This window comes from Phodopus roborovskii, unplaced genomic scaffold (genome assembly GCF_943737965.1).
Source record: "Phodopus roborovskii unplaced genomic scaffold, PHOROB, whole genome shotgun sequence".
Classification (NCBI taxonomy): domain Eukaryota; kingdom Metazoa; phylum Chordata; class Mammalia; order Rodentia; family Cricetidae; genus Phodopus; species Phodopus roborovskii.
The window spans coordinates 10,897,505-11,041,683 of record NW_026126516.1 but is presented as its reverse complement, the minus strand read 5'-3'; the positions used below and the strand labels follow the sequence as shown (position 1 = coordinate 11,041,683).

The 144,179-nt window shown below is 46.8% G+C and overlaps 1 protein-coding gene across 1 annotated transcript; it reads right to left on the bottom strand.

The window, feature by feature from the left end:
• Positions 1-35,424: 35,424 nt before the first annotated feature.
• On the bottom strand, positions 35,425-111,390 carry Rcor1 (REST corepressor 1). Its single transcript, XM_051196635.1, has 12 exons — positions 111,025-111,390; positions 110,892-110,951; positions 69,825-69,908; positions 56,259-56,311; positions 52,385-52,546; positions 50,875-50,993; positions 49,170-49,248; positions 46,817-47,011; positions 42,058-42,135; positions 41,794-41,851; positions 40,714-40,943; positions 35,425-39,377 (listed from the first exon to the last, which is right to left on the bottom strand). The coding sequence occupies exons 1-12, from the start codon at positions 111,305-111,307 to the stop codon at positions 39,336-39,338; spliced, it is 1,443 nt and encodes a 480-aa protein (XP_051052592.1). The 5' UTR covers positions 111,308-111,390; the 3' UTR covers positions 35,425-39,335.
• Between the last annotated feature and the right edge of the window lie 32,789 nt (positions 111,391-144,179).

Sequence of the window (144,179 nt, the reverse complement as noted above, 5' to 3'; positions counted from 1 at the left end):
TACAGGGTCCCTCTGTTCACAGGCCATCAGTTGGGTGGGTGGGTGTGACTAGCACCTTTAAAAAGATAGAAAAGAAGTAGAACAGGGTACCCTCCAGGAGGACGGCCGGCCTTCGGAGCCCTGTGCTGTAGTCCTTCGTGGGTGTGCATGAATACGTTTGCGCACCGGAGGTGAGATGTAGCCCTCACTGTGGGTCCTGATGGAAGCCTGCGGGCCACAGGGCTGCAGATGAAACCCAACCATCATAGGTTCAAGATCTATGAAGCCATGTACTTTAAAAGTTCCCATCTTCTCCCATGAGCCCTGCAAAGTGGAAGGTCATCGACCCTGAGTTGACATGCAGGTAGGAACTAGGGAGGTTTGTCACATCCAAAATTAAATGACAGAGCCAATGGTATGTATGGCTTAGGGGCTAATGGTTCTTATCACTAAGCCTAAAAACCTGAGTTAAATTCTGAAGATCCACATAGTTACCCTGAATTCAATCTATTCTACGTACGTGGTACATACACACACATACACAAAAATAAGGACGAAAGCACACATGTGTAAATGTAACAGTAACAAATGATTCGGCTTGGAAGAGGGCTCTAACAAAAGTGCTTTCAAACAAGCATGAGGGCTTGAGTTTGGATGCCCAGCACCCACACAGTGCCTGCCTGAAATCCCAGAGCTGGGGAACAGAAAATGAGGCTCCCGGGGCTCCCACTGCCAGTCTAGTCCAAGGAGCAAGCTCTGGGTCCAGAGGGAGAGATTACCTAAAGAAATAAGTGGAAATCAACTGAGGAACACACCCAGGGCTGATCCCTACCCCTTGACACATATGCACATACATGGAAATGCATATACACCACACACACACACAAAAACAAATTAGTAAATAAAGCCTGTGTGCTGCAGGGCCCATTTCATTATTATCATATCTCCAGAGAGCCGAGTCTAGAAAGCCTGGAGCAAGGAGGCCTTTGTCACCACCCACGATGGAGGCCCTGGGTGTGTGAAAAGCCATTAGGTGGAAGAAGGGATCACCCACCCATAACAGCGTTCTCTTGATCAGGTTTCACAGTGAAATGCCACCTTCGGGGGCCTGCCTGGGCTGGGCTCTGAGCTAAGGACATCAGCCACTTGGGTGCATGGGACCAGCATCTGTGACCCTGGCGTTCCCTTGAGAACAGTCCATTTTCTGTTGCAGAGAGTACACCACAGGTTACAGAAGTTTTAAAGTGAGGAGGAGGTTTGTTCTGGCTCCCACTCTGGAGACGTGAGGGTGAAGGGTCACATATAGTGCGGACCTTATTCAGAGTCCAAAAGTGTCAAAAGGTATTGTGTGGCTAAAGCCTTAAACCAATCCTGTCCCTTTCCAAAGGCCCTCACACTAGCGACCATGGCTGATTCATTTCCACCCTCTTAAATTTTTAAAACTTGTGCAGACCCGGGGTCTCCCTAACTCTTCCTGGCAGCCCTTTGCAGCCTTTCCTTCCAGTCCATGTCCAGTACTTTGTGACACCTCCAACCCACAAAACCTCTCTCTACCCATGCTGTGCTGGGACTCGGAGCAAGGATCAACCCTCACCAGAGAAGTTTCTCCAAGAGGATGGTAATTGACAAGAGTGCCACAAATGGGCAGTGTGCAGGTCCAGGCCCTGGGTCACTCAGCCTGATGGACATTTTTTTCACACCCCTCTCCTCGAGGCTCAGGGATCTAATGGGAGCAGAGGTGAAAGTTGTTAAGAGCCAGAAATATGGGTGACCCCCAGGAGGCAGTGCCTCCCAGATGCAACCGGGCTGACAGGGTTAAGGGACATTGTCCACCAGGTGCCACCCTCAACCAAGAAGCTGTGGCGCTCCTAACCACTGAGCCATCTCTCTAGCTCATGAAAAAAATTCATCTGGCTGTGGTGCTGTATGCCCTTAATTCCAGCACTCAAGAGGCAGAGGCAGGTGAATATCTGTGAATCCAAGGCCAGCCAGGGTTACACAAGAAACACTGTCTCAAACAACAATAAATCTTTAATAGGACAGCCAGGCAGCCAGGCCTATGTGTAAAGACCCTGTCTCAAGAAATTTAAGTAAAATTGTATTTATTTTACGTGAGTGGGTCTTTAGCTTGCGTTTGTATCTGTCTACAGCATGTATGCCTGGTGCACAGGAAAACCAAAACGGGCATCGGATGCCTGTGCCTGGCTTTACAGAACACTGAGCTACTGCATAAGTGCTGGGACTCAAACCTAGGTCTCCTGCATGGCAGCCAGTGCTCTTAACTGCTGAGTCTGCTCTCCAGCCCCAGGTCCTGTCCCCTTATCAGCTCCCAGGAGGACACAGGCTGTGCCCAAATGTCTCTGGAAGAAAGGGCCTGCAGAGTTTGTCCTGCATGCTCATCACCACCCACCTTGACCTCTTCATTTAGTAGGTGATTTAGGGGGCTGGTGAAGATGTGAGTGGAGGTCTTTGGCCTCAGCCAGGTGTAGTAGATAAAAAAGGAACTGAAAGCCAGGCCTGGTGGGTGTAATCCCACTATCTGAGAGGCTGAGGTAGGAAGGCCTTGGGCTTTTAGCAAGTACCAGCCCAGCAAAGGCAGGGAGATGGGTTAGTGGCAAATTGCAAGCCAAATGAGTTCCATCTGACCTGGTGGTGTCCATCATCACCCTAAGGTTCCTACAGTCAGGAGGCAAAGCTGCCTGGGCTAGCCGGGGGTGTGCTGGGCAAGGGCAGGGACAAGACAGACCCTGCTTCAACAAGGTGGAAGGCGAGAATAGACTCCTATAAGTTACCCTCCGCTTCTACACACATGCCACAGCACTCATGTGCCTGTACACACACACACACACACACACACACACACACACACACACACCACATACATACACACCACATACACATACACACACACCACATACACACACACCACATACACACAACCACACCACATACACACCACATACACACAACCACACCACATACACACACGCACCACATACACACACACACACCACATAACACACACACCACATACACACACACCACATACACACCACATACACACAACCACACCACATACACACACGCACCACATACACACACACACACCACATAACACACACACCACATACACACACACCACATACACACCACATACACATACACACACACCACATACACATACACACACACCACATACACACCACATACACATACACACACACCACATACACACCACATACACATACACACACACCACATACACACACACCACATACACACAACCACACCACATACACACCACATACACACAACCACACCACATACACACCACATACACACAACCACACCACATACACACACGCACCACATACACACACACCACATAACACACACACCACATACACACACCACATACACATACACACACACCACACACACACACACACACACCACACATACACACATACACACACACCACATACACACACACCACATACACACACACCACATACACACAACCACATACACACCACATACACATACACACACACCACATACACACACACCACATACACACACCACATACACATACACCCCACACACACACACCACATACACATACACCCCACACACACACCCCACACACCACATACACACACTACATACACACACACCACATACACACACACACCACATACACACAACCACATACACATACACCCCACACACACACCACATACACACCACATATACATACACACACACCACATATACATACACACACACCACATACACACAACCACATACACATACACCCCACACACACACCACATACACATACACACACACCACACACACCACATACACACACTACATACACACACACCACATACACACACACACACACCACACACACCACACACACAAATAAGAAGAGAATGGAGGGGGCTAGAGAGATGGCTCAGTGGTTAAAAGCACTGACTGCTCTTCCACAGGACCTGGGTTCAATTCCCAGCACCCACATGGCAGCTCACAACTGTCTAACTCTAAGATCTGACGCCCTCACACAGTGAATGGAGAGAGGGACAGAGACATGGAGGGGAGAGAGAGGAAAAAAGAAAGACAACCGAGGCCAGGCTTGTTTGGTCCTGTGTTGCCACCATGCAAATGACACACTCAGCAGCCAGGTTGTCCCGTAGCTGAGCCCCTGAAACAGTAAGCTGCAACTGATTAACTTACTCACAACTAGGATCTCCAGACACTGGAGCTCTTGATGGCCCAGGGCCAGCAGAAGTCATGCATGTGGGAGCCAGGCTATTCATGTGGCAGTGGTTTTAGAAACCCCATTCTGTGACCATGTCCAGAGGTGTGTGGCTTCCAGTGTGGGAGCCTAGCAGAATCTAAGCAGGCCCCTAAGTGCAGGCTCTCCTCTCCTCTGTTGGCCTCTCCTCTGTCCTGGTTGCCAGGCAAATCCCGGTTCCCAGTGTCCTGCTCAGCCATTTGAAGGCATTTTGGAGCTCAAAGGCAAGACTCCCCAAGGGCCACCTCAAGTCACTGGCAGAGTTGAGGCCCTCCAAGTACTCCCTGGGGCCCTTGGGTGGCTGCCCTAGTGGGTCAATCCCAGGAAATGGCTTTTTATCTCTTGCTGTTTCTTTTTGAATATGTGGCAAACTCAAAACTTTCCTCACGGATGGTTAAAGAACCGAAATTGGGGACTCTAACTCAGCTTGGGTTTTTTTTTTTTTTTTTTTTTTTTTTTTTTGCTGTTGGGACAGGCACTTTGTTCTATGTCTCTAAATATATAAACTGTACCAGCAGGCCTCAGGTCCAAGATCACCCTGAAAGGCTGTCATGGGTCTCTGGGCCTTTTCCTTGGTATTCTCTCTCAAGTCCCCAAGGTAGGTAAGCCAAGGGACATGAATATTTCTGTGAGTTCCCAAAGACAAAATAAAAGGGGGGGGGATAAAATTCTAGACTATTTGGTCTAGAATGTGATTTTCCTTTTCCCTCCTTAGTCAGTGTTGCTTTAAGATCTGTTGAAAATGGGGCTGGAGAGATGGCTCAGCAGTTAACAGCACTGGCTGCTCTTCCAGAGGGCGGGGGTTGATTCCCAGATCCCACATGGCAGCTTGCAACCATCTTGTAACTTCAGTCCCAGAGAATCCAGGCCCTCTTTTGGCCTACACAGACATGGCACACATGTGGCACACAGTTATACATGTAGCCAAAGAACACATATACACAAGAAGTAATATAATGAAAAATTAACACCACCTATGATTCTTTGAGACATTTGTTCATGGTATCCACATGCTGGCTGGCATATGGGAGCCAGGCAGAAGCTTGGAAAGCTGCTGGTGTGCTGGGGTCCTCTCTCTAATGACATGGGAATTCTCCATGGGGCCATGAGTCCTCAGTGACATCCTCGGAGAATCCAGGTACTCCAGTGGGCAGTGTACCCCTGGGAGAAGTCTGCACTGCATCCTGCAATATAGAGCCATCTCAGAGTCACTGAGCAGCCAGCTGGACCCATGGTTGCCCAAATGAGCCAGACCAAACGGCCAACTCACGGAACCAGGAGCCTGGCAACAGCCGCTATATAAGGCATTTTCTGGATGTCGCTTAGTAAAGGTCACTAACTGGTGTCCTGCTCAGAAACCTGAGGCTCTTCTACTCTGCCTACCTGAAGGGGCAGGCATAGCCCTGAAAGGTTCCCAGAGTAGCCCCAACCCTTGCTTTTGACGAGTTTGGTCAAAGAACAGGGTCACCCAGGGTCACCAAGTGACACAACCCTAAGCTAGAGCTGGAGAGTGTTTGTCAAACTACTCATTGCGGAACATTTTTGGGTCCCCTGGATAAATAGTTCAATATTTAAGATTTTTCTCATGATTAAATTTTCACTGGGTGCACGCACGCACACGCACGAGTGCACACACATACACACCACACACACATCACAGAGAGATAACAGACACACACACACACACACACACACACACACACACACACTCACACACACATCAGAGAGACTATATTTCAATGTAACATTTGAAGAGATTTAGTGATTTTCCCCCAAATTTTGAAATGTCAAGGGTATATATCTCTCTCTGAGGATACAACCATGGCAAATTTCAAATTTAAGGGAAGGAAAAAAAAAAAAAACTGATTGATGTAAGAGACCAAGAAGGGAGCGGAAATCTACCATTCAAAAATTATGAAACCACTAAGTTTTCAGTTATTTTAAAAGCCATCTCAGTGGAAAATGCTTTCCTTGAGTAATCCAAGGGAACTGTTTTAGATTTGCAACTGAAGTGAGCCCTGTAAGAGTGCTTGCTTGCTGGATGAAATGATCAAACCCAGATCAAAGACGCTGGCAAGCAATCGGCTCTCATTACAGCACACACTGCATAGAGCTTTACAGCTCAGCGGCAAGCCCATCCTCCCCAGCCCTTCTCCAGCCTCACAGCCCAGCAAGTATGCGACGGTACCATTTTCAATTTTATGGTTTGTAGTAAATATTTATTGGCTGCTTAATAAAGATAATTAATTTCTGGCCAATCCATACGTGGCTCTTATTAGAATTAGCTAAGACTTACTTTCAAGTCCAAAAGGGTGCAACAGAATAAAATGGTATAGGCATGAAAATGTGAGGGAAATAGAGTGGGAGAGGGCTTCCTGTCCTGCATGGCAAGGAGTCAGAGCAAACACCCACATCCTGGCCCGTCTATGTCATTGGTAGGAGGCCACCTCATCTCTTCCTTGGACCAATGTCAAAGAACTGTTCTCTCCATTGGGCTTACAGGTATCTGCTCAGGGCTGGTCACGTCCACTTTAGGACCCTTGAATGACAAGGTCCCCCCAGTGGAGACCAATGTTAAGTAGCCTTTGGCCAACCCCTGTGGTGAGGGGACAGCCCAGCCCATACCACAGTCCCTCTGGACTCTCTGATGCCACCCATTAACCTATGACATACAGATGCCCTCCCTGTCAGAATGACTTGGCCATCAATTCCCATTCCTGGGTATTTTTTCTAGAAGGAGTATGTGCACATAAAATTGTGTACATTGGCTACCAGACTGACACTCCTTGGCAATACCAAGAGGTGTTGGTGGCGTCAGTGATGGAAGGTAGTTAGTGTTTCTACCTCACCGCCACATGTCCATTGGCTGATGACCAGAAAGGCACAAGGTGGGCTGCCTGGACATCAGGACATGAGGTGGAACTTGGGAAGGGACATTAATGTGACTGGAAACAAGGGTGGCTGTGAAGAAAGACCAGGGCAGCAGCATAAGCTTTAGACAGGGTTTCCAGGCTCCTCTGTCATCTACAGGACCCTCAGGGGCATACGTCAGTTTCCCTGGAGTCCGTTACCCAGCTCTGGAGCAGTGACAACTGCAGCGGGTGAGGATTAAGAGGGCTCCCATGAGCCATACCTGGACACATCTCCCAAGGAGTTGGGCAAGGCTAAATGATGAGCGCTTCAAGGGGAAGCGGCCATATGCACAATTGGACTGAGGGCAGGGAGAGGCCAGCTTCTGAAAGCCTGCATGAGGACAGCTTCTCCAGACACCAGATGGTGACAGGTGGTCTCGGGGACACTCAGCGGACTGTCAGCATGAGATGCTTTAGTAGCTTTCTCCTGTTATTGGGATAATGGGACCTCAAGCTGACTCAGACTCTGGCAGGGCCCAACGGTATCTAAGGGTCTTGTTGTGGCAGATTAGAAATAAGCTTTCATCTTGACAGAACAAGATACTGGGGACTGAGTTACTCTGTTTTGTTTTTCAAGACATGGTTTCTCTATGTAGCCCTAGCTGTTCTGGAACTTGCTCTGTAGACCAGGCTGGCCTTCCACTCCAGGATTCACCTGCCTCTGCCTCCCGGGTTCTGGGATTAAAGACCTGTGCCATTATCACCAGGCTTAGCGACAGATCTGAAGTCCCTCACTCAGGATCTGCCCTTCCTTGCTTACAAAGATGCAGATTTGTCCTGGTAAACCAACGGTTCTGCTAGACAGTTATTGGCTTAGTGTGGGTCATGTGACTCAAATCCTAACCAATAAGAAATGAGGGGAGGTTAGTGAGGACTAAGAGGACATAAAAGGGCAGACAGACACAATGATGGCCTTTCTGCTGCTGCTGAGAATCGGCAGCTGACAGTGGGAGCCATGTTTTCCAAATGAGCCAGAGCAGAAGGGAGAGAGGACACTGTGAAGTGGTAGGTAGGTATGGTGGTAGACACTTTTAACTCCAGTAGTTGGGCCACTGAGGCAGGAGGGTGGTAAATTCAAGGCCAGCCTGAGCCACATAGTGAGGCGCTGATTTATCAAACCAAGCACAGGATGTGGCTCAATGATAGCGCATTTGTTTAGTATGTGCAAAGCCTGGCAACAAATAGGAAGCCCTTCGGCATCCTCTTACAATGGAGGCTGTAGTCTTGGATGCACCCTAGCACAGCTGAGTCTCCCAATGACTAGGCAAGGTGAGGGATGGCCTGTCTGGAAAAGACTGAGGAGTTGCTGGTAGAGATGTCTCAGCCAACACTGGAGACGCTCACTTTGTAATGAGAAACCGTTCGTTTTGGTTCACAGATTCAGAATTTGAGTCCATTATTGACTGGTCTTGTTGCTTGGGGCCTGTGGAGGCCCATCGCAGCAGGACGGGCTCACTCTGGCTTATAATTTACAGGACAAGCCCATCTTAGAGGGGACGAGGCACAGCAGCTCTAGCTGTAGTGGCAGGAGTGAGTGACAGCTGACCACATTATGTCGTCTTCTCTTCCTTCATTCTAGGGCCCCCAGCCCATGCAATGTCACCCACCATCCATGCCAGGGTAGGCTTTCCCTCCTCAGTTAAGACCTTTCTGGACCCCTGCCCATTCACAAACATGCCCAGAGTTTGGTGTCCTAGGTGATTTTGAGTCCTGTCAAAGTGACAATGAAAATTAACCATCCCTGCCTGGGAAGCAAAGAGAGAGACACGGCACACCCCGGTGCCTGGTGCCTTCCTAGGCCATGCTTCTTGGTTCCACTGCCTTCCAGCAGGGCCACCCTGGGGACTAAACCTCCATCATTCAGGCCTTTGGAGACACTGAAGTTAGCAACTGCAGCCAAGAGTAATTGGCACAAAAGCGTTTGCAACTCGGCCTCCTGGTTAGTTTCCTTTGGAGATGTGTGTGCACTCCCAGCATGAGCCTGCTGAGCCAGACTGCACCCAAGTAAGACATGTGCTGTGGCCTAGGATTGGCTGTCAGGAAAGAAAAGTGAGGGTTTTGTGAGGAGACTGACCTTTCCCTGTGGGGCCCCAGGGGCCCCCACACCAAACAGGAGACACTAAAGCCGGGTTCCACAGCCCCCAGCCTCCCAGAAGGCCCTGGTGTAATGTCAGGGGGGTCTGAAAGTGGGACCTCAGAAATGGGGGATGTGGGGTAAGAATGGGGACATGGAAAAACAGGAATCCACTGCCAAGGTCCGCAAGGCTCTTGACCCCGTGAGCAGTGTGCCCAAGCAGCACTTAACGGGAGGCAGGGAAGGAACCTAGTCTCCCCAATTCTTGGTACTACGGCAGAGATGAAATAACTCGGAACTGACCTCCCACCAGAGCCAGAGTTCGCTGTCCTAGAGGGGAGAGGGTTAGCTCCAGAGAAGTGAGTCAGGCGTGGGGGTGGGGTTGCAGCTTTCAGGTCTCACCAGGTGGGCTCTTGAGCTCCAATGTCTGCACTCCCCTCTGCCTCAGTTTCCCCACTGCAGCCATCACTCCTGGCATCGCTTCTCGTCTCTCACATTTGCTTTCCTGGCTCTAAGTTCACAGTCCTCCAGGGCAGCCACTCTGCTTTTCCAGTAGAGACATTTAAAGATGTAAAAGCTGAGACTGTGAGGAGAGCCCAGATTATTAAGACCTCATTTCTCTTTGAAAAAACTCGCCGTATTCTCCTCCATATTTAAAGCTAAGTTCCACCTATCTAAATAAATGGGAAAGGCTGTAAGGCTCTGTGTCCTCGGCTGACTCCTCAGGGCCTCTGCTTGTAGCTGCACTCTCTGTCACCAGACTGATTTACACTTCCTGGGCTTTCTAAACTCATTTTCTTTGTCTCTCAGGCCAATGCTGTCCCTGACCTTCCCCATATATCACCCATCTGCTGATGCACAGACAGGTTAACCAGATGCAGATGCCCATTGGTCAATCCCAAAATATGTGTTTATATATATTCTAGACATGCAGCCACAGCTACACTTAGGATGCAGACTTCGGTCTCACTGGACCACAGTGAGCTCATCACCTTGGGAGCCCTGGAGTAACAGTCTGTGGGCACTGCTGGGCATCTCTCAATGCCAGCATGTCAAGGCCCTCTGAGTGGTCCCTTGGTGGGGGTGTCCTGAGGGGTGAGACGGTTGTGAGGGCCAGCAGGGAGAGGGGAAATGCTGACTGAGCTGAGTCATCGCACCTGGTCTCTGCACGGTCTCTGCAGGGACACGAAGGGTGTCCCACACACCCTGGTGGTTTGGGTGTGAGCTTCCCTTACAGAGCCGGTCATATACCATACTCTGAGTGTAGTTATTGGCGTCCTACTGAGTGTCAAGAGGACACTTGGTGGTGCCGTGTAGGGATCTTTGCAAATCTCTTGACAAATACGCACTGACATGATGGTAACCATGGGGACAAATGAGAAACTGCAGGAGATTCTTCCGAGGAATGATGGGATAAAAAGCTGAAAAGTGCCTTTCTATGGCTGCTCTGTGCAGTTAGACAGGTGGCAGACATCCGAAGAGTTGCTGTTCTCAAGGTAGAACCCTTAGACCAGTGGTTCTCAACCCTGTGGGTCATGACCCACAGATCAGATAGCCCGTACTTCAGATGTTCACATCACGATTCATGACAGTAGCAAGGTTACAGTTACGAAGTAGTGACAAAGATAATGTTATGGTTGGGGTCACCACGACATGAGGAGCTGTATTAAAGGGTCGCAGCATCAGGAAGGCTGAGAAGCACTGCTCTAGACACACGGCAGCAAGAGGCGGTATTCAAGCTCACTGGTACATTATAAGCCTTTCTTGTCTCCTTCCTAATTGACACCCAGAAGCCTCAAGGGCCAGAAGGATCAGATTTGCATCTGTCCACCAAGCAGTTACAAGTGACCTGGAAGTAGATCTGAGGACCCTCCAGGGAGCAGGTGGGTTGCTTCCGGGGCCAGAGTCTGGGTTAGAAGATCCGGATCTGGGACACAGTGCCTTGAGATGGAGCAGAGAAACAGACTGGTGAAGTAGGGTAGGTTGGGTGGAGAGTTGGTCCCAGGAGGGGACAGAGTTCCCAAGAGCAGGCCCAGTGCAGGTATCCACTGAGGTGATGAGACTTGAAGAGGCCGGGCTGCCCGGTCCTCGTTGATCTGCTTGGCTTGGTTTGGTTTTGAGACAGTGTCATGTAGCCTAGGCTAGCTTCACATTTACTATGTAGCTAAGGATGACCTTGAACCTCTAACCCTCTTGCCTCTACCTCCCTAGAACACTACCACAGCCAGTTCTATATGGTATAGTGGATTAATCCCAGAGCTTCACACATGCTAGGCAAGCACTGTACCGACAGTTATGTCTACAGCCCAATTGGCTAACCATGACCTACGGAGGATATGATGCTGCCAAGGACCAGAATGAGAGGGTGTGTGTGTGTGTGTGTGTGTGTGTGTGTGTGTGTGTGTGTGTGTGAGAGAGAGAGAGAGAGAGAGAGAGAGAGAGAGAGAGAGAGAGAGAATGTGCGCACATGCGCACGCATGTGTGTACAGCATCCTCTGGCAAAATCCTGGCTTTCTAGTATCTCCACCTAACCCTCCTCCCCAGCCTTCCATCCTTCCCTATCACTCATGAAGGCAGTTCTAGGAAACCCTACAATTGAGCCAGTGCATCCAGCATGAAACACTACTTTGGATGGACTTCCCTGTGACCTTTCCCCCAGAGACCCCAGTGAGTCCCAGAGAGTACCACCTGAGCCTGACCCCTGCCCTTTCATCCCGGCCCTGAGAGATCTGGGACTGGTCCTCCGACCTGTACGCCGCTCCTGAGAGCAGCTGTACTCAGCCACTTCCTCATCCCGATGAGAAGCCTGGGCCCCATCAGACTTGTGCAGGCTGTGCAACCAGGCCCGGATTTCACAGGCTTTATTGACCTTTAACCTCTCGGGGGAGGTTTCATGCCTACAGAGTTTCCCACTGTGGGTCACATTCAGTCACTATTACCTTCTGTCCAGGGCGCCATGCGGGTGATCTGAATTCTCAGGGTCCCTGTCCTGTGCCCCAATTTCTACACGGATGTGGTGGACATGACCAAAGGACTAGGCCAGGAGTAGCTTAGTCTCTCAGGCCGTTTCCTCCATCTTCTTGCCTACCTGCCCTTTTCTCTCCCTCTGCCCCCTCCCTCCCTCCCTCCCTCTTCCCAGCAGTATATACTGCACCCACGGAACCATCTCTCCAGCCCTCTCATTTCTTCTTTCCGTTCTGGCACAGGGTCTCACTAAGTGGCTCAGGCTGGCCTTGATCCCCCACCTAGTATCCCAAGTAGCCAGGATTACAGGCCTGTACCATCAGGATAGAGGGCCTAGAGTTTTCTGCTAACCGGCAGGACCCTTTAAGAGTGCCAGGGTGTGCTGACCCCAGGACACCTCAGCCGCTGCGCCAGCAGTCGTGGATAGGCACCCCCTCTTCCCGTGGGCTGAGACGGGGTCCCCTTGGGCCCCATGAGGGTCTGGTCTTGCTACAGTGGAGATGGGTCCTGGGAGTAGGGTCAAAGCCTGGGCCCTGGAGGCCTTAACAGGCCAGGCTCTGCCTCTCTTCCTAGTCTACCAGTTAAAAGACAAGTTATAGGGAGAAGCAGACAAAGAAGACTCATTCATGTGGCCACATGGGGAAGAGGGCGGGGCCTCCAGGGCCATCCTTGGGGACTGTCATGAAGTTTGGCTTAAACAGAGGACAGGAGGTGTGCCCGGCCTTAAGCCCTAGTTAAAGCGTGGTCTGACCCTTCACCACTGTCTTCATTCCTGACCCAGACCATCCAGCAAGCCGTCCAAGTGTGAGGGAGACAAACTTCCCCAGGGTGAGACCCTCCCAAACTTCCCCAGGGTGAGACCCTCCCAAACTTCCCCAGGGTGAGACCCTCCCAAACTTCCCCAGGGTGAGAGAGACCCTCACAAACTTCCCCAGGGTGAGAGAGACCCTCACAAACTTCCCCAGGGTGAGAGAGACCCTCACAAACTTCCCCAGGGTGAGAGAGACCCTCACAAACTTCCCCAGGGTGAGAACCCTCATGGAAATTCCAGTCCCTTGAGGTCTGTTGTCCCAATGGCCTGTTTGCCCAAGGCAGGGACGGTGGTGTCTTCACCCCCACCAGGACAAACCCACAGAGGTCACCAAGCCTCAGTGGCCCTCCCAAGGCCTTCCCTATTCCCCACAACAACTGCTTGCACCGGGCGTGGTTTCTTAGGGTGCTTGTCAGATCTCTGACCTCTGACATCTCTGAGCTGTCCCCTTCCTCACCCGAAAAAGGGGGGTGTCTCAGAATGGGCTGTAAGATCAGCCCTCTAAGGGGCTCCTTAGAGCTATCACAGCTTGGACACATCCAAGCCTGGTGGAGGGGAGAAGGAGATCTGCCCAGTCTCCATGCCCTAGGCCCCCAGAACCCCCCAGACCTCCAGGCCCCCCACGCCCCCAGACCCCCCAGGTCCCCACACCTCCCAGCCCCCCCACGTCCCCAGCCCCCCCAGACCTCCCAGATCCCCAGACCTCCCAGCCCCCCCAGGCCCCCCAGGCCTCCATGCGTGCCTCAGACACTATTTGCTAATCTGTGGTGTGGTGTGACTGTTGCTGGTGTGGTGTGACTGTCGCTGGTGTGGTGTGACTGTTGCTGGTGTGGTGTGCCTAGCTGCCGCCCTTGGGTTTGCACAGATCTCTCCAACCACACTCCCCGCTGCTTCCTCCCCAATTCAGGCAAAACCAGAGTGCTCTGCCTTGCAGGAACTCAGCTGCTGTCTGTCGCTGCACAAGCTGGATAATGGATGACAGGCCCTGCCCCCACCTGCTCTGGGAAAACAAACAGCATGATTAGCCAGAAAGACTGGGCCAGGCGGCCAGGCGGGGAGGGAAGCCACACAGAGATGTCAGCTCCTGGAACATTCAGGAAACCGAAGCTTCAGTGATTGGGCCCACCTGCTAGGGGACAAGCTCTAATAGGCAGAGGAAGGCAATGCTGTTCTCCCCTCTCCGGGGTCCAGTCTGGAGACTGGGGCTCTCTTCATCCTTTGGGAGACACAGTGACATTAGGGACCCTGTGCAGTAGCTGTATTGACCCAGGCTAGATTTGCTGGCGCAGGCTCCTGGCTGCCACTATATGGAGTGCCTAGGGAGAAACTGCTCCCCTGTGGGGTTCCTGCACAGGGCCCTGACACTGGGCTCCTCGCCACTGTGGCAGCACTTTACAGACTTTAGGACAAGATCCTCATGTGACCCCAGCGCCAGCTCTGGGGCACAGGCCTTGGGTTGGAGATGGCCGCGCACAGCTGGCTCCTGCTGCAGAAGTGGGGGGCACGATGCTAGGCGTTCCCCTACCCTCCGATGGGCCTTGTGGAAAGTGTGACTGCCACAGCGATGGCCCTGGGGACAGAGACCGTCATCAGGGCCTCACAGGCTGTGGCACACCGGGGAGACATGTTTACAGCATCCCTGGGGTTCTGCCCGCCCATGCCACAGGTGGTGGGCCTGGAATAAGCAAACGGACCCTACAGAGGGCAGACATGTACTTCTCTTACTGAGCTTCCCAGTGGGAAGTGGAGGGTGAGCCAGGCAGAGGAGGGACTGGGCCACAGTACAACTAAGTGACAGTCCTGGTGAAGGACTAGCACACAGAATCCAAGGCCCCCTGCTAGCTTGCAGGCCTCCAGAGCTGGAAGCTGAGTCCTCACTCACACCGTGGGTCTGACCTCACTGGCGGGAAGAGAGGAAGAGAGCGAGCGGTACACGGAGCTGGTGGCCAGTGCGGACCCAAGGCTGGGGCCAGCAGAGGACTAGGCTCCCCAGAGCCGATGTTCAGAACCAAGGGGGAAAGGTAACAGGCCACACCCCTGAGGAGGGTAAAGCCGCAGGTCTGCGAACCAAGGCACAAAGCCGGGGACCTGGTGGCAAGCCCCAGGAAAACAGCGACAGCTGATGAGGGCTGGCTGCTGCCTGTTAGACTTTCCAGTCTCAAACTTCTTAAGTGACGTGCCCTGCCGGCTAAAACGGTTCCGTCACCAAAACACAGCCACCAGGGCGCCAGGCGTCCGGGTAGAGGCCCAGGCCACACTCTCAGACATCGAGCTCATGTTTTCAAAATATCACCCCTTGTGACTATTTCCAGCCTGGCCAGAGGAGCGGGGCTTTTCATCAGTGACAGCGGCCAACTTCAGGGCCTGGAGCTGGACCCCACGGCACCAGGCACCTGGAGGCCCACAACAGGTGTCTGCCGCCTTGGCTGTACCTGCACGTCACTGGGAAGTACAGGTCAGCCTCCCGCACAAGCTGGCTGACTACAGGCCCAAAGGCTACTGTGGGGTTTGCGCCTGTGGCCCCAGCCGCCCGTCCCCGTCAGGCTCTTCTCCTTCCCCTGGGCCAGCATCAGGGAATGCTGGCAGATGAGATGATTTTGCACCAACAGTGCTGTGCACAGGTGTCAGCCCAGGCTCTTCACCTGGCTCTAACTGGAGGAGACTCATCACGGCAGGCCAGGCGCACCCAGAAGCCAAGGTCGGCAGCACGGGGGTACCAGCCCAGCTCTCAAGCCCTCAGAGTCTATGGGCTCCCGGAGCTCGCTCCAGAACCGAGGCTTTATTTATTAGCTGTTCTGTCAGTGCCAGGAGCAGGCGGTTAAAATCTCCAGCAATTACCAATCCGTTCTTGCCTCCCTTTTGTTCCAGAGCCCTTCCTTCCTGTCCTCCCAGCTCCTTCCAGCGGCATGCATATTCATAGCTGCCGTCCTTCTGCCGAGCTGACCTTTCTATTGTGGAGAGCTCTCCCTCTCGGGCTCTCACAATGTGCTCGCCTAGAAGCCTACTTCCTGCACCACTTACCAGCCTGCCAGCTGCCAGGCTCCATGTTTGTGTGAAAGCCCTCCCACATGCTTTTCCTTCCAGCCTTAGCTGTGCTGTTTCTGAACTGGGAACTGGGACACTGGGACTGCGGCGCGGTTGGCAGGGTGTTGCCTAACGCGCATGAAGTCCTGGGTTGTGCTACCAGCACTGTGTAAACTAGGCATGCTGGCAGGTGCCTGCCTCCGAGGGGAAGGCAGGAAAATTGCAAGTTCAAGGCCATCTTTGGCTGCATACTAAGTTGAGGCCAGCCTGGACTACATGAGACTCTGTCTCAAAGATAAACAAAAATGAAACATATAAAGTGTATCTATGAAGGATAACATGCCAGAGCCTTATTTCACTATATGGTTTCCTTTCAGCACTGGGAATCGAACTCAGGGCCTCATGCATAATGGGCAAGCAAGCACTCTACCACTAAGCCACATCCGAGTTCTCTAGAGGAACGGCACTGGTAGAATGGATATATGTAGACATATATGTAAAGGGGATTTACTAGAGTGGCTTACAAACTGTGGTCCAGCTAGTCCAATGGCTGCCTACCAATGGAAGGCCCAAGAATCCCGTGGCTGTTCAATGCACAAGGCTGGCTGTCTCAGCTGGTCTTCAGTATATGCCAGAGTCCCAAAGAAGTAGGTTCCAATGCCAGGGAATAAGTGGACTTGCCAGTAAGAAATGAGGACAAGGAGGATGTATAGGCTGCCAGCAGATAGTGTGGCTGAGATTCAGGGTAGGTCTTCCCACCTCAGAAGATCCATATTCAAACAGGCTCTTGCCTACTTCAAATGATTTCACTAAGAAAAAAAAAAAAAAATCTCTGGCTGGGCATTGGTAGCATTTAATCCCAGCACTTGAGAGGCAGAGGCAGGAGGATCTCTGTGGGTTCAAGGCCAGCCTGGTCTACAAAGCAAGTTCCAGGACAGGCTCCAAAGCCACACAGAAACCCTGTCTCAAAAAAAAAAAAAAAAAAAAAAAAAAAAAAGGAAAGAAAAATCCCTCACATATCTACCCAGCCTCTTGGGTTTTAATTAATTCCAGATGCAGTCAAGTTGACAACCAAGACTATCCATCACATCCAGCAACATACTAGGTTAAAAAAGAAAAAAAATCTGGGACTGGAAAGGAGTTCAGCAGTTAAGAGCCCTTGCAGAGGACCCAGGTTCAGATCCCAGCACCCACACAGCAGTTAACAACCACTTATAACTCCAGGTCCAGGGATCTGACACTCTCTTGTGGCCGCCAAAGCATGTGGTGCACATACACGAATCCAACAAAACACTTACACAGATGAAGTTAAAATAAATCCATCTTGAAGAGCTAGTGTGATAATCTTCCCCTACTTGTGTATGCGAGCAGTCACGTGTGTATGGGGTACGTGATGCTGGGAAATGGACAGAGGACCTTGCAGATGCTAGACAAGTTCGGTGCCACTGAGTCACATGTCAGGGTCATACTCAGTAACAACATCCCAAACTCGCCATCCTCCTGCCTCAGCCTCCCGAGACTAGGAATCTCAAGCATGGGAAATCTTGAGCCTTCTGCTGGAGGGCCTCTGCATTCACACGGACTCACCTGGTGACTCTGCTGTCCTGTGTCACTCATCGCCTCTTCTCTGCAGCTGCTCCTTCCTCTTTGGTGCTGATGCGACATTTCTCAGTATTCTGTAATTTTCCTGTTATGTGTGGTTACGGATATTTTTAATGATGGCTCCAGAGATTAGACTTGAGCTTATCCCAGCATACTCAGAATTAGAATCAAATTACTTCTAGTAAAATATAGCAGCAGCGAGTTTTCACCGGCTCTGCCCCTGGTGCGGTTCCCATCTGTCAGGGCTATATTAGAAAACCCACTCGGCATGACTGTCCTTTGTGTGTGCTTTTGAGACAGGGTCTCACTCTGAGGCCCAGGCTTGCCTGCAACTCACTATGTAGTCCAGGTTGCCCTTGAACTTGTGATATTCCTCCTGCCTCAGCTTCTCCAATGCTAGAATTGCACCACACCTGGCTAGTGCTCTCTTTTAAAGAAATTAAGGGCACTAGAGACAGCTCAGAGGCTAAGAGCATATACTGCTCTTGCAGAAGACTCAAGTTTGGTTCCAAGCATCCACGTCCAGCAGCTCATAATCACCTGTGACTCCAGCTTTGGTGAAACCCTGTGTCTCTGGCTTCCCAGGGCACCCTGTACTCCCAACCGCTCCCCCGCCCCAGACTGTCTTAGTTACTCTTTACTGCTGTCGTAAGATACCATGAACAAGTAAAGTTATGAATGAAGGTGTCTAATTTGGGGCTCATGGTTCCAGAGGGTTAGAGTTCATGACCAGGATGGAAGGGAACATGGCAGCAGCCAGGCAGCCATGGTGCTGGAGCAGTAGCTGAGAGCTCACATCTCAAGACAACCATGAAGCAGAGAGAGGCTCAAAGCCCACCCCCAGTGACACACCTCCTCCCACAAAGCCACACCCACTAACCCTTCCCACACAGCTCTGCCATCTGGAGACCAAGTGTTGAAACATAGGAGCCCGAGGGAGTCATTTTTATTCAATAAAATAATAAAAATGAGTCTTTAAAAAAAAGAAAAGAAAACCAGGTGGGTAGTGGTGCACCTTTAATCCCAGCACTAGGGAGACAGAGGCAGGTGGGTTTCTGTAAGTTGGAGGCCAGCCTGGTCTGCAGAGTGAGTTCTAGGACAGGCTCCAAAGCTCAACACTGTCTCAAAAAAGCCAAAACTAAATAAATAATACACAAAAAGAAAACCAGAAACAGGGGTTGGCAATATAGCTCAGTTGGCAGAGTATTTGCCTAGCGTGCAAGGGGCCCTGGGTTTGAGTCTCAACACTACAATAAGCCAGGTGAAAGATCTCAGTAGGTGGTGGTGTTTGTTGCCAGGCCTGATGTCCTGAGTTTAGCTCCCCGATGGAAGGAAAGAACTGACTCGTACAAGTTGTCCTCTATCCTAGTGTGGTGCCTGTCGCTCTGATAAAGACTATGATCAAAGGCAAAGGTCCCAGGTCACACTCGTCACTGAGGGAACTCGGGGCAGGAACCTGGAGGCAGGAGCTGATGCAGAGGCCACAGAGGGAGCTGCTTACTGGCTTGCTCAGCCTGCTTTCTTACAGAACCCAGGAACCACAAGCCTAGGGATGGCTCTGCCCACAGTGGGCGGAGCCCTCCTACACCAATCATTAACCAAGACAATGTGGGGCTGTACAGATGACTTAGCAGTTGCAAGAACTTGGTAATTTTACAGAGGACCTGGGTTCAGTTCCCAGCACTCACATGGTGGTTCATAGCCATCCATAACTCTAGTTCCAGAGGATCGGATACCTCTTCTGACCTCACGCGTGTGGTGTACATACATGTATGCAGGCAAAATACTCACACATAAAATAAGATAAAGTTAATAAATCTAACTTTTAAAAAGTTCAAACAAAAAAGAAAATGTTCCCATAGACTTACCTGCAGGCCACTTTGATGGGAGAAATCCTTCAACTTCCATTCTTCCTTCCAATCAGAGTCCAGCTTGGGCCAAGGAGACAGAAACTAACCTCCTACCTCCACAACACAAAACAAACAAACAAACACATGTTAAAAGCAGCAATGAATTTGAGAAAACAAAACTGAGCCCAGTGCCAGCGTGAGCCAGTACTTCCCCAGCTTGGAGGAGAGCTATAGAGAAAGTTCAAGGACATGAGGTCCTGTCTCAGACCCCATGTGCTGGTGCATGACTTTAATCCCAACACTTGGGAGGAATAGTGTGAGTTTGAGGCCAGCCTGGTCTACATAGCTGCAATGTTCCAGGCTAGGCGGGGATACATAGTGAGGCCCTGCCTCAAATCCTCTCAACAACAAAATCCTCTCAAAAGAGAAGGAAAGAAACAAACACTAGCATCAAATATGTAACGAGCCTGCTGTCTTCAGTACCTTTGCTAGACAAACTAAGGTCTCCTCAGCCCGCTGGAGCAATGCTGGGTACTGTCAATAGAGGGCAGTGGAGAGACACTGCAATCTTCAGGGAGGTCCTTGGTGAAGCAATGCCAGACTCAGTCAGCAAGGTCTGTGAAGTTTCTTCTCCAGGGCCAGATGGCTCCAGATGGCTCCAGGTGGCCTCAGGTGGCTCCAGCTAGCTTTAGGTGGTCCCAGCTGGCTCCAGGTGGCTTCAGGTGGCTCCAGGTGGCTTCAGGTGGCTTCAGGTGGCTCCATGTGGTCCCAGCTGGCTCCAGCTGGCTCCAGGCCAGACTCTTGAAACTTGCTCCTGGCCGCCTACTCTTTCTGGCACTGTACTGATGGCTCCTACTTTTCTTCAGGACCTTTTTTTTTTTTTTTTTTTTTTTTTTAACCATTTTATGAGCTATCTTCTTTACCAGCTTGTAACTCTTTGTTAAGAACTCTCAGTTATAACAAAGAATGAGAACAAAGTCTCTCTCTCACATACATAGACACACACACACAGAGACAGAGAGTACCAGGATGAAATCCATTACTTCATATACTATCATAAAAAATTCATTAAAAAAAAAAAAGAGCCTTCCTGTTAAAATCTTCCTGTTCAAATCACAAGCCTAGTTGCCTATAGATCTGAGATACCTGGGATCATTCCTAATCCTTCCCTCCCTCCTCCCTTTCTCCATTTCTCTCTCCCTTCATTTCTCACATTTTTAATGTGTGTCGGTGTTTAGCCTGCGTACCACCAGGCATGCCTCACAGCACTGGACCCCCTGGAGCTGCAGTCACAGATTATTTCCAGCTGCCATGTGGGTGCTGGGAATTAAACCCAGGTCCCCGCAAAAGCAGGGAGTTCTCAACTGCTGAGCCATCTCTCCAGCCCCTGTCCTTGTTTGTTAGAGACAGTCTCGCTCTGTAGCCCAGGCTAACTTCCAACTCAGGGCCCTCCTGTATCAGCGCCCAGAATCCCAGGATGTGTGGCAGGCTGGGCCATGGTGGCCAGCACACCTCAGTGTCTTACAACGAGGGGCTGCTGGTGGCAATTGTCCTTGTTTCTGTTTCAGGAATGTCCTTCATTTTGAGGGCTCCATTTGGAGGCACAGTTCTGGTTGGGTAGACTCTGTGCCATACTGGCAATCTCCCCCCTCGGGCTTTCTGTTGGAAATCCAGCTGCCCCCCCCAAACATCTGCCCCCAGCGCAGCTGGTCCACCCAGCACAACTGTCTAGCAGCTGTGCCCTGGGGTCCTGCTTTGGGTTCAGTGATATTCTTAGATCTAATCTAATGTTCCTCAGTAAATCTTTGACAGTTTTATTATTTAAAATATTTTTTACCATCCATTTCTCCATCTCTCTCTCTCTTTTTTTTTTTTTTTTTTTTTTTTTTTTTTTTTTTTTTGAGACAGGGTCTCTCTGTACTTTGGAGCCTGTCCTGGAATGCTCTGTAGACCAGGCTGGCCTCGAACTCACAGAAATTCGCCTGCCAGCCACTGCCTCCCAAGTGCTGGCATTAAAGGTGTGTGCCACCACACCCAGCTTCTCCATCTCTTATCAGACATGTTACATATGCTGGTTCATCCCACTGTAGCTTGTTAGGGTTTCCCTCCTCGATAGGGCTGAGCAGGACTGCACTGTCTGGCTAGTCCACATCCCTACCCCATTCAGCTGTAGATGGGCTCCTGGGCTGTTCCCACACATCAAGTGCTGTAGCACAAGAGTAAAAATGTCTTCTCCAGCCCTTGTTTGCAATGCAATTGCTTTCAATTTTTTGGACATGTGCCCAGAAAAGGGATTGCTGGACCATACGGTAATTCCATTTTCAATTTTTTTTTTTGGAGGCACTCAATACCCTTTCAGTAAGACCCTCTCTGCTTAAATTGACCAGAATTCTGCAAGTGACAGAATGCCTGTGCCCAGCTCCCTAGAGCACCAGGCGGAGGTCTGCAGTGCAGCCCAACCAGAAAGCAGAGCCAGGCTAAAAGCTTGCAGCTAATTCTTAGTCCCAGGAAGCAGGAGAGAGAGGCCACCGAGAAAGCAAAGACAGAGGAAGGCAATGGCATTGCTGGCAGTGCCCCTGGGATATGCCGGCCGGCTCCACCTCTTCTCAGTGAGGTTGTAGCAGATACTGCCCCTCTGGATGGTTCAGAGTAGGGACATGGCCAATTTAGCCAACTCTACCGGCTGCTGAGTTCAGCTGCAGCTCCCGCTACACACGCCTCAGTAACATTGGGAGAGGGAAAGGGGTGGTCCCAGGCCTGGAGGGGAGGCCCAGAGGCCAGGCAGCCCGGCCTGCAGCAGGAGCCTGGGAGCCTGGCGCTGTGGCAGCGGGCACCAGCGAAGCTGCAAGGCTGAGGGCAGCGGGAGGTGATTGGATGCTTGAGGCATGCGCCGGCCAGTGCTCCAGCAAGGAGGCGCCACACTTGGGGCCATCCCAGGGTGACAGGCCCTGGAGTCTGGGACTCAGTATTCTCCCACAGAGCTCCATAGGTGTCTGTACCCACGGCTCCCACAGAACTAGATCCCACAGGATGGTGGGGGGCGGATAGGGAAACACCAGGGAGGGCAGTGCCATCCTGATCCTTCCAGAGGTCACACACCAAGGTCTCAGAGTCCCAACTCCTGGCCTGAGGAGAGGGAGGAGTTGGAATTACACAGCAGCCTCAGGTCCCTGGAACTGGAACAGCAGTAGGTGCACTCTGGCTCAAAGCCTCTGTGCTGGCAGGGTTAGCCAACAGCCTCTCTGGAGGACACAGAGGAGCAACCTCCCGCCCCCTCCCTCACCACGGAGAAGCAGCAACACGTGGCCCTCATCCCAGCAAACAGCCCCAGACAGCGCTCATGCGCCAACTGCTGGCCCCAGGCTGGCCCTGACTCTCTAGCCTGCCCCTACCGCTGTCTGCTTGGACCTGGCGTTGGAATGCCACCTTCCTCCTCTTTGACTGGGCTGGATGTAGAAGGTCCATCTTTCTGTGCTCCACCCAGAACTTGAGCCTCGCCTGCTGTGATGCCCAGCGCCTGCTGTGATGCCCAGCAGGCTGACAGGGGTGTGTGCCGGTGGGTCAGTTGTCAGTGCCCTGCGGCATGGCAACCAGAGGACCCCTGCTCTCTCACTGTGCCAGATGTGCTCACCCTGGCAACACCAGCCCGGGCCTCACCCACGAGCGCTTCCTCACAAATAGCATGAAGGGGGTTGAGTAGCCTTTGAGGGACTCCACAGGGAGAAGACTGTCCTTTGCTGCGGTTGTGACAGGGAGGGGACTCATCCCTCTCCCTGTTTCTTGCCATCGGAGTCTGGTTGAATTTTCAGGTTTATCCACCTAATGTGGACTCTGGAAAGGGCAGAGATTTTCTCTGAGCCTGTTGCTATGGAGCCCAGTATTGCTGGGGGATCAAAGGTGTTGAAGCAGGAGCCTATCTACCCTGAATGTGTGATTCATGATCCATCTACTCATTCAGAACTTCCTGGGTGCCTGCTGTGAGCCAGGAACCCTGGTGTTATGGATGTAGTAGCAGCTAAAGCAAAGGTCCTTGCATCAAAACCACATTCTGTGGTGGTTTGAGTAAGACTACCCTCATGAGTTCATATATCTCAATGTCTAGTCATCAGAGAGTGGTGTTACTTGCCTAAGGCACAACAATAGAGGGGGGAAGAGAGAGGGAGAGGGGGGAGGGGGGAGAGAGCGCACTGGGAATGGGCTGGGCTTTTGACACTGCCTACCACCGGCGAAATGCCTCGTCCAACAAGGCCACACCTCGCACTAACCTCAATCGCTTCCATGGACTGAGGACAACTATTCAAATGCATGAACTTATGGCAGCCACTCTCATTCAAACCACCACAGTGGCGAGGGTGACAGCCCTGGAGATCCCAAGTGCTTAGGGACCAGGTGTAGAACGCTCTCAAGGGGCAACAGAGCACTGGGGGGTGGGGTGGGGGTGGGGTGCTCAAGGAACAGTAAAACCACCTGCTAGGCCAGGTGGACCCTAAAGCTGGCATCTGAAGTCATCTAGTGGGACCAGAACCTCTGAACTGTCAAGACTTGGGCCCTGCTGCCTGCCCACTGTTAGAACCTCTAATTGCCCCCTCCCACCCACCGTGTGTGTGTGTGTGTGTGTGTGTGTGCGCGCGCGCGCGCACGCATGTTTGTGTGTGTTTGTGTGTGTGTGTTGTGTGTGTGTGTGTTGTGTGTGTGTGTGCGTGTTTGTGTGTGTGTGTTGTGTGTGGCGAGCGCATGGCATGGACTTTTCTTTCAGCCAAAACAACCTCAGTGATCCAGGAAGAGGGTACTGCAAGCTGTAAATATTTTAATGATGATAATTCAAATATACACAAAAGAAAATGGCATAATAAGCCAGCTTCAAATAGGCAGCAATTTTCCACAGAAATGGAAACAGATTCATAACTGCTAAGGATGAGAAGGGAGGTGGCAGCCAGTCCCTGGTGGGTGTAAGCTTTTATTCTGGGGGTGAAGAATGGGAGAGAGGGTGGCTATGCCCACAATGGCACGCTAAATGCCACCAAACCATGTCCATTAAATGAGAGCTTCTTCTGTGGTGCCAGGCTACTCACCACTTTTAAAAAAGTATTTTTAAAATATAATTTTTTAAGTGTATGGGTGTTTTGCTTACACGAATGTCAGTGTATTATGCGTGTACCTGGTGCCGTCATAGGTCAGGAAAGGGCATCAGATTACCTGTGACTGTTTGTGAGCACCGTCTGTGTGCTGGGAATCGAACTTGGCTCCTCTGAAAAGCAGCCAGTGGTCTAACCCCTGGGCACCAGTCTTTTCCCACAGATGCTAGAGGTTTGTTTGCATTGTTAACTGATCAGCAATTTTTTCTTTTTCCAAGTACCAGGGTTGGAACCAGGGCCTCCAGCCTGTGAGGCGAGGGTTCTACCACTGAGCTGACAGCCCAGCTTGAGAAGGAATTAATTTTACCATCTTGTCAGTTTTACAGAAATATGACCAACCTTTTCTGAAAACTATTAATTTCCCAGGGCATATTCAGATGGCATTATTATAGACCCCAAAGCGTCTCCACGGGTGGCCTATCCCATCAGCAGGGGATCAAGCATGCTCATTGCTTTGGTTATGGAAGAACCTCCTCTATGCCTTAAGTTTTAAATTTACTTTGGGGGAGGAGGGCCCCATATCTCACAACGCAAGTGTGAGAAGGTCAAAGGACAACTCAAGTCATCTCTCTCCTTCTATCATGTGGTCCCAGGCTCGGCAGCAAGTGCCTTTGCCTGCTGAGACAGCGCACGTGGAAGTTATTTCTACCCTGCAGAATTGACATATTCTAAACTGGAAGCCCATGGAAACCAGAAGAGGTGTCTGATCCTCTTGGAACTGGAGTTGTAAACAATTGTGAGCCGCCATGTGCGCCCTGGGCAATGAACTGCGGTCCTCGGCAGGAGCAGCCAGTGCTCTTAATGGCAGGGCCATCTCCCCAGCCTTTTCTTCCTCTCCCTACCCTTTACTGCCTTCCTTCTCCCACCCCCCTCCTCCGCACCGAGATAAGAATCTTACTCTTTAGACCAAGCTGGACTTGAGAGAACAATGGTTGGCCCTCCTGCTTTAGTCTCCCAGGTGTGCCTGGATTAAATAGCAGCAGTGTGTTGTTACTGCATGGACAGGCACACACACTTGTGCTGGGACAGGGCAAGCAGTGACATCTGGATAAGACACCCTGCCCTTTCAAAGTAGATGTGCATGCATTAGCTGTAAATGCGTATTGCAAATTTTGGGAAACATTAATGTGAGTCACACACGCGCTCAAAACAAAACAAAAAACAAACAAAACAAAAATGAAGACAAAATTATCAAAACTGAATATAAAACCAAAGTCAACATTACCCACAAGGTGCCTATATTAAATATGAAGGAAACAACTGATGGCAGAGATAAACGCCTGGGTAACACAATCAAAAGTCAGAGGGAAGTCAAGCAGAGTTCAGGATTGTGACAAGTACAGGCCAGAGGCGCAATTCAAGGACATCTCTGAAGTTAGCCTGGAGTGTATGACGCCTATCTCAGAAACAATGGGGCTGGTGAGATGGCTCAGCAGGTAAAGGCGATTGCTGCCACGTGTGACAACCTGAGTTCAATCCCTAGGACCCACATGGCCGAGGGAAGGGACTTCTGCAAGTTGTTCTCTGATCTATTGTGAGCCACAGAACTAAAATTCTAACTAGGGTGAAAGGCAACAAAATTGAAGGGCATAGCTACAGCAACACTGGCCAGATACCCATGGCAAATAAAGTTACAGGGGACGCAGGGGTCACTAACTTCTCACCCACCCACCCACCCATAAAACACGTGCACTAAGAGAAGGATGTCAGACACAGCCAGCAGGAACTGATCTACCACTGCTGCTGCTGTGCAGCTCACTGCCCCAGCCCCCGGCTCAGTCCAGTCTTTAACCCACTCTGGAAGAACAGGGAGTGATGGGTCTTGCACACAGCTGCGGTTTTTCTCAAAGCCAGTTATTGGAGACTATCCTCCCCCTAATGTGTGTTCTTGGTCCACTTGGTGAGGATTAATTGACCACTGCATGGATTTAGTGCTGGGATCTCGATTCTTTAAGTCTGTGCGTGCTGTGGCTTGAATCTTCTGGGTTTATCTGTCAGGTCTATCTGGTCCATAGTGCCATTTCCTTGTGTATTTCCTGTCCTGGTGATCGGACATAAAACCATTGCAGCTATTATTAGGCGTCATCTTTGTCTACTGCAAAAATAGCAGTTTATGACTCAAACGTCCATATTACTTAAAATGGTACTGAAGTCTCTTGCTATGTGACTTATTTATTTATTATATATACAACATTCTGCTTCCATGTATATCTGCACACCAGAAGAGGGCACCAGATCTCATAACGCTCATAACGGATGGCTGTGAGCCACCATGTGGTTGCTGGGAATTGAACTCAGGACCTCTGGAAGAAGAGTCGGTGCTTTTAACCTCTGAGCCATCTTTCTGGCCCCGTTATGTCCCCTTCCATTTAAATATTTGCTTAATATATTTGGGGGCCCAATGTGAGTGCCTGTATTTATAATGATTGTATTCTCTCAAAGAATTGACTGTCACTTCTTAGTTATTTTATCCTGACTGCTCAAGTGCCTGACAAGATGTAGCTTGAGGGCTAGTTAAGAGCACTTGCTCCCAGGACCAACATGGGACCTCACAGCCATCTGACACTGCACTTCCAGGGATCGGATGCCCCTTTCTGATACCCAAAGGTACAGGACATGCAGAGTACAGAGACATATAAACAAAGGCAAGCAAAACACAAGCATAAAACCAAAATACACATGAAGCAAGTTGAGAGGGGGAGGGCTTGTTTTGGGCTGGCTATTTCAGGGTACAGTATACCTTACTGACACGTGGGGAAGGTAGGCTGTCCAACTAAGGGAGGCTGGGAGGCATTGTATCCAATCAGGAGGTATAGGGATGATTGCTGGTGCACAGCTCACTCGCTCACTGTGTGTGTGTGTGTGTGTGTGTGTGGCTATCACACATGTCCTATCATCATGTTCGTGAGGGTGCATTTACCTGTGAAGGTATATGATGACACTGGATGTCTTGCGAAATGGCTTTTCCACCTTCCATCTGGAGACAGAGTCTTACTGAAACTGAGTGAGGCATTTTAGCTAGATCGGCCAATGAGTCCCCTGGGATCCATGTGTCTGCCTCCTGGTGCTGGGATAACAGCTTGCCCAGCAGGGCTCTGCCCAGCACACTGTGTTCTCCATTTGATTGGTTTGGGACCTGATCATATGGATGGTGTCACATACATTCATGGGGGTTTTCCCTCTTCAGTAATAAATCTTTCTGAAAAGGTCTTCCTACACATACTACATGAGTTTCCATGGTAACTCTAGAGCCCATCAAGTTGACAAAGGCAAACCCTTGCAGCTAGCATGCAGTGAGCTTTGTCTACTGCAAAAATAACAGTTTATGACTCAAAAGTCCATTTTCCCTGGAATCTGACATGATGGCTCATGCCCACGACACCTGTACACAGGCAGCAGATGCAGGATCGTAAGGCTGAGGCCAGCCAGGGCACACTCAAGGCCAGACACTAGTGAGACCCTCTCAAAAAACCCACAAAATGTCTACAGCTATTTATGCCTCACATCTGTAATTCCAGGGCTCAGGAAACCAAGCTAGAAGGATCACAGTGAGTTCTCCGCTAGCGTGGGCTACAGGTAAGACTTTGTCTCAAAATAAAACATGTTTATTTTATCTGATATGAGTATTGTCATCTCTGCTCTGTTTTGGAGACCACTGACAGAGAAAACCTTTTTGGGTGTCTTTAAATGTTTTTGTTTGTTTTAAGTACTGGAGACCGAATCTAGAGTCTTCTGCATGCTAGGCAAATGCTGTAAATCCTCAGACATCTTTTTACCTTTGAACCAGTCTGGCCTCACATTGATTCTGGAGCCTACACAGGCCTGGAACTCACAACCTCCTGCTTGTTGAGTACTGTAGATGTGTATCCTCACGCCCAGATTTGCTGGCTATTAGAAAAAACAAAACCAAAAACCTGAAGTTACCCTACACACCACGACAGAAGGCTTAACCTACGTGTTTTAATCACTAAAAAAAAACGCAGAATTTACTGTACCAAGTGGCAGTCACTTTACAGAGCTTGTCGGGAGAGTGGGAAGGGGACACAGACCTGCACAGAGATCTCACAGAGAGATTACCCTCCTGCCCTGGGCTGGCAGCTGTTCTACTTGTGGTCCATTCGTGGACTCCCTTTGCTCCAGGTAAACTTTGTCTTTGCTAGTTTTTTTTTCTTTGTTTGCTATGGGGGTGTTTGTAAATATTTTATATTTATTTTCAGCTGATCAAGTCCATGTTGGTTATATATAAAATCTAGCTTTATCTCACACATGTGTTATTGACTCATACTCTATATATTTTTGTGTTATCAACTTAATACTTGACTGCTGAGGTAGGATCTCCTATGTTGCAGGATGGCTTCGAACTTGCTATGTAACCACGAATGACTCTACCTCCAGAGTGCAGTTGTGTGCTACCATGCCAGGTTTACAGGGCACTGGGTATCACACCCAGGACCTCCTGAATGGTGGCAGGCATCTCATCAACAGCCCCAGCCCAGTCAGCACCCTATAGCATGCTGAAGCTAAGCCATGCCCTCAGTAATTTGTGGGTGAATGAGATGCTCAGGAAGAAAAAAGCCACGTACTGCCTAGCCTGGTGCCCTGAGTTTGGTCCCCAGAAGTCACGCAGGGGAGAGCTTTGGAGGCAGAGGTAGATCAATGCCAGCTGCAGCTACATATTGAGTCCCAGGCCAACCTGCACTATATAAGCCCCTCACCTGTGCCAGGAGGCGCTGTGCACACCGTTAATTACAGCACTGGGGAGGCAGAGGCAGGTGGATCTCTGTGAGTTTGAGGATAGCCTGGTCTACAGAATGAGCTCCAGGATATCAGGGCTGTACAGAGAAACCCTGTCTCAAAAATAACATAAAATAAAATAAGTAAAGACCCTCATCTGAACAAAGAAAACATTTATCAACCTTGTGTAGTCTTTTATTCTTAGACAGAGCTTCACTATGTAGCCCAGGCTGAGACTCAAGATCTTGCCTTACCTTCTCAAGTGCTAAAACCCAAAGGTGTCGTGGGCTTTTCTGGTCATCTGTTTTGCTTAGCACAGTGACCGTCAGCACTCCCTCCCACTTCAGAGGTGAAATGGGTAAGCAAGTGTCCTCAACTGCTGAATCCTCTGTGTGTCCCCCAACCCCTAGACAGGGCCTCTCTCTACATAGCCCTGGTTGTCCCAAGACTCACTCTATAGACCATGCTGGTCTTGAACTCACAAATCTGCTTGCCTCTGCTTCTTGAGTGCTAGAATTAAAGGCTAGTATCCCCCGTTTAAAGTTATTTTTATTTATGTGTCTGTATGTGGGTTTATGCACATGAGTACAGGTTCCTACAGAGGCCAGAGGATTGCCCAATGCTCTTAATGTGGGTGCTTTGTTGTTATCTGGCCTCCATAGGAAAAGAAAGAAAAATAGTGTGTGTTTGTTTAGGTAGTGTCTTGTTTTGAGGCCCAGGTTAACCTCAAAGTCACAGTAATTAGTAATCCTCCTGCCTTATGAGCACTGGGATTACAGGTGTGTTACTATCTTCAGTTGAAGGGATAATTAAAATGCTCTCAAAGTTGCTGTGGCCCAAGGGTGGAGAGGGAGAGACTCCAAGAGGCCTGTTCCAGGAACACAGAGATGGCAGGCACAGCTCAGGGGAAGCATGGTAGCTACTTCCTTGCTACGAGCAGAAACTGACAGAAGCTAACAATTTATAACAGCCTTCCAGAGATGAGAGCTCCAAAATGCCATCACAGGCTCTGCCGGTGTGACAGTGGCCTCCCGCGGCATTCCTGCGGTTCAGGTTCCTGTGTCCCGAAGGGAAGGTTTCCATGTCAAGGTGTGAAGGGCTTTAGGGCCAGCTAGCTCAACTGTGCTTTCTCCATCCAGCCTCTAATGGTTGTGTCAGTCACTGATCCGGATCATCCGTGCCTTAGAGACAAAATGAGGATTTCCCAAATCTCCAGCGTATTACGCTAGAGCTCTACAAGAACAACCTTCCTACTCAATGATTTTGCTTTGAAACATTTGGATAAAAGCTGGATCTATATTTGATGTTTCTTCATCTCCAAAAGTGTTTACCTGGTGTTTACAGAAACACCGCTGGGCTGCTGAGGTAGTTCAGTGGGTAAAGATACTTGCCATGACAGGTGCCAACCAGCACGCTCTCATCGGACACTACGTGAGCATCAAAGGACCACCTTTTACTTGTGCATCCATGTTTCAGGCATGTGTGCCTTCCTCCCCAAAATAAACTTAGAAAATTAAGACAATATTGTTACAACCTTTTTGGATCCTTACAAGTTTTCCATGGCTTTTTAAATGGCAGCTGTCCCACCAGAGCAGTGGGAGACTTTAAGCTGGCTTCCGGTGTAGGTAAGCCCCCTCCCCCCACACCTGCACCCAGCCAATTCCCCAGAGCACTCACGTGTTCAGTGGGACAAAGCACCTAGAGACCATGGCCTGGGCTTGGGGACAAGCTGCTTGCCAGCCTGGGGTCTGCTGCTCCTGCTTCTCATGCTACAGGCTGCTGCACGGACACCATGGCCCCTACACTCAGTCTCTTGAACTTTGTCAGCAGCTGCTAACAAAGCTGGACAGGTCTGGGATGAGCAGGGAAGATGCCTGTGGCACCCTTCTGGCCCACCCCAGGCCTGTGCAGTCACTCCAGGCACCACCGATTTCGTCACAGAAATGGAATTTCTCTTCCTTGTCTCCCCAGCTGGAACTCCATGCTTATGTTGCTTCTACTGAAGGGGCTACCATGCAAGCTGCAGAAGTACCTCAGGGAAGCCGTCCCCCCGCCCCTCCCTCAAGTGACTCTTAACATCTTAAGTGACTCACCTGAGCTCAGGAGTACCTACCCGCAGGTCGGGCAGCCCACCTTCCCTGCTGCCCAGGGACCTGGCCCGGGGGACCTGTTAGAGCATACTGACTACCCACACCTCTGTGAAATTAGCCCAGTGTCCATTCTCATTCTGACTGGAAACCTGCTGAACCCTATTCTCTCTTGATTCCAGTCTAAGGCTGGAGACCCAGCAGGTGTGTCTGCTGTTTAGTCAGGAAGGTCAGGCAGATGGGCAGTCAGGGATCGGGTGTGACCCAGCAGGGAAACACTGTTGCCCAAGGGGAAGCACTTCAACTTGCAATCTCCTTAGTGAAAAGCATTTGACCACCAGGGTTCAACCAATGCAGAAGCAACCTGGGAAGGCTGGCCAGAGTCTATTTCCAGCCTTCCCAGGTTGCTTCCGCACCTGGCCTTGGATGTCAAAGGACTGGTCCCAAGGAGTGGCCAGTGCTTCTTAGCAGTGGTTGTCTCATGGGGGACTTTATGCCCTGGGGAGCCAGAGAGGTGATCTAGCCTCAGAGGCAGCAGTTTATACTTTCCACGCACCGGGCTAAACCTACTTCTGAGAAGAGACCTGGGACCCCATCCCTGAGGACTTTGCACGTTGACAGCACCCCAGGCTCCAAAACCCAAGCGCTTAGTCCTTTACTGCAGCCTGAATTTTGCCCCACCCTCTCCAACTGTCAGTCATCTGTTACTACATGACAAGATATACCAAGAGACAACAGCTGCTACCAGAAGCCACTGTCCCTAGGGCCAGTGCTCCCACATGGGAGGGTTTGCCCACACATACCTTGTGCTGGTCTTTCCAAGGTCACTTAGTGGGACCTTCTCATGGTTCCATGACCTCTGGTGGTTGATGGCCTTGCCAGTCATTCTAGCAGTTGTCTTAAACTTCTTTACAGGATGGTAGATTTAGTAGCAGCAGGAGGATGGCCCAGTTCCTTTGCCATGTCTGTGAAGGTCCCATTGACTAAGACAACTGTGACCCAGTTCAGAGTTTGTGTATAGGAAACTGGACCGCAGTACAGTGGCACAGAGTTGATGGAGGCTAGTCCAGGCCCTCAGGCCAGTGGAGGTCTTGTCCTCAGAGAGTAAGGTGGCCCCTGTGGGCCCTGAGTTGCACCTGGGATGTCTTGCTTCTCCATGATGCCTTAACCTCTCAAGCGTTCTTGCCATCGCCGATCATCGTGATGGGGTGAGGCCCTCGACTCAATCTGTGTTGTGCTATATACACTCCCAGCCTTCAAAATTCTATGTGAAATAAGCGGCATATTTCTTACTAAGCAGTCTGCAGCAGACATCTTATAGCAAACAGTAAAATATACTAACACTCAGGGGGAAACACAAGGCCCACACAATGGGAAGGGATTCCATGGGGAGCCACGACCATGATGATCTTACTTCAGAGGCTGACAGGGAATGTCACCAGAGGACCCTGCAGCCAGAGTCCCATACTGGTCCTGCTGAGGCTGTCTGGTGGCACACAGGGTGGGTACACACTCCGGCCTCAGAGCAGGCAACCTGGAGCCACAGAGGAGCCAGAGCTTACACCGAGGATCGAGAGGATGACCTCTACCCCTTCAGAGAACCTCAAGGACCTGCCTGAAAATGCACACATGAGAAATGCAGCAGGGAGTTCACTTAAAGTAGCCCCGAGCTACTCCATGGAGTTTTACCAATCTAACAAACAGCAAGTCTTCATTGCATGCATGCGTGCACACATACATACAGGTACACCCCCCACACACACACACACACCTACCCGAGGGCCTCTTATTCAGAGTGGAGTGGGAATAGGGTAGTGAACCTCAAAGTGAGGGTTTCATCTAAAGGTGAGTAAATGGTGGACACCCCAGCTCCCCTACAGGGACCCTGCAAAAAGGCTAGTTTACAACACCAACAGCTCTACGTTGAGCTTCTGCTCCACGGCTGGGGCTGGTCCTGGGCAAGCTGGCTATTCTTTAAAGAAGTCACTGTTCCTGTGTATAGATGAAGAGAAGGGCTTGCAATGAGTAAAGGAGTGGGCAGGTCACAAGACTCACGACACGGGCTCACTCAGGTAGCGCATCGGAGTCCGACAGGACAGAGCTTGATTGTGGAGTAGGGATCGTCTTGTCCCAAGGCTGCCGTTTGTTAGCTGAAAACACAGTCTTGCCTGCTGCACAGATTGAGGGCTGCAGAGAACTGGCCACAGGGAACTGGGCAGTTAAGGTGCTGTGAGGAACTTCTATCTGTGGTGATTCAGAAACTGATTAAAATCATGTGTGTATATGTATGTACACACCACGCAACGCCGTGTAACTGAGCCATATCCCACTTAGCCTTTAGTTTTCCAGTTTGTTTGTTTGGTTTTGTTTCTCTGTGTGGCTTTGGAGCCTGTCCTGGAACTGGCTCTTGTAGACTAGGCTGGCCTTAACTCACAGAGATCCGCCTGCCTCATGTAGAAGAACGGTTCCTGATTGGGGCTGAAAGAGATGGTCAGTGGTTAAGGACACTGACTCTTCTCACAGAGGACCTGGGTTCAATTCCCAGCATCTACACGACTGCTCACAACTGTCTAGAACTGTAGTACCATGCAATCTGAAGCCCATACACATAAAATAAAGGAAAGGTTCCTGATTGTGAAGGGATGGATCAGGAAAAGGAGCAGCGCTGGGGATCAGGCACTGGTGTGTTTGGCCAAGGCATCAGCTCCAGCAAGCAGATGCCTGAGGTGGCCATGTTGGCAGCGACAGGGTTGCAGGTGGCCAATGTCAGGGTTTCTACTTTGGTGATCAGACACAAAGTACAATTCACTGAGGTAAACAGTTCAAAGAGAGGCGATGGTGAATGCTGCACGAGCCCACGACATACAGGCACTAACCCTCACAGGTGGTAAGCGTGGAAGAGTCTGGAAGAGAAAGGCCAGGGGCTGCGCAAGGTGTACAGCTGTATCCCTTCCTATGGGGCAGGGAAAAAGGACACACAGCCCAGGGGCAGAGACTAAGCACACTGAGATCCCTTATCAGTGAGACTCGACAGCCTAAGTTGTGAAGTCAATGGAGAGCATGATCGGTATGGCCTTGACTCCAGTAAGGCCAGCAATCTGACCGCGTGCAATGATGTACACGGCCCTCTCTTCAAAGGCCGCACCTCCTAAGAAGCTGGGTACTAGATTCAGTGCACAGAGCATGGAGTCTGTGGGCCAGCAGCTAGGGGCAGCCTCCAGACCTTTCTTTGGCCTTCCTGTTTGTTCCCTTTGGCCCTGGCTTGGACATGAAGTGAACAGCTTTGCCCTGCTCCGCTCTCTCCGTGGTATGCTACCTGCCCTTACCACACATCAAAGTGAGAGGACCAACAGACGACACTGCCCAAAAGTCTGAGGGCAAACGGCTACAACCTTCACAAGTGTGGCCAGTGACCCTGCCTACATAAGTTTATCGACCTTAGGCATTTATGAATGCAGAGAAAGCTCACTGATGCATTATTCCAGCCAGGAGAGGGAAGTTCAGAGGCTGCCAGTACTCCTCAACTGCTCAGGTATTGAAACCAGAAACAAAAAAGGCAATAGTCTGCCCCGTCACTGCCTTAGACCAGGGACTATGCAGGGCCGGTCTCTAGGACCCAGTCAAAGCCTGGCTAAGCTGACAGAAGAAACACTTCTTTTACCCAACCTCTATTCTTAAGACCATAACACCAAAATTTTTATGAAATATACACTGTACTTCTGATGCCTGGTAACCACACACATGAAGATTATCAGAATAATAAGAGCAGTAAGAAGCAATAATAATAAGATTATCAGAGTAATAAGAGCACTAGCCTCCCCCCACCCACAGCTGTCTGCCTCACAGGGTCTTATACTGGGGCAATAACACCATCAGAAATCCAAGGCCGGCTTGGAAGGGGAGAAAAACATCCCACTCTGTAGCAAGATAGACATGGGGCTGCAGAAAATTGTTTTGTTTCATATTTTATTACATCAATGGCTTGAAAATTTTTATTTAACTTCAGCAAATATTGGAAATAGAAAAATGAATTCTGCAGAATTTCACAAATAAATTTCCCAATCTCCACTAACAAATGTTATAATCCAATGGCTAAGCAGTTATAATGCTATGGACATTCACCACAATAACTGTGCTGAACTAGAAAACAAGCAAAGAGAGACATGGAAATATTACTTACAACAGCATTATTACAACATAGTTTCTTTAAAATTTAACATGGATTTTATCACTCCAAAAGATATACAGCATTTCCGTTATATTTGCAAACTTAACCTTATACATCTTTTAAAATCTTGAAAAAATTTTAAGCAATCTAAAAAGCACTTAGCAAAGTTTTTAAGTCTACATAATGGAATGCTATCCACTCCAGTATAAATTTTCGTTTTAGAGAAGGTGGCTGTAAACACTCACTATTTTACAACATGCATAGACTCTGCTGACCTTCCTTCTGAATTGGAACCTTCCTGCAATTGTGCTTTACTACAGTGAGAAGCAGTTGCAAAGACCCAGGGAGAGGCGGGAGGAGCATTGCACAGGACCGTTAGGCTCAGATGATCCACCTGCCTTAGTCAATCTGGGGCCAAGTTGACTTGATACTGAAAACTTGTACCCTGGGTCACTGGGTGTACAAAAGGGTAGACATGAGAGAAAGACAGGCTGTGTTCTGTCTCTCCTTTGCTTACATGGAAGCAGGGATCCAGTTAGTGTAATGCACTGCTGGGCTTATTTTTGGTGTGCAATTATACCAATAGTACATCTGATATTTAGAAAGATAAAAGCAGGGTATAGTTGCAATTTAAAGTGACAACGAACTCACTTAGAGCGGTGTGTGGTACTGAGAAAACTGTATAAACAGAAAACAACTGCTTAATTAGTCCACAGCAAACGTTCTCGCCTTCGTTTTTGTGAGTAAGGTTGTGACCATCATTGTGTGGGCCTTGTAAAAACTGCCAGAAGCCACCATTAGGAGCTGCCTTGACAGACAAAGAGACGGTGACAGTGCTGTGGGGCATGAACCTCTGCTCCTGCTGACACAGCGCCTAACTGAGGCTGGGCCCCAGCGAAAGAGCTGTTACACAATCGATCACCGCTGCCGACCAGTCAACACAATATTCAAGTAACAGGGTGTTTATGTGGGTAAGCAAAAAGAATTACCTAAACACTTTACATGTCTACATAAAATTAAATAAAACAAACTTTTAATGCATACGCAATACAGTTTATATCTTTAGGGATCTCTAAACTAAAAGTTAGACTATTATTTGTGTCCATGATACTATATTTTGCACAATAACTTATATTTAGAAGATTTTCCCACAAAAATATATAATTATGACATTCACATTGATAATTTTTAAGAACGCAAAGCTTAAGTGACATTCCATCTGAAGCAGGCGTCATGTCCAAACCTAACCTGCTGATGCACCTAATTTTTGACATGTTGAACAGTCACAGTTCAAGACCAGAGCCCTCAGCTTTGAAAGCTAAGTGATTTCTTGGATTTACATCACTGCAGACTGTGTCACGAAACGTTTAAAACATGAAGACTATTCCAACATCAGCCAGACAAAGACCCCCTTTGTCTAATGAAAATGGCATGCCTCTTTCCCTTGGAGAAAAAGCCAAAACCAGCTATTCTGATCATAGTCACTCTGACACCCGACTTGTCCCGGCTGCTTGGAACCAGGAAGACAGTACAGAGGAGCCTGGTGCCTGGCGCTGCGCTCTGCCCATCGCACCGACAAGGAAGAACAAATCTAAAGTAGCCCCAGCACAAAGACAGACGTAGAACCACTGGCAGAGCGTGAAAGCCATTGTAGCAACCATCCACACTGCTTCTGCTCACCGAGAGAGGACATGCAAAAAGCTAGGCGAGCAGAGCTTTATCAGGCGCCTTAGTGTCCCTGTGAGTGAGGCACAAAGTGCGGGCTGACCTCTGACCCCATCATGTTCTCCTTCCCCTTTGTGTTACACAGCAGGTTTATGATAAAAACACAAAAGAAAGTGGATTCCTCGCTAGTGTTAGTCTGTCACCTGTCCCTATAGAGCAGCAGTGGGCTGTGCCTTGCACTGTTCCACACACTCTTATCAATGGGCACCTGGTGTGGGACAGATGAACAAAGTCCCTCTACACTCTCCTTTGGAATGACCTTTCTCCAGACCTCTCAAAAACAATGTACACCCCACTCCCAATCTAGATTTCTATAGCTGAACCTCTTTCTAAAGAGAACATCAGCTAACTTTAAAAAATTATTTAAAAAAAAAAAAAAAAAAAAAAAAAAAAAGGGAAGGTGCTTAGGAGTCAAAAACATCGAATTTTAATTGCATATTTTAAATTCTTAAGAACTCTGTTCCTATCTTAAAGCATCTACTTTTTTTCTCTCCTCTTTTTGGTATTGAAAGCAGAAAAAATATTCAAACACTGCGAACAACAACAAAAGATATTTCCACATGGTTAGTGCAGTCTCAACTGGCCATGGATGCTAGAACGCAGTCTGACCGGCTGCCCCTCAACCCCTGCAGGCCCACAGTCTGGTAAGAGAGCAAAAGTGATTCTGGAAGTCTCAGAACATTTATTAGCAATCTTCGCTTGTTCCCAGTCTAAACAGATGGTATCACATACCACTCTGTAGACTGGTTTGCATGCTGGTCTCACTAAGCAAAACATCCATCACTTTTCTGTCCTATCTGCTGCTAAAAGAGAGGGGATGGTGTGTGTGTGATCACACCAGCATATAAATGACACATAGGACACATGGAGCGACACCCAATGGGCAGGCACACCAAGAGTGAGCGCTAAGGGGGCGCAGATCTAAGAAACCACCCCTAGCTTCCCTCATGTCCTCTCCTGAGCCGACCTGACGTTTCAAGTCAAATCTGCTGAAGCTCTCCCCATCTGCTACACCTCAATGATGTCATCTTTGGCAAGCAATAAACGTTAAATAAGACACTTGAACAGAAAAGTGATTGATAACATGGTTGCCAGGAGGAGAAGGCACCAATTCCAAATTACAAGCACCAGGTACAGTGATATGAACCAGATTTCTCAGAGTTGGGTGATGATAGTGGTAGCTGGGGAATCAAGAGGAGGTGGGTGTACCCCCACCCTGGGATTCCAATGCTGAAGGCTGAAGGCAGAAAGAAAGCATTGAGGTCCACGCTCCCAGTAAGCTACAATGTCAGGGACAGCTGCTTCAAATGAGCTTTTATCTCTTGGAAAGGGAGAAAGGGGAAAGTTAGGAGAAGAGAAAGGGGAGAGGAGCCACCTGATTTCTCCACCATAATTCCACTTTCTGTTTAGGGAAACAGGAGTTATACCAGGGAGCTTGGTATGAAAAAGGTTATGATGTGGTCTGCCAATGGGCTGTGATTTCCAAAGAAGCATGATATTACTTAGGTGGCTTCCCCAGAGAAGGGGAGAAATCTTCTAGAAGGCCTATGAGGCCTTCTGGAATTACACTATGCACAAAGTAGAAACTGCAGGCCATGCAGGAACAGAGCTGGGCCTTTCATCAAGACTACCTGTTCTGAAGCTGTTGACTGGGAGAGCTGCCACTGTTGGGGCTCGGGGGAGCCAACTGGAGGGTAGGTCCCAGACTCGAGGGAGGTGTGCAGGCCATGGGTCCCCCAGCCCTTAGGCAGAATGAGATGCAACAGAGCTCTCTGGGAAGTCGTGCCAACATGGAGGAACGAGCAAAGAATTAAGGCAGATGTAGCACAGGACTGAAGTGTATGCCTTTTTTGGTAATAGCTGCTTGTCCACAGAGATGTGATGCAGATGGCTAGGTGATGTCTTGTAATACCTGATATCTGGATAACATGTCGCCCATACCAAGTGTTCAAAGCTACCAGCAGTTTTCATGAGGCAGATGCGTATCTTACGTCGAGGACAGAAGCAGCCTGAAGGAGGAGGAAGGGAGGAAGAGTGAGGCCAGCCAGCAGCAGCCCCGGTGGGATCCATGAGCGAGAGCAGGCGGCACTGCAGGGGAAGCATCGCGCTCCCGGGGTGGGGATGCTGACCACCTTCTACTGCCCTTCTCTTTCTGAGCATCCTTTTCTGCAGAGCTACACAGTAACCATAGTTCCTGGTTAGGTAAGATAGCTAGGAGACCTGCATGCATGTCATCACAGTACCTGGAAACAGGCCTGCTCAAATATGCCAACTAATAACAACATACACTCCTTGCTCTGACTTTTCAGTGCCTCCTACAAGAGCACAGGGCATTAGAGAAGCTAATGTGTTTCTAAAGGAGCAGTTAACACTTAGGCAAAACTTACTGCTAAGGGTGAAATTACCTCATTTTGCTTACATGTTCTAAGTTCCAGGGCCTTCAGACTGGCCCTATACCAGGATAACTTGAGAATGCTGCTCATATTGGAAATGTGTAGGTTCTGACAAACCCTACAGACTTTCTTGTAGCAAGTGCTTAAGATTTTAATTCTCAAAGCTGCCATGATGCAATGCTTTCCTTACGGAGGGGAAGCACCTTGAGGCCCTTCATAGACATGACCTCACTTTCTTTTGAGGCGTTCATAAGTGTGTTCTCTAGGCTAGAGCCCAGAGCAAAGGTGCAACAAACAATAAAAGCCAATCGACTCCAAATCAATGGTTTAAGGGAGTCAGAGAAAGTGGATTTCCTTAGAAAGGTAAATCAATCCTTAAGTTACTGGACTAGTGGACACATCTAGGTTCGTAATGACTGCCTAGCCTTCCCTCATGCACATCTTCTGTAGGAAGATGGGGCAGAAGTGTACAGGGTAATGCCCTACTCCTGGGGTGGGCAGAGGCAGCTGGTAAGCAATCCCAACACAGGAAGTGGAAGATCTGTATCTAGGCTGAGTCACCTTCCTTCCTAACCGACAGCTCTGATGAAATCAGGGTCACTCCCTCCAAAATCACAATGCCAGTCGTTGCCCCAGAAGTTCCAGCAAACACAGGACCACAGCCAGGCCCAGACAGCATCAAAAGCTGGAAGGCTGCTACTGAGCATCCCTTAAGAGCTCCTAAAGGCATACAGACTCATCCAGAAGGCCAGCAGTCTCTAGCAATGGCTAACACTTGAGACCTGCCCAATTCATAGGACACAACTCAACAGTCCCTGAGTGTGGAGGGAAGCCAGGAAGGCATTATGTTGTCTGCAGGCCAGTGACAAGCTACTGGAGTCAGCTGCTTAGTGACATTTCAGCAGCCTTGAGCATGGCCTGCAGGGAGAACACCTCTTCCTTCCAGACTTACCTCATCTTCTTCCTCGGGGATCTTGACGGAGCTATCAGGGGACTTGACAGGTTTCTGGTTACTGGGCCCATTGGTCTCATCTTTACCATGTTCTGCTTCCCATTCTTGTAAAACTTCATCTATGTTGAAGCGACGCCGATAATTTACAAAAAAGTTTTTCACCTGAACGACTGACTTGTTCCCAATCACATCTGAGATCGCCTGAAAATCTCGCCCATATTTCCTGATGGCTAAGCACAGAAGAGAATATTTTTAAAAAATAATTTCAGCATAAGAGAAAACATTTGTATTCATTTTTATGTGTGTGAAAGTTTTCCCCATACGTATGTGTATGTGTGTACCCTACTTGTGCCTACAGGGATTAGAAGGTGCTAGAGCTTCTGGAACTAGAGTTACAAGTGCTTATGAGCTGCCATGTGGGTCCTGGGAATTGAACATGCACGCACGCACGCAGGCACCCCCGCAGAGGTTTTAATCAGACACTATCTTAGCATGTTACAGCAGTAGAAAAGCATGGCAGTCATCATTAGCAATAGCTTACAGGTGACAGCATATATAATTTAGTAAAATCCTGCCCACTAGAAACCTTTCTTAAAGCATGCCATTATCATACAAGTTGCTGAGGTTCCTGTCAAGAGTCTCATGACTGGACATTCTGCTTTGGCTTTTCAGAACCCTAAGTTTGAGAAACATTTCCTGTCTTAAAATGCTAATACTTAGCCAGATGGTGGTGGCACAGAATTTGGGATTAAGAGGCAGACGGATCTCTATGAATTGGGGGACAGCCTGGTCTTTAGAGTGAGTTCCAGAACAGCCATATAGCATAGAAAAAAACAAAAATGAATGAATGAATGAATGAATGAATGAATGAATGAATGACATGGGTTGAGGATGTTTCACAGTGGTACAGCATCTGCCTAGTGGGGTTCAATCCTCAATAACAACACATGCATGCAAATACACACACAAGGAGAAAGCTATGATACGCTAATCTTCCACACAAGTGAAGTGACAGCATGGAACATAACATGTCCCTTACATTTATCACAGTTCCTGGCTGCTAAGGAGAGCCCCCCATACCTTGTACGGCGAGAAGCTGTTCTTCTGTAGTCCATCGTGCGTTGCATTTCTGAATGACCTAGATACCCAAATGGATTGTCAACTTATTAAATGCATTTTATGGTAGTTTAATGAACTTTTATTCATGTCTGGATTTTGATATAAACTAGGTTCCAAAAATTCTGCCTCTATTTTTCTAAAACAAGGCATATTGGAGACATGTACCAGATACCAGAATTTCAAGCACATAAACTCAGCCTAATTCTGAGATAAATATAATCCTACCTCTGGAAGTCGGTAAGGCTCTATTCCACCATCAAGCTTTTCTTTAAGAGCACTGTTTGTCTGCTTAATGTTCTGAATCTAAGAGAGAAAAAGAATTTTATTTTAAAAAGAGAGCTAGAAAAAACATTTTTGATGGGGAAAATGGCAAAATTCCCATAAGCCTAACTGACCACTTGTAGCATCTTTGTCTTCTCCCAAATTACCCTTTTTCCTGTATTTTTGCTTGACTCGGTATACCTAGCTTTTCTGTGTGTGTGTGTGTGTGTGTGTGTGTGTGTGTGTGTGTGTACGTGAGAGAGAGAGAGAGAGAGAGACAAAAATTAAGCCACATTATAACTCTGACTTTTAGAAGCTTTTTAAAAACCAAAGAAGCTGTTAAAAAAAAAAAAAAAAGCCAAGGAAAGAACTGGGTGGGTGATTTTGATTAATAAAACATCAAAGGTATTCAGGAGCAGTAGATGTCACTAAAAAAGAAATCTTGCCAGCAAAGTAATATTTAAGAAGAGTTTGGAGTAGGAAAAGCAAGGCAGACCCTTCTTCCTTGTCCTGGAGATTAGCACAAGAGCATCCTCTAACACTAATGCATAGCGACACACACGCACGCAGTCCCTACTTCACTTTTAAGACAACAGTCTTGCTGAGTTGCAGCATAGCCCAGACTGGCCTTAAACATGTTATCTTCTATCTCAGCTTCCTGAATAGTGCTAATTACTGGCCTATGTCATCAGGTCCTGCTTACTTACTATCCTGTTTTATTTTTTCCTTTCTTTGAAAAACTACTATGGTGAGTGTGTGTGAGAGCATGCTCGCATGTAGGGTCAGGACACAGCTCAGTGTAGCAGCTTCTCTCCTCCTGTTGTGTGGGTTCTGAGGAACTCAGATAGTGGCAAACACCTTAACCTGAGCCACCTTGTCAGTCTCCACCTGGCGTCCTAAACAGCATACATACATACATACATACATACATACATACATACACACACACACACACACACACACACACATATATATATATATATATTTTTTTTTTCTTTTCATCTGCCTTGTTTACTCAAAACTGAGTTTCACTGTGTAGCCTTGGCTGCCCTTGAACTCACTCTGTAGACCAGGCTAGCCTCAAACTCACAGAGATCCACCTACCTCTGCCTCCTGAATGCTAGAAAATAAATAAAGGCATACACCACCACCTCTGGCTCCTATATAATCTTGTAAAACTCCATTTCTGTCAAGTGCTTATGGGGTGGGTTATTTTTAGAGACAGGGTCTTACTCTGTAGCCCAGGCTGGTTGCAAACTTGTGGCAATCTTGCCTTAGACTCAAAAGTTCGGGACTAAGAGTAAGAGTTGGAGGCTAACCGGGCATAGAGAGTAAAAACCTTGTTTTCAGAAAAACCACAAAGATGGGTGGAGAGGTGAAATTTAGGATTTGGGAGTCAGAAAAAAACAAGTTAGGGACTAGAGAGATGGCTCAGATGTTAGAAGCACTGGCTGCTCTTCCAGAGGTCCTGAGTTCAATTCCCAGCACCACATGGTGGCTCACAACCATCCATAATGAGATCTGCTGCCCTTTTCTGGCCTGCAAGCAGAACACTGCATAGGTAATAAATAAATCGTAAAGGGGGGGAGGGCAGAAGTTAAAACAGGCTACTTGTCAACATTTTGCCAACTGGACAGGAAATTAAATCAAAATCAGGATAAGGCTGTGTGTGACATTTTAAGAAAAAGAAATAAAGTAACACACATGGCTGGCCTCCCAAGCAAAGGTACAATTTGTTTCTACATTATCTTGTTCACAGGGACCTCTCTCTTCTGTGAGACCATTCTCCACTCAGAGAAGATCTCCTGCCACGAGCTTACCCACTGTCTTTCAAGTTGCTCTGTTCCTGAAAACCGGGATCAGAGTGCAGGGTGCTGGCAAGGAGCAGTCCAGGGCTCCTGGCACAAGGACCCGCCCCTCCCCCCCCCCCAAAGCTTCCATTTCCTTTCCTTACTTCCTTGAACATAGACTCCAGGATTACAGAATGACTTTTGCAGCTTTCACAGAAGGCAAGAGCAAAAAGCTGAGACTCTTGGATCCCTAAGCACCCTGACAAGAGCTGACAGCAGTGGCCGAGGCAGCCCACAGCAGAGCTCCCAGAACTGGGTTAACCAGGGCTCCTGTCTCTCCGAGGTGAGTGCTCCCTGAGGTACCAGCAAAGTAACCATCCCTGGGACTGGCTGTCATTCTAACTCTACAAGTACAACTAAGCGCCTGCCTCCTCACTATCACATTAGGCTCTAAGCCCTTCCTCTTTAAAATTGCCAACCCGAGGCATTATTTCAAATTAAATACACTCTAGTCCTTGACCCTGCTGAGAAAAACAAAGAATGTCCTTTGATGCCACAACAAGCAACAGAGGAGCCTCTGCTTCCCTCGCAGCCTCTGGTCCTCCCTGGCAGAGTTCTCCCACTACAACAGCTCTGGCACAACCCCAGCACATCTGCAAGGATCAGCCCCCAGGATTAATCTCTTCATTTGAAAAGAGGTCTCTAGGAAGATTAAGAGATTCTCCTCAGGTCTGAGCATAGCTGTGCTGGCAGCAGGCTACAGAACTGTCCTGACGATGGAAGGGTGCTTGGCCCCCTCATCCTGTGCCTCCTTGAACCAAAGGACAGACAGAGTCATCGTCAGTTCCATCTTTCTGGAGACCACCAGACTGCTGGTTTCCAATCACTCAGTCTTAATTAACCAAGAGGTGGAGGAGAAAGGGGAAGAGGAGAGTACAGGAGAAGGGAAACCCTAATGAAAGACCCATTCTAAATATTGAGACTGACTTTTCCACTTAAATGCCACTATGCAATCAGATTAAAATAATGAGCCCTTTCTATACAGCATGCACAAATAACCATTAAAAAAATAAATAATACCCACAAACTGGCTAGTGGTAAAAGACTGGACAATGTGTGATGTCTCAGGTGTAACTCCCGTTGCTGACACACTCACACCAAGACACTTCTATCACAAGAACACCCAAAATGTACCAAACATCTTGGAGTAATTCTAGGTCTTGCACATCAAAAGTGATACAATATAAAAAATTAAAGACCTACAAAGGTGGAGGGACATACCATCTTAACTCATTAGAAAATACAATACGGATATTAATTTGACAGCTATTAACAAAAATCTTAATCAAAATTCTAGGAGACCTTTTTTCCTCTGAAAATTGAAAAGGTGATACAAATTTGATATGGAAATACAAAGGGACAAGGACAATTAAGACCTAGGAGATTTTACTGCTACACACACACACACACACACACACACACACACACACACACGTACGTTTATAGAGCACACGTTGGGGCACTATACATTTGTGAAGGACAAACAACCCAACAAATGCATGAAGAACACAAAATCAGAATGTCTGTTTTTAAATAAAGGTCTCACTACACTGCAGTAAAAGTACTTTTTTCAGTAAAGAGTACTTGGTGAAAACAGATGCCCATACTTACATGTAACACCACACCCAGGAAAACATTTATAGACTGAAGATCAAAACACAAAAGCTGACACAATGATGCTAAGATAACACTCAACATATCTCTGTGAGTTCAAGGCCAGCCTGGTTTACAGATGAGTTTCAGGACAGTCTGGGCTATACAGAGAAACCCTGTCTTGAAAAAAACCAAACCAAAACAAAAAAAAATGTATTTATTTTTATTGTATAGGTGTTTGGCCTGCATATATGTGCATCAGGGTAGGTCAGAAGATCCCCCAGATTCCCTGGGTTCCCCTGGAATTACAGATAGTTGTTAGCTATCATGTGGGTATTGGGAATCAAACTCAGGTCCTACGTAAGAACAAGTCGCTCTTAAACACTGAGCCATCTCACCAGCCCCTGGAGAAAGTTCTTACCAGGATTTAAAACCTACCAATCTGAGGGGAAAGATTGAGAATTTCAGAGAATGTCATTAAAGGAGTGGGGGCAGGACAAAGTGGTAAATGATCTAATGGGGCAGGTGGGGAACAATTCACAATTCACCAACTGGAAAGGAACATTCAAAAAGGAAATACAGAGACAGAGGCAGGTGGATCTCTGAGTTCGAGGCCAGCCTGGTCTACAGAGTGAATTCCAGGACAGCCAGGACTACATGGAGCAACCCTGTTTTGAAACAAAACAGAACAAAACCCCAAAACAAGAACAACAACAATAAAAAAAAACCCTCAAAACAAATCAGAATAGTGGCCCTGTCTGGGAGGTGGTTCAGGGATGAGGGACATAAATGGAGTTTGACAGGCTTGAGGGGAATAGCGGTGAGGTGGTACTTCCTCTGGTCCACACAGGTTACTTGAGTGGGTTGATTCATTACAACACACACAAACACACAGATACACAAAGTAATTATTTTAATTTACATAAATAGCATTTCTCTCTATAAAATAGCTCAAGTTAAAGGTAATTTTTAGATCTTCTGCCCAGTTCCTTAGAAATAAAATGTTCTTGGTGATGTCCAGAGGGCTTGACAAGTAGACGTACTTGCTGTATGAGCCCGGCAATCTGAGTTCTATCCTAGACTTCATGAAAAGGCAGAAGCAAAGACTCAACTCCACAAATCTGTTTTCTGATCTTAACACATCAATCACACATACTCAGCAACCCCCAATACTAACAAAGAGATATTTTAAAAAGAGAAATAAATATACTTCTGACGTCTCTGAGACGGGAAGGCCTGGGTAGACAACGATGACAGCCACCACACCGGCTGGCCGGTACCTGTCTCTTGATGGAGACCAGCTCCATGTCCAGCTGTCTCAGCACAGTAGCTGCTGCAGTAGCATTAGCAGACACGGCTTCCACGTCTTCCTGGGAAAGAAACATTCCCTTCGGAGGCTTCCTCTTTGCTCTGTTTTTAGCTTGTGTGCTATGCTTTTCTTTTTTGACCTGAGGAACTGTCTCAGTAGGGGGCACCTGCATGACACACATGTTTGGTAAATGAAATAAAAAAACAAAAATGTCAAGCGGATAGTAGTAAGCACGTGTTTTTAACATGGCCCCAAACAATCTCAAACAACCATCATTCTTATCTATGCACCCTAAGGAGAAGCTTAAAGATCAACCCTGACCATGAACACTTTATACAACACTTTCTTCTTCTTCAACAGCAGCTTTTCTCTTCCACTTCTTCAGGCCTCTTGATAAAAACTCTTACGAGTTTTGTGACTGTGTAGTTGTCCATATGACATGCAGATAAGTGAGTCATTTCATCCCCAGCTAGGCACACTGCATGACAGATCACCTCTGCTGGGTGTGGAAGGGTGGGGAAAGGAGGTCTGTAATCTTTCCATTAATAAATATAGACTTCAATATGAAACAGGCATTTCATATATCACTTCTTCTTAGACAACATTTAGTTTTTGGAGTGACCTAACTTTTTACTGCTTTCTCTAATATCAGTATCTTCAGGGATTAAGACTATAAGGGTTTGGCAAAAGAAGGAATGTCTGGCAGCCATAGCATACGGTTTTAAGTTGGGGGGGGGGGGATCTCTGCAATCCCAGCATTTGGGAGGCAGGAGCTCCAGGTCAGCCTCAGCTACGCATCAAGACTGGACCCGACCTTGTCTCCCCCCCCCCCTAAAAAAAGATACAAGGATAAAGCTGAATATTTCAGAAGGCCTTCTGCTTTATACTTTTAAAAGACTAAATTAAATAGATAATGAAACAATGATGATAGCATAAATTCCTTAACTATGTGGTAATAAATAACAGAAGAAAATAAACTATATTCTTTATGGCATTATGCTATTTCATAAAGATTACCTATTGGTTTATGTGTGTTTTAATAACATTTTCACTGTAAGATTTAATCTACTTTTTCAGTCAGAACTTGTGCCACATAAAAAAGAATTACAAAAAATGACAAAGCCAAGCTTATTCATTTAAATTGTTGTTATTAAAAAAACCTAATAAATAGCAATACACCAAAACAAAGCAGAACTCCAAGTTCACTTCATTCCAAACCTAACTGCATTAGCCCCAGGGCCATGTTATTCAGATACTTCTGAGACACTGGGAAGAGTCATCCAGAGACCCACGTTGGTGAGTCTACTTAAAGAAGCTGTATTATGTACCACACAGATACCTTGGGGCAACAATTCAACTTTTAGGAATTATTTTAATGGAAAAAAAAGTGTAAAATATTTAGGTATGTGATCCATGAATTCAGTATTGTTCACAGTAGTATGGACTTAAGCTAAAAAGCTGTTTATGATCTGTTAATTCTGAAAGGTTCATATGTTGTGGTAATAAATGGCTATGTATATGAATATATTTAAAATAAGTTTTTAAAACTAAAAATTCTGAATTATGTATACCTATGGGCATTGTATGTCACAGAGAAAGTTGTCTCAAAAGCTACCAAGGTGGTGGCACATGCTTTTAATCCCAGCACTCAGGAGGCAGAGGCAGGTGGATCTCTATGAGTTCGAGGCTAGCCTGGTCCACAGAGTGAGTTTCAGGACAGGATCCAAAGCTGCACAGAGAAACCCTGTCTCCAAAAAAACCCCAAAAGTTACCAAGATCTAAGGATGACTATGGGCGATGGGGTGGTGATTCTGTAGTCACTGTAACTCCCTCTTTTTGCAGGACTCCATTACCTATTCTGTTATGAAAAGCTTGTAGCAGTGCTATGGTCTTACAATTCAGGTAGCCCAGAGCCTTTTATTTTCCCAAGCTTAAATAGCCACTCCCACGATTACAGGGCAGGGAGCTGAGGTGCCTGCCCTGTTTCTGAGTGTCAGCTCCTCCCAATGCTAGCAGCTTCCTGGGCCTCCTGGGTCCCTCACAGCCATGTCCAAGCAGACCCTGGACAGTGGTAGTGAAAACCCTGAGCCCTGAGGAGCTGAGGAGCCCTGCCAGCCCCTCACAGAGGACCAGCAGACGCGGGCTTTCCCTAAGGGCTTCTTCCCTGTGATCATAGACAGACACCACTGAGATCCTATGAGGGGAAGCTGATTCCATCTGAACCTTTGGACTCAGCACTTAATACACTCCTGTACAAGAGGCAGGAGGTACTGGTAGAGCTGGTAATGACATTTACTGCCTACAAATGTTAGAGAAAAAAATACCTCCTTTTTGTTTTCCTTGTTTGGATCAATCTCAATGTCAATGGGGTTGCTTCCATTTGTTTCTTCCAGTTCATCCTCACTGAAAGATAAGAACAAATTACTGAAAGGTTACTCTATATTAACTGTTTCACATAAAAACCAAACAAATAGCAGAGTCAGGTGGTACACGCCTTTGATCCCAGCATTTGGTGAACAGGCAGGCAGAACTCCTGCGTTCTAGGATAGCCAGGGCTACACAGAGAAACCAAATCAAAATAAAACAAAATTTATTCTAAAATAGTTCTATAAATCTACAGTCTCTCTTGAAAAACCAAAACAAAATTTATTCTAAAATAGTTGTAAACATCTACAGACTGCGAGACGAGCGTTTTTATAATTGATACAGAATTCAACTTCGCAGCTCTTCCATGGCGCCAGCTCTCAGCCCCCCCAATGCTGCTTTCCTGCCTCTTCATAACTCTAACAGTTATGAATCTGATTTCAGGAAAGGGCCTTTTGCCCTCAACCAAGAGGCCATGATCCCAGGTTGGGAGCCAACCAATGTTGTAGCCTAAGTGATGGAGAACTTCTAAGGTTTGCTACCAAGTGTCCAAGCCAACTCCAACATCGTTCTTTTGTACTGTCAAGAGCTTGCGTTTGATTCTCAGCTGAATTATCAAATGTAGACAGCATCTACTTTTCCTCATAGTTATTTGCTGGAGGGCCAGGAAAGAAAGGTCTCTGAAAAACTGAAAAGTATGCAGACATGAACTTCCACTGCACTGCAAACAGACAGCAACAAGAAAGCGCCCAGACTCAATCTTTCTGCTCATGGCCACAAGTTTTACAAATACATTGTCGTGGTATTTCACATGCTTTTGCCTGAGGCAGTAGACTTCCATATTTTAAAATGAGACCACTGAGTCTCTCTTCAACACCAACTTCATACTGTGTTTCAGGATTCTTTCCCAAAGGAACCCCACCTCCTCCCAAGCTACCAACCATTTTTATTGCTCTCTACCGCATGTAAACTGAGGAAGCAAAAGGTAAGACACACCCTTCCTTACTAAAGCTTAATAAGTTATCCTTAAAATGAGCATCCAGGCTGGGAGGCAGGCTTAGCGGTAGAGTCCTAGCCTCCTACCACTGCAAGGCCAGGGGAGGGAGGGAAGGAGCAGGGGGAAGCTCTCCTGTGATGTGCAAGCTCCCATGACTGCCCCCCCCCTTTTTTTTCTTTTTCTTTACTAGGCTGGCCTTGAACTCAGAGATCCTCCTGCCTCTGCCTCCCAAGCGCTGGGACTAAAGGCGTGCACAGACACCGCCCGTATGGCCTCCCATATGGTCTCTTCTTGAGCTGCTTTTGTTACAGCAACAAGGGAAGTAACTAATACAAAAATCTAAATTATTTTTCTTCTTTTTTAAAGCAAGCTAAACATAAACAAACGCCAAATGACTTTTTTGTTATCATACTCGATAAATTATGACCCATGAAACAACAACAAAATCCCCTTTAATTAGGAGGGGTCACCTTAAGAGGAAGGAAGGAAGGAACATGTTAAAGTCCACTGACTGTAGAACAGAGATCTACAGTGGGACTTTGGTGTCTACTGCCTCGCTCACTAGCTTTCCTCCTGCACCCACCAGCTCCTAGAACCCCATGCTCAGATGACGTCCCTAGAAGCATGCTCACCCCATGCTCAGATGACGTCCCTAGAAGCATGCTCACCTCTCTTCCCGCTCCCGTTTCTGCTTCCTCGCATGACGATCCATCACACTGGTTTTGGTTCTCGTTTTCTTCCAAGAATAGTAAAACTTCACCAGACTTGCTATGGATTTATCAGGAAGCTAAATGCAAAACACAATTTGTGTAGATGTGAAGCTGGTGTTTGCCAATCAAATGTGCTTAAGACATATTTCATAAGGATCATTCTCCTGTATTTTAAAATGTATTAAAACCAGGCAGTGGTGGCTCACACCTTTAATCCCAGCACTCGGGAGGCAGAGGTAGGTGAATCTCTAGGCCAGTCTAGTCTACACGGTGAGTTCCAGGACAGCCAGAGCTACAGAGAAACCCTGTCCTGAAAAGAAACAAAATAAAATAAAATGTATGTAAAGGGGGGAAAATCCTCACAAAATGCATTGTCCTTTTTAAAAATTTAACTAAAAACATCACATATTGAAGTTGACCAGACTCAAAGACCCCACAATTTAATGAACTACTCAGAGCAACCATTCAGAACTGAAGTTGTGGGGCTTCACAAGGGATTTTTAAGCTTTTAATATCAAATATTAGCTTGTTTTTCATTTTGTTTCTTCTTTAGGTTTTCAAGTCTCTGTGTAGTCCTAGAACTCACTCTGAAGATGAAGCTGGCCTTAAATTCAGAGAGCTCCATTTGCCTCTGCCTTCAAATGCTGGGAGACTAAAGGTGTGAACTACCATACCACTTTAAACTAGCAAGCCCCAGCAAGTCTGTGACCTCCTGCATTGGAGATGCAGCTACAGACTTGTTATGTGGGTTCTAGGGTCTGAATTTTGGTCTTCATGACCAAGTGAAGGAAACTCTCTTAACCACTGAGTCATCTTTCTAGCTTCAGTATTAACTTTCACAAATTCATTTTAACATTTAAAACAGGCATGATTAAATTTTAATCTGGAATAGACTAATAGCTTTCCGGAGAGTAAAAACTAAGCAAACCTTCCACAGACAAACAAGGATTTGAGACATTCCTTCAAAAACAATCATCAAAGATCCTTTCTGTTGGTGTAGCCTTGTGAGGACTGCAGCTATAGGGTTGGGGGATGGTGTGGATGTGTAGACCATAAGCTCAGAGTAGAGAATGCTTCACCCTGTACTGGAAATACTGAACCACACACTTTTCTTTTTGTAAGCTACTTTTCCTACAGAAGCTTTATTCAAAAGGAAATACTTGGGGCTAGAGAGGTAGCTCAGTGCTTAAGAACAAGCTGCTTTTCCAAAAGGCCCTGGGTTCAATTCCCAGCACTCAGATGTCAGTTCACAGGTGTTTGTGATTCCTGGTCCAGCGATCTGATGCCCTCCTCTGGTCTCGGTAAGCACCAGACACACAAGTGGTACATACACAAACATACATGCAAGCAAGACACTCACACACAAAACAAATAAATGAGCTGTTTGAAGTTGATGATAACCCTGTCTTACAACATATACTGTGACATATAAGAAGCAAAACCAAAACAGAACAAATAAACTACTCACCATTTGCTGGATTCTATGAAAAGTTTTCCCATGAAAGCTAAAAGCTTGTTCAAATAAGACTTTATCTTCTACTGTCCACTCATCTGGAAAGGGGGTGAAGTTGGGCAAATCGGCCAGTGATTTTTCAATATTATGTTTATGCCAGAAGAGCATCCCAAGAGCCTAGAAAAATATGTATCAGCAAAATTTTAGAACAAACAAATAAATGTAACATGAAAATGGGAGTGAGGTCAGCGTGTTTATGCCATATAGGTGAAAAAACACTTGCCTCATAGACATTGAAGTTACAGGCATCAGTTAAGATACATGTAACTCTAGCCTATCATTCCAAGCACTTCTTAGCACACAGCAATGGTATTGAGCACATGCCCAATGCTCGCTAATACCCATGCCCAAGGCTCATCAGGGTGTGGGACAAACACTGGCTGCCCATCAGCGGCTCTCTGCTCTCCACCTCCTCTGTTCCAGGCCCTAGCAACCAACTGCTGGCGATTCTGACTACTCTGAGTGAGTGCCTCAAAGGGTCTCCCCATGAAGTCTATGCTTGCTCCAAACTCTCAATCCTCCTGACTTACTCTCCCAATGCTGGGACCACAGGTTTCTAGCTATTCCTTCTGGTTGCCACAGGGATCACATTCAACACTCTGAAGCTGTGAGATTTGAATTTGAATTTATATGCGGTTTCAACAAAATACAAAACTTGAGCTTCTTGTACAACCATTCCATCCCTTTCAGTTGTAGATATCACAGAATTCTATCTTTCCATAGGGTATGTCCAAAAAAAAAAAAGGAAGCTAACTTTGTTTTAATGAGTCATTTAGGCTATATGGAAAGAGTCAGAGCTACACCCACCAAGGTAGTAGCCCTGATACTGGCTTTCCCTAGCTTGCTACCTTGGCTCTAGTCTTATTCCTTTTATCTGGCTCTGAATTGCTGTCTAGTGTGCTTCCCTTTCTCCGCAGGATCCTACAGCGTTCTTGAAGAGCACGTTTAATGCAAAAGGCACGCTGAGTCCTTTTATTTTTTTAAATCTGTATATGTCTTAATTAAAAACTTTATTTTGCTGTGTGTGCATGTACAAATTCATGTGTATCAATGTGCAGGCATGCTAAAGAACTCATGTGGATGACAGGACAGCTTGCATGAGTGGATTTTCTCCTCCAGCACATGGGATCTAGAAATGGACTCAGGTCATGAGACCTGGTGGCAAGAGCCCTTACTCAGCCGAGCCGCCGCCCCAGCTCTCTCCCCCCCTTTCTTCCTTCCACTGTAACCCTGCCTGAGCGGACAGACGTCCTCCCCTGAGCGGACAGACGTCCTCCCCTGAGCTGAGGACCTATCCAACCTACACAGACAATTCTTGCTTCAAAGTTTTTGTTTTTCTTTTACCACTTCAAATACATCAGATCACTGTCTTTGGAGCTCCCAGATTCCTGATGACAAATATGACACCCTTATTGGTGATCCCTTGCATATCACAAATGGTTTTATTCTGGCACATTTGGCTTTTGAATGTTTCATACTAAGTCTTGGTGTGGGTGAGTTCATCTTGAAGTATGTTGACTTGTTTTTAGATGACTTTATCAACTTCAGAAAGTTCTAACCTCTCAGGCCCCTTCAAAATCTCTCCCCATTCCTTCTGTCCATCTTCTTCTGAAATTTCCAAATACTTACTGTTCACGCTTGTTCACTCCCCCACCCCTTTCAACCTCAGTAAGTTTAAGTTTTCTTGGGCTAGGGCTAAAGTTCAGTAGTAGCATACTTCATATATATATATATATGTGACAGTACCTTTATTTATTTAGTATACAGTGTTATGCCTGCACTCCAGCAGAGGGCACCAGATCTCATTACAGAAGGTTGTGAGCGCCCATGTGGTTGCCAGGAATTGAACTCAGGAACTCAGAAAGGGCAGTCAGTGCTCTAAAACTCTGAGCCACCTCTCCAGGCCTGTAGAATACTTCTTTAGCATGCAGGATGTCCTGATCTTCCACCCTCCAGTACCACAACAATAAAACAAACTGCCCTGTGTTTAAAGTCACTGATCTGCCTGTTCAAAATGGCCTTCTTTAGGATAACTGCTTCAAAGTCTTGAGTTAAGAAGTGGGGTGCAGCTCACTCATGGAGAATTTGCCTGGCATGTTCAAGGTTCTGGGATTACCCCTAATACCACCTGGGCATGGTGTGGTGTGCATGTGTTCTGACATCAGGTCTTTTTGAGAAACAGTTTCTGTTGGTTTAATTTTCTTATGTATGAATTTTTCAAAATGGAAAGTTCTATCCTAGAGGAAGCCTCCTTGAGATTCAAAAAGTAAATAAAAAAGTTCCCAAAAATTAGTTGCAAGATTCACAAGCATCTCCGTTCCTGGTTATGCATACAACAGGGATTACTAGGGAGAGAGGACTGTGGGCTGTCAAGGTGCCTGGAAATGATGCAGGGAGCTCCAGGGATGGAGCTTGTGTGAATTGTCACTCATGCTGAGGTGGGCTTCTCAGTGATGCCTGTTACGATGGTTACTTTTAATTGACAAATTGACAAAGTCTAGACTCCCCTGAGAAGAGAATCTCAATGAGGGACTTTTCTACAGTGGGTTGGCCTATGGCTGCCTGTGGGGGACTGCCATAATTTAGTTTCCTGATGTGGGAAAACCAAGCACAGCGTGGGCAGTGCCATTCCCTAAGCAGAGGTCCTGAGCGGTGAAACCAGCTGAGAGCAAACAGCAAGCTCACGAGCACGCACATGTCCACTTCTAGACGTCTCTTCTCTATAGATATGATGTGACTAGCTATTTAAAGTTCTTGCCTTCACTTCTCAGCATGATGGACTGTTACCTAGAATTCTGAGCTCAAATAAAATCTTTCCCTCCTCAGTTGTCATGCTCCTGAAAGTCACCCCAGGGAGCTCCCCAGCTGGCTGCACTAGGTTTGATGGGAACCTTTGCTGTGCTTTAACTGGGATGAGAGGGTCACTTCACACCTCCCCAGGAGACCCCACAAAAGGGCTTCTCCAGCCAGTGGCGCTGCCCTTTGCTTCCTCAAAGTCACTTTAGCAGGGAGAGGAGCTCAACAACAGGGGGGTTCAGTCATATGTCATCACAGACTTTTAACATGGGAGACAGGGTATGTTTTTGTGTGCCCTAGTTCCTATAAGCTACATGCAAGCTGCTGCAGGAATACATGTGCAGGGGCTTATAACAGGGCTACAGGCAAGGTAGTCAGCTATTACCTTTCTGTGGGTGGAAACTAATGGAAGCTGTAAGTCTTACAGCCAAATGTGCTAACAGTTATATCACAGGTGTTTCCAACCCTGCTGTAATGCACACTGTGTAACTTGTTCATGTTGTGGAGCTCACCGAAAAACTGGCTCTAGAAGCCAGTCTGTGTGCGGTTTCCCTCCCGTGTTAGGCTCAGTATGTTCACCTTAAGATGTCTTACAGCTTCATCTGGGGATGGGCTGGAGATGCTCCTAACTCTATTGTGACAGGGAGGGAACAGCAAATAGCCTAAGACAAAACCATTAAGGCTGAGCACAGCTAGAAGGCAAACCCTTTCCAGAGGTCACCATCATTTATCCCACCATACAAAAGTGCCTGCAGCGGGAAAAAAAGTTAGAAGTTCAGCTCAATTGAGAACTCTGTTTGACTGCCTCAATTACCCATCAGTTTCTGCTGGATACTGTAAGCAGCAAATCTGAGCATAGGACCATAAGTCATTATACAATCGAAAGACACTATATTTTTTGATTCCAATGAGCCAAGCACCTAACTGGCATCCGTTGGCGTGTGTCCCCCCAGTAAGACACTAGCCCACAGGAGCGCCCTGAAGGAGGGGCGGGGCGGGGCGGGGCGGGGCTGTTGTGGGAGCGTGCACGCACCTGTTCCATGTTGTACCCGTGCTTCTCCTTGGCAATGGCGATGTACTCATCCACTGAAAAACAGAGGGCACCAGTGAGCGCTTGAGGGCAGCAAGACCACACTCGCCTGAGCTGACAAGTCTCTGTACAACCTGCCCTGCTCAAGTGGAAATAAAGATAGCATCATGCAATATGACCCTAGTATGGACCAAATGAATAATACTTCCACACAGTGAGACTATGAACCTTTTCTGCTCTTACCTGTGTCCTCCAGGATTTAAAACTTACTTAGTACAGAAGGGAATGGGACGGGCTGAAGAACGGCCCAGTGGTTAGTGGTACCAGCTACTCTTCCAGAGCACCTGAGTTTGAGTCTCAGCACCCAGACGGCTAACAACTGCCTGTAACTCCAACTTGGGGACTGCAGGGATCTGGCTCCCTCTTCTGGTTTCTGCTGTAATCCCCACATACATGGCACACACACAACACATATACATATAAATAATAAATACTTTGTAATTTTTTTATTAAAAAAAGAAAAACAACACAACCCTACTGTAGCTACTCTTGTTTGTCTGAGACAGTATCTCCCTACATAGCTCAAACTGCCTCTGGTAAAGCCGGCTGTTACACCACGTTAAGACAGTCTTTGGTGTGCGCATCTACTGGGTGCTCTGAGCCTGTGATAACTAACATGTCCAGCCCTGACAGCCATGAAAGAACCGCTCAACTCCAGTGTATCCACATTTTTTTGCCATTATCCTCGAAATCCAAAGCTGAGACAGTCTGCTAAGTTAATGCCAGTGGTATCTGTTCTGGAAGGTAAAGAAAGGCAGCGTAACTCAGGTGTGCTCACAATCTAGGCTCTGCCTCTACTGATATCACTTGCTTGCAACAGGGTCAAGGCTGGCCCTGAACTTTTGGCTCTATAGCAGTGTCTGGCCCCACAATGTGTTACTTTAATGCTTCTTTAGCAATTTCTGTGTCCCAAGTATTTAATAAAAACTATAGGTTACTATTGGTTATACTTACCTCCATGAGTGGTACCCAAAAAAGACATCAGGCTTTAAAAATTAAAGTAGGAGTTGGGGCAGTGGTAGTGCACGCCTTTAATCTCAGCCCTCGAGAGGCAGAGGCAGGCAGATCTCTGTGAGTTCGAGGCCAGCCTGGTCTACAAGGGCTAGTTCCAGGACAGGCTCCAAAGCCACAGAGCAAGTGATGAAAACAGGTGTGCATTATTCAAAAATCCCCTCATGGTTAACTTAAGGGAAAATAAACTTTCCATCTAAGAAATTCAATTTTGTGCTCATACAAACAAAGATTTAAAAGTAGATGAAATGGAACAAGAGAAGCACAAGTTTCCCTATGCTCCAAAAGATGAGGGCGAGGAGGACTTCTCTAATACCATTTTATTTTATTTTATTTTATTTTATTTTATCTGAGACAGAACAGCTGCTCTATATAACAGTTCTGGCTATCAAAATGACTTTTTGTTTGTTTTTGAGACAAGTTTTTTCTGTGTAGCCCTGGCTGTCTCAGAACTCACAGAGATGCCCCTGCCCCTGCCTCTGGAGAGCTGGGATTAAAGGCGGGCAGCACCAGGCCATCTCCAATACTCGTGTTTCAGCCACAGTCATCTTGATTCTGCCCAGAGTTCACCGAGAGCTCATCTCAGGGTTGGGGTGGAGCCCTGTGCAAGGCCTCATGGGGAACCAGGTCAGGACTGTTAACAAAGGTCACAAAGATAAAAGCACTCACACTGCTGGCCTTCCCAGGGCCTCCTGCTCACTCTTGAGAGAAAAGAGGCTGCCTCTGATCGCTAGAGCGACACCAACATGCAGGTCAAAAGCATTAGGGTCAGCCAGTGGGCCACCTCTCTCTGCTCTAAAGCAAAGCACCACAGTTCAGTGCAACAGTTGATTCAACAATGACATCAAAACAAACATGGAAAGCCATCTGATGATAGTTGTAATGGTTACAGATTCGCACCATTGTGACTGTAAAACAGACTACATTAATCCGTGGCTTTTTAGGGGTTGGGGTACTCACTTATTTTGCTGTAGCCTGAACAGAGTAAGAAAATACAGCCATGATGAGGGAATTTGATAGGAGCTGAGGGCAAGTAATAGAAAAATGGCTGGTGTTAAGCTTTATTTCTATATTGTTTTTAACCCAAACAAATAATGCCCTTAATATGAGTAGTAGGAGTTTCCAATTCAATCGCAAGAGAGGAAGAATACAGTGCCAACCCTAACCCACCTTTCCCTCCCTAAGACCCCAACCCACCCTTCCCTCCCTAAGACCCCAACCCACCCTTCCCTCCCTAAGACCCCAACCCACCCTTCCCTCCCTAAGGCGCCACAGAGATTTGGCTGCTTTACAAAGACTGGCACAATGACACCGTGAGACAGGCTAAGGACAAAGCTTACAGCCTCAATGGAGCTTTAAGAACAAGGTCAAGATTTGCAGTGGCACTAGGTATTGCAAAGGAAACAGGGTAGCAGTTTCTCTCGTAGCTCAAATAGTGCATGTCAAGCATTTTTAAAGAATTCAATGCTATTATGTAATACTGAGGTGTTGCTCAGCAGAGTGTTATGCCGAGTGTACGTAAGGTCCCGGGTCAAATTATCAGCACAACAGAATAAGGAAGATACCATGGCATCTCCTTTTATTATTATTAAGGAAGTTATCCCAAGACTCACATAGAAGCAAAAGGAACATTTAAGTACAGCAGCTCTGCCACCTGGTGGGCACAGACAATACCACAGCTAACATCTGAAGCCTGACTATCTCTAAGGGGAAAGGGCACAAGACAAGTTAGAAATAAGATGAATAAGATACTTCTTATTCTGGTCTTACAAAACAAAATCTCACTGCATAGAATACCCCTCCCCCAGATACCCAGTAAATAAAATGGCGGAAACAAAACAGATGACTGCTCCACACAAGGCCATGCACGTTATGGTCTATTTCTAATCTGAACTGTACCTCTGTGTCCTGCATCAACTTATTGTACAACTGGAATAACAATGCCCTGTTTTCTAGAACTCAATTTCCATTTATCAATTAAGAGTAAGCAGACTAGGACTGAGTGTGGTGGTGTTAACCTCTGTAGTCAGGAGGCAAGTGAATCTCTGAGTTTGAGGCCAGACTGGTCTACATAGTGAGTTCCAAATCAAACAAAGCTACATCATCCCTTTACTCTTCCATATCACGTCAACTTACCTGACTTGTCCCTAATCAGGAAGTTGAATATTCAAGGCAATCTTACTGATTTCTATTCCTACCTGGCTGTATATGCTATATGTAATCCAAAGGAAAGAATCAAGATCTGTATAATCATAACAGGAAAGAAAGGGAGGGGAGGGAAAGGCAGAGAAAGAAGACACACTGATCATGTGTCTACTCCTCATGGCTGATTATAATGGAAAGAGTCCTGGGCCGTAAGTCAAAGCCCTTGGCTTATCCTAAGGACCTGCTAGCCGAACTATAAAACAAGAATGCCTTTCTTCTTCAGTCCTTCATAGAGTATAAGAAGAACACTTAAATAATCATTCTATCTGAACATTTTTATTTTTACAGTGCTAGAAATCAAACCTAGTTTTACCCATGCTAGGCGAGTGTTCTCCCACTGAGCCATATTTATTTCTAGGCAAAAAACATATTCAGGGCTCAGAACAGAATCCAGGTCTTTCGATGTTAGATTAATTCTCTGCCACTGAGCTAAACCTTCAGCACCTAGTGTATATTCACACCTCGAAACAACCTTTCCATGGCTACAGACTGCCTTAAAAACCACCCATTTCAAAGCAGCCTCTGATGAGGCTTTAAGCAGGACAGTGGCAATCAAAAGGCTGTTTTTAGTCTCTGAATCCCAGTGCTGGGAGCAGCTTACCTGCCTTCAAACCCTGGCTGGGTGTGGAGGGAAACAAGCCGCATCACACAGGAAGCTCTGCCAGATAAACTTCACCCAAGTCACTCGCTCTTATGCCTGATTCTCCCAGGGACAGAGCTAGCAAAAGGGAGGGAAGCAGCTTTCTATTACAAACCCCGGCACTTTCAATGCGGCCGCCTTTTGGGATTTCCCTTCATCCAATAATACAGACCCTCTCAGTGGGCAATGCTAGATCAACAGGCTCCTGAAGAGCCTGCAGCACAAGCTGCAACAGAAGAGTCTATAATAAACTAGTCTACTGTATGTGATTAAGTCCAACAGGTCTTTCACATCTACTTGTGGCTAGTGCTGCTCTGTAGATCACCTGGGGTCTTCTGGAATTCTCTTTACAGTTGACGAGAGAAATCACTCAAACAATTAATTGCAATTGTCTTAAGTACCAAGTAAGGAACCATGAAAGTACTTTATCTAAGCAGCCCACTCTGCAGAATGGAGGAAGTATGCTTTCAACCTTACTCAAGTGATTTATAGTAAGGAAATTAGAAAAAAAGAAAAACAAAACTCGCTGTTTGTTTGAGAATGGAGCCAGGTTAAATAAATTAGGCCACAAAATTAACATCTTCATTTTTTGTTGGTGTTATAGTTTTGTTTGTAGATTTATTTATTGTTGTTTTATTGAGACAGAATTTCACTTTGTAATCCAGGCTGACTTAACCATGTAGACCAAGCTGGCCACAAACTCACATTAACCCCTGGCCTCAGCCTCCTGATTTGCTGGGATTACAGTAAGAGTCACTATGCCCAGCTTCCCGGTTGTTTTCCCCTGAGATAAAGTCTGATTATGTAGCCCAGTTGGTATCAAAATCTTGATTCCCATGCCTTAGCCTCCAGGGTTCTGGGATTATAGGACTGAGTGACTACCCCTGGTCTATTTCAGATCCACCCCACCCCAACCCCTCTCCCTTCCCAAAGACAGGGTTTCTCTGTGGAGCCTTGGCTGTCTTGGAACTCACTCTGTAACCCTGGCTGCCTCTATCTCCTGAGTGCTGGCATTACACCTACTTCATTTAATTAAAACAAACAAACAAACAAACAAAAAAACCCAAACTTGTTTATTATGTATAATGTTCTGCCTGCAGGCCAGAAGAGGGCACCAGATCTCATTACAGCTGGTTGTGAGCCACCATGTGGTTGTTGGAAACTGAACTCAGTGCCTTCAGGAGAGCAGGCAGTGCTCTTAACAGCTGAGCCATTTCTCCAGCCCCCTTCACTTCATTTTTAATGGCAGGAAAATTAAGAGCCTAAAAATTATGATTATTGTGTGACACCACAGTGCACAGCAGCACAGACAGAAGAGATTAGAAAGCAAGCTAACAGTGGTTACAAGCCACACAGTGTGGGGTGGGGGGTGTCTAATGTGAAGTTCTCAACAGAATGTATATTTTTAGGATGTGTGAGCCCCAACATCTCCCCAGATTTAAAAAAATATATCCATATGGTAGAATGAAGGATTATCAAATTGGGGGGGGGTCTTTTTCAAGATAGGGTTTCTCTGTATAGCCTGGCTGTTCCAGAACTAACTCTAGATCACACTGTCCTCAAAGAGACATTCCTGCCTCTGTCTCCTGAGTGCTGGGATAAGGGCATATGTCCCTGCCCCAAAACCAACAAGCCATCAACCATTTTAAATAACAAACAGAAACTTGTAAGTGTGCACTTTCCCCCAGAACCACCTGATAACTTTCACACCTTACAACAATGCTTTAATCTTTGTCCACAGACCATTCTGGCTAGTTGGACCCAAATTGCTTTACATTTGATGAATTTAAACAAATTCCAGTTCACTTCATCCCTACATGTTCATGCTTTAATACATATACATATGTGTGTGTGTGTGTGTGTGTGTGTGTGAGAGAGAGAGAGAGAGAGTCCTTATCATACCTAGCAAAATCAGCATAATTTCTGGGTATGAGCAAAAACGTTATGTCCACTAGACTATCTACAATATATAAATCTAACTCTAGCAATGTCTTTCTCTGGTAGCAGTGGTAAACTCATCTGACCACTATAGAAAATTATTTGGCACTGACTTCTCAGCTGAACAGATGAGACATAAAAATAGATCAAAGAATGTTTTTGTAGTAATGTCTGTGGTGAAAACTTGAAGCAACTCTCCTCTGTTGACAGAAAGAACAAACTGTAACTAGGTAGATGAGACCCAAATGTACAGGGAAGACAGTAAGACACGCTGATTAGTCAAGCGAAAGAAGCCAGGCATGTAAGATAGTGTCCACCATTACAGGGCACTGCACTCAGTTCTATTCAAGTAAGCTCTTCCAGAGCATACATTAGGGACCAGAACTATACTGGGCACATTCCATCACTCACAAGGCAGCTTTCCCCCAGACTAAAGCCACATTTAATCAGGGCTGTCAGGTACTAACAGTGACTATACCTCAGCAGCAGGGACAAAAATTATTTATTGAGTAAACTGATGACCACAAGGAAAAACATTAGAAGACTCCAAATGATTCAAGCTGTATAGCAAATAGTTAGAACCTTGAATTTGCACCTGTATGCTGAGGAATTTTCACAGTTCAGCCATCTCTTCATTCAACTGGTACTGTACATTTACACACCACAAGGGAAGAACAGATTAAATGAACAGACCAAACATACCAAGTTCCCACAGTCTTAATAGTACAGAGAAGAGCATCCAATCAACAGTAAAGTGAGTAATCAGAAGGAAGGAACAATGAGGTAAGACAGTGATCCTATTTCACAGGGAGTTAAAGACCTCTCCGCAGTCTCACCTAAGGAACTGGAACACTTGCTCTCCAGATAAGTGGACAAAGAAGGCATTAATGAAGGTACTCTAAATAAGGTCACAAGGGCAAATACTAGTTACACAACTTAGTGTCATGTTGCAATGATGTGGGATGTCCGTCCATATCTTCCATATGCTGTGATTATGTGTTGCTTTTATTGGCTGATTTAAAAAAAAAGAAAAAAAAGAAAAAGAAAAAGAAAAGGAAAAGACTGATTTGACCAGTGGCCAAGCAGATATAGGTAGGTGGGAAATCCAAACAGGCAGAATCAGGAAGATGCCATGTAGCTGCTGAAGGGGTACGATGCCAGAACATTACGGGTAAGCCACAGCCACATGGTGATACATAGATTATTTTAAATGGGTAAATGGGTTAATTTATGAGAGAGCTAGCCAGTAATAAGCCCAATGAAATTTAATATTAGCTTCTAAGCTATTATTTCATCAGTGGCTGTGGAGACCTGTGAGCGGAAGAGAAACCAGTCCAATGGGACGAAGAAAAACATTCAACTACATCGCAACTTTTAGCTTCCAATTTAAAACACTGCAAACTAGAAAGTCACTGGCATATCTTGAATAGAAACTATTTAAGATGTGTCTAGATAGTGGGTACATTTACAGTGTATCCATGTAGAAGTTTAGAATGGTGAACACAGTCAGGGTCTGGAGAGATGGCTCAGTGATTAGGGGCACTTGCTGCTTTTCCAGAGAACTCGAGTTAGGCTCCCAGCACAAGGGTAGGTAGGCTCATAACCACCTGCACCTCCAGCTTCAGGGAATATGATGCCTTCTGGCCTCCAATCCCCCACATACAAATAAGAATAAAAATATTCAACATTATGTAGCTCAGAGAATGTATAATACAACAAGATGACTTTTTAGATTTATTTTATAAATATAGAGTATTTTGGCTACAAGTGTGTGTGTGTGTGTGCACCACTTGCATATCTGGTACCTGTGGAGGTCATAAAAAGACGTGAACTCCCCTAGAAGTAGAGTTATAGATGGTTGTGAACCTGTGTGGGTGCTGGGAATCAATCCAGGTCCCTGCAAGAACAGCGAGTGCTGTGAACTACTGAGCCGCCTTCCAGAGTGTAGATGCTCCAGTCAGTGAATGGCATGCGCACTGAAAGTGCACGGCACCAGCTTTCTTGCTGAAGAAAGCTGACACTGAAACCCTCATTTACATTGCCACTGAGTGTTTTAAATTTCACACATCCTGGACTCTGTCCTTAAGAGTCAATTCTTTTCAATTCTGACTATATTAACAGCAAGATTTATGTTTCTTATAATTATACCAGTTTTTCCTCATTTTTATAAAATTTTTAAAAGTGCAATCAACAACTTAAATTGTCACATAAGCATACACATATGCATATACTACAAAATGCATAGTGCACAGTGAGCAGCACCGTCTGTGACAAATCTTCAACAGGACAAAGTCATTTTACTACGCTCTACCAAGGAAGCAGCAGTCTTCCCTGGGAAACCACCTTACTTCAGGAGCTGCTTCTCAACTAGCCCAAACTCCAGTCTGTCTCATGGAGGAGGCTGAGCCTGAAGGCACATCCCTTTAATTCTAGCACTAGGAAGGCAAAGGTAGGTTGCTGTGAGTTCAAAACCAGCCTGGACTGCAGAGTGAGTTTCAGGCCAGCTAGAGTTATACAGGGAAACCCTGTCAGAAAGAAACCATGGCAAACTAAATGATGCCAGGCCTCTTTGTCCCTTACATATCAAAGTACTGCTTCTCAAGTCATAGTCTATGTTCATTAATGGAGTACTGTTTCAACTCTGTGTTTCCTGTGTATGCTCCTGAGAATTACTTATACTCCACCAACTGTGTCTCTCTACAAGGCACATTTTCTCAACATATGCCACAGGCTGCATCTCCCACTAAATGATTTTTACTTAGACATAACCCAAAGCAACTTGTGAAATATTTGTGATGTTTTACACACTTAATTATACATGATTAAGAAAAGTAGCACACGAAAGCAGATGCGTGCATAAATGTAGTCTCGAGACCTAAGATCTAGTCCTAATTGACTACTAACTAGCTATGAGACTACAAACATCTGATAAGAAAAGATAGGATAAATGTTCTCCTCCTTGCCACTGGAGTACAAACTTCCTAGATCCTTTACTACTGGCACACTACCAAACATGTAAAACTGTGCCCCAAAATATGAATAAAAATCAACCTCACAGAATAAACTCACTCAAAACAACCCCAATGAGAAACTTCAGTAGAATACTACACAAGCAATCTGTATACCTAAGAGAATAAATACATGAGCAGGAAAAAGGGAAAAAAATGAAAATACCACTAAGAAAAACAAAACACAGAGCTGGTACTGGCACACACCTTTAATCCTAGCACTTCAGAGGCAGGGGCAGCAGATCTCTGAGTTCAAGGCCAGCCTGGTCTACAGACTGAGTTCCAGGACAGCCAATGTTGGAAAACCAAAAAGAAAAATAAACGCATGCATAGACAAACATCATGTACAGACATATGTGCATGTATAGACACACCCCATGTACAGATACATGTGTATATACAAACATATATATAGACACACTATATACATGGTATGAACTTATATGGGGTATGAACTTGACATAAGTGAAAGAAACTAAACACTCTTGCTATATAGTCTGGGGTGCTCACTAATGTTTCCTTAAGTTGCTAAAATTCAAATGTTTTCAACAGCTCCATTCACAGTACCATAATTTAAAGGCAAACCAAGATGTCCTTTGGGGTAATGTATCAACTGTGGCATATCCAAACAATATTTCACACTAAAAATAAATGAGCCATTAAGTCTTTAAAAGGCCTAGAAGATCCCAAGATGCACAATACTCAAAGAAACCTATCTGGGGGTGGCAAGGTGGCGTTTAGCCAAACCTGCCATTCTGAGTTCAATCCCTATGACCCAGATGGTGGAAGACTGGCACTAACTCCAGCAAGTTACCCTCTTACCCCACCCACCCAAACACAGACACACACTCACACACATATTCACAAAGTAAGATGTAATAATGTTTTGTGTGTGTGTGTATGTGTTTTTTTTTTTTTTTTTTTTTTTTTTTTTTAAGATTCAAGGCGGGTGGATCTCTATAAATTCAAAGCCAAAGCTACATAGCGAAACCCTGCCTAAGAAAAGACAAACATAATCAATCTGAAAAGGTTTTACTAATAATTACACCTCAATAACATTCTAGAAAAGGCAAATATAAAGCCAGTAATTACATGAGTTTGGGAGGAAAAGAGGCTAAAAAAAGAAAAACAGGATTCTTAGTGCAGTGAAATTATTCTGAACAACAAAGGCATACAACACAACAGAATTCTTCTATCCACACACTCTGGGTGGTGATGATGTATTCATATAGATGCAAGATGGCTACAGGTGCAAGGTCTTCACAGCAGGGTGAGCTGTGATGCACATGGGTATTCTCAGCTTCCTGCTTAATACAGCTAAAATTTTCTTTCTTAAAACAGAAGACTTATTTACCCCTTAACCTATGAATTCTATTTAGCCTTTAAAAAGTACAATCAGAGCTGGGTGGTGGTGGTGGCACACGCCTTTACTCTCAGCATTCGGGAGGCCGAGGCAAGTGGATCTCTGTGAGTTTGAGGACAGCCTGTTCTACAGAGTGAGTTCAAAGACAGCCAGAGCTACACAGAGAAAACGCGACCCCCCCCCCCCAAAAAAAAAAAAAAAAAAAAAAAAAAAGGAAGGAAGAAGTTGCCTTAATCGCAGTGTCTCTTCACAGCAATAGACAGTGACTAACACACATTCAAAAGTAGGATCTAATACTTTCTGGCTCCTTAGGCACCAGACACATATACAGCACACAGAAATATATGTAGGGAAACATACACACATACAATAAAAATAAAAACTTTTTAAAAGGGGGATGAAATAAAAAGTTTACAAGGCATTTAACAATGTGGGAATGCTCAGGCTCAGGAAAACAGAGACATGCACAGAAAGAGCTATTCCATCATCCCAATGTGCATGCACAGAACTAAGGATGTGCTGGGAATACAGCTCAATCGTCCAGGACTTGTTCAGTATACACAATCCCTTGGCCTTGATGCTCAGCACCACCAAAAAAGGAAGGTGCACATGGGGGTGGGGGTGGGATATTGTACGGTAAAAAGATTTACAGAGGGCTGGAGAGATGCCTCAGAGGTTAAGAGCGCTGACTGCTATTCCAGAGGACCCAGGTTCAATTTCCAGCAACCATATTGTGGGCATCTATAATGGGATCTGGTGCTCTCTTCTGGCATGCAGGTGTACTGGCAGGCAGAACACTACACATAATAAACCTTTAATTAACTTAAATTTTAAAAGAAAATCTACAGGAACATTCTAAAACACCAAGCAGTTGTTTTTTGAATAAAAGAAAAACCTTAATTTTTCTGTTTTTTCTTTTCTGTGTCTTTGAAATAATCAATAGTAGGCAAAATTGTTACTTTTAGATTAGTGTGGTGCTGAGACCCGCCCCCCCCCCCAGGTCTCTGTGCAGCTCCGGCTGTCCTGAAACTCCCTCTATAGACCAGGCTGGCCTCAAACTCAGAGATCTGCCTGTCTCTGCCTCCTCAGTGGCTTGGATTAAAGGTGTGCACCACTACTAGATTAGATTAGTTTTTAAGCTTCAACTTTTAACGAATAATGAGTAGAGCATAACAGTAAAACAAATTTATTTTGCACAACACTAATGTTTAAAAACTCTTAGCCAGTTGTTATGTGCACACTTGTAGGACATCACTCAGGAGGCTGAGGCAAAAGGATCCCAGTGTTAAAGCCAATCTACTCTACACAGTGAATTCCAGTCTTGGGGGGGGGGGTGAGAAAGGCATATTAATTTTATTCAGTGGTTTCCTTGTAGGTTTTTTTTTTTTAATTTATTTACTTATTTTTATTGCATAACAGTGTTCCGTCTGAATATTTGCCTACACACCAGCAGGGGGGCACCAGATCTCATGACAGATGGTTGTGAGCCACCATGTGGTTGCTGGGAATTGAACTCAGGACCTCTGGAAGCACAGCTAGTGCTCTTAACCTCTGAGCCATCTCTCCAGCCCCTCCTTGTAGGTTTAATAAGAATAAAACATTAAAGTTAAATTCTGATCTGAAAGATTTTAGTATGTAATGTCAAGATACAAGAGATGCTAATTAGAAAGAACCAAGGGGGTGGGACAAAGAGAAGAGGTAGAGAAGATACTAATATATATAACCCTGACCGAGAAGAGAATCAAGACTGGGAACACGCCAGGAGTGGTGGCGCACACCTTTGATCCCAACACTCCAGAGACAGAGGCAAGTGGGTCTCTGTGAGGCCAGCCTGGTGTACACAGTGAGTTCCAGGTCAGCTAAGCCTACACAGAGAAATCCTGGGAAGGGGGCTCAGCTGTTAAAGGTTAGGCTTACAACTTAACCTTCAAACACAAAACAAAACAAAACTACCAAACCACACAATAAACAGAGAACCTAGGGGCTCAGACTCAGAGGAGCAGGGTTGGGCACAGCACAGATGCTCAGTGACCTGAGGCTCTTGTCTCTAAGCTGTGGAAAGCCATCCCTCCATCTGCACAGGGCCACTGTGGAGAGAGAAAGCTGTGTGACCATGACAGCATAAGCATGCGCTGTGCTGGGCACAGGGCTCAGAAGTGCCTGCCCCCATGAGCACTGTGATCAAGCCTCCAGGAGGACAGAGAAATAAAGAGAGGCCTTCAGAATCAAACCATCTGAAAATAAAAACTCCAACAGTAACTCAGACAGGGAAACTGGGTGCCTAAGATTCTCACAGAAGCAGACCTCCTCAACAGGACTCAGGGAAACAGAGCTTTACACATTACCATGATGCAGATTTCTCAGTTTCTTTTTTCCCTGCTCTATAAGAAAGAGCATGTTCAAAATGGCATGAGTTGACTTTGTAAACCACTGTAAATGCTCAGAGAGAAGGATGAAAAACAAAACATACCAGGAAATATGCAGAAAGCTTTTCTGTAGCATGGTACAGGATCAGAAATGCTAAGGTAGAGTGTGGTGGTGCACACCTTCAGTCCTGGCAGGTGGATCTGTGAGTTACAGGCCAGAAGTGCATAATACCAAACATTGTGATGTGATTTCAGTTAATAAACCTCATAAATGCCATCCATATACTCCACTGGAAATTTCTCAAAAGAAAAAAAAAGTGTCTTATTTCTTAGTTATGATGAAAACATGGGCCTTCAAAATAGCAAAGAATTATGTTAACACAGCAGACACAAAATTAGTCTTTAAAGGTAACATGAATAAACACAAAATATAATTGATATCCCGATCAGAACCTCTCTCCTCTTCCCCCTCCGAAACAGCAGGCAGGGCACTCAGGGCATTGCCAGCAGCACTGCTAGCCCTGCTAGGCTGGAGGTACAGCACAGGGGTGGAGGGCTGGCGAGGGAGGACTGTGAGCCCTGGGTCAGTTCTGTGCTAGCATGTCTCACCTCCTGGTGTGCATGTGCGCCACACACGTCAACCACACAAGTCAGAAGGGCTCATCAGAGCCTTGGCAGGGCCCTCCCCAAATCCTCCCCAAGTGCCCTGACTACTGAGCCACCTCTCCAGCCCACTGCTTCCTTTCTGCTCAGGTCCAGTCCTCACATACACTCATTACTACCTTACACAGCATTCAGGAGTATGTCAAAGATAATGAAATCACAGGCTGTAAATATTTAAATTAACTGGCCATAGTTTAAAAAGTAAGCACATACTAAAACTGTGTGAGAGCAGTAACAGATACTTTAAGTTACAATATTGCCTTTAAGACACCACATTACCCAAGGAAGACGGAAATAAAGGAGCTCAAGACTTACGTTTTGCTTCTGAAAGATTCTGATTAGGTGACCAGACCAACATGCCAAGATTGTCTCGTTCTTGACTGCGTCTTGCCAGTTTGGCTTCGTAGAAAGGAAATAAAAATTGTATTATTATAAGTTAGCAGCAGTAATAAGCAGTAAATATCACCACTATTCTGATCTTCTAAGCCTCAGAATAACATACCGCCTACCCTTCACCTTACACCCTTACTAATAATAAATAAATAACTTTAAAACAGTATCTTAGGAAACTCATAAAGTCCACTGAAAGGACTTATATAAGAATGGAAGAGTCTAAAGCAGCAGTTTGCAACCTGTGTCTCCATCCTTTGTGTGGGTTGAATGACCTTTTCACCGAAATTGCCTGCATATCTTGAGTATGATTCATAACAGTATCAAAGTTGGAGTTATGAAGAAGCAAGGAACCGGGTGGTGCATGCCTTTAATCCCAGCACTTGGGGAGGCAGACGCAGACGATCTCTATGAGTTGGAGCCTGATTTACAGACCTAGTTTCTGGACAGCTAGGGTGCTACACAGAGAAACCTAGTCTTGAACTTGAACATCCCCCCCACACACAGACACACAAAAAAGCAAAGAAAATAAATTTATGGTTGGGGGGGGTCACCACAACATGAGAAACTGTGTTAAAAGATTGCACACTAGGAAGGCTGAGAACCACTGGTATAGAGGATGAAGAGACAGAAATGTAACAAATAGAAGTGGACTATTCAATATGCATTTTTAAGTTTTTTGTATTCCTGATGGATCCGGAACTTGCTATGGAGACCAGGCTGGTCTTGAGCTCACAGAAATACAGCTATCTCTGTCTACCAAGTGTTGAGATTAAAAATAGGCACACCACCCCTGTCCCAGAATGCCTTTTAAAAATTATTCTGCTTAGCACGACTTTAATTCCAGCACTAGGGAGGTAGAGGCAGGCAGATCTCTGAGTTTGAGGCCAGCTGGATCTACAAAGTGAGTTCCAGGACTGGCTCCTTAGCTACTGAGAAACCTTGTCTTGGGAGGGGGGGATCTGTTTATATAAATATTCATTCTGCATAACCACTCCAGTCAAAATTTAACTGACCAACCCTTTTTTATAAAGACACTGAATCCATCCATGAGCATGAAACTCTAATGGCCTCTTAAACTATTGAAAGACCCACCTCCCAATATATAGGCCAATATACTGTAGTAGACAAACATTCAAACCAAAACTACATTATTACCAAAGAAAGTGTTTAGCAGAAACATGTGGTTGTGCATGTGTACAATCCCAGTAAAACTTGGGAGGCTGAGAAACTACAGAGCAAGATCCTATCAAACAAACATACCCTCTGATCCACGGAAGGGAGGGAGGGAGGGAGGGAGGGAGGGAGGGAGGGAGGGAGGGAGGCAGGCAGGCAGGCAGAGGTTAAAACCAATTAATAGATCAGGGGAAAGGCAAACTGAAGCTCCATGAGTAACTACTATACCATGCTTGCTTACTAAAAAGTACAAAATCTGGGCTGAAGAGATGGTGCATCTGTTAAAGGCTAGGCTCACAATCAAAAATAAAAGTACAAAATTTAAAACAATGACCAAGTTTGGTGATAATGTGGAGAAAATGAAAGTCTCTGCACTGATGGTGGCAATATGAAATGCTACTAAGACTCTGGAGGGGAACATATTGCTCAGAAACAACTGAGCAATAAAAACAAATGAGCTAAACACACAAGGACATGAATGAATGAATCTCAAAATACTTAACCTAAAGAACAGTTACAAATACAGAAAAGGGGAGGCTTTTAGAAAGAATTCCATGGTGGTGGGCAGGAACTGTTGGTAACAACATGCACTCATGAGTTCTATTACAAAAAGAATTATAGTTTGTGTACACATGCATCAACATATTTCCCATCTGTCCACTGAGGAAAGCCTTAAAGGAAAGCTAAGCACATTAACTCCCAGATGGGACTTCTAAACATGTCACCTATAAAATAACAAAGATATCTTGAAGAAATGTTTTATTTCAGGGCTCACAAGATTACAAAACGATCCTTGAATGTTTTCTTATACCACAAAATAAGATTTTTCAAAGAACGTGGGTTCTATCTTCCACTAGCCAAATCTAGAACAATTTGAGCAACAAAATAAATCATAGAATCTTTAAGGTGGACATGGTGGTCAAGCCTTCAACCCCAGCACTTGAGGGAGGCAGAGGCAGGAGGATCTCTGCTGAAAAGTTTGAGACCAGCCTGGTCTAGTCAGTGAGTTCCAGGCCAGGCAAGGGTACAGTGAGACTTTGTTTCCAAACAGAACAAAAGTGGATGCGGTGGCTCACACCTACAGCACAAGCATTGGAAGGCTGGGCGTGAGAACAGACACAACCTGGGCTACAGACTAAGGCTGAGAGAAGGGAAAAGGGAGGGGAGGGGAGTTAATCTTCCTGTGATCTGTGAGTGGGCAGAATTGTAAAATTTAGAAAACTATATAGGAAAAAACATGCATCTGCTTTGAGAAAAGTATTAGATATGATAACAAGACCATAATCTATAGAACACTGACAGCCATCGTCCTTAAACTCAATTTGATAGCTGTGTCAGAACAAAGCAGGAGTCAGGGAGCAAGAGCCTAAGATTTATTATATCTCCAATATCCTCGGGTATCTGTGACAAAATCTACTGTGTCACTGCTGTGTGTGAGCTCGAAAGCCACTCTCCCCTATTCTGGTGACAGTGAGCCCTGAATCTAGTGCCTCGCACTCACCAAACACTTTGCCACTGAACTTGGTCTCATAAATTGCTATCGCACTTTAAGCAATCCTTCTGCTGAGGCATTCCAAGTAACTGGGACTACAAGCCTCTACCAGCAACATGGCTAGGCATAGTTCCTTTTGTTTGTTTTTGGGCTTGTTTGTTTGTTTATGTTTTGAGACAGGGTTTCTCTATGTAGTCCTGGTACTCTCTATAGACCACGTTGGTCTCAAAATCAACTGAGATCTGCTGCTCTCTGCCTCCCAAGTGCTGGAATACCACCTGGCTAGGCATAGTTCTTAAGGTACTGAGGCTATCTATATACTTTCTGTCAGCTAGGATGCCAGCAATGAATGACTCAGGTACAGTAGTAAATGGGCTGTTTGTGACTGCCAACTCCCTTACCACCAAAGACACACAGCTTACCTATTAGGGACAGTCTGATGCCTGCCATCAGCAAGGCCCACATCCACCCCAATCACAGGCTCAGGGGATCTGCAGTCTCTGCCCCAGCCCTTGAGTATTCTTGCCCATGTTCAAGGCTGCCTTCCTGTCACATCCTGGAGTATTAATACCCAGAAGAACATCCCAGTTCTTAAGAGACACAGCTTGGGGCTGGAGAGATGGCTCAGTGGTTAAGAGCACCGGCTGCTCTTCCAGGGGGGTCCTGAGTTCAATTCCCAGCAACCACATGGTGGCTCACAACCATCCATGAGATCTGGAGCCCTCTTCTGGCCTGCAAGCACACATACAGGCAGACACTGTATAATTACATAATAAAATAAATCTTTTTAAGAAAATAAAAAAGGGCTGCAGCTTGGCCTTTGGGACCCCTGGGTCCCCAGTCTTTCACTGTACTCTGAGCCATTCCTGGGATCTATGCAGCGTCACTCAGCACCAGGAACCTAGAGCCATGGACCACGTGGATGCGCAGGCCAGTACTTCCTTCCGGATGCATTCTCCTGTCCACCTGCATTTACTGTCAGTACCGAGCTATTGTTCCTACAATGTAGATGATGACCAAAAACGCTCTCTAAGTCCCTGTGAGTGGAACTGCTGTTCCTGGATGGCTCCCCACAGCTACCGCTGTCCTCCACTCCTTTAGGAACCCTAATGTCCCCCAACACTTAGTCACCTGAAGCTTCCTAACATCTGTCTCTCTGCCTTGTGCACCAATGTGGGCAGGCTAGACACTCTCTTTTTGAGGTTGCTTTGTTTTTAGCAAGGCCTCTCTGTATAGCCCTGGAGTCCTGGAACTCGCTATCTAGACGGGGCTGACTAAACACTCAGAGGTCTGCCTGCCCTCCTAAGCCATGGAAATAAAGGTGTGCACCGCCACACCCAGCCCTAGATACTCTTATGTTAACTGAACATTAGTTCCCATTTTCTTTTTCAGTTCTCTTCATTTAATTGAATTTATTTCCCAATGAATACCTAAAATTTTTTTTAAAAAACATCTTTTTATTGTACCTATGTGTTCGTCAGTATGCCATTGTGTGTCTTGGACTTACAGACATTTAGGAACTGCCCAATGTGGGTGCTAGGCCTCTGGAAGAGCAGCCAGCAACTCTTACCTGCTCCCCAGACCCACTCAAATAAAGCTTCTGTAAACAGTTGTGTGAGTTCCACTGAGAACACGTGCTAACTCTATTTCCCTGAAGAGTGAGTCTCCTGGGTCAGTTACGTCTTTATAAAAGACTGTCTACTTGTTTCTGAGTGGCTTCACCATACGTCACTCACTTCAGCACAGTAGGAGATTTCTTCATTCCTGTCAGTAGTTGGTTTTGCAAGTGTATAGTTCATTCACACAGTGGCTTTAATTAAGTTTCTCCAATGCTTAGTAATATTGAACAGCTTTTCATGACATGCTACCTATATTTTTTTATGAAGTAACTGTTTATAGACTTTTAGACTATTTTTAAAAACTGACTTATTATTGAGTATAAGAATTCTTTATGCAGATGTATGTTAGATATGAATATGCAAATATTTTCTCCAAGTATACAGTGTATCTTTCAACAGGGTGCTTCATATAATAAAAATAGTTAATCAAAAAATGGAATTTAGAAGGTAGAATGAAGGCTCATTAGTTAAGAGTACTTATTGCTCTTCCAAAAGGCCCAGGTTTGATTCCTAGCACCTACATGGTGGCTTATAATCGCCTGTAACTCCAGTTACAGAGGGTTTGGTGCTCTCTTCTGGCTTGCATAGTTACAAAGTGCCATGGTGCACAGACATACAGGCAGGCAAAACATCCATACACATTAAAGCAGCTTTATTCACAACCACCAGAAATTAGACAGCACACAACATGTGAGACTCAGGCAAATGTCAGCATTTTCATATTGTGGGCTAGTACACAGCAATAATAATAATAATAATAATAATAATAATAATAATAAATAGTAACTATTGGTTTGTACAAGGTTCTGTCTACAGGATAAAACAGAGGAAAAGAAGCGTGATGGTCTGAAGAGAATGGCCTCCACGGGATCAAATTTCAATGCTTAGCTTCCAGTCAGTGGATTGTTTTGGAAGGGTTAGGAAGTGTGTGTGGCCTTGTTGGCGGGCGTTCTGAACGGTCTCTCTGCCTGCTTGTGGATCAGATACTGCTCCAGCGACATGCCTGCCACGCTCCTGCCATGATAATCATGGACTCACCCTCTGAAACCGTAAGCAAGCTCCCAACTAAATTCTTTTATAAGTTGCCTTGGTCATGATTTCTCCTCACAGCAATAGAAAAGTAAGATAAAAGGTGAAGATCAAAGGTTGTCTTCTCTCTTCACACCGCATTTTAGGGTTGGTGAAATGAGACAGAGCAGAGACCAAAGGTTTCCAGTACAGAGGTGAGGGAGGGTTAAGAAATGCTCAAGGCGCCAGGTGATAGTGGTGCCCACCTTTAATCCCAGCACTAGGGAGGCAGAGGCTGGAGGATCTTTGTGAGTTTGAGGCCAGCCTGGTCTACTGAGTGAGTTCCAGGACAGCCAGGGCTACACAGAGAAACCCATCTCAGAAACCACCCCCCCCCCCAACAACCAAAAAAAGCTCAAGGACTCTAGCTAGCATTGAGCTGAGGCAGGAAGATGAACATGAGATTGAGGCCAGCCTGGGTATATAATGAGTTCAAGCTACAGAGAGGAAGGCAGTGGCAGAAGAGAGGGAAGAGGCAAAGTCACACAGTTGTTTCTTGAACAAATCAAAGACAACACAGTTCATCAGTTCTGCTGTATGTACACTGAGGAACTGTAAGATGAAAAGAAGGTACCTGCCACTGTTTGAGACAGAAACTGGTGCGCTAAAGGTGTTAGAAAATTCTAAAGTTGCTCTTTCCAGTCAATGGATGCCAAGTGTTAGAGCATTCAAAATAAACTCAGACCTGCCTGGGATCAAGGAGTACAAGGAAGCAGAAATTGCCAAAGCTGCATCCACACAGAGAAGGCTCACACCAAATGACAGCAAGTGCAGTTGTACAAGTGCTGTCTTATACTGACAATGCACACACAGCCATGCTGTCACTGCCAGTCAGTCCTACAGAGATTACTGCATCTTAATACACATTTAAAGGAAAAACAAAGCTGGGCAGTGGTGGCGCACGCCTTTAGTTCCAGTACTCGGGAGGCAAAGGCAGGAGGATATCTGTGAGTTCAAGGCTAGCCTGGTCTACAAGGGCTAGTTCCAGGACAGCCTCCAAAGCCACAGAGAGGAGGGACGGAGGAGGGACGGAGGAGGGACGGAGGAGGGACGGAGGAGGGACGGAGGAGGGACGGAGGAGGGACGGAGGAGGGACGGAGGAGGGACGGAGGAGGGACGGAGGAGGGACGGAGGAGGGACGGAGGAGGGACGGAGGAGGGACGGAGGAGGGACGGAGGAGGGACGGAGGAGGGACGGAGGAGGGACGGAGGAGGGACGGAGGAGGGACGGAGGAGGGACGGAGGAGGGACGGAGGAGGGACGGAGGAGGGACGGAGGAGGGACGGAGGAGGGACGGAGGAGGGACGGAGGAGGGACGGAGGAGGGACGGAGGAGGGACGGAGGAGGGACGGAGGGAGGGACGGAGGAGGGACGGAGGAGGGACGGAGGAGGGACGGAGGAGGGACGGAGGAGGGACGGAGGAGGGACGGAGGAGGGACGGAGGAGGGACGGAGGAGGGACGGAGGAGGAGGGACGGAGGAGGGACGGAGGAGGGACGGAGGAGGGACGGAGGAGGGACGGAGGAGGGACGGAGGAGGGACGGAAAAAGGCCAGAGGTTGTATACCTGTGTACCTTCAAAGCCCTGGCCAAGAGACACTAAGATGGGGCCAAATGAACATTGGTATGTATCGCGGTTTATTAAGGATCTGGATAAACAATTAGGCCTAACAGATGTTTATTCAGGGAGAAATAACTCACAACATAGACTGGTGAACACCAGCAGGTTCCTGCATCCAAGGATGCCTCCGAAAGTCCTCCTGTCCCCCTGTCCCTGCAGCTCCGTTCCCAGCTTCTCCTCCGACCTAGTTTCCCCAGGTCACTTCCGCCCCTGGCTCCACCCGCATGGGCGTGGTCAGTGCCACAGAAGGAGACAAAGTGAATATCCCACTACAGGTGTGTACTGCTCAATTTTGTGGGTAGAATACTGATTGTGCCTCAGCTCAAGCCATCTCCCATGTTCTTCACCCTTAGTGAGATGAAGTAGTTGCTGTAAAGTATTAATAAGTAAATCAGGTTAATGTCTACACTCAGATGATAACAGTTTGTGCACAAAAAGGCTGATCTGTAAGAAAATACAGGGATCTGGGAGACGGTATTGAGAATGATGCTCAAGCCTGCCCCACAGATGTCAGTTTGTCAGCTCCCCACCCATGTAAATCCCTTAAAACAGCCCTCTAAATATCTACACGACATCCTCCGCAGCTCTCCCGAGGAAGCCTTGACTCCTTAGGATAGTAGTTACAGTAGTACAAAATATAGAAAACTCTTTAATGTTCATTGATGGGTATGAAATAAACTATGCAATTTAAGAGTTAAAAACAAAAAAAAAATTAGCTCTACACCAGTTTCATTACAAAACTCAAGTTAAAGAAAGTATATGCTGTTATAACAAGTATTAAAATAAAATTGGCCCTTCCCTATCGAATGGGAAATAAGGCTCACTGGGACTCAGCATAGGTTGAGTGACGTTTATTCAGGGAGAATTCACTTACACAGGAAACAGATGACCGCCTAGGGTTCCCGCTCCACAGACGCCACCCGGGTGCTCTCTGAAACCTGACCAGGCAGTAGGAGAGGGAGCTGGGGTTCGGGCCCCAGTGCTAGCCTCCCTGTCACGTCTGCACCTGTGCCCACGCCCCATGGGCTTGGTCAGTGCACCAGGTGCGGCGGGGTGGGCATCTCACCTCACCCTCTTCCCAGCTTCTTAAAACAGGGCCTCAAAGAGTTTAGCAAATTTCTGAACACACAATTGCCAGAAATCAACAGAAATTCAAGCATGTAATGAACCAAGTGTTTCTGTAGTAACAGCCCGTGCTGCATCATGTAACACTACAGCAAGCAGTCTTGGGTCTGAACTCTCACCCTGTGTATATGAGCTAACCCTGACATCAATCTCCGAGTGACAGCAAACCCTGCCTCAATTACCTCCACCCAGATTTAAAAACATGTGTGTATCAACTGCAGCATTTTTACTGTACAGCTGAAGTTTTCTACTATTACAGACCATAATGGTTAAAGTATATAAAACAAAGGCTGTAATTATTTTCCTAATATCATTCCTTACAAGTATCAGTTATTTTATTAAAATTAATAGCCAGTATATATTTATCTTTTTAAAAAGTCCCCTCGTTGTTATTTCGTGTATAGGTGTTTTGCCTACATAAATGTCTGTGCACTACCCGCATTCAGTGCTTATAAATGCCAGAAGGGGGTGCTGGATCCCGGCATAGAATTACAGACTGTTATAAATTGCTATACCAATCCCAAGGATCAAACTCAGTCAGGTCCTATGAAAAGGCAGCCAAGTGTTCTTGACCTCTGAGTCTATCCAGCACCACATTATTATGTCTTTAGATTGAATTTTGATAATGTGTGATTTTAAAAATTCCTGTTTGCTGGGCGTTGGTGGTGCACACCTTTAATCCCAGCATTTGGGAGGCAGAGGCAGGCAGAGTTCTGTGAGTTTAAGGCTGGCCTGGTCTACAAAGTGAGTTCCAGGACAGGCTCCAAAAATATACAGAGAAACCCTGTCTTGAAAAATCAAAAACAAAAACAAAAAACAAACAAACCCTCCTATTTAAGGGTTTCAAAGATGGGACGAAGTGCTTGTTGTAAAGTGTGGAAAGTGGAGTTTGAACCCCAGAACCTATAAAGAGTATCAGATTTGTAACCCTGGAGCCAGCTAACCAGACTAGCCATTAAGTTTTAAATTCAGCAAGAGAACCTGCCTCAGTTTTAAGTAAAGAAGATCAAGGAAGATACCTAATGTCACCTTCAAGTCTCCACGTAAACATGTGCACATGAGCATATGGACAGACACACACCCACCCATGGGAAGACACACACACACACAGATTCACAACATATGCACACATAAAGTAAACTGAGCTGGAGAAACGCCTCAGTAGTTAGAGCACAGAGTACTCTTGCATGGACTCCAGTTCAGTTCCCAGCACCTACACTGGGTGGCTCACAACTACCTGTGACCCCAGGTCTGGAGTGTCCAACACCCTCTTTTGTTTTCACCACTCAAGTGCGCTCGCCTGAACAAACCCACACATGACCAAAACTAACCTTTCAAAGCAAAAAAGATGCAAAACTGAGTGTATGATTTTGTTTCCTAACAACGATGTGTTCAATTTAAAATCATCTTAACCCTACAATGCCCTTCTAGCACACTCCCTGGTTATGATCTGAGCCCGTCTATTAGCTGTCCTTTCATAGGCCATGTTTTACCAACTGTTTGGGAAGAGAGCAATTATACACTCAGTGGCACTAGCTCCTATTTCACCCTATCTTGGCCATACCTCTTATTTATTGTCTGACGTTTGGTTCAAGTCAACAGGATGTAGTCTCTCAATGGGATTTCCCTGATGACTAATAAATAGTGGATGCATTTGCTGGCAATATGTGAACATCTTTCATGGACAAACATCTAGTTCAAATCCTTTTCTATTTTCATGCTTATAGTTTTAAAGTTTTTATTCTGTACTGTTATGGACGTGCATATTGGTAGGGATGTTGTGGGCACACGCACCACCATGTACAAGCCGGGGTCGGCTCTCTCCTTCCTTTCCCTTCATGTGAGTGACACGACAAGCACTGTCACCTCAGCGTCACCTCACTAGCCTGAAGGTCACCGGCCAGCTACGCATGTATAAACCCACATTAACAAGCACATTCAACAGCATACACAAATACACACTAGCCTGTGCACTCATGTACGTACACACACCCAGTGGAAAAAGTATTCTAATTGCTTTTGGGGGGGGGGCTGGCCTGGAACTCACATGCAGACCAGGCTATCCTCAGCTTCAGCTGCCTGCTTTTGCCTCCTGAGTACTGAAATTAAGGGCATTTGCTACTACATTGGCTCTAATTGTTTTTTTAGATTCCATTTCTCATGAATGAATTCAAAACCATTGGAGTTAGAGAAATGGCTTAGAGATTAAGAGCACATACTGTTCTTGCAGAGTAAGTTCAGTTCTCAGCACCCACATCAAATGGCTTCCAACTGCCCGCAACTCCAAGGTACCAGAATGCATGCTCAAATTTCTACACACAGATACACACAACTGAAAAAAATATTTAATTATGTTTAAAAAAAAGTAAAGGCATCAAAAAATGTAGATAAAGCATAATATGATATCAGAAAGCAAAAGCCAGTCATGGGAAAGTCAGTGAGTTCCCAGGAGACGAGGTGGGCTATGGAACCAGGACAAAAAATAAAATCTGTAACTTAGCTGTATATGCTTCACCACTGTTTGGGCTTTCACCTTGGGATGTGTACTCACAGGGCCTGGAGCACTAGCTGCTCTTTCAGAAGACCCAAGTTCAGTTTCCAGAACCCACATGGCAGCTCACAACCATCTGCAGCTCCAGTCCCAGAGGATCTAAGCTCTTCGCCTGTCCTCTATGGGAGTGTGCACACCCTAATTACAATATACTCATAGTACTTCTATATTACATCTCTTTTAAGGAAAAAACAGTGACACTTTTCCTCTATGGCCTTCTTTCAAAGCCATAACCTCATGAGGGGAAGGGCAACAACTCCAAACACCCCATAAAACTTTTGGCCAGTAAACCTCAAAACAGCAGTGTCATCTAAAAGAAGTGTATAGAAGCGCCATGGCCAAGAAGAAACTAAGATGACAACAACTAAGCACATAGCATTGTCAGAGTCAAAATAAGATGTTATTAGGAAGAGAAACTCCCCATGCTATCTTTGTAACTTTTCTGTAAATCTAGTACTATATGTTTATATAGTATATAATGTAACATAACTCTATACTGTATTATATAAATATATGTATTACATATAAAAGGTTAATTGAAGTGTCCCTATCATCTCCCTATGCACTAGGTACAGGAGGCACCCAGACCTACCAGCCTATCTCCACTCATGCCTCAGCTGTCTCTCCCACGGCAATCCGGTCTTCTTCCCACTGCAATGCCACCGCCCCCGTGCAGCCATCACCATGACAGACTTGAGGATCTCCTCCCAGTCCAGGCCAACAGTATATATAGCTTCTCTGTAGTTACACACACTAAAATATTCTTTATCCCAGTTCAGGCTTTTATCATCAGCCATTTGAGGAAAAAGTCTGCTGTCTACAAAGAACAGGCATGGTGTAAACTTTGTTCAGGTTTGTGAAGAACAGAAAACTGTTTCATACCTTGTATGTGCTACACCTCATAAATAATACCAATTATTTTTTCTGCCTCCATTGTTCAATTCCAGTCCTTAGACATGGGCACCTCTAGTATCTATGACACTACGTGTTTTGTAAACTGGTAAACGAGCCCAGGTAGCTAGCTAGCCACTGAAAGAGCTAGAAAGGGGGCAGTGGCCTTTCCCCTCCTCCACCACAGCCTGGAACTAAGTGGGAGAAGAACCCTAGAACGTGGGGCCCCTGAAATGTAACCCTCGCTCCCTGAGGGCGCTTTTCCTCTTAAGAGTTTCTATGTAGCCAATTCCTGGTCTGCTATCAACACAAGAAACTGGATTGGCATTAAAATCACCTTAATATATGAACCAAGGAAAACTGTCAGGGGAGGGGGGGGATGGACAGAAAATAAAGAACAAAGGAAATAAAGTCACAATTGGCCCCACCAAAAACTTAATAGAGTAAGTGCATTGAGTGTGGTAGCTCAGATTTGTAATTGCTGTCAAAAGTGTGCTTAGCTCATCTGGATATACCCACACTGTTAAATAATGTCTAAACATTAATCATTAATACATTTTTGATTATCAAAAGAAAAAAGAAAAAATAGAAGTAGAAGAAATAGAGTAATAAAAAAGCCACGTAAAGATGGAAAGAACTGAATACTGTATGATATTATATTGTCTTTGTATCGTTTGACTGCTGAGGAAGTAACAACTATTTTTTAAAATGCTGCTGGCTTAATTCAGGATATATAATTTAAAAATGCTTTGACTCCAAAATTTAAGTATAAGGACAGTTTACTGGGGAAAAGGATTTCTATTTTTGTTTCCACAGAAAATGAAAAACTGTGGATTCCTTCCAGACTAATGTGGTTTGATCAAGCCAGAACCCCTGAAACATCATTCCAGGTGATCCAACATTCAAAACAGCTAGGACAAGGCAGCCTTGCAGACTACAGCCAAGATTTCTGTGTCTTCTTAGGATCTCCATGACAGCGCCCCCTATCAGCAGGAAGTAGTTTGGAAAGAACGACGCCCAAATTCCCAAATATTGTTTATGTTTGTTTTCATTTAAATGGCATTGGTTATAAATGGTTAATAACCACAACCAATCTTTTTAAAGGTAAAAAGGGAATTATGGCATAGATAAAAATAATTTGCTTTGGAATGGATTTTCATTTATTGATTCAAATGTAAGGTCAATTTTGTGATAAGTATATTTCTCCTCTTCTTTAGGTATTGTGTTTATGTAGCTCATTTTAAAATTGTATAATTTAGTACAGAATAGATAGTTACCTATGTTAGTCAAAACTTATTAAGTTAGTTAAGATTTCTAGATATACAGACATGTATTTGAGATGGATAAGCATTCTTCAAACTTTTCAATGACCTACAGAATATGGCATTTAAAATGGCTTAGGGTTTTTATTGACAGTGAGACATAACTGCTCCTGGCAACACCACCTGAGTCAGAAAGGAAGATGGATATCAAAGTAACTTGTTATGGAATTTGCTTCCAATATGGCAAGACTAGCCAGTTAAGCAAGATACTGCTATTGTCCAGACTGTTTGACTTCATGCTGTAAAAACTGGACATGCAGGGCCCCAGGAAAGTGACTGCTGATACAAGATGGACATTGCTACAGGGCTCCTGCTTCATTGAAGAGTCTGCCAGACAGTCTGCAGGACACAGAGAAAAGTGACTGACAAACTGCCAATACAGGTGGACAGTTTAAAGTTTCCTGCTTTGCTGAGGAGTCTGCCAGAAACATTATGGCCTACGGGCTAAAGATGGAACATTACAGAAGAACTTCAGGTGACTGACCAGGCAAGATATCTCTGTAATTTCTAGAGTTTATATATTATCCTTCTGTGGTCTTTGATGGAGTTGAAGACAGATAGTTATGGTTATAGTTTTCCTTAGTTAGGATTAAAGATAAGTTACATATAAGACTTTAGACTCACAAAGATAGGATAGATGATAAAGTATTTTCTTTAAATCTTGCTAAATGTTAATGGACTAAATATTGCTAACTATAATTCTTACTTGATAACTGTTGTGTTTTGCTATGCTAAGGTTAAAACCCTTCTTTTTATTTTAGACAGAAAAGAGATGATGGGAGCTGTCATTCTGTAAATATGTTTCTCTTATTGGTTAATGAATAAAGACTGTTAGCCAATAGGAAAGCAAGATAGGTGGGACTACGAGACAAGGAGGAGAGAGGAAGGAGTAGGGAAGAAATCCAAGATGGAAGACGGAACTAGTAACTGGCCAACAGCATTTATATCTAATACAGTGTCTCTGTGTATTATTTGTGGCTAGCAAGGCGGTGGGACCAGACTGGCAGGGGGAAAAACCACGTGCACCTCTGGCATCTCTGAGTTTGAGGCCAGCCTGGTCTATAGAGTGAGGGCCAGGACAGGTTCCAAAGCTGGGGGGGGGGGGTAAGTAAGGCTGCAGGTGAGACCCTATATTTAAGGGGAAAGGGTATGAATATAGCAGAATTGATAGATTGCTTACTAACACGTATGGAACCCTGTGTTCAATCTCCAGCATGGCATAAACTGAGTGTGGTAGCATTCACCAATAATCTCAGTTTTCAAAAATTAAAGGACATCCTTAGCTACACAGCAAGTTCAAGGCCAGCCTGGGCTTAGGAGACACTCTCCGTGGCCCTGTCTCTCAAATAAACTGAGTTTAAATAGACTTTTGATTGCTTCCCTTCTGCTCCTATATTGGAGACCTTTGCTCCAGGACATTGGTAGCAACTGTTCTTCATATACCACATTTATGCTTAAGATTTCTCCAACCATTCCTGTTAATAAATAGCTTTGGAATATTTAACTGTACACAGCTCAATGTCATATAATTCAACAGTCACTCAAAAGTATCTCCATCCCCACATTTTCCTTCAACTTGACCATCACCACTACCACCGCCATTCTGACTTTCTTTTCTATCGCAAACACAATCTCTGTGAGTTCGAGGCCAACCTGATTTACAGAACTAGTTCCAGGACAGCCAGGGCTGTTATTCAGAGAAACTCTGTATTGAAAAACAAAAAACAAACAAACAAACAAAAAAAGATACTGTCACTCACATAGTCGCTGTGGACTACACAGCTATTCATCAAATGCTGCTGTAATAGCAGTAAATTGGAATGAACTCAAACAGCCAATAAGAGAGACTCAGGCTGAAGGACCCATACTTACAGGGACTCCATGCACCAGACTGATGTTGGGCAGGTGCACTTAACCCGTAAGGAAATCTAGGCAAAGAGCAAAGCAGGACGGTACACACAGTCATCCTTAGCAATAGCTCATGTTGAACTTGAAGAAGGTTCCTGGACATGACAGTTGTAAGAACAGGGCAGGTTTATACAAAGAAGCTGAGGTGAAGTTTCCTTTCAGATGAGAGTTGCAGCATCAGTCCTGAGGTGGGAGAGCAGGCTCATGTCCAAGGAGCAGCTTCATTAGGAGAGATGCCCACCACCAACAGTGTGACACCGGCGCTGAAGGGAGCAGCCCTTCAGTCCCAGAGTATTGGGAGAGCACAGGCAGAGTGACCGGCTGTAAAGGAGGCACTAGGAAGGTGTGGCTGTGACTGACTCAACCCCACCCTGGTCTGCACAGCAGAGAGGGTAGGCCTTACCTGCAACTGCATGGAGCTCACTATACAAGTCTACACAGGGAGACAAGGTCTGCTTTTCAGGGGGCAAACAGCAGCAGGACCTGTGGTCTAATGTGGACACTTACAAACACGCCAGCTGTCTCTGGCAGGCTCACCTACACATGGCCCTGCTTGGTGCTGTTAGTGCATGCCCCTCCGATAATACAAATAGCCCCTTCCTGCTAAAGCTGGAGTTACATATAGGCAATTGTGAGCCACCATGTGGGGGCTGGGGGTTGAATCAAGGCTTCTGCAAGAGCATCCAGTGCTCAGTCACCTCTATAGCATTCCCCAAAACATTTAGTAAATTACATTTCTGCATTCTTTAATCTCATTTTTTTTGAGACCAGGGTCTGACTACTATGAAGCAAGCCCAAGCTGGCCTACACCATGAAATCCTATCACTTCCAATACCTAGTCCTGAGTTATAGGCTACACCTGAGTCTTAAGTTGTTAAGGAATGATACAACACCAAAGAGTGGAATGGTCTGTCATAGGGTGGAGTAAACAGTAACCCTTTATAGCTCTGCATTATAACAAATGACTTTTCTGTGACTAATCCGCATTAGATCCTCCCTGCTCCCCAAACTCTATACTGCTTTATCCTTTTCTGGGACAAGAAGGCAGGAGGGTTACTAGCAACTGAACCCAAGGCCTGGCACCTGCTTTCACTGAGCTACAATCCAACCCCTCTACCTTAAAGGAAAAGAGAAGCTGGGCAGTGGTGGCACACACCTTTAATCCCAGCACTCGGGAGGCAGAGGCAGGAGGATCTCTTGTGAGTTTGAGGCCAGCTTGGTCTACAGAGTGAGTTCCAGGACAGGCTCCAAAGTTACACAGAGAAACCCTGTCTCAAAAAAACAAAAAGTAAGTAAAATAAAAGGGAACAAATTTGTAACACTGTAATTTACTCAAACTATATAAATATCTTTAAAGAAATATCTATTTCTGATATTAGACTTGAAAATGGAAGAATGAAATGGCCTATGTTCTTTTTTGCAAGTTTTTTCTTTTTGGTTTGTTTTTTGTTTTTTCAAGACCATGGCACTTGCTACCAAGACTGACAATCTGAGATCAATGCCCACGACTAACTTGGTAGAAGGAGATTGACTTTAAAAAACTGTCCTATGATCACAGTCATACCATGCGCATAAACAGAAACAAAAAGATTACCCAAGACCCCAAAGAACAAAAAAGAAAGTCAATAGATTGACCTGTAACTGCACTTTAAATATGACAAGAAGAAGTCACCTAAAAGGTTCCAACCAAAGGCAAATGCACATGCAAAATCCTCTAGCTGCCACATGCCCAACACCCACCACTCAACATAGAACATTTTGCAGAGCTAAATTCACAAGCCATTTTCACAAATGCTCACTGTACCATGATAAAAGATCCAGAGACAGATATTGGTGTTCAAGCTTCGAGCTGAAGATCATCAGAGAAGCAAAGCAGCCGAGCCAGTAGACCTTACCCAGCTCAAATGGCAGTCCTGTCCCCACAAATTCTCAGAGGCAAAAAGTTCTCAGATCCTGCCTCCTCCTTATATTTATTTATTCCTTTCCCCATCCAGCCATACCACTCCTGTCTCCACCTCCCTAGTGCTGGAACTAAAGACAGGGGATCCCACGTGCTGAGATCACCTTTATGAGATGTTTCTTTTAGGACTGGATCCATTTTGTGTAGTTAGTGTGGTCTTGAACTAACAGAGATAGTGATCCATCTACCTCTTAATCCTGAGTCCTGGGATTAAAGATGTGTACCACCACTGCCTAGCTTTTATAGCTAATTAGTGTGTTGCTTTGCTATTTTGATCTCCAATGGCTTTAATAAAATATAAACAATATATCAACACAGTTCACTATTTTTGGGGTTTACACAGTCAAAAAACTATAAAACAAGGACAATACATTAGTGTGATGGCACACGCCCACAATCCCAGCTCTAGAGAAACTGAGGCACAAGGATTTCGAATTCAAGACAAGCTTGTACTATATAGAAGACCATCACATACACATGCATATAGACTTGCAATGGGTGCAGAAGAATTACAAATTTAAGGTCAGTTAGAAGACCTTATCTCAATCAACAGCAACAACTAAGAGGGACAGGATTAAGGCTGAGAGACTCCCCTGTCAAGCATTTGAAAGGCCTGGAGTTAACTCCTAGCCTAGAAGAAAAAATACTACAAATAGCAGAGATGTCATGAAAAAGAGGTGTGTGTGTGTGTGTAATTAAAAGCAAAACTGGCCACAGGAAACATACTGAGAGGAAGGAATAATGCCATGGAGCTAGCTCCAGAAGAGAAAAACTGCTCCAGTTATTCTGCACCTGCCACAGCGGTGCAGGAGCCTCAGTAAGTCAGCACACCAGGTACAATGACTGCTTCCAGCTATAGGAAACAGGCTGGGAGTGAAGGAAAAGATATTTGTGCCATGCAAACCATTTAGCATCTTTGGATTTATACCACATGCCTGCACTGCCTGCCTAAATACTCAACCATTTAATTTTTCTAAGTCAACCACAGGAATGGAAAGTCACCAAGACCACCAATTCTAACTGGTATCTACTCAATTTGACCATACCCCTCCCTGCGTCAGAAACTGTGGTTCTAACACTTTTTTCTAGAACTCCCACACCACAGGAAGGGCTACACCACAATCCAACCATGGCTAGGAAGTATCAATTACTAAATATGAATTACTATCTTGAATTAAAACTAAATCTTGAGGCAGGGTGTGGCAGAACACTTTTAATCCCAGTACTTGGTAGGCAGAGGCAGTGAACAGATATGTAAAGGAACTTAAAAGGAACTGCCCAGAAGACTGACCAAGCAGAGGCCCATTTGAGGAACAAATACAATCTCAAAGAGAAACACTACTTCTGATAACACAAGACCAATAGAGGTGTGAGAAATGTGATCACTGCCAAAACATGACAGGCAGGTAGGAGAGGTCCCTGGGCAAGGCTTTTATCTATTTGCTCACGGTCCAGCCATTCCTTAAGACTGCAAACACTTACATGGTGTAGTGTTACCAGTCCCTAAAGGAACCCCAGCTCTACCAAGCAGACTGAAGCAGACTTTCTCAACTCAGATAGGCCTTCTCTTCTGTCCAAATGAAGGGAACAGATCCTTCTCCAGAGCTTAAACAAACACCACCCAAAAACAAGCTGCAAGGGTGCCAGCACACATTAGCAGTTTAAAATAGCAACCCAGGCACCAGGACTAGATTCAATTGTAACATTTTAAAAAGACTTATTTATTTTTACTTTTACATGTAAGAGTGAATCACTTGCATGTCTGAGTGCCCCACAGGTGTGACTCCTGTCCTCAGAAGGTCACAGGAGAAAGTTAAATCTCTTGGAACTGGAGTTACAGATGGTTGTAAGCCACCATGTGGGTGCTGAGACCTTAGTTTGGGTCCTCTGCCAGTGCTCTTAACAGCTGAGCTTCATGAGCACGCTTAAAAGAGCTAGCCCTCAAGAGGCAGATGCAGGTGGAGCTCTGTGAACATCTTAAATAACAAGAACAACTGCTCACTGCTCTCATTGGAAACCAGCTAAACAATTCTACTTAGCAAATTAAGCATAAAATTTTTTTCACGTTTACCCTGGGTTTGTTTGAGACAGAATTTCTCTGTGTAGCCCTTGCCATCCAGGAAGTCAGGAGTACACAGAGAAACCCTATCTCGAAAAACCAAAAAGAAGGAGGAGGAGGAGAGGACAGAGAGATCATGATAGTTCAAAATTTCAAATGTTCCCAACATAAAATTTAGAAATTGTGTAAGGTTGTTTTGTCAAATATACAAATAAGTGTGATGGGCATGGTGGCACACACCTTTAATCCCAGCATTTGGGAGACAGAATCTCTGAGTTCAGGCTAGCCTGGTCTACAAAGCGAGTTCCAGGATATCCAGGGCTGTTACACACAGAAACTATCTTGAAAACCAAAGAGGGGAGAAGGTAGAGGAAGAAAACTCAAGAGAGATCTGAGTCACAGCCATAAAAACCCAAAGATTATAAATGAAAACACACCAACCATCCACCCAGCCTTTACCCTGCAATTAACATACCCCCAACCCCAACAGACACTGACTTGATGCAGAGCACAGCAGAGTCACGGGCCCTGCTTTCTTGGAGAGTGCCAACTGTTGGATTGGACAAGAAAGGCTAAGCCTTGTGCAAGTTACTTAACATCTCCCAACCTTGCTTTCTAAACTGTGTGTGTGTATGTAGCCCCTGCATGTGTGTGCACACAAGTAGATACGCGTGCAGGTACCTGCAGAGGCCACAGACATCAGATCTCCCTGAGTGAAGAGTTACAAGGCGGCTGTGAACTGCCTGGCGTGGGTACTGGGACTCAAACTTGGATCCTCTGAAGAGCAGTATGTGTGCTCTTAACCTCTGAGCCATCTTAGTTTTCTTATCAGTGAAACATAGTTGACAGTTAATGCCTAAAATCATTCTAGTCTAGTACAAAGAACTGAACAAATGTTAATTATCTATTAAATAACTACTCAAGTGAGTCTAAGAATGTAATTGGATGAGAAGTGTGATAACCCTTGGAAAAAGGAACTACTTATGTACATGGACAACACAACTAGAGGCTAATTACAATTCATGATATGGCTTTTAAAATTAAGCCATCTTTCTATCAATGATATTATTACATACTCAAAATTGTAACTCAAAAGGAAATTATAATTTATGAGAATCAACCAAAGAAAGAGGCAATTATCTTAATGTCCATAATGCCTCCCCTACTAGTTGTTCAAGTCTGAGGCAGATGTAGGAGAGACCACTGTGAGATCTGATGTACACTGGGACAGGCCAAGTGTCACATTAAGCCTACACACACCAGAACTTTAGGCCTAAGGGACTAGGCTTCCAGATATCCCCCTTCATTTCAAACATCCAATCTAATAAAAACAAGACTAGCCATTTCTACTACAAAAGATTTATATAATTTTGGATGTGATTTTGAACTGTCCTGTTTAACTTACCTTACTAAAAGTAAATAACAAATGCTTTGCCCTATCTATCTTTCTGTCATCCACCCACCCACCCACCCATCCATCCATCCATCCATCTGCAGTGCTAAGGACCAAACTCAGACCAAACCCAGCTAGCAAGCTCTCCACCAGATTTAAGTAAGGCCCAGCCCTTCAAACACTTTTTAATGAGACCATTTTAATATACTGTTAGCTACATCTGCCTAGCAACAAGTTATAAACTTATGTTATCCTACTTAGGTTCCCATGGATACAGTCATGAACAGTGCAGTGGCAGCTGTAGGAATCAAGAAAAAAATCCCAAGAGATTCACATCCCCAACTTTCGTAGAAGCAGTGCTCTAAAGGTAAAAACACTGTCCAGCATATTCCCATTAGAACCCACCTCTCCCTGTCGCACACGCACACTCACCTAACAAAGCCTTTCATTACAATCTCCTTTCTTAAAGTTGTGCCTGCCCACAGCTTCAGCAGTGACTACTCTGCCTCACCTGACAATGACCTTGAAATTTTGTGCTCTAATACAGTATTGGTGCACAGATTTTTTGGTACATTTATTTTAATAAACAGATGAACTTAAACTATCTTCTATCAGGAGAATTTGGGAGAAATGAGAAAGAGCAGACAACTTAGAAATTAGAAGCAATAGAACCACATGCAAATGAATGTACTCATCATGTAGTTAAATAACTGAAAAGCAATAACCTAAGAATATGTACTTGTAACCAGTGACTATGAACTTAGTATTTCAAACAACCTGAAAGCCATAGGTGCCCTCCCTCTTCAGTGGGAAAAGAACAAAGGCAAATCATGACAGAAAACAGAAGTATCCCACCACCCCTAGAACCTAGAAAAATACATAGTAACAAGACACTGTGTAAATTAATAATTCCCTAATGTAAGCAAGAGTACACAGTAAGCCAGGCATGACCTATAACAGTATTTGGGAGGCTGAAGCATGATGATCTCCAGTTCCAGATCAGTCTGAGTTACACAGTAGGAATTGTTTCTAAAAACAAAAAATTATATAGTAAATATATTCAATGCCCCTGTAATACCCCGATGGCAAAATACTACATGCTTCTGGGAAAGCACATTACAAATACATGTATAGAACTCTGAACACATCTGAACCAGTAATTAACTTCACTTTGGGTAATCTAAAAAAACAACTGTTTTTGTTTTATGGTGTGGCTTTGGAACCTGTCCTGGAACTCACTTTGTAGACCAGGCTGGCCTCAAAGTCACAGAGCTGAAATACAGGTTTTATGAGTACATGAAAAATCATTTCAAAATGCTCATGAGAAGTCAGGCCAATGAGATGGCTCTGTGTGTAAGCCTGAATGACTGGAGTTCAATTCCCAGGACCCACATGATAGGAGAGAATAGACTCTTAACAGTCATTGTCTGACCTCCACAAAAACACCAAGATGTAAAAGTACACACACACACACACACACACACACAGTGTAATTAAAAAAAAAAAAAAAAAAAAAAAAAAGAGGAGCCAGAGGTGTTGAGGACACCAGGAGAGCAGGGTCCTCAAACATCACCTGAGCAGGGCTCATAGGGACTCACAGAAATGGAAAGGGAGTCAGTCTACATGGGTCTGTGCTGTAGGTGTTAGCCTGGTGTTTTTGTGGGAATCCTAACAGTGGGAGTGGGGGTTGTCTCTGACTCTTTTGTCTGCTCTTGGGACCCTTTTTCCATCTACTGGTTGCCCTGCCCAACTTTCATATGAGGGTTTGTGCCTAGACTTAGTGTATCTTACTGTGCCATGTTCAGTTGAGGCCCTGGGAGGCCTGCTGTTTTCTGAAGGGAGATGGGGGAAGAGTGGGTCTGGGGAGAGGGGAGGGGAATAGGAGGACGGGAGGAAAGGGAAACTTTGGTTGAAATATATTTGTAATGTGTACTGTTTTTCCGCCTGCCGCCTGCAGCGCCGCCAGCCCCAAATAATACACAGAGACTTTGTATTTGATACAATACTGTTGGCCCGGTTACTTTTTTCTTATCGGCTAGCTCTGTCTTTAATTATCAACCCATTTCTGTTGATCTATGTATTTTCACATGGCCTTCTCTTACCGGGGTGGCAGCTGGCGTCCAGCTCTCTCCTGACTCTCCATCTTGACTCCTCCTTACTACTTCCTATTTCCTCGTCTCCTAGTCCCTCCTATCTTCCTTTCCTATTGGCCAACAGTGCTTTATTATTAACCAGTATGAGAAACATATATACATAACGGCATCTCCCATCATATATTGAAATCAAACAAACAAAAAAAATTTTTTAACTAGGCAGCCAGCAATGGTGGTACACGCCTTCAATCCCGACACTTGGGAAGCAATGTCAGGCAAATCTCTGGGTTCAAGACCAGCCTGCTCTGCAGAGGACTCCAAGTTTCAGGACAGCCAGGGTGAACAAAATAATTAGCATATTTGATATTTCATGTACTGTTATTCTGTTTTTAAAAGTTTTGAAGACTTTACACACAAAGAAACTTAATATCAAGAAAATAATAGTGAATTTAGTTCTTGTTGGGCACAGGCCTATGCAATTTATGTATATTAAATCGTTTAATACAATTTTAGAAACATACTAATGACAAAGCACTGGTTTTTGAAATTGTGTGAGGTTTATCTTGATCCACACCCATTGAGAATTTGAAAAGCTAACATTTACTACAAAAGATGAACATTTAACATTTTGCACAGACCCAGATGTGGTGGCAAATGCACTGGAGTCAATGGCAGGTGGGCTGTTTCAGGCTGGCCTGGTGTACACAGCAAGTTCAATTACAGCTTAAATAGGCTCCAACATGATTCGATATTAGATACAGATTTGTATCTAGAATGTGGTACACAACCAAACAGTTGACTGAATAAGTAAGGTATTTGTAAAGTTCTATAGCTAAGCATAGACCCAGAAAGATCAAAATTTGTGGATTTGTGGCCAGCCTGGGCTACATATTTAGAACCTGTCAATAATGAAATACAAACTCTTTAGCACAATGCAAATTGTCCACACACACACACACACACACACACACACACACACACACACACACACACGTTGAAAAGTACAAATCTCTATGCTAATGGATGAAAGTGTCAAATACATTGTCACTCTCCTGAAGTATTCCAACAGCATTCCCTCACAAGAACTTAACTCCCTAAGGGCCTGGATATACATACATTCTGCTCAGTTCTCTATATGCTACCTAGAACAGAGCTCAGAGTACATCAGTCGCTCATTGCAAAGTTTCTACACTGACAGTAGGGGGGATGGCTCAGTTGGTAAAATGCTTGCCACACAAACATGAGGACCTGCCAGGTTCCGGCACCCAACTGCAAAGTCAGGCAGAGTAGTCTGAGTCTGTAACCTCAGTTCAGGGAGACAGAGGCCAGCAGGTCCCAGCCTGTGTGAGCAGTGGGTCTCAGGTTCAGTGAGGTGGAACGGCTAGAGAGACGGCCCAGCAGTTAAGACATGCACTTCTTTCACTGACAAGGTCAGACAGCTCAAACTGCCTCTAACTCCAGCTCCAGGGGATGTGGCTTCCTCTTCTGGTCTCCATGGGCACACACTCATGTGCACATGTACAGACAGAGACAGACACATACACACACTATCTCAAACAAATCAACAGGTCCCCCGCACATCCCTGAGTGCAGGATTTCTGCACAGCCAGATGCAGTAACATGAGTGACAGCTGGATGGGCGGCTGGAACTGCACCACTAAGCCAAGGCCAACATTTGCCTGAACTAAGAGTTAAGATTCTGTTCTAAAAACCAAAGTTGAGTCAACAGTCTTCTCCAAGTTCAGTGATCCCTTTCGTACATACTCTCATTATGTCGACTCCAACTACAATTCCATCACTCTCTGGCTTACACTTTTCCAATGTCATGGTATGAAGAGCAATCATTGTCAAAGGTTTAGAATGTAGTTTTAAAGTAGAGAGTTAAGATGCAGAGAGACTGCTCAGCAAATAAAAGTGCTTGCCATGTAAGCCTGGTGGCCTGAGTGTGACCCCGGAACTCAGGATGGAAGGGAGAACACGTTCACATTCATCCCATAGCACAAATACATAAATCTATAAATCAATAATAAGGTCGAGAAAAGAGGGAAAGGAAGGATAAGGAGGAAGAAAACTACTATTATGCATGCAAAGTACATAATTTTCACTATTAGTCATATTGGTGGTGCTATTTCATTTTATATTTTTTGTTATTCTAGAATCTACTTTCTTCAGCTTTTAAAGTTCACCATGAAACACAGGCCTCACACTCCTCCCATTTACTATCCCTTCATTTTCCTTTATAGTGCTGGACAGAAGTTAAAGTTTCAGACATACAAGGCAAGCATGCGTGCTCTATCCCTAACTACATATCTACCCTGAATCTGCCCTGAGAATGGCCCTTAGAGTGGGTCTAGGATGTAGACCAGTGTTAGAGCACTTGCCCAGCAAGCATGATGCTCTGGCTTCTATGCCCATCACTGTGAGAAAGGGAGAATCTCCAAAGAAGTGATCAGCAGGTGATCACTAGCTTCATACTCCATGTGTTTACACAGTGAAATAACCTAGCATTTCCTTTCTTCTTCAGAATGTGTCCCTATCACTTAATGGCAGGTGCTACACACACACACACACACACACATACACACATACACACACACACACACACACACACAAAATCACAAGCCTCTTTGCCTATGAGGTCAATCACAACTTAAGAGACTCCATCAGCCTGGAGTATCCTCCCTTTCTGAAACCAAAGACTGGCACATACTTTTAATTCAAGTTGTCAAGAAGAGGCAAAAAGAACTTTTGGCATACCTTTAATTCTAGCACAGGGGAGGCAGAGGCAGGTGCATTTCTGTGAGTTTAAGGCCAGACCTCAAAAAAAAAAAAAAAATCTGGAACACAAAGCCATCCTGATCTACATGGTAAGACCCTGGCTCAAAACCTCAAAGTGACTTATCCAAAGAGTGTTCGCTCTGCACCCAGTTTCAATCATCTTACTAGGTTTACCTTGGCCCTAAATTTCCAAAGCACAGAGATACCACTGTCCCATGGCTTTACTATACCAGACTAGGTATTTTATGACAACAAACTACTCACTAAATAATTACATTTAACATCCAAAGTTATATGCTGTGATTCACACACAAAACCCATCTTACAAGGCAGATTATAGCTCAATGTACAGGATCAATCTCATGTCACACACAGCACATTTGCCAGAAATTTTTAAAGAAAATATACCAAAGCTCTTACAATAAATCACATAAGTCATCATGATCTTACACCTACAGGTTTCTGTTGTTTTTCAAGACTGGGTTTTATCGTGGATAAATAAGGATCAGGGAAAACAGGCTGATGGACATTTATTCAGGGAGAAATCACTTACAACAGAGACAGATAACAGCCAGCAGGTTCCTGTTCCAAGGATGCCTCCAGATGCTATCTGTCTCCACCAGGAAGTGAGAGATTGAGCCTGCTGGGGTCCCCCACCCCAGATCTAGTTCTCCCAGGCCATGTCTGCACCTGTCCCCAACCCCCAATGGGCATGGTCAGTGCAACAGGTGCGGGCTGGGTAGCTATTTCACTACAGGGTTTCTATATAGCCCTGGCTGTCCTGGAATTTGCTCTGTAGACCAGGCTGGCCTCAAACCAAGATTCACCTGCCTCTGCAGGGATTAAAGAAACGGCTCCCACCCTGTGGGCCCTCAGCCTGTGGGTCACTACCCCTTTCACTGTATTTTTTGACCCCTTTCATAGGGACCCGCACATCAGATATCCTGTATATCAAATATTTACAGTATGATTCATAACAATAGCAAAATTAATTACAGTTATGAGGTAGCAACAAAATTAATCTTATGGTTGGGGTCACCACAAAGCGAGGAATTGTATTAAAGGGTGGCAGGGTTAGGAAGGCTGAGAACCACCATGCCTGGCTATAAAATCTTATCTACAAATACTTAACTTTTCCTAGCAGTTGATCATGTAACTCACTAATATTCTATTTTTCTGAAATTAAAATTTTTTCATAAGTAAAAAAAGCACAGTTATTAACCTTTAGGAAAGTTGCAAGTGTAACAGGAACAGAGAATGCAGTATCTGTGCATTGCTGGAGTGTAAGGAGCCGTCACCTCCTTACATAGTGAGTCCTAAAAACATGCACAAAAATAGAGTGTGTGAAAAGCAGGGCAACAGACATGCCATGAGGCCCTGAAAAATACAAAATACTCAAGCGCACATCATCTTACTTAACAAGGTAATTCCACTTGGACATTTTAGGTTTTTTTTTAATGCCTGTATGTATATGTGTTTTGCTTATATGTATATGTGTACACCACACATGTGCCTGGTTCCTGTGGAGGCCAGAAAAAGGCACTGAACCCCCAAACTGAAAGTTACAGACAGATGTGAGCCACCATGTGCTCCTAACCTGTTGAACCGTCTCTTCAGCCAAATGTAGTGTTTTAAATTGTGTTCCCTTCACAATTAAAGCGCCAACCAACTAAGTATCTATGGTAAAAGTTGAGTGTCTTTGGTTGTCTAATGGTTATTTAGTTGAGTGTCTTTGGTTGTCTAATGGTTATTTAGTTGAGTGTCTTTGGTTGTCTAATGGTTATTTAGTTGAGTGTCTTTGGTTGTCTAATGGTTATTTAGTTGAGTGTCTTTGGTTGTCTAATGGTTATTTAGTTGAGTGTCTTTGGTTGTCTAATGGTTATTTAATTGAGTGTCTTTGGTTGTCTAATGGTTACTTAGTTGAGTGTCTTTGGTTGTCTAATGGTTACTTAGTTGAGTGTCTTTGGTTGTCTAATGGTTACTTAGTTGAGTGTCTTTGGTTGTCTAATGGTTACTTAGCTTTGTTGCCAAATGCAGTTTACAGGATTTACATTGGAAATGACTAATATCAACACTTCCACTTTTCTCTTGCCATGCTCTTAGACAAAAAGTTTGGATTTCAGTCTTCATTTTCTACAAAAACAAAACCCTTCCCCAAAGAATAAATATTCACTGTGCGGTGGTGGTGCACACCTTTAGTCCTAGAACTTGGGAGGCAGAGGCAGGCGGATCTTTGTGAGTTCAAGACCAGCCTGGTCTACAAGAGCTAGTTCCAGGACAGGTTCCAAAGCCACAGAGAAACCCCGACTCAAAAAATAAAAGGGAAAAAAAAGAAAAAAAAAGAAAAAAAAAGAAAAAAAAGAAAGAATTTAACATTCAGAAATGTGACTTTCAAGACAAGGTGAAAGCTCAGAGCCTGAAGTTTGTACGGCGACATCGTGGTAAGAGGCCCGCAGTGACTGAAAGTGACAGGAGACAAAGTCCCTAACAAGGCTACTAAAAGGGATACTCTTTCCCCAACCCCTTCTAAGCAAAAAATGAGGTCCAACACAGTCGAGAGAGTGTTTATTAATTTTTATTATATTCTTAACTTTGAATAATTCAAAATGACTATCCTTTGAAGAAATCTGGATTATAATGATCAATTAGTAATCAATCAGATTTCAATGAGATCAGATCATACACATTATTACAAATATTGAAACTATCAATATGAAATGTATTATTCTGGTTTTAGTAAGCCAGGCTGAGAACCAGTGTGATGACACACACCTACACCCCAGTATTTGGAGTGGATGCAGGGTGATCTGGAGTAAAGGTCACCCTGGATTGAGTTCCCAAAACCCATATTGGGTAGCTCACAACTAACTGCAATTCCAGTTCCGGAAACTCCAACTCCCTCTTCTGGTCTCCATGGAATTAACGTACACATGGTATACATACACACAGACATACACGGGAGAAGGAATGAAAAATATTTAAAGACTTTTAAATTCATTTTTAAGTATGTGTAAGTACAAGTACCCTTAGAGACGATGGCCTAGAGCTAGAGTTACAGACAGTTGTGTGCCCGGAATGAACTCAAGTCTTCTAGAAGAGCAGTACACGCTTTTAAATGCTGAGCCATCTCTCCCGCCTCAAAATTAAATCTTTATTTTATGTGCATTGGTGTTTGCCTGCATGTATGTCTGTGTGAGTGTCAGGTCCCCCGAACTGGAATTACAATTTTGAGCTGTCATGTAGGTGCTGGGAATTGAGCCCTTCCTCTGGAAGAGCTCGTAACCGCTGAGCCAGCATCCCAGCCCCCCAAAATTAAATCTTAAAAAACAAAATTTGTTTGAGGCTTTCTGGAAAGGTGACACACTAAGGAATCAAACTAAACAATCATGAAGCTCACACAGGAACAGAAGTACCCTCCAAGTCCAGGAAGAGCGGGAAAATGTCAGAAATCAAGGCTATCCAGGTGTAATGCACAAGAGGGTCTGACTTAGTAAGCACAACTTTCCAGCCCTGGACAAGATGCTGCCGTTTTCCTACCTAACAGAAGTGTAAGCCCACCCACATGACGGTACATGTGCAATCTCAGCACTCAGGAATCAGCAGCCTATCACAGACCAGACTCAGCTATACAGTAAGACACTTCTTCAAAACTTAAAAAATTAACAAACAGCAAAAACAAGTGTAAGCCATCAAGATAGCTCAGCACTTTAAGCCATCTGCTGCCCAACCCACCAACCCAAACGTAATCATTGGACATACAGAAACACTCCTACAAAGTTGTCCTGTGACCTCCACTCAGGTTATATGCATGTGTACACACACTAAATAAATCAATATAATAAAGGAAGAACTGGGCTGAAGGACCTCAGTTGTTATAGAGTGCCAGCCCCCATGAGACCTTGGGTTCAATTCCCAATATGGCAAAAATCCAGGCAATGTACTCTTAGAAATCCAGTGCTTAGGAGGTGTAGACAATTGGATTAGAAACGCAAAGTTGGGGCTGAGGTCATGGCTAGACAGTTAAAAGCTCCTACAGAGAACCCTGGGTTCAGTTCCCAGCACTTACATACAGTTAGTTCACAACCAACTGTAAACTCTAGTTCCAGACTGGAGGAACGGTTCAGTGGTCAAGAGCACATACCACCCTTGCAGAGGACCTGGGCTCAGTTCCCAGCACCCACCTGGAAGGCTCACAACCACCTCTGACTCCAATTCCAGGGGATCCAACGCCTCCTCTGGCCTCCTCAAACACCTGCACACACACAGTAGACATACAAACAGGTACACACACAAAAATGAACTCAGAACCAACTGTGACAGGTGGACAGAAGGTAAGGTTAAGACTTTATGGGCCACAAAAGAAGTTTAGTTGATTGATTGTTTGGTTGTCTTTTTGAGATGGGGGGTCTCACACTAATACGACAAGCTAGCCCAGAATTCACTATATATTCCACACTGGCCTTGAACCTGCATTATTCTTTCTGCTTAGGCATCTCTCTAGAAGAAAGCTGAAGTATGTGAACCTACTGTCTTCCAGAAAATCTCACTTAAGACCAGACCAGGCAGCCAGGGGGTGGTGGTTCACGCCTTTGACCCTAGCACTCAGGAGGCAGAGGCAGGTGGATCTCTGTGAGTTCGAGGCCAGCCTGGTCTACAGAGTAAGCTCTAGGACAGGCTGCAAAGCTACAGAGAAAACCCTGTCTCAAAAAAAAAAAAAAAAAAAAGCAGACCAGGCAAGGCTTATTCAGCTCTTCTTCATACCCCAGGTTCCCATTCCAGGGCTTTCATTTCATGTTAGACCTTTGAATTTTATTTGTTTATTGGTTTTTAAATTTCATTTTATGTATGTGTCTGTGCACCACATGCCTGCCTTGTACCCTCAGAGTTCATCCAATCCCCTTGAAGTGGAGATAGGGAGGAGATAGGGAGGACTATGGTGCTAGGTGCTGGGATCTGAACCCAGGCCATCTCAAAGCACAAGTAGTTTTAACCACTGAGCCATCTCTCTTTTTAAACTCAGTAGAGTTTAAAAGCAGAATATTGGGGGCTAAGAGTTAAAAGCATTGGTTGCTCTCCAGGAAGACCTGGGAATGATTCCCAGCATCCACACAGTGACTACAACCATCTGTAACTCCAGTTCCAAGGGATCCAATACCTCCTTCCGGATTCTGAAGGCACCAGGCAGTGCAGACAGACATGCACGTAAAAACAGAACATAGAGCCATAAACTCCTATGCCAGTGAAAATGGTACAGGCAATGAGTGTGTAATACAAAGAGAAACACTCAAAACCCAAGTAAGGCTTTCCGCTCAGTGAAAATACTTTTCTTTCTTTTTGCAGTTTTGGGTCTCGCAGCCTATCATGAGCTATTTATTCACCTCAGAACTACATATTACTTTCACTTGACAAAAACTTAGATTTTGAGTTGTGAATCTAGCCTTTAACAGCTGAGCCTTCGCTCTAGCCTTCTTGACAAAAACTCAACTACTACCGGCCTCTAACTGGAAGCTTTATTGGGAACAATCAATCGACACATGTTTTGTAGAGAATACGTATTATATATAGTAGGAAAATATACAAGGACGGCAAGATACCATATTTTACTACAACACACTGTAGACGCAAGTTTCTATCCCAGTCAATCTGGCAGCTGTTTTGGTCCCAAATAAACACACAGAGGCTTATGGTAATTATAAACTGCCCAATGGCTCAGGCTTCCTATTGGCTAGCTCTCTCTTAATTATTAAACCATTTCTATGAATCTGTGTATCTTCATGTGGTCTTGGCTTACCAGTGATGCCTGGGCCTCTTGCTTCCTCAGCAGCTACATGGTGTCTCCCTGACTCTGCCTACTACATTTTCTCTGTCCCTGTTTTGATTTCCTGCCTGGCTAAACCCTGCTGTCCACTGGCCAAAACAGCTTTATTCATCAACCAATAGGAGAAACACATATTTACAGCACACAGAAGGACATCCCCCATCAACACAGTTTATTGGAAGCTACTGCTTGGGTAATGATGATGAACTCACATCTATTATAGCAATGAAACATGCACTAGTTGATTTTATCTCATTATAGTATAATAGTGTAACTTACATTGTTTTACATTTGAAGGAAGGAGGGAAGGAGGGGCTCAGAAAACCTCCAAGTTGGCCTAGACCTTCCAAGCCCAATTCTTTACATTTCTCCACTGATTGATACTGTTAAATCTGTAGTCACAAGTTTTAATAAATTTCAATTTTCTTTTCCCCAACCGTTAGTTTAACATAGCTCTGGCTGGTCTGGTACTCATTGTATTGTCCTCAAACCCTCAGCAATCCTCCTGCCTCAGCCTCCCAAATGCTGACTGAGATTACAAGTTTGCACCACCACCTTACCTAATATCACCTTCTTACATGTTTGTATATGTTTATGGTAGTAAGCTAAACACAGACTGTATCTTGTTGATCTATGTTCATGACAACCTTTTCCTAAATTTTTCTAATTGTCACAAAACTCCAAAATGCGAAGCTGCTCGTAGGCCATGCAGTCAACCCTGTACCACTCAAGGGCCAGCTGTACATACTACCTGAAAATACAACACAAGTACTTGCTAAGAAATATGTATGTATACTGAATACTGTTTTTGTTGGTGAAGGGAGAGCTTAAGGGAGGAGCTGAAGGAAGAAGAAAGTAATATGAAAAGGAAGGAGATTTGCTGTACAACAATACTACTAAAGTATCTGATTACATTTGTGTAAAGTGAGGTCACTTCATACCGTATTCAAAACATTGCCTAATTTTCCATTTGTTTTTGTTTTTAAATCAGTTTGGCCACAAACTTGATCAATACTCTTGCTTCAGCCTCTTACTGTAGTGAGATCAGAGACATATACAACCATCCCCAGCAAGAAGCAGTCCTTAAAAATCAATGTAATCCTGTACAACCCATTGCGGACGTGAGATGAAAATAGATGTCTAAGTGTTAAAGAGCAGTCCACACTGCTAGACTTAAAGCCTTAAGTTACACAATCACACTAGCTGCTCCCTTCAAAATAAAATAACCCAGGGAGGCTGCAGACAAGGCTCAGTGCTTAAGATGGTTACTCTTTCAGAGACCCAGGTTCGGGTCCAAGTAATCAACATGGCAACTGGAACTCAGTTCCAGGGAGTCTGATGCCTTCTGATCTCCTCCACAGGTACACATGTGGTATAAATACATATATGCAGACAATATACAAATAAGATAAATCTTAATAAAACCCATTCTGAACTGTAAAGCTGCCTACAGTTTGCTTACGGGTCACCAAGCTAGATACTTCTCATTCATCTATTTCTACTACCAATTAGAAAACTGAAATTCTACATGAAGCTAGTGTGGCAACTCTAAACATAAAACTCAACCACTGTGGTGGACACACCTTTAATCCCAGCACTCATGAGATAGAGCCAGTTTTGTTTACAGAGTGAGTTTCAGGACAGCCAGGGATACACAGAGATACCCTGTCTTGAAAACATACATACATACATACATACATGCATACATCCTCAGTTACCGCAATGAAACATACCTGTAATTCCAAAATTTAGAGGGCTGAACACACAGGAAGACCCTACTTATAAACAAAGACAAACTGTCCAACCATTTAGGAGGAAAGAAGTAATCTATGGATGCAATAAAATGTTACTGCCAAATGTTTTCCTTAAAGATGTTTTCTGGTTTCATACTAGACTGAAAATTTTCTATTAATGATTATCTTGTTAATAAGCTGTTCCTGAACCATTGTTTCTTTTGTTTTTTCAAGACACCATTTCTCCATCCTGGAACTCACTCTGTAGACCAGGCTGTTGGCAAACTCACAGAGATCTGCCTGCCTCTGCCTCCCGAGTGCTGGGACTAAAGTCGTGCATCACCACCACCGGGTCTCCTGGCCCGTCCTTAACCCTGTTACTTTCTCAGAAGGGGCCTTAGCTAATAGAGCATAAGAGAAAAAGAGAAAGGCGGTGGGTGGATAGAGAGGCAGCTCGTCATCACTAACAGGAGACTGACAAATAATGAGCTGGCAGGGCCAGGTCAGTTTAGCACTCATTTGTACCAGATTTGTTTGTACAATATTAGATCATTTAACCCTTCCCAAAGTCACAGCAGGGAAAGTTACTATCTTCATTTTCTATATTCAGAACCCAAATAGTTAAGTTATGGTTCAATCTGGAAACCTTCAATAAGTTATTAACCCAGGCTTAAGTTGTCATGAGACATGGTTAGGAACGAACCAGGAGACAGGAAGACAGAGGCAGGAGAGGGGGCCAAACTGGTCTCCATAACCAATTTCAAACCAACCAGGGACACACAGGGGTCCTTGTCTGCACTTCATCCTCGTATTCAGTTTGGTTTTTCAGGACAGGGCTTCTCTGTGTAGCTCTGGTTATTATCCTGGAACTCTCTGTAAACCAGGCTGACCTTACTTACACTCAGAGATCCACCTGCTTCTGCATTGAGTGCTGGAAGTAAAGGCATGCACCACCCCACCCAGCAAGCCGTCTTTTAAAGGACAGAAGAAAGAAAGCAATCTACCTACCTGACTAGCTGTAGAATATGTGTGCCTTAAGAATGAGGGAATACTTGTTCCAAAAGTGTCAGCATAGATGGATATGCACAAACCTTTTCAAATAAACACTAGTAAGTGGTCAGAATGGTACACATTGTATCTCTCATCACAAAAGATACAAACAAACTCCTACCTAGGAGGTAAGACAGTAGGATCAAACATTCAAGGTCATCTGCTGCTATACAGCAAATTTAAGCATCTTGAGCTAGGAGAGAGCCAAGATCTTATTTCAAAGTCAATGTGGGCTGCCCATCCAGGCTTGGTCTCAAAGTAAAGGGCAGGGGCTGTAACTCAGGTGGAGCATTTGCCCAACACACACAGACCTTGAATTTGACCCCAGCACCACCAAAAAAAAAAAAAAAAAAAAATCCATTCATCCATCCAAGTTCCAGAATTCTTGAAGCATGCCATTCATTTCCCTTCTACAGGAAGTAGGTCCCCAAACAGCCCAAGATGCCCAGAACACTCAGGTCTTCTCCAACATCACACAAAAGAGAAGTTGCCCCAGCCAATGGCTGAGTCAGCAAGTATCTAAAGCCAGAGCCTTGTCCCTGCACTCAACAGTCATGCTAAAGTGCACTGCCATCTCAAGCCTCTCTCCTTGACAGCCGTCACAACCTGGGTGCCGCACAGGCCCTGGCTAATGGGGCCCCTTTCCTCATTGCCTTCACAAGCATTTATTTATCCCAATGAATCATTTGCACAACTAATTTTGCCTGCTTCTTGGGGGATGCAAACAATCACAGAAATACAACAATTAAATTCAAACTTAATAAACAAAGTGAGAGGAAGGTTAGGCTTTAGCTGGGACCTTATGTGGCTTAGGTAACAATGATCAGTCTCCGGGGAGAGCGCTTTTCTATTGGCAATGCTTTGTCTTGAACTCTTTTATTACTTTTGTTTTATGATTTATTTTATTTTTTAATTATATATGTTGGTGGAATGTGCTTAAGAGTATAGGTAGCCACCGGGTGGTGGCGCATGCCTTTAGTCCCAGAACCTGGGAGGCAGAGACGGGCGGATCTTTGAGTTTGAGGCCAGCCTGGTCTACAAGAGCTAATTCCAGGACAGGATCCCAAGCCACAGAGAAACCATGCTTGAAAAACCAAAAAAAAAAAAAAAAAAAAAAAAAAAAGTACAGGTAGACTAGCGTTGGACTTCCCTGAAGCTGGGGTTACAGGTGGTTGTAAGCCACGCCGTGTGAGTGCTGGGAACTGAACTCTTAATGAATGAGTCATCTCTCCAACTGCCCCTGACTGTCTAGTGTTCTGAAGCAGGGACTTACTGCCTAGCGCAAGCTGGCCTCAAATTCATGGTATTCATTCTGCCTTTGCCCTCCTGCATGTAAGGGCTACAGATATGAGTCACCAGACCTAACTAATAACTCTCTATTCATGATTCTATGTTACCTTATGGTGATTCACAAAATAAAAAGGCACCATCAAATTATACATAATAACTATCTTAGCGTTTCAATTTTTTAAAGTTTTAACTCTTCTCTTTCCAAAATTCTAAGCATATTAGAGTTGACTCATATTACTACCTGAACCCAGTAACAAGGCTCTAAAACAGTAAGACATAAGGTTTGGTCCAGATGGCCCTGCCTTGAGACAGTTTGAATCACTGGGAAATTAAAGTCAAATATAGGCCACTGTAACTTTCTAGGCCTTTATCTCCCTCATGTAGAAAACAGAAGGGCTGCCAGGGTGGTGGCATGCACCTATAACCCCACACGTGGGGGTAGGGGCACGAGAACAAGGCCATCCTCAGCCACACAGTGCGCTCACAGTGGGGGAGGGGCTCAGAAGGTAAGGACATTTGCCAAACCAGACTTAATCCTAGGGACCCACACGATGGCAAAAAATCAATTCCTGAAGGTTGTCCTCTAATCTTCAAATGTGTCCACGGATGGATGGATTTTGTTTTGTTTTGTTTTTTAAGTAATAGGGGGGAAAATGGGCTATGGAAGTAGCTCTGTAATTATGTCCAGCTATAAATTCAATCTCCACAAATGCAACAACAACAACAAAAAGTCAGCGAAAAGTAGACAAACACAGGCTCATATAGCTGCTACTCTGCACAGACATAAGACCTTACAAGCCAGCTGACAGTAAAGCCAGTGCAGCCAACTATAAACTCTGGAGGCAGACCTCAGGGTGACAGCAATTTCAAGGCTGGTTGATGCTACAAGAAAAGACTACCTCAAAAGTAATAACAGAAGTCTTACAGGGGAGGTTGCACTCAGTGGCACAGCACTCAAATAGCATCTTTGAGGTTTGGTTCCTGCATCTGTCCCAATTCTTTTCCTTCCGTGAAGGTCATAATTTTGGCATGTCTGGACTACAATAATAAAAACTAGCACAGAATAAACTTTACATAACACATGTCTAAGAAAACTGAAGCCAGCCATAGCATCCTATCACTGTGCTCCTCTGGCTAAAACTACAATGAGGACCATACAAAGACCAAAGAAATATCCAGGTCAGGGTTTGGATATAGCTCAGCCAGCAAGTCCTTGCCAAGCATGCATCAAACCTTGATTCAGTCACTAGCACCACATAAAACTAAGCCCGAAGTTCAAGAAAAGAACCAGGGGAAGTGCTTAGTGAACTTGCCACCAAGCCTGAGGACCAGCGTTCTATCGCTGGAACCCACATGGAGTAGAACCACAATTCTCCAAATGTCCTCTAATTGTTTTATGGCACACACAATGCCAAAGCTAGAGAAATACTGGGGGAGGGGGGGAGATATTCACATTATTTAATAGAAAAAGATTATTCACATCAATATAAGAGGTGCTCTGCTAATGCAGAACAGTCAGCGAAAGGAAGGATAAAGTAAAGCATTTCCCCTCACTCTTCCTAAAATACTGAGTGCAAGAGAAGCTAATGACAGCTCAGCACAATCTGACGGGAGTCTGGACACCACATGCAGCAGCAAAGTCTGAGTCAAAGGGGGAAGCTGAGCACTGCACTGTGTGTAACTGCACAGGGTCAAGACTTTCTTTGTGGACAGAGAGCATTTCATCACTAACTATGCCAGTCCGTGGGCCTAGCCTAGGCCTCACTTATATTATAAGGACCAAGGAGCATTTCATTTCAGAACTATGGCACTCTATCTATCTACTATGTGCTATTTGTCAGGGATGACAGAATTAAATCCTCCTTGGACAAGATAAGGCACTCAGTTTCAACCTCTCTAGAAATTAGGTCAAGCTGAGGTCTACAAATAAGCAAAACAGATTTGAACAAAAATTGTCATCAAACGGCCTGGAGAGATGGCTCAGAGGTTAAGAGCACTGACTGTGCTTCCACAGGTCCCGAGTTCAATTCCCAGCAGCCAGACGGTGGCTCACAACTATCTATTAGAAATGAGATCTGGTGCCCTCTTCTGGCCTGCAGGGATACATGCAGGCAGAATGTTGTATACATAATAAATAAATCTTAAAAAAAAAAAATCATCAAACTAGGCTTGATGGCTCACACCAACACATAGGAGGCTGAGGCAGGTGGACTACCACAAGTGTGAGCTTTCTAGGTCAAATGCGGTGGCTCCACCTTTAACCCAGAACTCAAGAAGCTGGGGAAGGAAGATCACCACAAGTTCCAGGCCAGCCATGCCAGAGTTACTTGGGAAGACTATGTAGTACAGGCTGGGGGGGGGGGGGGTAGGGATGAGGAGCACTTCTTATTCATTCACATTTTGGTAAGGCAACAAAACAAAACAAAAGAAAACTTGGGCAGAAGGACTTGAGAATGTGGCTGAACTGGGCATGGTAATGGACACCTTGATCCCAGCATTCAGAGGCAGACCCAGGCAGACCTCTGGGAATCTGAGGCTAGCCCAATCTACATAGCAAACCAGGGCTACACAGTGAAACCCTGTCTCAAAAAAAATAAATACTATAGCTAGGAAGCAACATGTAATTAGCTGGCCAAGACTGGAGCAGTCCCCAGCATGGGAAGGGAAGAGTGAGGGACTTATGGAGTAAGGGAAAGCACAGCAACCCGATTTCACATCAGTCCTGTGTTCCTTGTGTGTGTGCTTATGGGACGCAGGGATGGAGGAATCTGGATGTCAGGGTTTTTCCCATCAGCCCCCACCTTTGTTTTGTTGAAACAGGGTCCTCTCGCTGAACACAGAAGCTTAAAGTTAAACATGTGCGGCCATGCCCACCTTTTTCATGTAGGTGCTAGGAATTTGAAGTCTGGTCCTCTTGTTTTCATAGTAAGTGCCCATGCCCAGAGCATCTCCCCAGCCTTGACTCTGATTTTAAGACAGGGCCTTGAGCTCACCCTGCCTCAGCCTTCCAGGTTGGGATTACAGGTGTATGCTGCCACACCTGACACTTAACTGTGTATAGGCACATACAGACCTTGTCCTGTGCTGAAAAGATGCCTAGGCAGTTAAGAGCACTGGCTGCTCTTTTGAGAACCTGGGTATGATTCTCAGCACCCATACGGCACTAACAACCACCTGAAACTCCAGTTCCAAAGAATCTGGTGACCTCTTCTGACCGACATCTGTCACCTCATTGATCGCCAGGGTTGACCTCAGAAAGCACTGTACACATGTGGTATACAGAGGTAAGAGCAGGCAAAACACTCATGCACATTTCAGGAGGGGTGGGTGGGAGGGGGAGACAGCGAGGCAGGCAGATCTCCGAGTTTGAGGCTAGCCTGTCCTATTGAGTGAGCTCCAGGGTGCCAGGGCTACACAGAGAAACCCTGATTTGGGGAAGGAATCAGGGACAACAACTGTCTTGTGTCCAAAGGCAAAGAGGTCTGACACAAAAGATGCTGCACCATTTCTGTTAAAACACAGGTCTCAGCCAGGTGTGGCAGCACACACCTTTAAAGCAGCAAGTCAGAACCAGCAGCAGGGAAAGCTCGCTCTGTGATCTCAAGGACAGCCTGGCCTACTTAGTAAGTTCAAGGACAGCTAGGGCTACAAAGTGACTCTCCTTTGATTTTACATTAAATGAAAACAAATGCTGGGAGGTAGTAGCACACACCTTTAATCCCAGCACTGGGGAGGCAGAGGCAGGCGGATCTCTGTGAGTTCCAGGCCAGCCTGGTCCACAGAGCAAGTTCCAAAACAGCCAGGGCAGATACACAGAGAAACTTGTCTTGAAAAATCAAATAGATAAATAGATAGACAAAACAAACAAAAACCCAAAGACACAACATGAACAATCACTTGGATTGACAAAAACAAGATTTGAAATAATTTCATTGCAGTTAAATTCCTTTCCAAACTTAATCAAACACAAAATAAGAAGTCTAGAAATATTAACTTGAATAATCAGTTGGCAACAAAACTATACATGAAAACATTTACAATGCTTTACTTCCTAGACTGGACCCTAGCAAATATATTCCCCATAAAAGTCCAAAGAGAAGCTGAGAATGTAGCTCAGTGACAGAGTGCTTGTCTAGCATGTATAAGGACCTGGGTTCAATCCCAGCACAACAAAAATAAATAAAACTAACCATCACATCCTGAGATATATAATATGTACAAGATCTAAAAAAAAAAAAATTAATAACCAAAAAGAGTTCAAAAACGCTTGAAGCAGGATGCTTTAAGTCCAATTTGGGCCACATAGCAAATCTCAAGCCAGCCAGGAGTATAAAGATACCCTGTGTCATAAAAGCAAAAATGCCCCAGAGGTCTAGAATCATTCTATCACTCTTGATGTTTCAAAGAAGAAGACTCCAACTCTAACGGCACCAGGCACCTTCATGACCTTTCCTCAGTCCTGACTATCAATCACTTAGATAAGCTTTCAAAATACGTAACAAAAATGTGTTGAAAAATGACCAGGTTTCCAGAAGGTCTGCTAAATTCAGAAGTATTTAAGAAGAATTCCTAAGAGAAACTTTGTGGCAAGCTTTATGTTCTATGTATTACTGCAGATAGACTTGACCTACAAAATAAGGGTAGGGTCAACTGTAACCAAAAAACAGCATGCTTCCCCTGGTGGCCAACCCAGGAATGGAGCCCTTGTACACAAGAGGGGGAAAAACTGGCTCTGTCCTGTCACTCACAAATCAGAAGTGAGTCCCAGAAAGAGATGTGGTGAAGGGGGAACCATCCAAATCACTAACCCGAATTTAAAAAGTAGAAGCCAGGGAGAGGGGCGTTAGACTGCATGGATGTAAGGGATTGGAGTCAAACTTGAAACTCATTTTATTCTCGGGGTGTCCAATCCCTCACCCGGAACCGTCTCTCATGTATTTTCACTTTTACCCAAACAGAGAGTTCAGAACCTTAATAACAACTTAAAAGCAATCTCCTTTCCCAAGGACCAGATCCTTGCAATTGTCACCAGTCTTGGTTCCAAGAAAAAGCGTTTATCTTTTCAAACTAGTGGTATAACCTACTTAGAGAAGCCTCCTGTTCTGAAGCCCTCCAACCAGGACGCTTCACTCTAGCTCTACAAGACTGTCTTTTGAATTTTATTTCTGAAACAAAACCCACGTCCTTTCAAACAGTTCCTGTAACATCCACCTTTAAAGACAGTCTCATACAGAGATGGGATAGATAGAATCGTGGGCATTAAAATCCAGCGAATTCCTTTGTCTGATAGGATTCCCCCCCCCCGTACCCCTTTAAATTTGCTTCCACACAGACCAGCAGCAAGGGCAGTAAAATGTCCCATTCTAGTAGATGGAAACGGTCGGTTAGCTAAGGCTTTTGATGGCTTCATTCTTTCACAGCCTCTTCCTCCCCACCCCACCCCACCCCCCAAAAGAAAAAGAAATAAAGGAAACACACACATTTACAAACAGATCCCAAAATAGCAGCCACAAGCGAGGCTCTCTTTCCTATCTAGGAGATGCTCTCTGGAAGCACACTTCTTTTATTACCTGATTGGGGTGGAGGGACGGGGGCATCGGTACTCCGCTGGCCATCAGGATGGGATGGGAGCGGAGTCAAGGGACGGCGAGAGCGCCGGGCTGGCAGAGTAGTAACACTGGGAGACGGTTCCGAGTAAGAAGTCTCTGCGGAGCCCTGAGTCCGAGCGCCCCGGGACGCCAACTCTCCGGCACTGCCACCCGGGATCCCGCCCTGGCCCCGGTGCACCTCACCTGGACGCAGGGACACCCGACCCCGGCTCGGCCAGGTGTGACCTCCAGAGCCCGGGGCACAGCGGGCGGGGACTGTCCCCAGCAGGGCCGCGGCCTCCCCGCACCCGGAGCTGCGGCACACTCGTGTGCGAGCGTGCGGCGCCGCCTGCCCTCGCGCCCCGTGTGCCCCCGCGGTCCGCAGGCCGACACGCACAAAAAAAAAAAAAAAAAAAAAAAAACCAAAGTTGTCGCCGGGCTCCCGGCGCTCGCTACTCACCGGGGTCGAAGTCGGGCACGGCCGCCTGGTACTGGGGTCCCACGCGCATGCCGCCGCCACCTGCGGGGAAGCAGAGCACGGCGGTCAGCGCGGGCGCGGGCGCGGGCCGGGCGCGGGGGCGGCTGCCACCTACCGTGCTCCTCGTCGCTGGACGAGCCCGAGCTGCCCTCCTCCCAGGAGTTGCTGCCGCTGTTCCCGTTGGGGGCCGCCGCCGCCAAACTTTTATTCTGCCCATTATTGGGGGCGGCGGCGGCCGCGGCGGCGGCGGCGGCCGAGGCGGAGGCGGTGCCGGCCGAGGCGGCGGCCGAGGCGGCGGCCGAGGCGGCCGAGGCGGCGGCCGAGGCGGCGGCGGCCGCCGTGTTCCTCCCTCGCCGCTTCCCTGAGACCTCGGGGCCCTTCTCCACCATGGCCGGCATCGGCGGGGCCCGGGGCCGGGCCAAAGTGACGGGGCCCCCGGCTGGCGAGGCGCGGGCGGCGGGCCGCGGGCAGGGGGCGCAGGTGGGCGCCGCGCCGGCCGGCCGGGCGGGCGCGCGGGATCCGCTGGCGCGAGTCGGGGCCGCAGGAGGCCCAGACGGCCGGAGTGACGAGCCGCCTCAAGCCCCCGACGCCGAACCGAGCGCAACTTTGGCTCTCATCGCCGCCCGCACTTCGCTGGCTCCAACTACTCCGGGAGCCGCGGGCGGGGGCAGGGGCGGGGCCTGGGCGGAGGAGGGCCGCGCGCAGCCTAACCCGGCGCCCGGAGGCCCCGCCTCCGCGCGCTCCCATTGGCTGCCGCGGGATCCGGGCGGCAGGCGGCCGCGCGGTAGGCCCGCGGGCGCGTCCGTCGGGCGGCGGGGGCGGGAGCACGGGGAGGGGGCCGGCTCGGCGCTTCCGTTGGCCGGGTTGGGTTGACGCGTATCGCCCACTGTACGTGGTTTGAGGTTTGCGATCGCTCTACGCCCCATGATCCATCTCTCGAGGCGACAGCGAGGAGTTAGCCGCCCTGCTGGCCCCCTCCCCCTCCCCGGCGCCCCGCTCCCTCCGCGCGCACCCCGTGGGCCCCGCGCCACCTCCCCCCGGGGACCCCGCCGAGCGCCCCATCGGCTTCCCAGAGTCAGTGTGCCCGACGCGAGAACAGAAACGGCGGGCAAGGTCGGGACTACTTTCCCCCTCGCGCGGAGGAGTACGCGCTCAGTTTGAATGGGCTCCATACAAAGAGGGGAAACTAATTGGAAGAAACTAATTGCGCCCCCGCGTCGCCCCGGGGGATCGGGGTGCACCAGGGCAGGGGAGCCTGGGGACGAGGCTCTCGGGTGGCAGTGTCCCCCGGGGGAAGGAAGGAAGGCGGGTGTGCCACGCTCCACGGCGCTCCCCGCTAATTGGGTTGGGGGCCACCGGGTCCCCGCATTGCCCGAGGGGCAGCGGGCGGAGTCGAAGCCGTCGGGCTGCGGGGAGGCGCCGAGCGGCCCCCGGGGCGGCGGCGGGACTTAGAGCGCGGGGGAAAGGAAGGGGCTGGGGTCCCCAGCTCGGCGCGGGAGGGTCCCTTCCCCCACCCCGCAGGGCCCAGGGCCTGAACGCGTAGGAGTCGGTGACACCCAGCCTCGGGCGTCCTTGTCCCCGGAGTGATCAGCGAGGGGCCGTCACTGCCTGACAGCTGCCTGTGGGGCTGGGTGGGCTGCCCCACCCCCCGCGCCATCAACCAGACCTGGAACTGTACGTGAAACCCTTTGCTTCAAAAGAAAAAGAAAAGACAAGGCAGGCGATGGCTATTTTCCGTTTAAGTTACTTCAGACCTGGGCTTCATATGGGGACAGTTTTTACACCCGCTCAAGATATAAATAGCTACAGGGAGAAAACGAGAGTTTTATGGTTTTAAAGCCCGAATAAATAAGCAGGGTTTCCTCTTCCACGTTTTCTGCAGCGCGAGTCATCATTTTAAACTTCGCTGAAGCGACCACGTCCACTTGTAAGCAGCCTTTTTAGAACAGGGCCCAGAGCCTCCCGGGAGCTGATCCCTGCCCCCACCTAGCCTTGCTCTTGGACTGCTCTCTGAAGGACACCCCTCTACTTAGAGAACCCGGGGCACTGCAGGCATGACCCCCAGGCATATCTGCAAGACCAGAGGTGGGAATCAGGGGTGACCTTCTGGGACAGGAACCGATGAAGCCATGAATCTTTGAGGCTAGAGACACTCTGACCTGCTCCTTCCCTGCCTTTCAAGATATACACAGACTGAGGCTAAGCTACAGGGCACAACGGTGATCTGAGTTACTTAGTAGGACAGGTGGAGTGACCCTACCCACTGGAACCCCAAGCTTGCAGCCACTTCCTAGAAAGTGGCTCTTCTTTCTGGGGTTAGGACCTATGGGAAGGGAACCACAGCCTCTAGGGCAGGCCTGGGGGGGGGGGGTAAGGCAAGCCGGGACCCCATGGCCCTCAGCTCTCGGTCACTATGTTGCTTCCAGGACACCTTGCCTGCCTCACCCCAGTCGAGGCCTTGATCCAGGGTGCCCCCCCCCAGCCACTGAAAGGGAGGATGGGCTTGGGAAGAAGGAACCTGAGGTTCACGATTTATTTGAACTCCCTTCTACTGCCTACCCCACCCTACCAGTCAGCCCTGAAATCTTGCTTGCTACATTGTAACTTTGGGTGTCTCAATGAACCTTCCAGTCGGTTATTTAGTTGCTTTCTTGGTTGGATGTTAATTTGAGACAGTTTGTCCTTTAACCCAGGCAAGTCTTGAACTCCCTAAATAGCTGAAGATGACATTCAAGCCCTGATCCCTCTGCACTGGGATTACAGTTGTATGTTGCCATGCCTGCCTTAATTTACAGTGTTTTTTTAAAGATATTATTATTTATGTATGTGTGTAGGAGAGAGAATGCCACTTATGGGTAGAGGTCACAGGAGGGTGTTGTGTCTCCTGGAGCTGGAGTTACAGAAGCTTGTGAACTACTTGTGAACTGCCCCACCCACCCGGGGCCTAAGAACCAAAGTCAAGTCATCTACAAGAGCAGGACATAATCCTAACCATAGGCCACTTCTCCAGCCCCATGGTTGGGCTTTTTTGTTTTGTTTTCTCCAGACAGGGTTTCCTCTGTGTAGTCCTGGCTGTCCTGGAACTCACTCTGTAGACCAGGCTGGCCTCGAACTCAGAGATCCACCTGCCTCTGCCTCCCAAGTTCTGGGGTTAAAGGTGTGCACGCCACCAACGGCTATGGTTGTTTTTTCAGACCAGGTCTCATACTGTTGTTAATGCTGGCCTCAGATTTACAGCAATCCTTCCCATTCCTCCACCACCAAGTGAGTGGCGTGATGACAAAAGCCACCATGCCTGCTTTGTATGTTTTTTTTTCAACAATATGCCTTCTGACATACACACACACACACACACACACACACACACACACACTGTTCTAGTTTGACCACAGTCACATGGATACCAACTAACTGGCCTGCCACATGCCTGCTTCCTCATTCATAAAAACCAGACAACAACAGTGGTTGGCTTTTTGGTTTTTGTTTATGTTTGTCTTTGATGGGGTCTCAGTATTAGCCCTGGCTGGCCTGGAACTCACTACGGAGACCACGCTGTCTTCGGCCTCAGTGCTGGTAGTAAAGGCATGAGTCACCATGACTGGCTTCCTGGTGGATGTTTATGCCACCTCGTCTCCTCCAGCCTTAGGTTCCCTCCCTCTGCCCTAAGGAGCCCTCGACCTGAATGAAGGAAACCCTCTTTCTCGTTGCTGTTGGGGTGGTGCCCACACATAACTCCATGATGGGGAATGTGCAACCACATATTAAAAATGCTACTCTAAGCTGGGCGGTGGTGGCACACACCTTTAATCCCAGCACTTGGGAGGCAGAGGCAGGCAAATTTCCATGAGTTTGAGGACAGCCTGGCCTACAGAGCAGATGCCAGGAGGGGCTCCAAAGGCACACAGAGAAACTCAGTCTCGAAAAACAAAGAAAAAATGCTACTCCGCACACTAGCCCTGTGTCAGTGTCCAAAACACCTTCAGCTCTATACTCTGCTTAGCTCTCCACAGGAACTCTTCCCAAGCTCCTAGGCCAAGATTCACCTTCTACCCTGAGAAAAGCTAAAGCCCTCAGGCGGGAGTGCTCCTTGAGTCCCCAAACTGACCCAAACCCCTGCCTTGCACACCCCCTCCTCAGACTCTCCCACCCTGTCTTCCCTGCACTGCCTTTCAGCCTCATTCCAGGCTAACCCTGAACCAGTATTTTCAAATGAGACCGCCGGCTTCCTAGGCCCTCTAACCTTGCCTATACTTGTCTACTCTCCTGGCCAACATACTCCTCAGAAGCTGTCTACACTTGCCTTCTCTGTTCCCTCCCACCACACTCCTCACCCCCCCCCCCCACCAAGGCTGCTGTCTCCGCCCCTCCCTCCCTCCCGCCCTGTACAATAGCCAATTACTGGTAGCACTGAGCCTTCCAGAAGCACTGGAGCAGATCATTATTCCCTGGACATCCTCACTCTCACTTTCTACCTCGTAGACCACTCCCCCCAGTCTCCTCTGCAGCTCCGCCCCTTCCTTCTGACCTATCATTGCCTGGGTTTCTGGGAGGTGCTTTCCTCTTCCCTGGGCCTACAGGACAGTAGGTTCTCCTTAGATGTTAAGGGAAGAGTAACATAGAGCACAAGCTACCCTGGGTACAGAGTGAAGCAAATTCCAGTGGAGGAAGGGGATCCCCTGGAACAAGCGAACTCCAACCGAGATGTCGGTTATATGGAGAAGACCTTACTATCAGTTTAACATTCTTCAAGGGCCCACTCCACCCGTCCCGTCCCCAAATCCTCTTCCGCCTGGTTGGCTCCTGGAGCCCAAAGTTCCTGACCTACATGTGAATCAGAATTGACATTAAAATGTTCCTGGTCCCCTGTCTATGAGTGATTGGCTTGGGCATAGGCATATGACACAGCCAGGACAGTCACCACCCTTTCTAGAACTTCTGTTAGAAGTCATCGTCCTAAAAAAAAAAAAAGTCATAGTCCTTTCTGAGGTCAGGACCTAAGAGGAGGATCCCAGAGCCTCTAGCACAGGCCTAGCTGAGCAAGGCAAGCCAGGGTTCCAGGGCCTTTAGGGTACCTAAGGCCCCTGCCTCCCTCCCTCACTACCCCATACCTCCATCACTCAAAATGGCGGGTAAGCTTAGGCAGAAGGAGACCCATCGGAAGTCTCCCTATTGCCTACTCCATGCCTATATCACAGGCATGGAACCCTAGCCTTTAAATGGATTGAATTAGATTTCTGTTACAACTCAAGAGTCCTAAATGATACAAATGACTGGGCAGACAGTCAGAAAGCCAGCCTTGTGCCGGGGAGTGATGGCACTGGTCTTTAATCCCAGCACTCGGGAGGCAGAGGCAGGAGGATCTCTGGGAGTTCCAGGCCACCCTGGTCTACAGAGCTAGTTCCAGGATAGTTAGGGCTGTTAGACAGGGAAACTGCCTCCAAAAACAAAAAACAAAACAAACAAAAGCTAGCCTCTCCTAAACATAAGCTCATAGAGTTCTGTTTTTAAGCATTGCAATCAAAAGCCTTTTTGTTTGTTTTTTGAGACAGGCTTTTTCTGTAGCTTTGAAGCCTGTTCTGGAACTCACTCTTGTAGGCCAGGCTGGCTTTGAACTCACAGAGATCCACTTGCCTTTGCCCCAAAAGCCCTTTAAATAACCCCTCAGTAAATACATCATCCCAGCATAGCAGATCCTTATCTGAGACACTGAGAGGTGAACAGCTTGAAGTCATGGATTTAATGAATAGTGGGAAAAGGACACATCTAAGCCCCAGAGCTGTGTGCAGGGCGGGGACCCTGGGGACCTCAGCAAGGATACATGTGAAGTTCCTTGTCTTGATCCTTCATAAATACAATGTTGCAGACTAGGGCTATAGCCCAGTTGGTAGAGTTCTAGTCCAGCCTAGCATGTGGGAAGTCTGAGTTAATTTCCCTGCATTACATAAACCAGGCATGGCTGCACACACCTGTAACCACAGCAACCCAGGAAGTAGAGGCAGGGCATCAAGAGTTCAAGTTCAGCCTTGAGAGTCTGAGGGCAACCTCAAAACAATCAAATAAATAAATAAGAAAATGTTGCTGACTCATGTTGATATTTTAAGATTATTTTAGATGACTTGTTATTAATTCTACTTGGCAAAAAAAGGAAAGGAAGAAAGAAAGAAAGAAAGAAAGAAAGAAAGAAAGCTTCTACAAAGATGAAGACAGACAATGGCCAGGGCTGGAAGGTGGGGAAAAATTTAGTTTAGAAAATGCGACTTCTGGCCATGCCAGGAATTTTAAGTCTGAGCTGAATGGGAAGAATTCGGGAGACTTTGAACCTGGGACCTGGGCGAGGAGCTTCAGCATGTGGACAGCATTAGCTGTGCCCAGGACCCTGTCCCTGGGCTCCTCACAATCCACTGTACTTGTCTTCAAATTTCCAAGAGATACTAGACCTACTACGGGCTTGTTGCCAAATGTGCTAACAACTCAACAAGTGAAGTGAATCATAGGCCTAATTATAAGAAAGAACTAAAACCATAAAACAGAAAGAAACCTAGGAGCACAGCTTCATGTCACATGTATTATATATGTACATATATGTGTGTGTGGATATTGGTTTTATGAGGCAGAGTCTTACTTAGAAGCCCAGGCTGGCCTGGAAGTCTGTGTGCATCAGACTGTCCTGAGAATTGTGTAGACCAGGCTGGCTTTGAACTTAACAGCAGCTCATTGCTGGAGTGCTTGCCTGGCATGTGAAAGACCCTGGGTTCAGTCCCTAGTGCTGCATGGCTAAAACCCGCCCCACAATGCGCAGACATGACTTGCCCACTATACCAGTTGTTACCAGAAAGAGACAAACACTACGCCGTGAAAGCATGCAGGCATCAGAACCCTCTGGTAGTGGGAATGTTAAATGGCGTCTCTGCTGTGGGAAACACTTTGGCAGATTCTCAGAAAGTTAAACACAGAGCTACCAGTTCACCCCTAAACCCCAGACTGACATATCTGCCCCAGAGGACTGGAAGCGGTCTATAAGAAAGCATGTGTACATATGTTCTTAGAAGTACCGTTCACAAGCCATAAAGTCACACTGGTGTCATACGAGATGAGTGGTCAAATGCGGTTTGTTCACACACTGGAACATGATTCCGCCATAGAAAGGCTTGTGTCCATTGCCTCACTGGGAAAATCACAGGAAGTGAAAGGAGTCTCTTCCCAAAGCCTTGGGATGTGATGATTCCATTGGAGCACAGCATTCTGGGACAGACTAATTCGAAAGAGGATTAACTCTGGTGGGTCCCAGGCTGGACATGAGCAGGGCCGGTTAAGGCCACTAACAGGATCAAACCCAGGGTCTCACTCGGTAGGCAAGCTCCCTGTTGCTGTCGGGGCCTCTCTCTCCCCCCACGCCCGCCCTACTATGCAGGTGTGCACATGCCAGTACATGCATAGAAGACAGAAGACAAATTTCAGGAGCCGGTCTCTCGTTCCACAAACTCCAGGGATTGATCTCCGGCCATCAGGCTTTCAAGGCCACAGTCTTCACCTGCTGAGCCGTCTTGCTAGTCTTTCTGAGGTAATGGACTATTCTAATATCAATTATGGTGATGGTTACTTAACTAGGAATATACTAAGAATCGACTGTATACTGTGACTAGGTGAATCACATGTCATTAAAGCTGCTTAAGAACAGGGTCTAGAGATGGCTCAGCTATTGAGAGCATTGACTGCTCTTACAGAGGACCCAGGTTCAATTCTCAGCATCTACATAGTGACTCACCACCATCTATAACTCTAGTTACAGGGCATCTGATGCCCTCTTCTGGCCTTCATGGGCACAAGGCATGTAAGTGGTACACATACATACACGCAGGCAAAACACCCATACAAATAAAAATAAATAAATACGTACAACTTTAAACAAGGAAGAAGAAAGACACAGAACAAAGCTGAAGACGTTCTCGGTTGGGAGGAAGAGCTTGTTCCTCATGCACAAAGCCCTGGGTTTGGGCTCTAGCACTGTATAAACCCTCATGGCAGCACATACCTATAGTCTCCCCACACCGGAGATGGAGCCAGGGCCATGAGAAAAGATCCTTTCCCCAAAACAAAACAGCAAAAACAAGCCCTGTGGTGGTGGCCACACCTTTAGTCCCAGCATTCAGGAGGCAGAGGCAGGCGGATCTCGGAGTTTGAGGCCAGCCCTGTCTACAGCGTGTGGAGCTCTCCAGGACAGCCAGGTATATACAGAGAAACCAGAAGAAGAGGAAGAGGAGGAGGAAGAGGAGGAGGAAGAGGAGGAGGAGGAAGACAACGACAAAGGAAGGAAGAAAGAAAGAAAAAGAGGAAAACGTGGGTATCCCCTGAGGACTGACATGGAAGGTTGTCCTCTGACCCACATGTGCTTGCACACACACACACACACACACACACACACACACACACACACACAGGACTAAACAATGGAGGAAGGGAGTGTACCCACAAAGTCTGAGTTTTCACAGATTTCATTTCTATTGGGCTTGGGCCACAGGGGGGGGGGACAGGCCCCCTTGGGGTCAGTGTGGCAGCCTGTCTCTCTGGCCTAGGTTGTTCAATCTGCTGCTGAGGCTCTGGCATGGCAGGGTACCAGGGCCCGTGGAGGTGACCCATTTTCACAGGAAATCCACCCTAGGGTCTTTTTGTTCCGAAGGTTCCTCTCCAGCCAGACCCCTGCCTACTTTGTATCCTATCAAGCAGCCCGGCCTTTCCTGCCCAGCCATCCACCCTCCATTCAGACACCCCAGGAACTTCCCTTCCTATTCATTTATTTGTTTGTTTGTTCTTCTTGGTTTGAGATGGGACCTCATTATAGAGCTCAGACTGGCCTCGAACTCATCACCTACCTCCTCATCCCTGAGCCTGGCAGGACATACCTTCACCACTATGGAGCCCCAGAGTCCTTCCCAAGAAGAGGTTATATAATACATGCCTCTGGGCCCCATAGACTCCTTGAAAAGGTCCCAGGGCCAAGAAGGAAAGGGTCCCACCCTGAGTCTCAGGCGGTCTCCACGGGAATGGAGCCGTCTTCCACTCCATGTCTAACTTGAGATTCCCCAGTTTGCAGCCTCATCCTTCTTGGAGTTGTGTGGGGTTCCTTTCCCAGAGTTCACATGTCCACACGCTTTCTCATGACTCAATTCACAGACTTGCTCCTGCTACTGATTGCCTCTTCTCTCTACATACCCATCCCTTCTGGAATGATCAGGTGACATCCCACCTGGCTGATGGTGTGCACTGCACTGAAACTAAGTTCCCTAGGTTCAACACAGCAAGAGCTCATCAACTCAGCCCTGCTGGCTTTGTGCGGGAGTCAGGCTGGAACAGAAACCGCACTAAAGTACAAAGTCACTGCCAGGGAAACAAATACTGACCCTAACTCTGGCCCCGCAGGAGCCTGCCCACAGCGGGCAGATGCCAGCTCTCAGACCATCAGAGAGCGTTTTCTCCATCTGGAAACTGCCTTCCAACTGCGGTTTCCTGTCTGAGGACCCACCCCTTGTCCACAAGATTGATAACTCCGTCCCCTCCCCTCCCCTCCTTGAGTTTGCTGGATTAGAAAAAAGACAAACTAGCTCACCCCTCTTAGACAGACAGGTGGGGATGGAGACAAGGTCGTAGTGCATGGTCCGGGGCACGATGAAGCTGTGTGTTCCTCAAGATTGCCAACTATGTCCAGACCCAGTTAGACTAGCTTCCCTTTGCCCTTGCTTACAAGTGCCTGCCTTTGAGAGTGACAGATGAGACCTTCCGCAGGGCTCGGTGGGACACCCTCTCAAGGAGCCATCTCTTCTCCACAAGATAGTCAGAGAAGGCCTCTGGAGTGGACCCTGGGGAGGGGACAGGGCGGAGGCTGGGTGTGGAGGCTGGGGTGTAGCCCGTGGCCTGTATCCCCAGCACCTCACACCCGGTCACAGTAACTAACACTCCCAGCACTAGGGAGGTGGAGACGGGGCTTGATCTCCCGCCCTGTGAGAGTGGACAGGGGCACCCACTCATGGGGTTGCCTCTGACCTCCATAGAGATGCCCCACACCTTTCCCTCCCGCCTCCCCCTCCCCTCCCTTCCCTCACTGCTCCCCCCTCCCCTCCCTCCCTCCTCTCCCCTCCCCGTCCTCCCCTCCCTCCTCCCCCTCCCTCCTCCCCTCCCTCCTCCCCCTCCCTCCTCCCCTACCCATTCCCTCCCTCCTCCCCTCCCTTCCCTCACTGCTCCCCTCTCCCCTCCCTCCTCCCCTCCTCCTCCCCTCCCTCCTCCCTTCACTCTTCCCCCTCCCCTCACTCCTTCCCTCCCTTTCCCACAAGCCAGTCTCACACAAATAAACTCAGGATCATTCTTCAAGATCACCCTGTACTATGTGAGACAAAATCTCAGGAAGAAAGGAAGCCGGGATATACTTCCCTGCTTACCCCCCTCCCCCCACCCCCCCTCCCCCACCCCCCATCCCAGGGCTTCCTGCTGCACTGGAGAGAACACTCTAAGTCCTTTACAGCTGGCCTGCCCTCCCTGCTTACACACGCACACACGCACGCACACACGCACACCCTTACAGCTGGCCTGCCCTCCCTGCTTACACACGCACACACGCACGCACACACGCACACCCTTACAGCTGGCCTGCCCTCCCTGCTTACACAGACACACTCACACACGCACACACACACGCACACCCTTACAGCTGGCCTGCCCTCCCTGCTTACACATGCACGCACACGCGCACACACCCTTACAGCTGGCCTGCCCTCCCTGCTTACACACGCACACACGCACGCACACGCACACCCTTCCAGCTGGCCTGCCCTCCCTGCTTACACACGCACACACGCACACACGCACACACGCACACCCTTACAGCTGGCCTGCCCTCCCTGCTTACACACGCACACACGCACACACGCACACCCTTCCAGCTGGCCTGCCCTCCCTGCTTACACAGACACACTCACACACACTCACACACACGCACACCCTTACAGCTGGCCTGCCCTCCCTGCTTACACACGCACGCACGCACGCACACCCTTACAGCTGGCCTGCCCTCCCTGCTTACACACGCACACACGCACGCACACGCGCGCACACACGCACGCACACGCACACCCTTCCAGCTGGCCTGCCCTCCGACCTTGATCTCCACCTTTAAGCTGCCCTGTGCATTCGGCCTGTGCTGGGTCTTTGGTTATTCCTCAGCCTAGAACACCTCACCCCAGGCTGCTTTTGCACACCCCCCCCTTCCCACTTCTCACTCAGCCCCTCCCCCAGCAGTGCTCGGCCTTATCTCTAGAGTTGGCTCTTGGCTCTGGTTCCTTATCTCTCCCTCACTAGACCCCACCCCACACACAGCTGGTCTGTCCCTGTCTCCCATCCGCCTGTCTCCCAGGGGACCCCACCAGAGATGAAGTATCTGGGGTCCCCCCAGCAAGGGGCAACTCCTGGGGCGCTGGGGTGGTCTGGGAAGGGTAAAGGGACTCCGCCACCTCCCCGGCAGTCCCTCGGAAGCCCTTAGCATCCCTTGGCCGGTGCCCCTGTACCAGCTCTCCCAGGCCTGACAGACAGTAGGCCCGGTAAGTCTGGGGCTCTTGGAGGAGGGACAGGCCTTGTGCTCCTTTACCCTCAGTAGCAGCAGGAGGGCAGCGCTCAGGCCGCCCAGGCCTTCCCTTTACCCCTAACTTCCTGGACTTTAGGCTCCGCTGAGGAAGGGTGGGGCCTGTCCCAAGGTGCTACTTAGGAAACCTTAGAAATCCCTGGAGGAGAACCAGGTACGGTCCCAGCACTGGGTTAAAGGTCAACCTAGGCTGTGAGAGACCCTGTCTTAAAAAAAAAGGGAGAAGAAAGAAGCCGTGGGGAGTGGGATAGCCATGCATTCATTCTCCTCAGGTTTGAGCCCCACTCCACAAAACGGACAATAAAGGACAAGAGACAGACAACCGAACCTGGAGAGGACACCACGAGGGCTGAGGAGAACCCAGTGCCCACAAGCTAGTTCCATCGGCACAGGGGGGAGGGCGGCGTAGCAAGGCCGGCCCTGCCTGAGCATCCGGAAACAGATTGCTCCCCTCTTCAGGGGCGCTGGGCTGATGGAAAGCACACAGCCAGGTGTGAAGGCTCACACGGATAACCCAGCACTCAGGACAAGTCTGGGCTACCTAGTGGCTCCAGCCTCCCTCAGAGTACAGTAAGAGGGCAGAGGCGGAGGGCTGGAGCCAGTGGCCCCCACACTTCCTACAGGGGCCACAGCAGAGGCAGAAGGGTCAGAGCTTCAGGAACCCTCAGTTATATAGTGAATCGCAGGTAAGCCGGGATACGTTAGGTCCTTACTAAAATGAATTTTAAAAACATTACATACTTAGCCAGGAGTGGTAGCCCACACTCTTAACCCCAGCACTCTGGAGGCAGAGGCAGGTGGATCTCTGAGTTCCAGAACTGCCAGGGCTACACAGAAAAATCTGTCTTGAAACATAAAAACAAACCAACAACAACAAAAGAGAGAGAGAGAGAGAGAGACAGGTGTGGTGCGATCCAGGCCAGCCACAGCTATACAGCAAAAACCTGTCTCAAAAACTGAATGAAATTGGTGACTGGAGAGACGGTTCAGCCCTTAAGAGTGCCTGCTGCTCTGCCAAAGGACCTGAGTTCCATTCCCAGCTCCCAGATGGCAGCCAACGGTCTGTCATTCCAGTTTCAGGGGATCTGGCGCCCTCTTCTGGCCTCTGCAGACACTGCACATACACGGTGCATAGACATACCATAGGCAAAAACATCTAAAATAAACATAAATAAAAAATTAAATCAAACAAAAATGATTTAATTATTAATAATTATATATATATATATATATATATTTGCTGTTGTTGTTTGAGGCAGGGTTTTTCTGTGTAGCTCTGACTGTCCTGAAACTTGCTCTGTAAACCAGGCTGGCCTCAAACTCAGAGATCCTCCTGCCTCTGCCTCCCAAGTACTGGGAGGAAAGATATGCGCCATCATCACCACATCTGGCTTTTTTAAATTATTATTATTTTAAATGATGAGTAAAGCAGGAGCAGCTAGACCCTGGTTTGAGCCCCAACACTGTGACACAGGCCATCAGGTGAGTGGACCTTAAAATCATTATGCTACATAGACCAGCCTCAGAGGGTTGCACTGGTGAATGTTCTAGTTGTATATGATGTCCAGATCTGGAAAACCCACAGAAAGACGCCGGTGGTCCCTGGAAGGGAAAAGGTAAGGTTAGTGGTTCACAGGTTGTTTTCTGGTGGGGCAGGAACAATGCTGGGGTTAGGTACAGAGCTGCACACATGGGCGTTACATCAGACCACTGGGTCATACATTTTGGAAGGGTTACCATGGCTTTGATGTTGTTATCTGGGGTTCTATGTCACTGGGGATCGAGCCCAGGGTTCTCATTTGCTAGTAAGTGCTTTGCCACTGAATCATGCCCCCAACCCTTTTGTAAACCTTTATTTTTTTTTCATTATTTATTTTTTGTTGTTGTTGGTTTGTTTTTGCAGACAGGATTTACTCTGTAGCTTTGGAGTCCTTCCTGGAACTCACTCTGTAGGCCAGGCTGACCTTAAACTCAAAACTCAGAGAGATCTGCCTGCCTCTGCCTCCTGAGTGCTGGGATTAAAGGCGTGCGCCACCACCACTGGGCAATTTATTTATTTTTATTCGCATTGGTGTTTTGCCTGCATGGATGTCTCTGTGAGGGTGTCAGGTCTTGGAGTCACAGGCACTTGTGAGCTGTCATGTGAGTGCTGGGAACTGAATTCAGGCTGTTCGACAGAGCAATCAGTGTGCTCTTAACCACTGAGCCATCTCTCCAGCCCTTAACCCTTCAAGACAGGAGCTCACTAAATTGGCCTTGAACTCACGTGTAGCCAGGCAGGCCTTGACTTGCAATCCTCTTATAGCTGTGACTATAGGTCCCTGCCATGAGCCTGGGGCCTACCATACAATGACAGACTATATGCTATGTGTATTTTACACACACGTACAGAATTGAAGGATACATGTTGGAATTCTGTAATTCTAGTTCACAAGCCTGCCAGCCTATTCACTCAGCTAGACTCACCCTGACGGGGATGAGAGGGGACAGCCTAGGACAGCTATGCACCCAACTCCATCTCCAGCATCCCAGCAGCTCCATCTCCAGCATCCCAGCAGCTCCATCTCCAGCATCCCACCAGCTCCATCATCTCCAGCATCCCACCAGCTCCATCATCTCCAGCATCCCAGCAGCTCCATCTCCAGCATCCCACCAGCAACTTCTCAAAAGGGCCAACAATGGGTTCCCAAGCTGCAATCACAGCTTCCAAAGGAAGATGTGACCTATGGGGGAGAGAACCAGGTGTGGTGGTGGTCAGCTTCTTCTTCTTCTTCTTCTTCTTCTTCTTCTTCTTCTTCTTCTTCTTCTTCTTCCCTCTCCCTCCCATCCCTCCCTCCCTCTCACCCTTCCCTCCCATCCCATTCCCCACCCACTCTACAGAGAGGGTGAGGCCTTCCAGGAGGGATCAACAAAATCTGTCAAGTCATTTGGGGTAGGGCTAGGCCCTCCTTCCTGTCTCTAGGTTAAGGCAATATCCCTCCATGGGGAATGTGCTCCCAAAGTCCTTTTGTGCATCAGGGATACATCCTGGTTCCTCTGTCAGAGGTCCCTTAGACTGCCCAGGCCTCCTGAGACCCACGTTCAGGGGGTCTGAATTGGTCTTTGCTGGTTTCCCAGCTATCAGTCTGGGGTCCATGAGCTCTCCCTTGTTCAGGTCAGCTGTCTCTGTGGGTTTTTGTAGCCTGGTCTTGGCCCCATTTTCTTATCACTCCTTCCTCTCTGCAACTGGATGCCAGGAGTTAAGCTCAGTGTTTAGCTGTGGGTGTCTGCTTCTGTTTCCATCAGCTACTAGATGAGGGCTCTATGATGGCATATAAGTTAGTCATCAACTTCATTATCAGGGAAGGGCATTTAAGGTAGCCTCTCCACTATTGCTTAGATTGCTAGTTGGGGTCATCCTTGTAGATCTCTGGATATTTCTCTAGGGTCAGTTTTCTCTTCAAACCTATAATGGCTCCCTCTATTATGGTATCTCTTTTCTTGTTCTCATCTATTTATCCCCCGACTCAATCTTCCTGGTCCCTCATGTTCTCCTCTGCCCTCCCCCCTTCTCTCTCTCCTAGCTCCCTCTCCACTCACTGCCCCCCCCACTCCCAATATGCTCAGGAGACCCTGTTCTTTTCCCCTTCTGTGAGGGACCTCTCTTAAGTTCCTCCTTGTACCCTAGCTTCTCTGGCAGTGTGAATTGTAGGCTGGTGATCCTTTGCTCTATGTCTAAAATCTATATATAAGTGAGTACATACCATGTTCATCTTTTTGTGACTGGGTTACCTCACTCAGGATGGATTCTTCTAGTTTCATCAATTTCATGCCTGTGGTCTTAAGAGTACAATGACCACATAGAGTTCAGTCCTCAGTAGATGCTAGACACTGTGCACAGACCCTGGCCACAAGGCTCTCCCATTCCCAGTCACCCTAGGCAGGGGACCTATACAACACCTATGCTCACACACACACACACACACACACACACACACACACACACACACACACACACACTCTGGAAGCTGGGCGGTCTGAGGCTGGGAAGCCCAAGGCCGAGGGCTGTGCCTGTAGCCAGGACTGGTTTGCTGTGTTAGCCCGTGGTATAGGGACAAAGGGCAGGAGAAGGGGATGGAAAGAAAGATACTGAGCCCTCTTGACAGTGAGCCCATTTACAAAATGGGAATCCATTCACAACAGCAGCGTCAACACAACAGGCCCACGCCTACTCACAAGAGGCTGACTGGGGGATTGAGTTCCCCACATTCAAACCATAGCGGCTTAGGGTCAGATCACAAAAGAGACAAAAACATCTGTAAACATCTGGGCATAACATGACAAGGTTATGGGTGGAGAGTGTGCAGAGCTACCACAATGAGACCTGATTGTATCCAGGGCAAAAGAGGCTGTGGTTCTCAAGAAGTAGGATGGGAAGGGAGGGACAGTCCCAGAGGTCGAAAGGCTTGTGCGGGAGCTGGGCTGGTGTGAGCTGGAGGGGGCAGGAGCTGTGCTGGTGTGAACTGGGGTGTGCAGGAGCTGAGCTAGTGTGAGCTGGAGGGGGCAGGAGCTGTGCTGGTGTGAACTGGGGTGTGCAGGAGCTGTGCTGGTGTGAGCTGGAGGGGGCAGGAGCTGTGCTGGTGTGAGCTGGAGGGGGCAGGAGCTGTGCTGGTGTGAGCTGTAGGGGGCAGGAGCTGTGCTGGTGTGAGCTGGAGGGGGCAGGAGCTGTGAGTCTGGCTCAGCAGCAGGCAGGGCTTTGGGACTGGGAGGGATGTAGAAAAGGAGCTGAGGCCACAGCCCAGGGCAGGATCTGCTTATCACCCGTGTCTGTACAGCCACACGTTAAGAATGGCTTTTCCTGTTCCTGTTTTTGTATGTGTATGTATGTGTGTGTGGTGCATGCTCACATATGAGGGTGCAGGTGTGTGGAGGCCAGGAAGGACAGGCATCATCGTCTCTGTTCACCTTATATTTCTGAGACAGTCTCAAAAACTGGCACTTACCATTTGGCTAGGCTGCCTGGCCACCATCCCTGGGGATAGGTGTATTCCCAAGTCCCCAGGGCTGGGGTTGCAGAGATGGATGTGCCCCAGTTTTAATATAGGTATTGGAACTCGAACTCAGAGTTTCAAGGTTGCAAGTCAAGTTCTTTCCCCACCGAGCCAACTCCTCGGCACTACTCTTTCCATCTTATTTGCTTCTTAAAAATATACAGTCTTAGCCAGGAGGCGGTGGCACACACTTTTTATCCCAGTACTGCAGAGGCAGAGGCAGGTGGACTCTGTGAATTAGAGTCCAGCCTGGTCTACACAATGATTTCCAGGACAGCCAAGGCTGTTACACAGAGAAACCCTGTCTCAAAATAAAAAAATAAAAAATAAAAATATACAGTCTTGCTATATAGCCCAGGCTGGCCTTGAACACCAGGCAGTTTTCCTGTCTAGTCCTCCTGAGTTCTGGGATCACAGGTATGAAGTACTTTAACTGACAATACATTTCTTAAATGGCTGAAAAATAATGTTTTGTGACACAGGGAGCTAGGTGTGGTAGCACAAAATGATATAATTCAAACTTCAGTGCCTATAAATACGAGTTTACCGGTGCACAGCCGTCCCTATTCATTTACATATCACACACGGTTCCTTTTGTCTTACCATGGCAGAGTCAAACAGCTAGCTGTATGGCTCCAAAAGTCTGAAATATTAATTGTCTGGTCCTTTCCAACAGGTTTGCCTTTCATCCAGGAAGTAGCCACAAGCAGCACCCTCCCCACTCCCACTCCCACACATCCCCAAGGAACCCTAGGAAAACCCTGACCAGGAGACACTGTTGGAGAAGTGGTCTCTTCAGCCAAGCTTGGGCTCTCCCGCGGGCTGCAGCCCACTTCCCCTAGAGAAGAGCCGCTCGGATGGTGCAGGAAAGGTGCTGGCTGACAAGTCCTGCATGGAAGGGCTGTGTTTAACCTGTGAGTCATTAGACACTGGCAGACATCAGAGCCTCCCCTTTGAGGCCCAGGGGAAAATCGCGCGTTATCTTGAAGTTAGATGTGGCTTCCTGATCACTCTGCTGGAGACGTGAGCGGAAGTGCCAGGCATTACCTCAGTGTGAGCGGTTCAAGAGCCAGCAGGCAATCAGTCATTCCGTCATCCGCCCCTACCCCGGAGAAGAAGCTTCCGCAGCTGGAGACTACAGAGGACCCAGAGAACACAGCCGGGGCTGGGGTAGAGAGGTTCAAGGGAAAACAGGAGGGGGAGGGAGGAAGAAAGGAAGGAAAAAGTAGAGGGAATGTGTGTGGACTTGATCAAAACATCTCATATGTATATGAATGTATGTGCATGTATGTGCAGGTATGTATGTGTATGAAAATCCCAATAAAAAAGAAAGAAACGCTGCCTGTGTGTGATGGGCAGGAAGCAAGATCGAGCTGCCCCTTGCTAGGCCACTTGGAAACATGCCAGGGACAGTGTATGGCAAAGCTCTATATTATTCACTCAGTTTCACTGTGAAACTAAAAATAAAATCGTTTTCATTCACCATTGTAAAAAATTAAAAGATAGTAACGTGGAAAACAATGGCATCTTAAAGAAAGAAAAAAAGGAAGAAAGAAAGGAAGGAAGGAAGGAAGGAAGGAAGAGAATATAGGGCCTGCAGATATTTCTCCAAAGAAGAGAATCAAACAAAGCCATCATCATCTGTTGTCAGGGAAACACAAATGAAACCACAGAGGATACCACTTCATGAGTCTAGGGAGATGGCTGAGTAGGTAAAGAGTTTGTCATACAAGTGTAAGGACCTGAGTTCAGATCCCCAGAACCAACACACAACTGGACACTGTAACACCTACTTACCATCAGCCTTCCTGAGATGAGATGGGAGGCGGAGACAGATGCTCTGGAAGCCCTCCGGGCAGCTCGCCTGAGGTTCATAACCGCAATGAGAACCTGCCTCAAACAGGGTAGAAGGTGAGGGCCACACCACAGGTTGTTGTTCTGACCTCCACTTGTGCGTAGCACACATGTATACACACGCCCATGCTCACCTACAGGAACACACACAAGCACAAATAAAAACAAGTCAAAATAAAATCTATGCATGTGTGTGTGCGTGCGTGTGTAAAATGACGGGCAACATGGATAGCTCTTGAAAACATTATGTTACAAGAAAGAACTACTGATAAGCCTTTTTGTTTGTTAGTTTGTTTTTCACACTTGCTTTTTTGAGACGGGGTTTCCCTGTGTAGCCCTAGCTGCTGGCTGTCCCGTAGACCCAGCGTGAACTCAGAGATCCGCCTGCCTCTGTCTCCTGAGTGCTGGGACTAAAGGTGTGCACCACCATGACTGGCCACATTTATTTTTCTATTTTTAAGCAGAGTCTTGTGTAGCTCAAGCTGGCCACTGCATTGCACCATTCAATCTTGCCCTCCTTTCCACGGCTGGGCGCCCTTACCCTTGGACTCTTGAATGTCATGATTCCAGGCCTATGGCTTTTAGACTCCACCCCTCCCCCACCCCAGAGAAAGAGAGTGACACCCCTGGTTTCCCTGGTTCTGGGGGTGAGGCTGTTAGTCCCACTGCTCCTAGCTTGTCCAGTGTAATACTTAAGGGGGGGGGGCTAGCCCTTCTCCAGACCACACTGCTAGTGAGCAGAACCGACCCCCATCTTTGTGCTGTGGATCAGGGACCCCAGCCTTGGTGACTCTAACCCTGGGCCCTCCTTAGCTGTGGGGCAGGGGTAGTCTGAGCGAGCTTCTAAGTGAAGGCACCATCTCCCTCCCCCACACCTGCCTCACCCAGGAGGACAGCTGTGGCTCCCTAGACAGACCCCTGGCAGCAGCTGTGGAGAGAGCAGCTGAGTCCCCAAATAAAACCTAGCAACCCAATGAGAGCTCCCCAGTCTCCCAACCCCCAGCTTTCAGGCCCTGGTCTGGGGTGGGGGGAAATCACAGCTTCTTGTGGGCCTGTTCTGGAGGCAGCACACACAGGACCCAGGCCCAGAGAGGCACTGCCCACTCCACCCATCTGTTCGTCTGTCCACTCGTCTGTCCGTTCGTCTGTCCATTCATCTGTCCGTCTGTCCACTCGTCTGTCCGTTTGTCTGTCCACTCACCTGTCTGTTCGTCTGTCCAGTAGGTACCTACTCAGAGCAGCGGCACACAGAAGGCGGCCAATGCAGCATCAGCCCTGGGCATCTCACCTAGGCTGGCTGCACTTAACACAAGTCTCCTTTCCTTAGGCTCTCCAGCCCAGCCCAGCTACAGCCTCCCCCAGTCCCTTAGGGAGTAAAAGGACAGCCCCTAAATTCTGCACTCAGGAAGCAGCTTGCCTCCCCTCTCCTTTTATTTATCTGGGACCCCAGCCCAAGGAATGGCTCTGACAACACTCGGGTGGGTCTTTCCTCCTCAGGGTAACCTCTCTGGGACTACTTTCACAGACATCCTCCAAGGTGTGTCTCCTAGGTGGTTCTAAATGCAGTCAGGATGACAGTGAAGATTAACCGGGTAAAAGGTAAGTAAATAATCACCAAAGCATCACGAATCTACCCTTTCCAACTTGATACCTAAAGTTTCTTTTCCTTCTTCTTTCACTTGCATGCTTAAGTGCACACATGTGCCCGTGCGCACGCGTGTGTGTGCACGCGCACGCAAACACACATACACACACATACACACACATACACACGTGTGCGCGCACACACACATACACACACACATACACACGCACGTTTTGAGACAGCTGCCAAGATCAGGTTGACCCTGAACTTGCAGCAATCCTCCTGCTCCTGTTTCCTGAGTGCTACAATTTCAGGCGGTGGCCACTAGGCCACGCTCCCTTTTTATATAAGGTCTGTTTTTCAGGCTGGCCTCAAAACTGGTACATGGCTGAGGATGGCCTTGAACTTCTGATCCTCCCTCATCTCCTGGCTGAGATTATAGATGTGGGCCACCCCTCCCAGTTTGTGTGCTCTGCAGACCGGACTGACTTCAGATCCCCCTGCCTCTGCCTCTTGAGTGCTGGGATTAAAGGTGAGCAAGCATCACACGCAGATCCCACATTACTTTTAAACCATAATATTTCATGCTGCACTTCAAAGGCTCCTGGACAATACACAATACAAAATGCACATTTAATCTCTAAGAGGACTTGAAATCCTAACTGTTCCAATGTCCAAACTCCAACTTTCTTCTGAGCCTCGGGACTATGAGTCCCTGTGAACTACGAAAGCAAGTCTCAGACTTCGGACACACAGGCACGCAGCAAACCTCCCATTGGAAAAGGGGCGTAGCAGGGAAAGACAGGCCCAAAGCAAGACCAGAGCCCACATCTGCCTGACATCCCTGACTTCTGGGGCTCTCTTGATGGTGTGACCTGGACGAGTAGACCGGTGTTCTCTCCCCTTCAGCCTGCCTGCAGCATAGAAGTCTTTTCCATAGGCCAGGTCTACTCTGTGCCTGCAGACTTCCTTTTCCTCTCTCCAGGGAGCCTTGCCACACACCTCCTGGTTTTCAGAGCTTTCTGGAACGTTGGTGCAAGCCTCCATGGCCTTTGTGCCTTGCATTTCACATGTCTACAAAACTAGAACCATACTATCACAATCTGCTGCCAACCCAAGAGGCGTCTGGCTCCCTCGGACCAAATATTGGCTCCTGCATGCGCCTTGCAGGGTTAGCCTGTAAAAAAGTTTCTCTCAGCGGCCCTGCAGTCATCGTCCTGTCCCCTCCCCCCCTTCAAATTCATTCGAAGCTGGAGCCTGCAAAGGAAGGGACTTAGCCCCGAGGGACCCTAACCCTATTGTCTCAGGGAAGAACACTCAATTTCTTTTTAGTGATTCTAATTTTTGTAACAGCACAGCTGATTTCTCTGCTAACCCTCTTTTTTGTTGGGGTGTGGTTTTCGTTTTTCAAGACAGGGTTTCTCTGTGTAGCCCTAGCTGTCCAGCCTGGGCTTGAACTCAGAGATTTCCCACTGCCTCTGCCACCATACCCAGCGAGAAAGAGTTATTTTTATTTATTAGTTTAAATTCTGTGTATGTCATGTGCAGGTGTCTCTGTGTGGGTTCACAGGGATGAAGGTGTTCCCAGAGGCCAGGAGAGCTGGAGTTTGTGGATCTGCAGCTGTGAGCCGCTGGGAATCTGAATGTTCCCAAACCCAGAGCCAGTCCCCCAGCCCTTTTATTTACTTTTTAGATGGGGTTTCACTCCGTACCTATATCCCAAGCTGGCTTTGAACTCTGTGGCCTTAAATTGACAGCAATCCTGGGACTTTGTCTCCAAGCCTCACAGGGCACGTCAGGCAGGGCACCAGTAACAGGTCAGAGCAACGATTCCACCAAAGTTCAGCCTGTGGGACTGACAAGTGCACTGTGTTTAGTTGGAGACACAGGTGAGAGATCTTACAGCGCTTGGGATGGCCTCAAAGCAGCCTACGGTTGAGAAGTCCTTTCCTGGTCCTGATGCTGCCCTCCACAGGGCTGCACGGGGATGCCCCCCAGTCACCCTTCCACACTGTGGACTGTCCTTCCTGAGCCTCCTCAGCGGAACGACTTACAGCTGAAAGGACGGAGGACAAAGTGGCTGGGGTCCCGGGTGAAGGTCTGATGACCTTGCCCTTGTGTGGTGCAGGCCTTCTTGTAGGCCACCAATTAGCTCCCAAACCATGACATGGACACTTAGTTTTGAGTGCTCAGCCTTAGCTTAGCTCTTATTTTGCTGTTTCTCTTTATAGACATTTGCCCTGGGCCTTTCCACCTTTCTTTCTGTGTCTCACTTTCCTGCTGTGTCCATGCTTGGCTGGCGGCTGCCTGGCTTCTGGCCCTGGCCCTGTCCCCTCCTTTTCCCTAGTTCTCTGGAGCCTAGATTTCTTCTGCTCACTCTCTCTTCCCTATCCTTCCCCTGCCTAGCTGTTCGCCACTCTGCTTTTTATTAGACCAATCAGGTGCCTTAGGTAGGCAAGGTGGAACAAAGTAACATATCTTTACATCATTAACTAAAGCAGCATAAACAAATGTAACAAATTTTTACACAGTTAACAATTACGGCAGCATAAACAAATGTAACACGTCTTTGCCTAGTTAAAATAATATCCCACAAAGTGTGTGTGTGTGTGTGTGTGTGTGTGTGTGAGAGAGAGAGAGAGAGAGAGAACAACATTTTTGTTTGTTTTTTGTTTTTTCTGTGTGTAGCCATGGCTGTTCTGGAAATCACTCTGTAGACCAGGCTGGCCTTGAATTCACAGAGCTCCACATGTCTCTGCCTCTGAGTGCAGGGATCAAAGGTATGCGCCACCACCCCTAGACTCTCAGAACCCTATAGTGGGCAGCTTGTAAAAGTTGATTCTCTTCTTCCATCAGGCACCCACAGAAGCACTAGATAGGATATATTAAATAAGTTTTGTTTTGTTTTGTTTTTTGAGATTGGGTTTTTCTGTAACTTTGAACAACTTGTCCTAGAACTGGCTTTGTGACCAGGCTGACCTGGAACTCACAGAGATCTACCTGCCTCTGCCTTCTGAGTGCTGGGATTAAAGGCACGTGACACTGCCTCCCTGGTAAATAAGCCCTTTTAAATAAACAAAATCAAACCTGGTCAGGGCTCTCAGAATCTCCCTGGGAAATGTCTGAGAGTCTCTCCAGGCTGGAAGCATCCTATCCTGGCCTGTGGTTCCTTCCCTACTCCTTGGAAGCCCAGTGACGCTCTGAGCCTCACATTGCTCACACCCAAGCAACATACTTTCCAGGTAGAAACCCGTTCCCACTCCTCCTAGAAACAGCAGTTTGAGTTCCCTGGGGCATCTGTTCCTTCCCTCCTCTGCTTCTGACAACAGAAGCCCCTCCCACTCCAGGGGAGAAGTGATTGGTGAAGTCCATTCACCCTACAGGGATGACTCCGCCTCCTTTTTGTATTTATCAGTGTGTATTTTTATCCAAGTAATGACAGTTTCCAGAACACACATGTGGTATGCACAGAATTTTAAAAGGCAAATAGGTCTAAAATGAAAGCAATGGCCCCCACCACCACTGGGCCCTTTGTCTTAATCCACATTCCAGGCTCTGGGCTGCTTCTATACTTCGAATGCAAATTAGGAATCTTCTAGAAGGTGAATTTCGCTTTCTCACATCTCTTCCTACATACTTACAGGTATGCTTCAAGTTGCCTTTAGTTATCAATATAGAATAATTTTTAGTTAAGCTTTTTTTGTTTTATGAGACAGGGTTTCTCTGTATTGCTTTGGAGGCTGTCCTGAAACTCACTCTGTAGAACAGGCTGGCCTCAAACTCACAGAGATCTGCCTGCCTCTGCCTCCTGAGTGCTGGGACTAAAGGCATGTGCCACCAACGCCAGGCTGATTTTCGGTTAAGCTGATACACTATGAGTACATATAATTTCTTTTTATAAAGATTTTTATATTTTATTATTACTTTTAAACTTTTTTTTGGTCTCAAAAAAAAAAGGATTTATTATAGCTGGACTAGAGATAGGTAAAAAGAAAGGTATGTTATTAGTCACCTCTTGCTACATAACAGATTTCCACACATTTTATCGGCTGGCTCAGTACATGGGGAGTCTGGGCATGGCTTATCTGCATCCTTTGCTTCAAGAGCTTCGGGCACTTCCGCCTAACTGGAGGTGTGGCTACAGAAAAACCTACTCCCTCAATTCTTACTTAAGTCAGGGACAGAATTTAGTTGCTTGTTACAGTAGGGTGGAAGCAGACAGCTTCTGGTTGACTATAGAGGTTTCCAGTAAACACCCATGGCTCCTTGCAACCTGGTCTACACCCTGCCACATGGCAGCCTCCTTGTAAGTTAGTAAGGAAGAGGCTCAGGCAAGATGATATCGCAGCCTTAACGTCACATAATCGCTTATGCTCCACCATCTTTGACATGTTCTGCTGGCTATGGTGGGTCACACACACTACATCCCCATGTTCTAGGATTAGGGACCACAAAAGGGTGTGCATAGCAGGAGGCAGGGATCTTTGAAGCAGTTCTCCACACTAAGCAATCAAAACCCAAGGCATTTATCCTAGTTATCTGTCTGTCTGTCTGTTTATTTATCTATCATTTTGTTTGCTTCTTTGGTTGACTGGTTGGTTTTTTGAGACAGAGTTTCTCTGTGTAGCTTTGAGCCTGTCCTGGAACTCACTCTGTAGACCAGTGCAGTGGCATCTTGCCTTGCCAGTGAACTTGTAGTGGCGCCACACCCTTTGGGCGTGGTTTCACGTAACCCTTTGGTTTCATGTAACCTATTATAAGGTAGAGGAGGGGCTTTCTCTCCTCTCTTGGGTTACAGAGAGCTTTGGAAGGGCAGAGACTGCATCTTCTGGAGCAGGAAGACCACAGAGGTTATTTACTCTTATCTCTGTAAGTGCTTCCCTATTAAATACCTATTTATCATCTATCTTGGGTCTGGTGGACTCATTTAAACCCTGCTTCAGACCAGGCTGGCATTGAACTCACAGAGATCTGCCTGCCTCTGCCTCTCGAGTGCTGGGATTAAAGGCATGTGCTACTACCGCCCAGCTGGCAATTATCCAAAAAAAAAAAAAAAGAATTATTTTAAAACGATGTGAATATGTGTCTCTTTGTGCCTATTATGGTTGGGTTGAATGCCAATGTGTCACAGATTAGAATCACCTGAGTAGGTGCCCACACCAGACCAGAAGAACTGTCCTGGTTGATTTTATTGACTTGGGAAGACCCACCTGATTGTGGACATCACCTTCTGGTTGCAGAAGGAAGAGCATCTTGCCTTTTCCCATTGGTGTTCCTATTGCTGCTGAGCTGCTATGCCTTGTTGCTGCACTGCTGCTGAGTTCTTTGCTGATAGAATGAGCATTTCCAAGCTTTCATCCTGGAATAGCAACCAGTACTCCCCAAGACTTTCCCAGGCTCCGGGCACCAGATTTGGACTACTGAGGTAGCTCATCTTGTCCACCAAGTAACTAATGATAGTCATCCCGTAGTTCAAGACAGCTATTCTGTGAGTTCAAGGCCAGCCTGGCCTACAAGAGTGAGTTCCAGAACAGGCTTCAAAGCTACAGAGAAACCCTGTCTCATAAAACAAACAAACAAAAAGGCTTTTGATTGCAATGCTTAAAAACAGAACTCTATGAGCTTATGTTTAGGAGAGGCTAGCTTTTGTTTGTTTTGTTTTTTGTTTTTGGGGGCAGAGTTTCCCTGTCTAACAGCCCTAACTATCCTGGAACTAGCTCTGTAGACGAGGGTGGCCTGCAACTCCCAGAGATCCTCCTGCCTCTGCCTCCCGAGTGCTGGGATTAAAGACCAGTGCCATCACTCCCCGGCACAAGGCTGGCTTTCTGACTGCCTGCCCAGTCATTTGTATCATTTAGGACTCTTGAGTTGTAACAGAAATCTAAATCAATCCATTTAAAGGCTAGGGTTCCATGCCTGTGATATAGGCATGGAGTAGGCAATAGGGAGACTTCCGATGGGTCTCCTTCTGCCTAAGCTTACCCGCCATTTTGAGTGATGGAGATATGTGTCCATGAGTGCCGATCCCCCTGAGTTACCAGTAAGTGTGAGATGCCCAACATGGGTGCTGGGAGCCAAACGTGGGTCCTCTATGAAGATAGGTGACATTCTTAACCACTGAGCCATCTCACAAGCCCCTATTATTATTATTATTATTATTATTATTATTATTTTGCAAGAAGCTAATTGGGGGCTGGAGAGATGTCTCTGTGGTTAAGAACAGTGGCTGCTCTTCCAGAAGACCAGGGTTTAATTCCCAGTACCTACACGGTGGCTCACACTGGGGTTCAGATGACCTCTTCCGAATGCCACAGCACTAGGCATAAACACATAGGCAAGCAAAGCATTCATACACACAGCATAAAGGTTAAGAATCTTAAAAATAAATATTTAAAATGAAATGGGGCATGTCTGGGGAGCGAGGCAGGGAGCCTGGGGACAGAGAGCGACAACCTTGCCTTTCATTCTCGGCCATATTGCATCACATGTGTGTATCACATGATATATGTAAATTTACGTGTATGTATTTTTTTTAATCCAGGGTCCTCTCTGTATGCCTCTCCCAGAACTAGCTATGTAGACCAGAACTCACAGAGCTCCACCGGACTCTGATATTAAGGGCGTGTACCACCACACTTGGCTGTAGCGGGCTTTCTTGGACTGCCAGCCCCCAAATCATACCACAGAGACTTATTATGAATTATGAAAGCTCAGCCTCAGCCTATGCTTGTCCCACTCGCTCTTACAATTTAAATTAGCCCATTTCTATAGATCTGTGTGCCCCCACCTCCCCTCCAGGGAGCCCTGCTTCTCTGCATCCAGCTGCTGACCACACCCTCCATCTCCTTTTCTTCTCTCTCTGCCCACAAGTCCCACCCACCTAACCTCTTCCTGCCTAGCTATTGGCCATTCTGCTCTTTATTAAACCAATCAGAAGGTGCCTTGGCAAAGACCAATTTTCACAGTGTACAGAAAGATTTTCCCATAACACCTGGCCAAAATAAATAAAATATTTACAGGGAGATGTCATTTAGAAAATAAAAAATAAGTTAATTAACACTTCTACACATGTAGTATATACATGCAATACACATGGATAAAAATCTTTTTTGTTTTGCTTATTTTATTTTTTATGTATTTATTTATTTATTTTTGGTTTTTCTGAGATAGGGTTTCTCTGTATTGCTTTGGGGCCTGATTTGGAACTTGCTCTATAGAAGAGACTGGCCTCAAACTCACAGAGATTCGTCTGCTTCTGCCTCTGCCTCTAGAGCACTGGGATTAAAGGAGTGTGCCACAAAAGCCCGGCTTACTTTGCTTTTTGAGACAGGGTTTCTCTGTATAACAGCTCCAGCTGTCCTAAAACTTGCTGTATAGGCCAGATTGGCCTCCCAAGGGCTGGGATCAAGGGCAAGCACCACCACCAACCTCCATTTGAAGAGTATCCTTTAGTCATTCCCAATAAAAGGCATGTAACAGATCTGGTTTGTTTTGTCTGCATGTCTGAGAAGTCTTGAAACCAACTTTTTGCTTGATGATAGTTTGGCTGGGTATAGACACTCAAATTGAAAAATTCTTTCTCCCTAGCATTTTGAAGACTTTTCCCCATTCCCTTCGAGTGTCCAGTGCTGCGTTTGGTTTGTTTGTTTGGAGACAGGTCTAATGTATCCCAGGCTAGGCTGGAATACCCTATGTAGCTGCAGATAACCTAAACTCCAGGCTCTCTCTGCCTTGGTTATGGAATCAATATGCCTTCCCAGTGAGACATCACCCTGTACACTTAATGAAGAGAGTAATAAAGACGAGATCTTTAACATGGTCCATGTCTGGCGCTAGCTAGCTGGCGTTCAAAGAGGGATACCCATGAAGAGGGTTTTACTGACTTCCATACACCATAGGCTTGTGCACCCCGCAAAGTCTGTCATCCTTAAATCTCTCTCCAATCCCAGCCCCAGGTTAAGCTTTGAACAATTTTAAATAAGTCTGACCAATTCGGGGGATTGACATGGCAATGATCTTGAATGTTTCTAGAATTATTTTAAGTGTACCGGTGTTCTTTCCCATCTTTCCCACCAGTCAGAATTATGCAATTATGCTTTTCTCAGGAGGCAAACTGAAGGATTCATGGCAGGCCAGGACTTATCTTTGGTTGTGAACCCATGCTGCCCCTCGAGCTGCCTGTTAGGAGCCACGTTACCTGGGGATGGTCCAAATGGCTGGTAATCCTGGTGAACAGACATTTACATCCTAGCAGTAAATTCTGCTCATCTCCAGCAGGCCTGGTTGGCACACTACTTACCTTTGGGGTATCGGGTGGCAGCACTCCCTTAGCTAAGTTCTACTTTGTTGATCTAATGTCTCCTAAGCACATTGCTTAGTAAATCCTTCATAATACCATTTCCATTGCCTTTCTTGTAGCTCACCTCCACCTCCTGACTGGTGGGTTACAGGCTGTAGCCACCATGGTTGGCCAGCACTACCACTGATAAGGCCATGGCCTTTCTGGCTTTCCAGTTTTCTACCTTTGTGAAGGTGTTTGGTGACTTTAACATATCACTGGTGCTCCCCAGAGCTCCGTGGTGTGCCTTGGCTTAGGTCTTTTTGAGGCTCTTACAGGGCATGCACCCTGGAGACGTGTGTCCTTCAATCACACTGGCCTGAGACCCCGGTTGGCTAGGTCCATCATCTCCAGGCTCATCTCCTCCAGGTATGCCTGCTGGCTGCTTTTTTCCCATTTTCTGTTTACTTGTCACTTATTTCTTCTCAGTTAGATCTCATTTACTTATTTTATTTTTTTGAGTCAGAGTCTTATTCTATAGACCAGGCTATACTCACATTTGTGGGTCTATCTGCCTCAGCTTCCCAAGTGCTAGGATTTTAGGCAGGAGCTGCCATTCTAGGCTTCATTCATAAGTCCATTTGTGTGCTTTTATGTGCATAGGTGCATGTGTGATTTTGTATGTAGGTTCACATGAATGTTCACATGTATACAGGTGCATATGTGTATAGATGTGCATGCATGATGCATGTGTGTGTGCTTGCATATAGAAGCCAGAGATCACCTCTGGGTGTCATTGCTCAGGAAATATCTACTTTGCTTTTTGAGAAAAAAGAATTCCCTTACTGGGACCTTGAGATTCCTTAATTAGGCTGGTTAGCCAGCACACTCCAGGTTCTGCACTGAGATTACAAGCATGCCCCTAGCTTTCCTTTCTTTTCCTTTTTTTTTTTTAAGACAGGTTTCTCTATGTATCTCTGGCTAGCCTGGAACTCACACTGTAGACCAGGTCAGCCTCTAACTCAGAGATCTGCCTGCCTCTGCCTTCTGAGTGCTGGGATTAAAAGCACCATGTCTGGCTTCCTTCCTTCCGTCCTTCCTTCCTTCCTTCCTTCCTTCCTTCCTTCCTTCCTTTCCTTCTTTCTTTTATGAAACAAGATCTTACTTTGTCACTACATAGACTTGGCTGGCCTGGAACTTGTTATGTAGAGCAGAGATCTGCCTGCTTCTCCTCCTGAGTCCTGGGATTCGAGGTATGTGCCACAATGCCTGGCTCATGTGCCGCTTTTCACTGGAGGTGACTCTCAGGTCCTCGGTTTTGCACAACAAGCATTTTAGAACTGAGCCATTTCTACAGCTGCCATTGTTTCTCTGAGGCAGGGTCTCTTTATCTAACAATGACTGTCCTTGTACTCTGTGTGACCGAGATTGACCTCAAATTTACATCAACCCTTCTGTGTCTCCTGAATGCTGGGCTGCGGGCAGGCTTGGTTTCCTTTCTGTGCGTGGCCCTGGCTCTGCTGGCTGGAGGCTACAGGCTGTGGGCTCCTCAGCATGGCTTCCTCCTCCCGAGATCCAGCTCAGCAGCTGGCTTTCTGTTCTGCTTAGGCAGCCCAGGCATGACATAATGAAACCACCGAAGACCGCATGTCACCGTGGCTGTTCCATGGGTTAGGAGCCACACTTGGGCTCTGTCTGACGCTAGGGGAAATCAGGCCAAGCTACAGAGACCAGAAGGCAGGAGGCACAGGGCACCTTGGGGAAGTCTGCCACAGGGCCCATAAGCTGTCATGTTCCACCCCACACCCACCCTTCCGTCAGCTCCCAGGGCCTACCACATCTACCTGGTCTGGTACTGCTTCTTTTCTGTTGAGTTCTATCTGTTTCCATCTCCTACACGTATAAGGTCCCATCAGAGCCATCTCCTCTTATATTTATGCCTTTAACTTTTTTTTTTTTTTGCTGTTGTTTTCAGTGAGCTTCAAAAGGAAACAGAGACTAGAACAAGGCTGATTCTCCATGTCTAGCCAAACTCCTCCCCCTTTCAATAGGCGTTAGTTCTGATGTGATCTTTTCCATCCCACTTCCATTCAGGATCCGACACACACACACACACACACACACTCACACACACACACTCACACACACACACACACACACACACACACACACACACACACACCCACACCCCTAACCTGTGAGCTCCACGAGCACAGGGTCCTCTCCCTGGGTGTCCCCTGCAGCACCTGGGCAGGGAGACACACAGTCAGGGCAAGCCTGGGATCTCTCCCGTACCCCCCTCCCTCTACCCCCCCCCAGCCTCTGGGCACCTCTCCCTCCTAACTCCACTCAGTCGGCCTCAGGCACTTCCCTGAGAACTTCCCCGAGTGCTGCAGGCAGAACTTGGCCCTTTTTCTTGGCTGGCCAAGCATCTAACTGGAGTCTACAAACATCCGGAAAGCAGGGCCTTGGGCCCACCTCCCTTCTTGTCCCCGCACAGCGGCAGCGTGAGGAGGCGGCAACAGTGAAGCCAGTCGTTTCTTCTCAAGCTGGCTGAGCCCGGGAAGGCACTGAGGCCAGAGGGCTACACTAAACAGTCTGGAACTCCCGGGCTCCTCGGAGCTGCTGGGCTCAAGTCCAAAGGCTGCACGCACACGGCCCACAATCCCCTGGGGATCAGCCTCCGCTCCCTCCCCCCACACCCCTCCCCGGGAGTGGGGAGTCCGGCTCAGAGCCCACCGCTCCCTGCTTTCTCTCTCCTCAAGTCCCACCCCTTCAGGATCCGTTCAAATCCACCCTCCCGGGCTCTGCCTCACCCTCGCCCTCTGGTTCTGTGACACAGATCACCTCTGTAATTGACAGGGTGTGGTTCCAGGCTGTCCCTTCCCCACTCCAACCCCATACCTGCCAGCAGAGCACACAAGGGCTGTGTGTGTCACTGGAGACATGCCAAAGGCTATTTCAGACAACACCTGTTAAGAATGGACGCGGACAACGGGGACCTTGAGGCTAGCTGTGATACTCAGCTTGGGTACAGGAAATAAACCAAGCCAGGGGCCACTTAGAGACTAAGCAAGCTGGGGTCTAAGACTGAAGGGCCAGGGCCAGACCGCACCAGCCCCAGCCCTGGCTGAACCTTGGTGCCCTGCCACGGCACCAGGATGCTCTCTGTCCCTCTCCCTTGGAGGAGCTGCCTGAACAGAGGCCTCAGTAGGGATGAGTCTGTCCTTGCTGTAGCCTAGAGACTGGCTATAAACGAGTGAGGTCTCGGCAATGACTGGCCCAGGGCTGGGCACTGTGGTTTGCCCCTGCAGGGTGGGTAGATGCAGTGAGAGGCAGACATAGGGACCCATGCGGGTGAGTGGGGACAGTCCCCAGACCTCAGAGGACCCAGCTTCAGAGAGCTCCCAGGTCACTCAGGACAGCGGCGGAGAACAGAGAGTGACTCACGGGTTTGTCTCAGGCACCACAGAGGAGGTCCAACCTAGCCAGTGCTGGGAAAATGGAGCCAGGAGCGGCTCTGTGTGTGTGTGGTGTGTGGTATGTGTATATGGTGTGTGTGGTGTGTGTGTGGTGTGTAGGTGTGTATGTGTATGTATGTGTGGTGTGTGTGTGCGGTGTGTATGTGTGGTGTGTGTGTGTATGTGTGGTGTATGTGTGTGGTGTGTGCATGTGGTGTGTGTGGTGTGTGTATATGGTGTGTGTATGGTGTGTGGTATGTGTGGTGTGTGTGGTATGTGTATATGGTGTTGCGGTGTGTATGTGTGTATGTGGTGTATGTGTGTGGTGTGTGTGTGGTGTGTGTGTGGTGTGTGTGTGTGGTGTGTGTATATGGTGTGTGTGTGGTGTGTGTATGTGTGTGTGTGGTGTGTGTGTGTGGTGTGTGTGTATGTGTGGTGTGTGTGTATGTGTGGTGTGTGTGTGGTGTGGGGTATGTGTGTATATGTTGTATGTGTGTGTGGTTCGTGTGGTGTACGTATGCTCCAGGGCACTAACAAAGATCATCTAGTCTTGCAGTGAGTCACTAAATGGAGCTGGGTTTCCAGGGGGGGCGTGGGAGTTGCGTACAGGAGGCTTTCACAGGAATGAACACCGGAAGTTAAATTCCTGGCTAAACCATTGTCCAACCTCACGTGCCACTTGTAAAATGGGCTATCTGGCTCCTCCCCATGAGGCCAAGGGCAGGAGGGTTAGGGAGGGACCTGGTTGCAAGAGAAGAGGTTGGGTTTGAGAAGCCACCGGATTTACTTTCCATATCAGGGCTGTAACAGGGGTCAAAGTCCCCATGTAATCTTGAGCTCAGGACAAGAGAAAAAGACGGAGTGTTCAGGGCCTGGGCCTGAATGTCCAAACCTAAGCCAGAGGGACCCGGGAGGATCTTGGTGACCTGCTGAGGAGTTTGGAGCCCTCAAAGCACGCCACTTGCCTGGGTTTGGGTTCGAATCTCAGAAGTCCTGCCTGGCCCTCAGCACCCAGGGTCCCTGTGGAACTGCAGTCCTCCTGGGGTTCAGGGGTCTTGTTTTCTGGGTGCTTTTCCCAGCTGGTGTTAGCAGTGGACAGCAGTGGCCCCTGGCACCGGCTTTCATTTGGGTGAAAGCCCTTGGTGGTTCAAACACCTAGATGGAGGGCAACCCTGACCATGCAGAGTGGGTTGGCCAGCTGGGCCTCCCTATGCCCCCTCCCCTCCCCTTCCCTCCCCTTCCTTCCTCTTCCCTCTCTCCTCCTCTCCCCTCCCCTCCTCCCAATGCTTCTGTAGAGGAGAGGAGTTCCTGTTGCCTCCAGTTAACAGTCAAGGAAATGAGGCCAGAGAGGGTTCACTTTCTCAAGCTCAGCAGGCAGGCTTTGAGCTTGAGAGGACTTGGAGGGCAGGGAAGATCTAGTTAGTCATCTGGAGAAG

Coding starts and splice junctions, on each gene's coding strand:
- Rcor1 (XM_051196635.1), bottom strand. CDS start 111,307: ATGCCGGCCATGGTGGAGAAGGGCCCCGAGGTCTCAGGGAAGCGGCGA. Junction 50,994..52,384: donor TTCATAGAATCCAGCAAATG/GTGAGTAGTTTA, acceptor TTTTGCATTTAG/CTTCCTGATAAATCCATAGC. Junction 49,249..50,874: donor AAACGGGAGCGGGAAGAGAG/GTGAGCATGCTT, acceptor CTTATCTTTCAG/TGAGGATGAACTGGAAGAAA.